Source organism: Alternaria triticimaculans (assembly GCF_023758025.1).
Source record: "Alternaria triticimaculans strain BMP 0046 chromosome Unknown scaffold_22, whole genome shotgun sequence".
Classification (NCBI taxonomy): Eukaryota; Fungi; Ascomycota; class Dothideomycetes; order Pleosporales; family Pleosporaceae; genus Alternaria; species Alternaria triticimaculans.
Window position 1 is genome coordinate 15266 of NW_026055979.1, and position 121658 is coordinate 136923.

General features: G+C 45.4%; 27 protein-coding genes across 27 annotated transcripts; 12 read left to right on the forward strand and 15 right to left on the reverse strand.

The window, feature by feature from the left end:
* Positions 1–18027: 18027 nt before the first annotated feature.
* On the reverse strand, positions 18028–22612 carry J4E78_009630 (uncharacterized protein; the record flags this gene model as incomplete). The annotated part of the gene is made up of 2 exons (XM_049370219.1): positions 18028–18071; positions 18145–22612. The coding sequence occupies 2 exons, from the start codon at positions 22610–22612 to the stop codon at positions 18028–18030; spliced, it is 4512 nt and encodes a 1503-aa protein (XP_049217966.1).
* A 363-nt stretch (positions 22613–22975) lies between these two features.
* J4E78_009631 (uncharacterized protein) lies at positions 22976–26393 on the forward strand (the record flags this gene model as incomplete). The annotated part of the gene is made up of 4 exons (XM_049370220.1): positions 22976–24371; positions 24439–24883; positions 25235–25583; positions 25644–26393. The coding sequence occupies 4 exons, from the start codon at positions 22976–22978 to the stop codon at positions 26391–26393; spliced, it is 2940 nt and encodes a 979-aa protein (XP_049217967.1).
* Positions 26394–26495: 102 nt separating this feature from the next.
* On the reverse strand, positions 26496–27503 carry J4E78_009632 (uncharacterized protein; the record flags this gene model as incomplete). Its single annotated transcript, XM_049370221.1, has 1 exon — positions 26496–27503. One exon carries the CDS (start codon positions 27501–27503, stop codon positions 26496–26498), a length of 1008 nt encoding a protein of 335 aa, XP_049217968.1.
* A 5279-nt stretch (positions 27504–32782) lies between these two features.
* J4E78_009633 (uncharacterized protein) lies at positions 32783–33775 on the forward strand (the record flags this gene model as incomplete). The annotated part of the gene is made up of 1 exon (XM_049370222.1): positions 32783–33775. The coding sequence occupies one exon, from the start codon at positions 32783–32785 to the stop codon at positions 33773–33775; it is 993 nt and encodes a 330-aa protein (XP_049217969.1).
* Positions 33776–34267: 492 nt separating this feature from the next.
* Positions 34268–36364, forward strand: J4E78_009634 (uncharacterized protein; the record flags this gene model as incomplete). The annotated part of the gene is made up of 1 exon (XM_049370223.1): positions 34268–36364. One exon carries the CDS (start codon positions 34268–34270, stop codon positions 36362–36364), a length of 2097 nt encoding a protein of 698 aa, XP_049217970.1.
* Positions 36365–38978: 2614 nt separating this feature from the next.
* Positions 38979–41159, reverse strand: J4E78_009635 (uncharacterized protein; the record flags this gene model as incomplete). The annotated part of the gene is made up of 6 exons (XM_049370224.1): positions 38979–39657; positions 39706–39958; positions 40007–40220; positions 40275–40456; positions 40588–40805; positions 40894–41159. The coding sequence occupies 6 exons, from the start codon at positions 41157–41159 to the stop codon at positions 38979–38981; spliced, it is 1812 nt and encodes a 603-aa protein (XP_049217971.1).
* A 1022-nt stretch (positions 41160–42181) lies between these two features.
* On the reverse strand, positions 42182–44236 carry RAR1 (putative methionine--tRNA ligase, cytoplasmic protein rar1; the record flags this gene model as incomplete). The annotated part of the gene is made up of 3 exons (XM_049370225.1): positions 42182–42557; positions 42652–43412; positions 43460–44236. 3 exons carry the CDS (start codon positions 44234–44236, stop codon positions 42182–42184), a joined length of 1914 nt encoding a protein of 637 aa, XP_049217972.1.
* Positions 44237–46113: 1877 nt separating this feature from the next.
* Positions 46114–47293, reverse strand: SPN2 (Septin Spn2; the record flags this gene model as incomplete). The annotated part of the gene is made up of 4 exons (XM_049370226.1): positions 46114–46346; positions 46397–46493; positions 46542–47104; positions 47161–47293. 4 exons carry the CDS (start codon positions 47291–47293, stop codon positions 46114–46116), a joined length of 1026 nt encoding a protein of 341 aa, XP_049217973.1.
* Positions 47294–47610: 317 nt separating this feature from the next.
* Positions 47611–48197, forward strand: J4E78_009638 (uncharacterized protein; the record flags this gene model as incomplete). The annotated part of the gene is made up of 2 exons (XM_049370227.1): positions 47611–47968; positions 48019–48197. The coding sequence occupies 2 exons, from the start codon at positions 47611–47613 to the stop codon at positions 48195–48197; spliced, it is 537 nt and encodes a 178-aa protein (XP_049217974.1).
* Positions 48198–48492: 295 nt separating this feature from the next.
* On the reverse strand, positions 48493–50584 carry J4E78_009639 (uncharacterized protein; the record flags this gene model as incomplete). The annotated part of the gene is made up of 5 exons (XM_049370228.1): positions 48493–48776; positions 48855–49241; positions 49294–49729; positions 49779–50443; positions 50545–50584. The coding sequence occupies 5 exons, from the start codon at positions 50582–50584 to the stop codon at positions 48493–48495; spliced, it is 1812 nt and encodes a 603-aa protein (XP_049217975.1).
* Positions 50585–51263: 679 nt separating this feature from the next.
* J4E78_009640 (uncharacterized protein) lies at positions 51264–51656 on the forward strand (the record flags this gene model as incomplete). The annotated part of the gene is made up of 2 exons (XM_049370229.1): positions 51264–51521; positions 51615–51656. 2 exons carry the CDS (start codon positions 51264–51266, stop codon positions 51654–51656), a joined length of 300 nt encoding a protein of 99 aa, XP_049217976.1.
* A 480-nt stretch (positions 51657–52136) lies between these two features.
* On the forward strand, positions 52137–55352 carry J4E78_009641 (uncharacterized protein; the record flags this gene model as incomplete). The annotated part of the gene is made up of 5 exons (XM_049370230.1): positions 52137–52431; positions 52498–52714; positions 52814–52920; positions 52970–53402; positions 53792–55352. 5 exons carry the CDS (start codon positions 52137–52139, stop codon positions 55350–55352), a joined length of 2613 nt encoding a protein of 870 aa, XP_049217977.1.
* A 4421-nt stretch (positions 55353–59773) lies between these two features.
* Positions 59774–61217, reverse strand: J4E78_009642 (uncharacterized protein; the record flags this gene model as incomplete). Its single annotated transcript, XM_049370231.1, has 2 exons — positions 59774–60076; positions 60126–61217. 2 exons carry the CDS (start codon positions 61215–61217, stop codon positions 59774–59776), a joined length of 1395 nt encoding a protein of 464 aa, XP_049217978.1.
* Positions 61218–64008: 2791 nt separating this feature from the next.
* Positions 64009–64923, reverse strand: J4E78_009643 (uncharacterized protein; the record flags this gene model as incomplete). The annotated part of the gene is made up of 2 exons (XM_049370232.1): positions 64009–64776; positions 64828–64923. The coding sequence occupies 2 exons, from the start codon at positions 64921–64923 to the stop codon at positions 64009–64011; spliced, it is 864 nt and encodes a 287-aa protein (XP_049217979.1).
* Positions 64924–67272: 2349 nt separating this feature from the next.
* Positions 67273–70131, reverse strand: J4E78_009644 (uncharacterized protein; the record flags this gene model as incomplete). Its single annotated transcript, XM_049370233.1, has 2 exons — positions 67273–69378; positions 69427–70131. 2 exons carry the CDS (start codon positions 70129–70131, stop codon positions 67273–67275), a joined length of 2811 nt encoding a protein of 936 aa, XP_049217980.1.
* A 2501-nt stretch (positions 70132–72632) lies between these two features.
* On the forward strand, positions 72633–73541 carry J4E78_009645 (uncharacterized protein; the record flags this gene model as incomplete). Its single annotated transcript, XM_049370234.1, has 2 exons — positions 72633–72797; positions 72852–73541. 2 exons carry the CDS (start codon positions 72633–72635, stop codon positions 73539–73541), a joined length of 855 nt encoding a protein of 284 aa, XP_049217981.1.
* Positions 73542–76009: 2468 nt separating this feature from the next.
* J4E78_009646 (uncharacterized protein) lies at positions 76010–77074 on the forward strand (the record flags this gene model as incomplete). The annotated part of the gene is made up of 2 exons (XM_049370235.1): positions 76010–76087; positions 76151–77074. 2 exons carry the CDS (start codon positions 76010–76012, stop codon positions 77072–77074), a joined length of 1002 nt encoding a protein of 333 aa, XP_049217982.1.
* A 117-nt stretch (positions 77075–77191) lies between these two features.
* On the reverse strand, positions 77192–79663 carry J4E78_009647 (uncharacterized protein; the record flags this gene model as incomplete). Its single annotated transcript, XM_049370236.1, has 1 exon — positions 77192–79663. The coding sequence occupies one exon, from the start codon at positions 79661–79663 to the stop codon at positions 77192–77194; it is 2472 nt and encodes an 823-aa protein (XP_049217983.1).
* Positions 79664–80766: 1103 nt separating this feature from the next.
* On the reverse strand, positions 80767–82516 carry J4E78_009648 (uncharacterized protein; the record flags this gene model as incomplete). The annotated part of the gene is made up of 2 exons (XM_049370237.1): positions 80767–81442; positions 81507–82516. 2 exons carry the CDS (start codon positions 82514–82516, stop codon positions 80767–80769), a joined length of 1686 nt encoding a protein of 561 aa, XP_049217984.1.
* A 1093-nt stretch (positions 82517–83609) lies between these two features.
* J4E78_009649 (uncharacterized protein) lies at positions 83610–86755 on the reverse strand (the record flags this gene model as incomplete). Its single annotated transcript, XM_049370238.1, has 5 exons — positions 83610–84565; positions 84630–85296; positions 85347–85597; positions 85792–86661; positions 86707–86755. 5 exons carry the CDS (start codon positions 86753–86755, stop codon positions 83610–83612), a joined length of 2793 nt encoding a protein of 930 aa, XP_049217985.1.
* A 626-nt stretch (positions 86756–87381) lies between these two features.
* J4E78_009650 (uncharacterized protein) lies at positions 87382–88311 on the forward strand (the record flags this gene model as incomplete). The annotated part of the gene is made up of 1 exon (XM_049370239.1): positions 87382–88311. One exon carries the CDS (start codon positions 87382–87384, stop codon positions 88309–88311), a length of 930 nt encoding a protein of 309 aa, XP_049217986.1.
* A 477-nt stretch (positions 88312–88788) lies between these two features.
* On the forward strand, positions 88789–92281 carry J4E78_009651 (uncharacterized protein; the record flags this gene model as incomplete). The annotated part of the gene is made up of 3 exons (XM_049370240.1): positions 88789–89411; positions 89458–90068; positions 90498–92281. 3 exons carry the CDS (start codon positions 88789–88791, stop codon positions 92279–92281), a joined length of 3018 nt encoding a protein of 1005 aa, XP_049217987.1.
* A 3811-nt stretch (positions 92282–96092) lies between these two features.
* On the reverse strand, positions 96093–99497 carry J4E78_009652 (uncharacterized protein; the record flags this gene model as incomplete). The annotated part of the gene is made up of 1 exon (XM_049370241.1): positions 96093–99497. The coding sequence occupies one exon, from the start codon at positions 99495–99497 to the stop codon at positions 96093–96095; it is 3405 nt and encodes a 1134-aa protein (XP_049217988.1).
* Positions 99498–101230: 1733 nt separating this feature from the next.
* On the reverse strand, positions 101231–103629 carry MET26 (homocysteine methyltransferase Met26; the record flags this gene model as incomplete). Its single annotated transcript, XM_049370242.1, has 3 exons — positions 101231–103198; positions 103249–103350; positions 103399–103629. 3 exons carry the CDS (start codon positions 103627–103629, stop codon positions 101231–101233), a joined length of 2301 nt encoding a protein of 766 aa, XP_049217989.1.
* A 936-nt stretch (positions 103630–104565) lies between these two features.
* On the forward strand, positions 104566–105561 carry J4E78_009654 (uncharacterized protein; the record flags this gene model as incomplete). The annotated part of the gene is made up of 2 exons (XM_049370243.1): positions 104566–104674; positions 104762–105561. 2 exons carry the CDS (start codon positions 104566–104568, stop codon positions 105559–105561), a joined length of 909 nt encoding a protein of 302 aa, XP_049217990.1.
* A 1182-nt stretch (positions 105562–106743) lies between these two features.
* Positions 106744–107293, reverse strand: J4E78_009655 (uncharacterized protein; the record flags this gene model as incomplete). Its single annotated transcript, XM_049370244.1, has 3 exons — positions 106744–106947; positions 107015–107034; positions 107107–107293. 3 exons carry the CDS (start codon positions 107291–107293, stop codon positions 106744–106746), a joined length of 411 nt encoding a protein of 136 aa, XP_049217991.1.
* A 954-nt stretch (positions 107294–108247) lies between these two features.
* On the forward strand, positions 108248–109896 carry J4E78_009656 (uncharacterized protein; the record flags this gene model as incomplete). Its single annotated transcript, XM_049370245.1, has 4 exons — positions 108248–108316; positions 108370–109298; positions 109347–109567; positions 109619–109896. The coding sequence occupies 4 exons, from the start codon at positions 108248–108250 to the stop codon at positions 109894–109896; spliced, it is 1497 nt and encodes a 498-aa protein (XP_049217992.1).
* Positions 109897–121658: the final 11762 nt, after the last annotated feature.

Here is a 121658-nt window from a genome sequence, read left to right on the forward strand (position 1 = left end):
TATAATAAGACTAGACCTAAATAAGCTTCTATAACTAATACTAGTACATTTAAAAAAAAATTAAATAAGCTTAATTATTCTCTACAAATTCTAGTATTTTTTTAGTTCTTAAGATATTCTTAGCTAGCTTACGAACTAAGTTATAGCTTCTAATATTACTATTTCTTTTAAGAAAGCTATCTAGATAAGTAGAAGATCTAAGTTATATATAACTAAGACTTTATAAAACTTTAGAAGCTTTATAAATATAAGATATATAAAAGAAGTTTTATCTTTTCTAGTTAAACCTCTTTTTAAAAGAGATAAAAAATAAATTCTTTTAACTTTAACTTTAAATAACTATAACTTAGTTAATTCTTATTATATTTTTTAAAAGCTTTTCTATATTTAGAAAGCTAATATCTTCTTCTATCTTAAGTTAAAGTTTAAGTAAAATAATACTAAAATTTATTAAACTCTATTTATATTAAATTAATATAGAAGTAATAAAATTTCTCTTTTAAAATATTTAACTTATAGCCTAAATCTAAATTCTATAAAATATATTTAAGAACTAATAAAAAATAGGCTAGTAATAAAACTTACTAGCTTATTAGGCGTAAAGGCTAGTAAAAAAGTAGTAAATTTATTTTTTACTACTATTCTAGAAGAGTAAGTAATAATACTCTAGAAATTAATAGATAACTATATTAAAAAGTTACTTAAGTATTAGGCTCTTAACCTAGACTCTCTAGTCTAAGTTAGAATAATCTACCTATATACGCCTACTTAATATAGCTCTTAAGCCTACTAAGACTATATAGTACTTTAGGCGCTTACTACTTTAGATAGCTATCTAGCTAGTACCTTTATAATATACCTATACCTATATACTTACTTATACTTATATATCTACCTATATCTATATACCTATCTATACTTATATACTTATCTATACGCGCTACTTTACGTACTATATAATATCTAATTACTCTATACTATACGTATTATATTATATTATATATATATACTAATATACTAAATATAGCTTTATATTTAGCTACTCTTATAGAAATACTATTACTAGTAATATTATAATACTATTACTTTTACTATTATATATAATTACTCTACTACTTATATATAAATACCTATACTAATATAATACTTAACTAATATATTATACATACTTTATAAGCGCTTATAAAATATATAAGTATAGCTCTAACTTATTCTATACTTTTATTACTACTACTTAATTTTTATAAACTTTTTGTATCTTCTTTTTATTCTTTTTAAACTTTTTATCTCTTTTATTCTCTCTAATTAGTATCTAGTCTTTTAGGTCTTTTAGCTTCTTAAGCTACTTATTAATAAATATATTAGTACTTTCTATATATATACTATTAGCTATAAACTATTTTATATATATATATATACTTTATATACTAAAGTCTTTAATAAACTTACTAAATAACTTAATAATATCTTTATTTAATATCTTATATAACTACCTTTTATAGTTTACGCTTATATTCTTCTACCTCTTAATAGTCTTAGTATTTAGATTTATAATATTTACTACTTATATAGACTAGTATCTCTTTATATATAATTAGTAACTATATATATATATATACGCTTATAATACTTACTAGCCTTCTTAGATAGTTTTATAGAAATCTTTTATATACTTTAGCTTACTTATATATTTCTTTCTTACTTTATTAAAATATATTTAATAATATCTTTCTTAGACTAAATAAAGTTTTTTTAAAGTGCGCTTTTTACTACTATACTTTTATAACTATACTTTTAATTAGCTCTTTTCTCTTTAGCTCTTTAGCTACTATAGTTTAATATATAACTTAAATTAATTTAAATCTCTACTATATTCTAGCTACTTAACTTATACTTACTATACTTATACTTTCTATTCTATTTAAAGCTACTATAATTGCTCTTACTACCTCTTACTTAAGTATTATAAAGTAGTAAAGAGAGCTAAAAGTAAGTATACTAAGTACTAGTTACTAGATCTAGCTAGCTTATAATATAAAAAGCTTAAAAAATATCTTTTTAATCTTACTATTATAAAAATAGATAAAATACTTCTTATTTAAACTAGTAGTAGATCTAGGTATATAAAAAAATCTACTAAACTTTTAGCTAAATTAATAGTATAAATAAAAAGATATAGGCTAAAAAGAGTTAAGCTTTTTAGTATACTTAAACACTACTAATATTAAGCTAGCTAAAGCTTACTAAGCGTACTTCTAAAGACGTTTACTTAAAGAGAAAGCTTTTAGCTTTCTAAAATACTAAAAATATTAGTTCTAGCTAGTCTAGTTATCTAGATATCTAGCTTTACAAACTATAACTTTTTTAATATCTTTTTTTTATATTACTCTACTATACTTTAGAGCTTTATACTAGTAGTAGTTCTACTATAGCTATATTACTATAGATATATATTTATTACGCGCTTATAGTACTTTACTACTTACTTATAGCTATAAATACAAAAGTAGATAGGTATATAGTTAACTTAAAAAGTAATAATGTTATTTAAAGTTCTAGCTAATTAATTTCTTTTTCTATTAATAAAAATAATAATAATAAAAGTAGTAGTAGTAATATTATAATAACTCTACTATATCTTATTTATTACTTACGTAGCTTATAGTAGTAGTAGTAATATTATAATAACATTTGCTATCTTATATAGTACTTTCTAGTTTATCTTATATTACTAGTTTATTATATTCTTAAGTATTATACGCGTATATACGCGCTCTTTCTAAATTACTTTTTATCTCTAAATAATTTCTTTATTATTTAATATATTATCTATTATATAGAGTGTTATATTACTAATTAAAATATATTATAAGCTATTATAAGCTAATACTATAGCGCTTAGGTTAACTTAATAATACTAGTAACTTTAAAAGTTTTCTTATAGTAGTTATATTTAAATTTAAGCTACTAGTAAAGCTTACTACTACTAGTTTCTTTATAAGATAGTAATAAACTTCTAAAGCTTATATACTTATACTTTAAGCTTAGCGCTTATATTATATAAAAAGATATCTTTTTACTACTTTATTAATATTAGCTTTTTTCTTTTTAAGTTTCTAAATTAGATATAGTAAGTATAAAGCTACTTTTTATACTAGTAATATTTTACTTTATATATATTACTTAAATACTAGAAAAAGAACAGTACACTAACTTTTATAGTAGTAATTATTATAGTTATACTATTTTATATAAAAGTTTCTACAAGATTTAGCTATTACTATTAAAATATTCTATTCTTTTATATATTCTATATACTTAAAGAGACTAATAACTAATAATATAATACGCTACTTACTAGTTTAAACTAAAAATAGTTAGATATATAAACTTTAAAATAATATCTAGAACTATCTTATAAATATTAGAGCCTTAGATAATAAGAAAGATAGTTTATTACTATTACTTTTTACTTTAAAGCTAGAGGTAATAGCACTAAGCGTATTAAGTCTTTACTATTAAGAAAAAAATATTAGAGTAAGAGTACCTACTAGTATAGTAAAGAGTTTAAGATTCTAAGCTTATCTAGTACTCTTATTAAAAGTTAACAAAATCTAGTAAATTTTTAGATAACTAGAGTAAAATTATAACAATATAAAAATTTTTTTTATTCTTAGTATATCTTTATAAGAAAAGATTTAAGATACTTAGAAATCTATAGTATATAATAGTTATAATATTTAATATATTACTAATTTATATAAAACTAGTATTCTTTTTCTTTTTCTTTCTCTTACTAAAAATATAGCTTAAAAGAGTAGAGCTTTATAGTATACTTAAGAACTTCTAATATTTATACTTATTTCTACTTACTAAGTAGAATTCTAAAAATATTAATATAAAAAGAAATTAAAAGCTTTTTAAAATACTTAGAATCTTAGTTTTAGTTAGTCTAGTTATCTAGATATATAGGTTTAAAAACTATAACTTTTTAAAGTTCTTTTTATTTTTTTTACTCTACTATAGTACTATTTACTTAAAGCTAAATATTTTAGTATTTATTTCTCTCTTTAGAAAGCTATTCTCTAGAACCTTAGTATATAGCTATACTATTATAAACTACTAATTAGTATTCTAAGTATTTTACTCTATATAGTTAAAGTTTTTAAAATAGTAAGTAAGTAGTTACTATAGTATATCTAAATATAAATATCTACTATAGTTAAGAATATAAGGTTACTATTAGCTATATTAATTATATCTAATATAGTAGAATTTATAAGCTTTTAGATTTACGCTAATATAATTTATCTTACTATATCTAATACTATTAAGGTATTTTATAGATTTCCTAGTATAAAAAAAAGCTATTATAGTAAATTTTCTTATTCTCTATAAAGGTTTATAATTATACTTACTTTTACTTAAGAGCTAGAGACTAAATATCTATATTATTAGACATAATAATAGAGGTAAAAGTAACTAAGATATTAAGCTAAACTATTATAGTATTAGTATTATTATTATTATAGCTATAGTTATTAAGCTTTTAAAAAAGGTTTTCGAAAGTAAATAAAAATATAAGATAGATAAAAAATAAGTTTACTAAAAGTAGTTATAGACCTTTTCTATTTATACTATATATAGTAGCTTAGAAATAAACTATAGTTTAATTATATTATTATCTCTAGATTTATAGTAAAACTTTACTTTACTATTAATCTAGACTTATAGACTACTTATATAGTACTCTAGTTATCTCTCTAATTTAATAGCTAATTAAAAGGCTATAGTTTATAATATAAAATATACTAGTATAGAAATATAAATATAAAATAGTTAAGTAACATAGTATATAATTAAAATATAAGTATACTCTATAAATATTCTAATTTTTAGTAAGTAGTAGTATATATTCTTTTAAAAGCTTGGATTTTACTAAGAATAAAAAATAAAAGAGTATTTACGTATTTAGTATACTTTATTTCTAAAGACTTAAAAGTACTTAGAAAAGTTTTAGAGGTTATATATATATCTTATTACTCTCTTAAAACTCTATATAGAAGTAAAGAATAGAGAGAGCTATTACTATAGAGAAAGAGTAATAAACGTTTAAAAGCTTAAGGTATTTAATATAACTCTTAAAATAACGCTATAAAGTAGTAGAGTATAGTAATTTATAACTTTTAGTTAGTAATAATTCTAAAGATAAGATATAATAGCTATTTTATAATAGTAGAAAAGTCTTATATATATAATTATACTAGGCTCTTTAGCTATAGTAATAGAAAAGTAAGAATATCTTTATTTTCTTTTTCTCTTTTCTCTTATCTTCTTTAGTCTCTATATTTTTTATATCTTTTTTATCTTTTTTATCTTTTATATCTTCTATATTTTTTATATCTTCTATATCTTTTATATCTTTTATATCTTCTATTTCTTCTATATCTTCTTTATCTTCTATATCTTTTATATCTTCTATATCTTCTTTCTTTTTACCTAATAATATAGTAACTATATTATAGATAAAAGCTCTTATTATATCTAAAACGTGTATAGACTATTCTATAAGTACTATAACTAAGACTACTATAGTTATTACTAAGTATAGAAAAGGCTATAGTTTAATATTATACTACGCTCTATATTCTACTCTAAATTCTACTCTATCTTCTATGTTTTTAGCTAAGATTTCTACTATAAAGACGTTTTAGAAGATTTATAATATTCTTCTATTCTTAAAGCTTAATAGCCTACTTATTATTATCTTTTAGCTAACTTTAAAGTATTCTAATAAGCTTTTTATTACTATTACTTTTTTAAGTATTTTATAAATCTACTAGATTTATAATAAATATTACTACAAGAATTTTACTAATACTTACTACTATATTATAGTATATATAAATGATTAGAAAAAATATCTATATTAAGATTACTAGATTAATTTACTAGACTACATTTTATTACTCTACTTTAATTAATATTCTACTAAAATATTATTTTATAAGTAGATTTGCTAAAAACCTTTATAAACTTAAAGTATCTATAACACTAAAGTTTTAAAAACTTAGTAATTTCTTAAAAACGCGTTTTAGTTTAAATATACTAGTGTAATACTCTCTTTTAGAGAAGATAGAAGAATTTATTATATTATTATTACTATAATAACTTTATTGCTATTCTTTAAAATATATAGTAAAAGAGCTTTTCTTTAATTCTTATTAAAGATAAAGCTTTATTACTATTTTCTATATTTTAGATCTTAGAACTCTTCTAAGTAGTAAGTAATTACTACTACTATAGAAATAATATAGCACTTTTATAATAGTAATTCTTTTATTCTATTAGAAAGAATAAAAAAGAAAATAGTATAGACTAAGACTATATTAAAAATAAGAGTAACTAATCTATTTTTGTTTATAACTATAAGTAGCCTCTTCTTTATAATAATTATTATTTAATACTTTTAAAAAATAGTTAAATTATTTTATTACTCTAAGTTATAGAACTTTTAGTAATTTAATTAATATTAAATTAATACCTAAAATAGTTAGACACTATATTTAAAATCTCTACGTTAAATAGATCTAGTGTTTGTAATAATTAGTTTAAAAAAATATTTAGTCTTTTTACTAAGAAAGATATCTAGAAGTAATAGTATATAATATACCTTCTTAGGTAAAGTTATTAGAGTGCTATTATAAGATAAAGCTATTAAAGCTACTAGGTTTATTAAATTAGCTCTAGAAGAAAGACTCTTATTATAAGTTTAATATATTAGTAATACTTTATAATTATAGTAAGCGCTAAAGAACCTATATAAAATGTAGTAGAATCTAAGTAAGTTTTTAATTAGTTATAAACTTATAAATACATATATTAAATCTTATTAAAGTAAGTTAGAGTTAAATATTAATAGTTCTAAATACCTAGCTAATAGCTTACTAGCTTATCTAATATATTACTTATAGGTCTACTATAAATTTATCTAAACAAAGATTATAAATATATAGTAACTATAATTATAAGAAATATTAGACTAAACAATAATTCTATAGATTTAGATACTAATATATTATAATTATTAACAAGAAGTAAAAAAGTAACTTCTACTAAGAATAAAAAAACAGACTCTTATAATAATAATTATTATTTTTATATTATTAATATTTTACTAGTAAAAATAATCATACTTATAGTAATAATTATAGTAAAAAGAATTCTAATATAAGTAGTAAGAACAAAGTAAGAGAAATATCTATATCTAGTACTAGGAATAATAATAACAAGTCTAATAATAGTATTAAGACAAGAAATTATTATTAAAAGAAAAAATACTAAGAAACTAATTATTTTAAAATATAATTTAATCTAATTAGTTATAAGTCTCTTTACACTACTACTACTAAAGAAAAGAGTATTTTAATTTCTTCTATACTAGATAAAGAGAATAGTAATATTACTATAAACCTTGTTTTAGACTTTAGCGCTTAGAAATATATCTATTTAAACTTATAATATATAGATATAGGTAGAACTATTAGACCTAAAACATTTGTTATTTCTAAATATTATATTTTCTTCTAGAGATAGTTTTACTAAGTACTTAGTAGTAGAATTGTAAAGAACTAAGAAGAGTATTATTAATATTATAGAAGATATAATTATAGAGTATTAATTAGAATCTACTAATAATAATAGCTTAGATTCTAAACCTAATAAAAGTTCTAGTAATTCTACTAGTAATAATACCTCTATTTTCTTTTTATAATAATAAAATTTAAGCTTAATAATTAGATACTATATTTTAATCTAAGAACTCTACTAGTTCTCTAATTAAGATAAGAGTTAATACTAGATATTCTAGTCTTTAGACTTTTAAGCAAAATAGCTTAGTAAAAATAATTAGAAGAGTATTACTTAACAAAGTAAAAGCTTTATTAATAAATAGTAATCTATTTACAAATCTCTATAAAGAAACTATATTAACTACTACTAATTTATATAATAGAACTCTTAATAGTTCTATTATTTAAAAAACGCTATTAAAGTTAAAATAAAAAGAAAGAAATATTCTAAATAATAATAATAAAGAAGCTAGCTACTTTAAAATTCTAGAAAGCTATAATTTAAAACCTAAAAATATTATACCTTTTATTAATTTCTTTACTAAATAAGAAGATCTTTCTTACAAAAAAAATTTAAAGATACAAGAAGACTTAAGCAAAATAGATTTTAGTATAGATAATAGTAATAACAAAATCTTTATTAACAATAGCAATAGTAATAATATTACTTAGAATAACTCTAAGTTTAAAGATAGTAATAATAGATTATTAGGTTATAATAATAATTATAAATTTAAGAGAAGCGTTATTTATTCTAATAATATTATTAGTCTAGTAGAGCTAGATAATACTTATTCTAGAGATAAACTAGTTATTTTTTTAACTTTTATTTTAGAAGATATTAGCTTTAATAATAAATTTAATATTAATACTAGTATATATATTTAGAATACTCTTTATTCTAAGCCTATTATTAAAAATAGTAAAGATATTAGTACTAATAGTTTAATAGAACCTAAAATTTATAAGAAAGTATTAAGTAGAAAAGATAAAGATCTATATCTAGCTGCTATAATACTAGAAGTAGATAATCTTATTATTACTAATACTAAGAATAAGACTAGTAAGCCTAAGAACTTTTATATTATAAGCTAGATAGATTCTTTCTACAAAATTACACTTAGATAATACTAAAGAATAATATTTAGCTAGATAGTTAGCTAGAAGCTTTCTATAAAAAGGTAGTATTAATTATAAAAATATCTTAGCTTTTACTAGTAAGCTAATTCTTACTAGAGTATTTTTAGCTTTTTTCTACTACCTAGATTAGAAAATCTATACTTAGAACATTAACTATACCTTTTCTAATATAGAAATAGATAATAATAAGATTTTTATATAAATATCTAAAGATCTAAAAGAATATACTTTAGAAAAAGCTTTAAAAGATAAGATAGATAAAACCTTATTAGTTTGTTTTAACAAAGCAGTATTAAATATAGACTATAACAATCTAGTTAAAGAACTAAATAATACTTTATAGAATTTATAATAAACTCTTAGTTTATATTAATTTTAACTTAAATGTAAGAATAATTAGATTTTAAAGTATAAAATATAGATAACAGTATTTCTAAAAACAATACTAGGCTTAATATATTAGCTATACATATAGGTAATATATTAGTATTTACTTATAATATAGAATAGATTTTATAAGATTATCTAAGTTAAAGATAGTTAATTTTAAAGATATTAGAATCTTCTAGAGATAAGAATATCTATAGAGAGATCTAGATAATCTTTAATTATAATATAATAAAATTCTATTAGTAAGCTACTATTTAAGAATAATAAGCTGTTAAGAAAATCTCTTTCTCTACTTCTATCTATAGAACTTAGATTATCTATAGATCTAGAAGATAGTTCTATTATTAAAGATAATTAATAAGAGATAGGTAATTTAATTTATTTAAATATAATTACTAGGTCTATTCTAATTTAAACTATAAGTTACTAAGCTAGATTTATATCTAACTTTAGTGTAGAATATTATATATTATAAGATCTTATTAAAAGTTAATTTTATAATACTAGATAGTATAGCTTAAATTTAACTCTAATATCTCTAGAATAGAATACTACTATTAATTACACTATAACAAATTTTAACAAATATTAATAATAGTAGTTATTTATTAGGTATTAGTAATTTAGATTAGAGAGGTAGTTTAGGTTCTTTAAAATCTACTATAGATAATATATCTATTTCTTATAATTTTTAAAGTAGTTATAATAATTATAGTAAAGTATAAATATAGTATAAAGAAATAGAATATAGTTAGTTACTTTACTTATAGAGCTCTTAAGGTTATAAATAATAGAATAAATATAAATACGTTAGTAAGCTTAACTAGAAATATTAGTAATTAGCTATAAGCTAGAGTCTACTTACTATAATTATAGAAGTTAGCGTTTTAGTATAGTAGTATAAGCTACTAAGAAATATTAAAACTTTAGATAATTATATATACTATAAGGTATAATATATATAATACTCTAAATAGAAGTAAAATAATACGCGCGTAGCGCGTAAAACCTTAGATAGAAGTAAATAATAAGCGTATAGTAAAAGATATATTATTATAATATTATAATAGCTCTATAAGCTAGTAGCTAGCGTAGGCTTTAAAACCTAGGTAGTCTTATACCTTAAAAGATCTAGTTACTACCTCTAGCGTTAGCTAGAAGTAGAGTAGCTTAACTCTAGATAAAGTTATAGAGAATTTTTACTTTATATAGTAATCTTAATATAGATATATTAATTTTATACTTTATAGTTACTATATAAAGCTATAATAATTAATATAACTATCTTTATAATATATATTATAAATTTTATACTTTTATAATAATAATACTAAGAATTAGAATAATAATAATAATAAAATACTAATAAATATTAATAGTAATAGAGGCTAGTCTAGTACACTTAAGAATAAACTTAGAAGTAGTAATAACTAAGCTAAAAAGCTCTAGAAATATTAGTCTATTTTTATAAGTTAACTTAAACTCTTTCTAAATAAAGGCTGTTAGTAAAGATTTTAGTAAGAAGAGTAAAAGTTAGAGTATAGTATAATATACTCTATTACTTAGCTATAGTAGTAGATAAGTAGAGTTTTATATAGTTATATAAGTAAACTCTAAATCTAGAATAATATTAAATTATAGTATTATACTATAGTAGAGTAACAAAATAGTAGAGTAACAAAAAGAAAAAGATTTAAAAAAAGTTATCTTTTTTAATACTTTATTTTAAGGTTACTAAACTAGCTAAATGTAAGATATTTTATAATATAGAAATAATAAAATTTTATTTCTAAGATAGGCTACTAGTATTTATACTTAGTAAGACTTTAGCGCTAGTAAACTAGCGTTATAAAAAGAGAAAAAGAAAACTCTTCTTTAACTAGCTCTATCTTTTTAACTAAGGTTAAAACTATAATTTTTTTTATATTCTTCTTTATAATTTTAAGTATTATTAGTAATTCTTCTTATTAATTTAAAAATTATTTTAAAAAGGTTATTTACGAATTTAAGAAAAAGCTAAAAATATAACTTTATCTATATTACGTAATTTCTTACTAATATTAATACGTATAGTTTTAATAGCTTAGATTTTATATTTTAGCTTTAAATTCTTAGTTTTAGCTAAGTTATACTACTTTAAAGTCTTAAAATTATTTAATAGTAAGTTTCTATCTCTAAAATCTATTCTTTATAAACTAGTAGTAAATACTAATAAAAACTAGTTTTATTAGTATATATTACTTCTTATAATGTAAATAACTTTTTATAGCTACTTTAACTTTATTTTAGTTAAAAGAAATACTAGAAAAAAAATACTACTATTTTTAGTACTTAGCTACTATTTTAGCTTAGACTATAAGTTTCTTTTCTAACTATATTCTTTTAGATAGGTCTAAATAAGTTATAAAGCTTTTAAGTAAGAATTTTAAATCTTAAATTAAAAATTACTAAGAATAGCTACTACTTAGATTTCTAAATATAAGATTTATTAAACTATATAGACTTTACTAAACTTCTAAAACTATACTTTTGTTAACTATATTAAAAGCTATTAGCTAATTTAATAAGCTATAGTCTAAAGCTTATCTTTTAGCTAAAATATATACTATTAACTTATTTTATATTAACGTATGTTTTATTATAAATCTACTTTATATAAATATATTATTTATATACTATACTATAAAAAAAAAGAAAAGTAAAGCTTTTATATAAAAGAGATTTAAGTATTTAAAAATAGTAAAAAGTGTATATTCTAATACTATAATATTACTAGTATTTATAGTAGTAGAAAGGTATTTAGAGTATAAAGTACTCTATTTCTAAAGCTTACTTTAAAGATAAGAAATACCTAAAATTATTTAGAAGAAGATAAATAAGCTAAAAGTTTAACTATAGTAGTAATTAAAGTAGTAAGCTAAAAGATTCTAGTTATAAGTACTATAATATAATCTTAGTATTGTTTTAAAGTATAGAAAATAGTAGTTAAAGTACAAAACTTATTAGTATAGATTAAGAATAAGTAGGTAAGACTAGGTATTAATTATAAGTAGTAGTTAGAAAATATAGCTAATCTAGCTAATCTTATAAATAATTATATAGAAAATATTAATTACTATTAATTATATAAGTATTATATAAGTATTGTATAGCTATCTTAGATAAGTTTATAAATCTTATACTAGTATTAATAGACTTACTAAGTTACTTTCTAAAGTTTTAAATTATATAAAGCTAGTATTAGTATAAGTTAAAAGTCTAAATAGCTATTACTAATATATAATAAATACAAAGTAATTAATCTATTTAAAATATATAGATAGTAACTATTCTATTAGTAGTAGTAGTATAAGTAAAAGTAATATAAAAAGTTACAAATCTAGGCTTAGATTAGAGATTTTTAAGTTTATTATTTTATCTAATATAGTAATATGTTATTACGTAACTATAAAGTTTTATAATTATTAGATTCTAGAAAACGTATACTAAAGCCTCTATTTCTTAGGCCTAAAGAAAGTAATTATTATAATAATATTACTATTAGTTTAATTTAGAACTATAAATACCTATAGATATATCTAGTTTAGAAGTAAGATAGATAGAATTTAAATAAGCTACTAAGCAAAAAATATTTATCTTAATATTTTTATTAAAGACTATTTTAATAAAAACTCTTTAATATAATTTAGTCTTACTTTAAAAAAAACTAATATTATTAAATTAAACTTCTAAAGTACTATAAAACTAGCTAAAGATTCTACTTTTTATACTAGAACTAAGTATAGAAATCTTACTTAGTACTTTATTAGAAAGATTCTACTAAAGATTTAAATAGATCTAGTTTTCTAGAATACTAGAACTATTCTTATAGAAAATCTAACTAAATTTACTAGTTACTTTAAAGTTAAGAAAATTAATATATAGAATTACTCTAGTAAAACTAGATTAATTAATTATAAGTAGTTATTTCTTTTTCTAATGCTAAGAGTAGTAGACTAAATACTATTACTATAGAGGTTAGAGTTTTTAAGCTCTAAGTTCTTATACCTTAAAGATCTTAATCTAGACTTTATATTTAGTTATTCTAGTATAATACTTTCTATTTGTAAGTAGAAATAGAAGAGAGTTTTTAGGTTTAAAATAGTTATTAAAACCTTTTTTAGGTATTATTAATAAGTTTTCTATAGAGAGTTTTTTTATTTATATTAATTAAGTTTTAAGAACTATAGCTTATAAAACTATATATAGACTATAGTAACTTAGTTATTATTCTTCTATTATTATTAAGCTTACTATTATAGTAGAAGGTTTATATAGAGTAGAGTAATAAACTATAGTCTAGTAACTTTATATAGTAATCTTAATATAAGATTATTATTTAAACACTATATATTTACTATAATAAAGTAGTAGATATTAATAAAACTCTCTTTATAATATTTACTATAAATATAGTACTTTAATAATAATAATAGCGTACTTATAAAAGGTAATAGTAATAAAACCTTTTTTTAAAGAACTTAAAGATAGTAATAAGTAAGCTATAAAGCTATAGAAATATTAAAATATTTCTAATTTATAAGTTAAAGTAGAAAAAAGGTTTCTAAAGTAAATACTAATAGTAATAATAAGAAAGTCTTAGCTATAGAAATCTTAGTTAAAAGAGTAGAATATAGAGCGTAGTATAATATTAAATTAGAGCCTATCTAATAGCTATAGAACTAGATAAGTAACTATAGTACTACGTAGGTAAACTCTAGATCTAGAATAAAATTAATCTATAGTGTTATAAATCTAGAGATAATTACGCAGTTAAAAATTATTATTAAGCTTACTTAATATTATATCTACTATTATCTTTTAATAAATTAGAAAAGAGTTTAGTAAATCTAATAACTTACGTAATAAAGATTTTAATAGCTAGTTTTTATCTAGTATACTATAAGATTCTAAAGTACCTCTATTTTTTCTAGTCTAGCTATTACAAGAATTATTATTTAAGATAATAACTTTTATCTTTCTTATCTCTTTAAATAATTACTTAATTACTTAGTAGTAAACTTATTATTTATCTTTATAAGATAATATCTAAGCTAATATTCTTAGTACTAGTCTAAATTACAAATTTAGAAGATAAGAAAAGTTTAGTAGACTAAGGTTATAAATCTAAGAGCTAAGTAGATTTTATTATAAGTGTCTATCTTTTAGTATAAAGAGGTAAATGTTTACGTAGTTTTTTTATTAGCTATTTTCTAACTAAGAAATAGTAGTTTTTATAACTTATTCTTTACTTAGTAATTATATTATTATCTTTTACTTACTATTAGCTTTCTAATTAGTTAATTATAATCTTTATAAGTTTTACTTCTTATTATAGTTCTTAACTATTCTATTATAATAAATCTATATTCTATACTTAGAGAATAGTTTCTATTATCTCTCTATTCTTTATATATATGTCTGTTAGTTTAGTATTAATAAAAGAAATTAAAGATTTAGAATTTAAGTAGAACTATAAAAGATAGTAATAAAGTAATTACTAAGTTTAGAATTCTATAGAAGTTCTAATTATAGAATATTAGAAAGAGTAAAGTATAATAAATATCTTCTATCTATTTGTAAGTAAACTTTTTATATATAGTAAAGATTAGTTCTATTATAAAGCTACTAAGATTATAATTATTAAAGCTAGAGAAATTGTTAATAATTAGAAATAATAAAGTAAATCTTAATATAGTACTAGTTAAGAAAGTTAGAAAAGAATACTTAGCTATAGATTTAAGAGCTAAGTAAATACTTATCTCTTATTATAACTACTCTTTAACTTTAATAATACTTTACGTAGATCTTAGCTTAATTTCTATATACTATCTAACTTATTTAGTTAGAGTTACTAAGAAAGTAGTTTTAGAATAATCTTCTATAAATTATAATCTTTAATTTTCTATTTTTATATTTAGATTAAATAATATTTAAACCTTTTATAATCTAACTAAGTACTAGACTTTAATAGAATATAAACCTTAAAATTTACCTAGGTCTTATGCTTAGTATATAGTATTTATTAGTAAACTAGAAAATCTATAGTGTAAGCTAGTCTAGAGAATATAAAATCTATTATAGCTATCTATAAAAGAAGATTTTTAAGAGGTCTAAGTAAAAAAGCCTAAATTTAAAAGTATTAGTATTAAATAAACTAAAATCTTAATTCTTAGCACTACTATCTTTAGTCTAGTAGTTAAAGTATTAGAGATAATATAATAGAAAAATAAATATTTTATTATTCTAGAATCTATCTATATTATTATAAATAGAATTCTAATATTATTATATTTTTCTAATATCTTAAAACTAATTAAGCTATAAATTATAAGGTAATAGAATTTTAAAGGTTTAGCTTATAAAATAATACTCTTACTATATATATACTCTCTATTCTCTATTACTATATCTATCTCTATCTCTTTTATAATTCTATTTCTTATTTGAATTTTATAGATTATAATAAATTAAAGATATAAAATCTTAATTAAGATATAAATTATAGCTTAAATCTAACACTAAAGCTATACTATTTAGATTATTTCTTTAAGTCTTAGTAAGTTAAAAAGTAATCTTATTACTAGCTATATTATCTAACTAAACCTTAATTAAGCCTTTTATTAATACTATATTTATTACTTTTCTTTTATATATATTACTACTTATCTTAATAGATTCTTATAAGATTATTATATTAAAAGCTATCTTAGAGACTATTAAAACCTACTTAATTCTAGCTAAACTAAAACAAATTATTAATATCTTATAGTACTATTTTACTAGTATATAGCTTTATACTAGATCTATAAATATTTTTATTTCTATTATTTCTGTTTTCTTTATTATATCTATTCTTTCTTTTATTCTTATTATTGTTATTTTCTTACTAGTATAGTAACTTTTATTATTCTCTTTTATAGATTTTATATATAAAATAGTATTATATTATATATAATATTTATTAATTACTTATTAAAAAAACAGAAATACTACTTATTTTTAAACTTACTAGTATTAAGCTATTAATAATCTATGCTATTTCTCTTTATAATAATATACATATAGTAGAGCTCTTAGTAAATTTATTATAATTCTTAGCTATTAATAAAGCTATATCTTATAAATATAAAGTTTTTGCTAAAATACTTTTAATACATTTTTCTAAAAAAAGAGAAATAGAATATAGTTTTTATAGTGTACTTTAAATATTAAAATACTCTCTATTAGATAGTAGTAATTATAAACTAGTTTAAGTTTTAATAATACTTAAGCTATAGAAATATAATTATTATATTATAGCTATTAAAGAATATTTTCTATAAAGCTATTAAGTACTAGTATTTCTATTACTTATATATTATTTTAGTTATTCTTAATTACTATCTATTAGAGCTAGAGAGATAATAACTAATTAGATATAATTAAGTATATTTTTATTATTCTACTACTAAAGAAAGTTAGAATAAAATCTTTAGCTATATATCTAAGAGCTAAGTAATTACGTGTTTATAATTATATAATTATAACTACTTACTAGCTTTAATACTATCTAAGCTTCTTTAAGTTATTTAAAAAAGAATAGTATTATAAAAAAGCTTTAGAACTAATTATTATTAATATAAGTCTATTAAAATCTATAAGTAGTACAAAAACTAATAGCTAAGTATTTTCTAATATTCTCTTCTTATATATAGTTAAGAAAATATAGTTTTAAGATACTAGGTATATAGTTTTATTTAAGCTACATTATTAAATAATTAATTAAATATACTTTTAATTTTATAGATTTCTATAGTTAAAGTTTAATAATTTAAAATTAATAATTTTTTTTAACACTATTTTTTAAAACTTATATTTCTAATAGTTTAACTAGTTATTCTAGTAAATAGTCTCTAGCCTCTAGAAGAACTAAAGTCTCTTTTATATAGATTTTCAAAACTTAGTAATTATATTCTTATAATAACTTTCTAAAATATAAATATTTTTATTATTATTACTCTCTTTATAGAGCTCTTAAGGTTATTAACTATAGAATAAAAGTATATATTTTAATTAGTATAACTAGAAAAATATATAATTAGCTATAAGCTAGAGTTTACTTACTATAATTATAGAAGTTAGTATTTTAATATAGTAGTATAAGCTACTAAGAAATATTAAAACTTTAGATAGACGTAAAATATATATATATACTATAAACTATAATATTATAAAGGTTTAGATAAAAGTAAATACTTTAGATAGAAGTAGTATAATAAGTATATAGTCTAGAAAGGTAATTAGTATAGCTTCTAAAGTCTCTATAACTCTTATACTTTAAAAAATTTAGTTAATACCTCTAGTATTAGCTAGAAGTATAGTAGCTTAACTTTATATAGAGTTATCTATAATTTTATAAGTAAAGAGTAAGTTTTATTTATAAATTAGATTAAAATTACTAGTAAAGTACTACTTTAAAGAATAATTATTATATTATATGAAAATATAGATTAATATAAGAACTAGAAGAGAATTCTTAAAGTAGAGAGCGAGACGTAATTTAGCGCTATAGATAACTACTAGATTAATATATTTTCTACTGTACTTAATTAAGTAAACGCTGTTTTCTTCTACTATAGTCTTTTTCCTTTACTAGTCGCTATCGTCCGACACAGGCGACGACGTTCTGTGGATCTCTTCGCTTTCAGTAACATCATCTGATTTAGCTGCTCCGATTCTTCCATTCACGGGTACCACTTCTGATGTCGTTCGAGCGGCTTCGAACTCATGCAAACCATGAACACCGTCCTTGACACGCGGAAAGCACTTGAAGCATAGATCATAGTCAGGGCATTGCCGACACGTGTATCTCGTTCCGTATACATAGCACTGAAGCACTTCAGTCAGCGAGGAGAACTTCAAGGCCGGATCACGAACCTTCTACTTACCAAACAGCTATCACATGAGGCTAAAGACCATCGCTTCACTTCGTGATCTACGATGTCAACCTCATCGGCCTCCGACTCATCTCTACCCAGAGCAGACGCGAACTCGACATTGTCGTGGAACACAGCGACGTCCCACGGGGTCTGTCTGTCTTTGGTGAGAGAGTCGGTATTCGCGCCACATGAAATGAGACGGCGAATAATGGAAACGTCCCATTGTCTACAAGCCCAATGTAGAGACGTCCAACCATCTTCGTCAGCCAGGTTGACTTGCTCGGCCGTCAAATTGTGGTAGAACAGACTTTCGAGAATGCCACGGTTTTGCCCACTGCATGCAAAGTGCAAAGGTAGCCGTTTGTAGTTGTCGGCCGTCCACAGCAGCTCCTTGGGAAGAACATTCAACGTGTGGATCGACTCTCGTCCGTTCAATGATGAGCAGCCCACGTGAGCAGCACTTCGGCCCTCGTCGTCCACTTCGTCCACCTTGAAGCCTACTTTGTCGATCAAATAACGTACGAGATCTGGTTCTCCATTGGCGACGGCCGCGTTGAGCATAGTTCCAAACCTACCGCCAGTCCATTTTGGCTTGCCGCCTCGGTTGATAAGCAACTCCACCATATTCATTTGCCTGAGCAGGCGGCGTTGCCTCAGCGCCTTGCCTTTGGAATTTTGGGGTGACTTCGGGTAGCGCCACGATACTGCAGCAATCAGGGGAGTCCAATACTGGCCAGCCAGGTGATTTACCGTGGTTCCGCGTACCGCACTCTTGTGATCGAGCAAATCTCGAGCCATTTTGACGTTTCCATAGTACGCGCACTCATGAATAGCGCTACCAAATGTCCCCTTCCGAGCCGTGTAGATTTCATTAGCCCCATAATCAAGCAGCAAAGATACGACCTCGCCGTTGTTTTGTCGAAGAGCAGCGTGGAAGCATTCGCATAGTACCTCCGCCCCACGCAATTCCTCGTGACGCTCGAGCATCATCTTGAGCGCCTCCAATATCTCCTTATTCTCCGTCCTCATCATCTTGAGTAACGTGGCTTCAGCAGTTTTGCGCGAAAGTCTGTCGCCCCTCTGTAGTAGCAGGCGCATACAGCCAAGGTGGGCAATTGCAGTGGCTTCGGCTAGTGGCGACTGGCCGTCTTTGTCCATCGTGGACGTCTCCGCACCACGCATAAGAAGTACTCGCAGCACGGATTCGTTCCCGTTCATAGCGGACACATGGGCGGCGGTACGCTCCCAAGCGTCAGTCGCGTCTCTGTCTGCCCCGGCGTCCAGGAGCGTAGCAATCAGTACCTCATTCGGCTGGCCAGCCATGTACAGGAGCATGCTGGTCAAGACAGATTTGGCTGGTCGATTGTTCCCATTGGTGAGCAACTCCGCGAGTTTCGTTACCTCGGGCGTATTCTCAGAGTAAGACAATCTGCTGAATGGGTAATCATAGGTCTCTGTATCAGGCGGCCAAGCCGTAGCACCGTGCTCAAGCAGTATTCGCGCTACCTCGAGACGCTCCATGGAACAGGCAATCTCAAGAGCATACCAGCCACTATCAGTCCTGCGATCGAGATTGATCCCACCGTATTGCATCACGAGTCGCAGGACGTCCAGATTTTCGCAACGGCTGGCAATGTGTAGGGGCTCGCGTTCGAGGACCATTGCGCGCGGTGTGTGGTCCAAGAGAAGAGCAACGACAGCCTCGTCTCCAGATCTTATGGCCACCTCAAGAGGGATGGATCTGCTTTCATTTTGCATCTCAAGTGCATCGATTGTGGCTGGCGGGGGGGCAGGCACATTTCCAGATGTTTCCGAGTCAGAAGCCATTTCCACGCCTTCATTTGAAGGGTTCTCTACGCCTTCAGTTGAAACATTTGATATGTGGCTCCGTACAGCTGTTTTGTTTGCCTCGATCAACGATCGCAGAACCTCCAAATGACCATAGTTGGCAGCCAAGTGTAGTGGAGTGTCTTGAGTTGACTCCTTCGCTGAGACGGATGCGCCTCTTGCCAGGAGCAATTCTGCAATTTCTGTAAAGCCGCAAGCACTAGCACAATGCAACGCAGTATCAACACTCGACTCGCAGACAAGCGAAGTCGACTTGTGGGATTCGAGCAACCGTTTGACTGTGCTTCTTTGGCCCGCCTTGGTCGCAACATACAAGAGCTGCACAAAGTCCGGCTGTGGGAAGCAAAAGTCGCAATGCATCAAAAAATCGACAAAATGGTGTTGACCATGCCGAATTGCTCCACCAAGTATCTCTTTTGCGATCGGACTTGCCGTTCCGTCTTTCAGAAGCTCGAGTTCTGCTGGCGGCAATGCTTCAACGATGGTTGTCCAGCCGGGACCCAGGGATACAGAGTCGTATGGAAGGAGTGAGAGTAGTTTGATGTCTACTGTGACATGAGGCAAACACGCCTTCACGAGTTCGCTGTTTGCCTGACGGACCGCAGTGTTGAGGAGCGACATGGCGTTCTTTCGAACAACGTCTGGGTCTGCTCGGAGTAAATTGAATGCACTCTCAGGCAAATAGACAGACCCGCTGACCAGGGATGTCGGGCTGCAATGCGAGAAAGCCTTGTTCAACCTATCTTTCGCAGGGCTGACATCCTTCCAGCTCTTCTCATCCCCGAGCAGGAAGCCTCTGGCACCGTGGACATCCCTCTTAACCGTCAAAAGCTGACATTCAACAAGATCAACGACCGTCATAGCGTCGCTGAGGCGGATGCCAAATTCCTCGGCTATCGCGAACGGCGACAGCTCATCCAACTCGTTGGGGTTTTCTTCGCTCAAAGCCATCAAGCTGGATGAGTAGAAGGAGCCCTGTAGTCCGAGCCATGTGTTGATTATGATTGGCTCGTAGAAACGAAGTTTGGCCACTTTATTGTTGGCGCCTCCGTTCTCAACTGCTCGTATGTAGTGGTAATACCAGAATGATGCAGCGTAGTTGAGGAACGGCATCTTCTTATCGATGGCGTCTTCGTCGCCAGCCTTGACGCTTTCTATCACTGTCGAGGAAGTAGATATACATCTCAGACAAAGAAGCGCGAGTCGCATTTCAGCCGCAGGACCCAGATCAAGCCATCCAGCAGCATCGTCCAGGGATAGTCGCTGTTGCCCCGCGCTGTCGGCCGGACATGCTGGGAGAAGCCTGACCAGATCATCCTCAACGCGAACTATGCCCGCCAGGGATTGGGATAGACCGTATGTGATATCCCAAGCGACTTTTCCTTCTGATGGAGCAAGTGCAGACTCATCTCCTGCAGTCAGAGCCTCGCTCAACTCCCGAAGAGTCAGAGGCCGTGCACAATAGCGTAAGATGCTCAGAATTTGTGCAATAATCGATCGGTCCGCTTCTGGTATTCTCGCTACAATCGAGGGTGTGTCATGCACCAGAGCTGATTTCACCTCGGATCGGGGCAAGAAAAGCCAAGGACGATTGCTCATGGCATCCAGAGTCGAGATAGCAGACAGCGGGTCAAGACCATGCTGCATAATGGTCGATATCATTTCGTCGCCGTCCTCTTGCAACGATGGACGTGCGGCAAATCTGGTAGTGAAATGCGACTGCAAATCAGCTTGAAAAGCTTGTTGTGTTGAGCTCTCCAGTATATCGATCTCCATGGTCTGGCACTCTTCCATGAAGGTATTACGGGTTTTGACGATATCATTCTGAATTGTGTGCCCAACTAATAGCAGAAGCTTGATTCTCCTGTCTGTGTTGTCCATCAGATCCAGTAGCCGTTCAAGATCCGCCAAAAGACTGTTCTGGGCGCTGCTTGATTCGAAGGGAAGACTCAACACCAGTAGTCGTGGTAGGTTCCCGCCCTGGGTAAGCAGACGATGGAGTAATGCCCACATAAGGTCTTCTCTCCAACCAACGTTCAGCCCGAAAAACGAGACTTTGAGTTCGCCGAGGAGCTCCGGGAATTCCCAATCTGCAGTGCGATCGCTGAGTATGTGATAGCAGAGCGACATCAACAGACGCTCGGTTGCACCTACGCCTGCACCATCCTGGCGAAGTACAACTGGTGTCAACCGTCCATCTGTCTGTGAAGCCACCAGTTGAGTGACAAGGGAGGCGACGAAGTACTGGTTATCAAGACCAACGGGAAGATTAAGCCGGAGAAACTTGTGGTCTGAATCTCGCCAACTTTTAACACCTCCTTGGACCACAGAAGTCGCGATTTGTGGAAACAGAGCAGGATAGGGTAACGCAATCTTCGATGATACCGATGAGTCGTCTTTCGATGTGTCTATCGTGTCCGAATGCACCTTCCAGTTCCTCGGTAGCACACCAGACTGTTCCAGTTGGCGCCTGAGATGGTCGTAGACAGCGTCGGCGCTGAAGTCTGCCGCCAAGGTCACCGATGCGGCACCGGGCACCACCAGGTCCTCGTTCGATGTGATGTCGCTGACTGAACTGCTTTCTTGGGAGCTGTCGCTCCAGCCATCTTCTTTGACATTCTCCATAGACCCTGCTGTCTCCATGGTGGTTGGTGAAGAGAGCGTTCTTGCGACATCGATGAGCAAAGCGCACGGCAATAGTGCCCCTCCTCCACGCTCACATTTGGGGCTGACTGCATGAGCGCCCTCGAAACACCTGTTTGTGGTCCTCCGTGCATACTGCCTTGTGGGGGCCAGTGCGTCCAATTGGTGCGCGCACTCAGCTGGACCAATACCCCTGCACCCTCCATCATGCATACGAGGACTCAGGCGTTACGATAAGCCATCCCGCCCATTTACCCGTTCTGCCCGGGAATTGCATTCGATTGCGTGTCTTTCTTATCTTTCTTTCACTTCCAAATCCTTCTAGGCACAACAGCTAACATGGCCCAACCAATTTCGCCAGTAATGGCAAATCGCACAAGGCCGCGCGCACAGGCTCACGTTGAGAAAGAGCACGAGACATTAGAGCGCCTTAAAAGCATACCCGCGGAGCTTCAGCCTGGCATCAAGAGCTGGAACCTTCCGGAGAGTGTTCTAAAGCAGTTGGCCGACTGGAAACGGGAGGATGATGAGAGGAAAGGCAACGATTCAGATGACGACGATGAGGATGACGATGACGATGGTCACGAAAATGAGGACAATGACGATGCGACTGGACCCGCCAAGAGAGAGGACCTACTGAATCGCTTCCGAGAGCTTGGAGGGGACGTCAAAGATCAACAAGCGTATGATTCGTTTGTCAGCAGGAACGCTTACGACGTGTACCATCACGTCAGTGGATACTCCAAGGAGGAGCCCACAGTAGATGGAACGCTGCTACACTCTCTGGCACGGACGACCACAACCTTGTCGTGGCAAGTCTGGGTCAAGTTCATACTTGACGTCGCCAGAAGCATCAGGGTAGATGTCCTGTGCGAAAACGCAAAAGGAAACAAGACCTGCATACACGCTGCTATTGAGCATGGCGATGAAGGACTTCCTTTCATCATCTTCATTTGCGACATCGAAGATGACAAAGTCCTAGAAACTGCCATTGCGCTCACAACCGACCTTGAGCTAAGCTGCGTTGATCTTGCCATTTCCGAAGTCTCGCCCGTGGCATCAGCGTGCTCTTTTAAAGGCTTTCGGCTTTCTGGCATGCAAATGCTCCATGAACTGACCCGCAAGGCTAGTGAGGCTACTCTATCCAGGTCTCGAAAATCTAAAGTCGGCGGTAGCCGCGACGCTGGGCGTGGGAATCTGCCGCTACACGACCTCGTTCACGTCAATGTCTGCAGAGACTTGACAAGAAGATGTTCGAAGGATAAAAACACATGCAAGTTGTGTCGGAAGCAAAAGGACGATTTCGCGCATTACCGCCGCACGTATCTGGATGTCTTGGACTTGATGGTGAAGAAGCATCCGCAGGCTATGACGAAGATGAACAGCGCGAAGCAGTCGCCATTCCTCTTTCATTGCTATACCAGAGACAGCAGCGAGACAAATAAAGACTGGGGTAGATTGGAGTTTGACACGTCTGTTGATACCATCATTGCTGCAAAAAATGGACGGTCAAATGCAGAACTGCCGCCGAAGCTTCCTCCCAAGAAAGGAGATCCTTATCACCCCAGCCAGGGAAAGAACGGCAGCGAACCCACTGCCCTACAAACCAGCTCTCAAGCATCGAAAGTGTTGAAGCACAAAGACCCAAAGGACGTAGAGATCTCTAGGGACCTGGTAACGGTAGTGTCTCAAAAGCTTCTAGAGCTATGCTTATCGTCCGAGTCTTTTTCAGACGTCTGCAATAGCTCGTTCGGAGAGAGTAAGTCTCGGTCACTACTCAGCTCTCAAACGCGACGATTATGCTGACGACATTCTCACGTTCACAGAATTTCCCAGCGCCGAATTCATCTTCAAAGCCGACCCGCTGACCGATCGGACTGTCGGCAGACACCAGAAGCTCCCGCTGGAGAGGATGCTGGCTTGTGTCGAGGTAAGCCTGTACGCGAGGCAAGCGGCAGCAGGAGATAGCGAAGCGCAGTCGGAAGAGGAAAGAGACACACGGGAAAGGCTCGTGACGAAGTTGTTTGACTGGCTTCGAGGAGCGAAACAAGTGAAAAGGATCGTGCAGCTCGTCATCTACGACCACGCACAAGCACCATGCAGAGACGAGGTCGTAAAAGCGTGTCTCAAAGGCTTCGATGTGCGGTATCTGGACTGGAATAAAGAAGACTTATCCATCGATGTCCTCCAAGAGGTTGCGCCGAACCTCCAGAAACTATGGCTCACTTGGAGTGGTCGCAAATCGGCGCTGCATGGCTGGGCCAACGAGCGGTATGGTGTACTACTGCTCCAGAAGGTTCGTCTCATGCAACATCTGGCCGCTTTTGGCAGTAGCTTTGATGAACCTCTTACTGATTCAAATAGCTCAAGAAACTTCATGTAATCGTGGGGAGCGATTGGGAATCGCCGGAAAGTAACGGCCGGAATTTGAAGGAGTTCAGGAAAATGCTCCAGGCGAATAACATGCCGGACCTGCTCGAGCCTGACATGGATGACACACTTACTTATTCTGTGGATCGACACAATCGAGTAGAGCTGCCAGGGTTGAAAGAGTTTGTGCACCAGCATTGATTACTACTTCGTTAACGGACAATCTGCTGACATTTGTCTGAAACCTAGGAGCAACCAGTGGATCGAAGCGGTCACCAAATTTCGCGATGTCCTTAATGCGAAACTCGGGAAGCTCGACGACTCTGTTAAAACCGCCATGCAAGGCGCCATCAAAGTGGCTATCATAGACGACGGCGTCGACTTGGACGGTTTGGTCAGTTCGGACTACGTGACTGGATGGTGTCCGTACAGCAAGACGCCCGACAGAGGGCTAGTGAATGCTTGGTACATATCGGACAAGAAGCATGGTACTGAAATGGCCCGACTGGTCCAGCTTGTATGGCCGCGGCTCAGTTTGTACATGGCCAAGCTGGACACCACGCGACGTGTTCATAAGACCGTAGCAGCTTCGGCTGCAGAGGTGAGCACTATAATTCCAGCCCACAAAGTTAATTAGGGACTGACAGAATCTAAATCGCAGGCAATCAACCAAGCAGTAGCCAGCGGCGCAAAAGTAATCTCGATGAGCTGGACAATGTACAAGTCGTCTGATGATCCAAATGACGAGGGCATCAAGAGCATGATGAGGGCGATCAAAAATGCAGAGGATAATAACATCATCATGTTCTGCGCATCCCAGGACAGCGGCTGGGCAGGATATCGCGAGCCATATCCGGCTGCCGAACGCAACCCGAACACCCTCAAACGGGTCGGCTCAGCTGGCGTACACGGCGGGCGATCCGACTACGTCAATCCCAAGGAGGTCGATTATCTCTTTCCCGGAGAAGTTGCAATGTCGGGAAGGGCAATGTCAGCGCACATCAGTGGCAGTTCGGCCGCGACAGCTTTAGCATCTGGCCTGGCAGGCTTGATACTTTGGTGCTGTGCGCTACAAGAGAAGCAGCACCCACCGGAGAAGACGTCAAAACCCGCAGTAAAGGCACCCGACGTCAGGAAGGAGCCAAGTCCGATGGAACTACCGAAAAGAACAAGTACGCTTTCTTTCGATGTGCTGCCCAATCCGCAAGCGCCGAAGAAGCCCGTCAATTTCCAGAACCACGCGCAAATGTATGGACTTTTCACGGCTCTTCGCAGCAGCATGGATAACCCTCTGGTCAATATCGCGCCTTTGCTGCATGCGGCTGCCGCGCACAAGGACCCCGCGGGAGAAATGGTTCGGCGCTGCCGGAATGAGATTCTCAGAATTACGGAAAACACGAGCTTAGTATGATTGCGCCAGAACGGTTGGGAGCTGTGCAGTAAAGAAGTACATATCGAATTGAGCAACTATCGGCCATTGGTCGTATCAGAGACATGCCGGGATTGGTCATATTTAAAATGGAATCACAAGGCTATCTTTGCCCTTGACATTGTCCTCTTTCTCCCTCCGTGCTTCCTCTTCACCCGAACGCAAGCCAGTATTAAACATGACAAACTTGCACAGATCAAGCAAGTCAACTTCATCTAGCTTGTCTTTATGCTTCGTCAACGCCCCCACCTCCTGCAAACTGGGCGCAAAAATGATGGGATCATCGCGAGGAACCCGGCCAATGAAGCGCTTGAGACCCGTCATTGTATCCGTCATGTTGTCGACTTTGGCGCGGATGGTGAATGTGCAGGTGAACTGGGACTGGTCGCCGTCTCGGCGCTCCAGCAGGACGGCTGTGCGAAAGAAAGTGGGCAGTCCGCTTTTGGCCGCTTCGTTCTCGAACAGTTGCCATTCGGCGACATTCGATCTATCCGGGTCGCCCACTTCGTCAGCATTATGATGGCTGTACTCGCTTCGTTCCGTGCCGTTGATGGTGATCTGGTCCACGCGTTCGACGGACTCGGTGAGCTCGTAGCTGACTTTGGCCGTGCCCTTCAAGTACTCTATGCCAGCGTCGCCGCCGGCCTCTGTAGACCGGGTCTGCGACACAGCAACAGGCGTCGCGAGCATCGAGTAAGTGCCGTTTGGCGCCACAGCTGCGACATTGGGGTCGTAGTATGCATCAATGCCGCTCCCCGAGCTTTTTTTGTGCTTTGTCTGGAACACGGCACGGATCTCTGCAGACCTGAAGCGTCGTCCGGCAGCGCGCTGTTGAAGCACCCAGCGGAATACAATCAGCGTGTGAGGTGTTTCGTTGGCTGACGTGCCGTGGACGGTCTCTTCACGGAAGCCATATACGACCATGGGAAGTCGCTGGTCATAGCCTGTGAACTTGCGGTGCTGCAGCTTGCCCATATTTCGTTGGCGGGGCACATATTCTGGGTCAGCCTCGTCGTCCAGACCGGCCTCCTCGATGACCATGCCGAAGTCTGCATCCTCAGGAAGGATGTCGAGGTCGACTAAGGGCGACATATTACCTTATTGTATTGGAGGTAGAAGTAGGCAACAGCGGACGGTCTCTCAAAATCGATGTAGTAATTGAGTTGGGCACTGACGAGATGGCTATCTCACCAGGGCGGATATCGAGGTGGGGTGACGAGCTGCATATTGCATGCAGTAAGAGTACCGGGGTAGGCGAAAGCAACACCATCTCTTGACACATCATTTTGCCTACTCCAGATACTACCTTACAGTGACCCACTTGCTTTCATGAGAGGCACAACTGTGGTCGAAATGTGGAGAAAGGTGGATGGATGGTGGAAGGTCAGTGGCAACAACTGGGAGATCAGTTTGGATCAAGTCAAGTGCCCGTGTATCTCGACCATCAGGCGCAATGATTGCATGTGCGAAGAGATGGAACTCTTTGCACGAGATGAAAGTGAGGCTGTTAATATATGTCGAATGCAGGATAAACTAGATTTTAATCAAGAAAAGAAAGGAGTGAAGTTGATGTTAAAACTAGATTGAATCTTTATGTAGCGCAGGCTAATCTATCTTCGCGCTGAAAACACGCGGGAAGGAGGACAATTGTTTACACGTCGACTCTTTCCTCCTGCGCGCGTGTTGCTTATTCTCACTGCTTAGTGCAGCATGCCGCTTGCAGACATTGATTGGCGGGTAACATAAGCCTTGTCGTTCGGCGGCTTTTTGATGATGCGCCTGGGCTCTTTGGAGCTGCAATTGCATTCGATCTCGACGGACGCGTAACGGATGCTGACGTTCTTGACGAGAACCGATATAGCCACAGTCCAGCTTGGTTTGGAAGTGCCATCTGGTAGGACAGTCGGCGTTCGCGGTTGATGTGGTATTAGGTGTGTTTGTGAGCAAAGGTGGCGCGCGGCAAGGTCGCAGCCTTGCGAACGTTGGTAATCAATCTTGGGTTGCTACTGTGAGCGTGTGTTATTCTTGGTAGAACGTTTAAGCTCTACAGGGGCCTGATGCTGAGCGCTGGAGCTCACTCCTAAATTAATGGAGGTGAACGGGGAGTAAGATCCGCAATGCGCGGATCAACATCGCGAGAAGTTTCTTGACACCTTGTCATTGTTCCAGGATATACACTACCTAGGTACGTCCTGCATAGCGACTTCCACGCTTCACGTCATGTTCACGTCATGTAACAGCTGTCTTGACAAAAGTTCAAATGGAGGGCGTGTTAGGGCATTGACTCGAATTTTGCCCACTTGAAGCCAAGAGACCTCCGCGGTACTTAAAAAGCGACTGTCCGGCAGCTACTAAGAAGCAAAATGTTCAACTTGTCTATAATGATACTGTCTCACCTTTGTAAGATCCAGTCAAAGAAGCGTCTTTGCACCGCTGCTAGATAATTCTCAATTCTTCGCGCGTCCACTTGACCCTGGATTCAAGCTCTTCCTGGGGAATCTGCTCTTCAGCATGACATGGCAGGAACCCGCCGTTCACACCAAAATACCAGTCGCTGTCGTCGTCGTTATTCACCTGGCCGTTTGCTACCTCACAACATCCAACACGCCTGAACTCATGTTGTTCAGTCTCCTCTAAGAGCAAGAATAACGCTGCATCATAACCACCCTGTTGGGTATCTTTCCTGAACATGCCAATGTAAATGGCAACAGAGTGTCCAGTTTCCTGTATCTGAGTGGTGTCCAAGTGCACCTCCGCATCAAAAAGGCCAGAGAATGTCCACAAACGAGATCCTTCCATCTCTTGCATCCGTATATGGCCACGTAGTGTGTAGGCGCTAACGTCTATCCTGTATCAAAAAAGTCAGCGGAGATACCAATCGGATGGTTCCAGTGATCTACCATGGATTAAATAGAGCGTAGTCGTCCGCCTGAGCCGTAAATTCCAACATGCTCATACGTTCCCCAGTTCTGTGCATTACATTGACCCGGAAATCCGCGTCACTGATCTCCATCAAGACGTTCGGACGCCCAGGAAAGATGATTTGAGCCTTGCCGTCCTCAGGATTACTACTCTTCACAGAAGCCCAACTCCAAGACGGGAAATCCGACTTTCTTCTAGCTCCAGTTTGAGTGGATTGAGAGTCCCTTCTTTCTCCCACAAGTTTCCATCCAAGATCAAGGCCAAAGCGCAAGGAATTCTTATCTTCGTCACTAACCTTGGGAGGTCGCCACCATATGGAATTACCTTCAGCATAATCGACTGCAGGCTCTTGCAGCCAGATCGGAATACCATAAAAGTGCGATTGCGTACGCGACATGTAAAGCCCAGGCGTGTGCAGGAGCACGTAGTTATCGGCTTCTGACGTTCGGCCCGATAATTCGCGGAACACTCCAGCGAAAGCGTTGATATTGTCTGTTTCATAGCGCAGTGACCGAGGATAGTATTCCTCTAAGCGAGAGTATATATCGTGTATGGCAAAGGACTCGTTTTGGGTCGGAAGGATCTCCTTGCCCATCGAGATCCTCGTCATCAAGTTTGTCGATGCGAAGCTCTGATCTAGCTGCTCCGTGGCCAAACCCTTTCGACACTGGAAACAGACCTGATGATCGGTAAAGATAAGGCGGCGACGGGAGAGCAGCATTTCCTGATACGTCCAGCCCCGCGTATTCCACACCGAGAACTCCACATCCTCTCTTGGGTTCTTCACTACCACGAAGTCATGACTTCCGATACCAAAATGGGGTGTTGATTTTCGTGGCCGGCTTACTCCTGGTAGCCCGTAGTCTGAGCCGCTACCAGCAGCAGCTATGATCGTGACAAGAGCATTTCGATAGATCGAGTCCATATTACGAATCGCTTCGTGCTTCTCTCCAGGGTTGTTTTGATCGATACAATATCGATCAACCCACAAGTATCGCATTCCAAGTTTGAGAGTGACAGAGATAGCGTCGAGGACTGTCTGCGGGATTTTTGCTAAAGCTGTGTTATTGGAAGTGGCGTTGCCGGCAGGTACATCGCCCCAAACGTAACTCAAACATATGTATTGACTATCGGGCGCTGTGCAAAGCACGCGAGTCTTGCAGTCGATGAGTCTGGTTGGTGTGAACTCGCGATGGGAAGAGCTTCCACACATCTCCGAATGCTTAGAAAGACACATTCCGATGGCGTCGTTCAACTTGTTGTAGTCAATAGACTCAGAGCTCGGTACTCGGGCACACGGTAGATAAGTGGCCTCTTCTAACCTCAGATTGACGAATCGCGCGTGGGTCGGAAGCAGGTACCTCCGTGGAACCTCATTGCGCGACGAGGGCCCAAAGGCGAAATATGTCGCCTCATGATCGGGGAGAACTGGATGAGGAACAGACTCAATGTAAATTCCAAACGGTCCAGGTAAGCTTCCGGTATCCATGTCACCAAAAGTGGTCCCTAGAGCTCTTGTGAGCAGATTGCATCGGGAACAGCTTCCTTCTTTCACATAGGGAAAGCCTGAGAAAGGGGAACCGGAGCAACCGAAGATCATAACGCGGCCAAATCTGAATCTTTCCATGTGAGACTCAGTCAATCCGGAACGCAGAATCATATGCGGAAGATCTAAGTCTTTGCACCAAGCGCAAGTACGCGTGACTTGAGACATGTGGTGGCGGTGATTAACGGCTCTTGAAGCTGAACTATAGAGACAATTTCGACCCAAGGATACAGAACAAGAATTGATAGAGTTGTCAACACAGAGATGTGTACGGTGAGAATCTGATGATAAGGATATCATAGTGGGGCTGTGTAGGCAGACGAGGCACGTGTGTCAGCTGCGCTGAGCGCAGCAGCCAATTAGCTGCACATGGACGTCATCTCGCTCAACGAGGCTGTATATGATCTAAAGATCAAGTCAACCTCAATATAAAGATGTCGAATGAGAACTGGGGTGATCACCGTGACAGGCGCGATGCCCTGTCGTGTCGTTGATCGCGAATATCATAAAGATGCGAAAGCAATCCTGGGTCGAGGGTCTTTCTGATATCGATTCGACGGAGTCAGCCCTGCCAAAGACATCTAGCATTCCGCTGCGAAGAAGAAAAGCATAAAGGAGATGGAATAGAGCGATGCAGTTGTCAAACAGTCCTTGCGCTCGCGCGAGCGTTGGTAGTGCGCTAGCGACGGGTCGATGCCTAGCAATACAAGGGCGCGTCGCAAGTTGCTCGAGTACCTGTGCGCGATGGTGTTGCCATTTGATCTCCGATTAGCAACGTCCGATCTCTCGGTGGAGGCTGGTGTCGCAACACCCGTGTCGTCAAGATCGCTCAGCCTACGCTGCAGATTGAGTTCCTTCCTTCTCTTCCAGCTGCCGGATGTAGTCACGTGCATACTGTTCGCCAGTGATAGCATCAACGATGATGCAGGCGGCATTCCCTTTCCTACAGTTTGTGCATTTGGGTGCTTGTCTGTCGCATTTGACTTTGCGCAGTTTGCACTTTTGGCATGCGGGCAGTTGGTATTCGCGCTCTTCCATTGCGATACATAATTGTTGATGCTGTCTTGCAAGTCAGCTGAGGATGTTTGCCGAACCCACCTGGGCACCGTTATCGACGTACCAACCCACCAACGGACACACCCCAGATGCGTCGCGAAATCAAGCTAGGCTCGAGCGTGAAGCCTAGTAGAACGTTCGTCAAATGTGATGGAGGTGGAGAGGCTGGGGCAGTTCCAATCCTAGGGTACCGACCCATGGGGTGATAGCCGAGAGCATGCGGGGGCCGCCAACTGCGCACGTCTCTCAAGATCATCGCACTGGAGGCTCGACGCGTTGAACACCAACACCGACCATCACGCAGATTCAATTTCGCGGCCACGCCTCCCGCACATGACACAGAATTTTAGAAGCACGTAGTGATAACATTAGACTGATGAGAGGCATTTCATTCATCACCCAACGCAATAGCTCGCCCTTTAAGTACCGCAGGAGCCTCTTCACGACATATGGACCTACCTTGATAAACATGACCCCTCAGCCCATGCTCCGGATGGAGCCAAGTTCCGAGATGCCATCTGGCGACCCTTTAAACATGTCATCTTGGCGGTCAAAGGCTGTCCGGGAAGTCGAAAAGAGCCAATGTCTGTTGTCATTAAACTATACGCTGTATACGTCGACCTGGAAATCCACGCGCAATCGACTACGGGCTACTGGGTTCCGGACGATCCGTGAGCGTTTTAGACTTTGAAGATTAAGCCGTGCTCGGCCCTTCGTCGGCACCTGTCCATACTAAGGTACAAAGTACATTGATTTCCCTTACCGGTGGTTCTTTCCCTCGTTTCAAACTACAACAATATCTACCTTCAAACTAAGCATAGCAATTCCTGTCTAAACATCCAACATCATGGAGATGATCGTTGGAATGGTAAAGAACAAGTGGGGCGCTCTGCCCAAGGAATCCACTGAGTCCTTTGCAGGGCGAAATGTCCTAGTCACCGGCGCCACCTCTGGACTGGGGTATGCGGCAGCAGCCAAGTTCGCGAAGTTGGGAGCATCAAAGATCATCATCACAGCCCGAGACGAGGCCAAGGGTGCGGCGACCAAGAGCCAGCTCGAAGCAGATGCCGGCGAAGGTGTCCACTTTGAAGTCTGGGATCTGGACATGACTTCATACGACAGTGTCGTCAAATTTGCGCAACGAGCCGTTGACGAACTCGACCATTTGGACGTCGCTGTCCTCAACATTGGAATCTTCAACACCGCCTACCAACAGTCAAAGCATGGCTGGGAGGGTGACCTACAAGTCAACACACTATCCAGCATTCTGCTCGGTATACTCCTCTTGCCGAAGTTGAAAGAGTCGCAAAAGCATACGGGGAAGATTCCTGTACTGCAGTTCGTCAATTCGGGCATGCACACAGTCATGAACATCTCTGATGACGTTCGAAACAAGCCCGCGATCCTGCCCGAGTTCAACAGGGAAGAAACCTTCGCCGGCGCCCACAAGCAGTACGGTTATTCGAAGCTTCTCCAGAGATACGCCATCATAGAGCTCGCCAAGAAAGTCCCGCCCAGCGAAGTCATCATTACGGCAACGTGTCCCGGGGCAGTCATTACGAATATCGACCGCGATATCAAGTTTCCTGGTGTCAAGATTGTACGGGCGATCGTGCATACCTTGGCGTTCAGGACGGCGGATCAAGGAGCCAATATATACATTACTGGCGCGTCACAGAACGAGGAACTCCATGGGAAATTCTGGACGAATGATAAGATTCAGACTGATAAGCCGAACATCGTGGCAGAAGAAAATGAGAAGCTTGCGCTCAGGGTATGGAATGAGATTGTAGAGGAACTGGCAAAGCATGTGCCGGAGGTCAAGGAGTGTCTCGCATAAAACCTTTGAATTGTAAAACCTTTGAATTGTTCTGTTCATCGTAGCGTCGAATGTATTTTACCGCGCAAACAAATTCGGAATGGTCCACGTAGTGTTCTACGCGGAATATGCATCCACTTGCGCCACGATGTTCTCGCTGCTAATTTTGCAGGCTAATGCTGCCGGTTGGGGCGTACGAACGCCGACGCATCAGACAACATTGCTCGAGTGAAAGTGAAAGATAGCGTGAGAATGAAGTCATGTGCCGGACGATGTAGGTTCCAAGGTTGTAGTCGGAGAAGATGGTAGAGAGCGGAGGGGGCTAAGGCACGCTTTGACCACCAGCTCCACCAAAAAAGTTCAGCGGCAGGCGCGAACTTCAGTGCAACCATCAGCGCATTCACCCGCCGCCAGCCTTTGCCAGACATCCAGAGCATGGCGCCGCCTTCCCACTCGCCCGACACGTCAATCTCTTCCCACACCCTCTCCATCAGCTCCATTCAACCGCCGCCCATGGAACTCCAACCCGCCGCAGCGACTTCGCCCACAAGTCTGCTCACCAAACCGCTAGCCTTCCTGCAGCCCACGGCGCAGCTCAATGCGACTTTCCTTGCCGCTGCGAAACGCTATCTCGATCCAGTAGCCGCCGGCGTAAGCGCCTCACAATCACAGCGACAACAAGATCTGCGCAAGAAGCGGAAGCGGGGCGGCGGCTACGATGACGATATCAGCGTGCTACACCTGAAGAAGGTGCACTTGGACGGATTCGGAGTAAACCAGGTGTTCGAACAGACGCGCAAGATCGTCGAAGCGACAACGGATGAGATTGAACTTTCTCTGCCCGATCACGACGGTGGCCCTGTGCCTATCCGTCATGGCGAGGAGGACGACGACGAGGGCATTGAAGAAGCCGAGGAGGAGTACCATACCGAATCAGACATTGGCGAAGAGGGCGTCGACTGGGAATACGATGGTGTGGACGACGACGAGGATGAAGACGCGCTCGATGGCGAGCCGGACGAAGAGGACATCGACATGGAAGATAGAGCCGACGGGATGTTCTCCGACGATGCCTCAGATGATGCGCCCGCGGAAACCTACCAACCCGACCCCAACGGTCTCAACGACGGATTCTTCTCCATAGACGACTTCAACAAGCAAACCGACTTCCTAGAGCAGCAGGATCAGAGGGGAGAGGGTGTGGACAGCGACGATGACGAAGTAAACTGGGAGGCAGACCCCATGGAAGACGGCCCATCCGCAGGCAAAGCCAATGGTATCGCAGGAGATGCATCCGACGATGAGTCTGACGAGGGCGGACCAACCTTCGGCAACGTTGATTTGAATGCACCGGAAGGCGACAGCGGCGATGAGGACGACCTCGAGGACGGTGACCTGGACGGTCTCGACACCGGTATGAACGCCAACAACGTCATGTACAAGGACTTCTTCGCGCCTCCCGCACAAAAGGCGAGCAAAAACAAGAACGGCAAGAAGCGCGGACGACCCAACCCCCACAACTTCCCCGAGAAGCAGTCACAACCAGCAGAGGAGGTTGAGGAGGACGTGGAAGGAACCATGGCTAGGGTACATCGAGATCTCTTCGAAGACGACGACGATATGGAAAGCGAGGGCGACCTCTCCGACGTAGACCCCTCAGACCCGAAGTCGAGACGATCAACACACGAGCGGAGACAAGCCAAGATCGCAGAGGAGATCCGGAAACTGGAAGCAGCCAACGTTGCGAAACGGGAATGGCAGCTATCTGGCGAAGCACGCGCAGCAGATCGACCCGTCAACTCGCTTCTCGAAGAGAACCTCGAGTTCGAACGAGCCGGCAAACCCGTACCAATCGTCACACAAGAAACCTCCGAAGACATCGAAGCGCTCATCAAGCGCCGCATCCTAGCCGGAGAATTCGACGAGATCCACCGCCGCCGACCCGACGACCTCGCCACCGGCCCCCGACGAGGCCGCTTCGAGCTCGACGACACAAAATCCGGCAAAGGCCTTGCCGAAATCTACGAAGAAGAGCATCTACGAGAGACAGACCCCAATTTCGTCGAAGCCAAAGACGAGAAGCTAAAGAAGGAACACGACGAGATCACCGCATTATGGAAGGGCATATCCGCCAAACTCGACTCCCTCAGCTCCTCGCACTTCAAGCCCAAGCCCGCAGCACCCAACCTAGAAATCCGCACTGATGCGCCCGCCATTGAGATGGAAGATGCGCGGCCCACCGCAGGCGGCGAAGTCGCGAGCGCAAGTATGCTCGCGCCGCAAGAAATCTACAAGCCGGGCGAGGACAAGAGCAAGAGCGAGATCGTTACCAAGAGCGGCATGCCAGTTGCTCACGACGAGATGTCGCGGGAAGAGAAGATGTCGAGAAGGAGACGTGCTAAGGAGAGGGCGAAGAAGGCCGGGCTTAATAAGCCGGTGCAGAAGAAGACGGAGGGCAAGGAGAAGAAGAGGGGTGAGAAGAAGCAACTTGTTTCGGATCTTAAGAAGGGTGGTGTGCAGATTATTGGACGGAAGGGTGTTATTACTGATGTTGAGGGTAAAGAGGTCAAGGAGGCTGCGAAGAGAGGGGCTGGCAGCTTTAAGCTGTGAGGATATAGATTGGGAATTCAAGTCGTGTTATGACAAATTTGAATGCGTTGAAGCAGGTTCAATTCGCTCAATTCTGAAGCGCTGGTATGCGTGGTTCTACCGTGTGAACTTGCAGTCGTCTCTCCGTGTATGTTCCTTCAATCCAGATTCGTTTGACAATAGCACACTACGTACTGCACACGGACAAGCATAGTGCACATATCTTCATCACTCAAGAACGTTCATTTGCAGTATATACATAAGCTACATCATTCCATCATATACCTCATATCCCATCCCACATCACGCATACTCAAACCCCCTACAACACAACCATACCAACCGCACACCCCGCCGCCCCAAGCACCATCCCCCAAACACTCCAAGCCCCCACAAAACTCGCCTGACTACTACTCGGCTGAGCCTTATCCGTAACACCAGACTGCCCACTCGCAGTCGCCGTACACTGCTCCCCACACGCATACCCATCAGGACAGCAATTCCCGCCCGCATCAGCCGCACAGCTATACCACGCACTCGGGCAACTTCCCGCACTCTCCCCAGTCCCCGCACCCGTAGGCGCAACGATAACAACACCATTCGTATTCACAATAGTATCCGTCTCGGGTAGCGCACAAGACCCCGTGGTCTGGCAGTCGCGGCCAACGCGGCAACAGCCCGAGGGATAGTACGCGCTGCAGACGTAGAAGCCGGCGGGGCAGACGTTGTCGCTGGGGGAGGCGGCGTCGGTGGTTGTTACGGCGGCGCTGGTGGGGCGGACGGGGGCGTCGAGTGCGCGTGTGGAAGACGGGTTGTCGTCGTCGCCGAGGCAGGAGGCGCCGGTTGCGCAGGTGCGGCCGTTCATGCAGCAGCCGCCGCCGAGGGAGGCGGGGCAGGAGAACCAGCCTGTTGAGCAGGTGTATGCGGGGCGGGAGGTGGAGGGGGAGGTTGGGGAGGGGGTGCTGGTGCTGGTGGAGGTGGTTGGAGGAACGGCGGCGGCGGTTGTGGTGGTTGAGGTTGAGGTTGGAGTCGCGGAGGTGGAGGGTTGGATGTAGGCTGTTGATGTGAATTCTGCGACACCTGTATGTGTTAGTATCCAATTCGCTGATGTCTTGAAATATAAAACTTACATCCAATACCCTGACACTTGAAGCCAGGTAAACAACATCCTCCATTCTGCGCATCGGGACAACTCGTATATCCACTCGCTTCATCACAGCTCACACTGCCCGCGCAAGTCTGGCCCTGGGGACAGCATCCCACATCGCCTGCGCTTGAGCTCCCAGAGACACTAACACAGGTGCTGCTCGTGCCACAGCACACATCCGGCGCGCCAATACTCTCACAACTCGTCGTGCCATCCGGACACTTGAACTGGCGGTTCAGAAGGATATCTCTGATATGCATGCGCGCCAGCCAGTCCGACTGAGCCAGCGGCCGTAGCGGCGAAAGCGCCTGCGATGTCGTGTTTCCAAAGACATCGTAGTCTGTTCGCTTGGACGATTGCGGCGACGGGGTATCCGCGGCGAATATCCAATTGTCCAGCATAAACATTTCGCCCTCATCCGTGCTCATCTTCTTGACTCCAACGGGTTTCTCATGTTGCAGCCGCTGCTTGACGCTCAACCCCCTCTTCACATGTTCCTCGTCTTCAGGAAAGTATTTCAGGTGTCTGGGTACATTGTGCGGCCATTGCGGTGCTGATTCGGCGAGTACGGGTGTTGCGCAGAGGGCGATGATGGCGGGCGGGAGGGCAAGTAAATGTGGTAGATACATTGTCAACGTCAGTCAACGTCAATCAACGTCAATGTGTCAACGTCGGAGAATAATTTGGTTCGGAGCAGGTGCAGGAAGAAGCACCGCAGACGAACTTGTGGGAAAGTGTGGTTGCTGGCTCGTTGTGGTTGGGATGTCAGTGGCTGGTGGAGCGCACCGGAGCTACGACTCAGGTAATTGGCGAGGCTGGGATGCGTTGGCGCCTCACCGCCGATAGGTGGGCAGGGTGCATCCTGGAGCCCGCCGTTACTGCGACGATGAGGCTCGTTTGGTTAGTACGAAGAGCTAAGATGCTGTGTGGGTGTTTGGTGCTTCAGAAGAGGGGACTGCCAAACGTCATGGCGGCATGCATGGTCCGCTGATTCCGAGCTCTCATCTGCAGGGGCTTGTCGACATCCATCCAACATGTCCACCCAGCCTCAAACATCGACGCATCTACTACTTGGTCAGCATGAGAGTTAGCTATTATCCGAGCCGAATGTCCAGCGCGACGTCGAGACGGAGCAAAGGCAATACTCAAACCTGCACGTTCGCCTTCTGGTCAGGCTTCTTGATCTCGACACGATGTCACTAAACAGCCCACCCAAAGAACACAGAAGCCGGTTGCACGGCCATTTCCATTGTACATATATTCAGATGATGCATAACGCGAGGGGAGATCTCCGTCAATGGCCACCGACCGCTTGCCACAGCCAGTCGGAAGGCTAGCCTACTCCTTTTTCAACCCACCAAGATTGTGTTGCAGCGCGTATCGCGCGGACCTCCGTTTCCTCAGCCCGTCGTACCAACTGGTCATCTTATACAAACGACCCTGTTGTACCACCTGAGTCTGTCGAACAGCACGACTTTTCCACACCGATCAAGCCTGCAGACCCTTGCGGGCCTTGCGCTCGCTCATGCGCTGGTTCTCCAGCATGGCCACCCAGATGAAGCAGGGCACAAATGCACAAGTCCCCATCAACACCATGATCTTCTGCGCGTCGCCGAACGCGTGTACCACGGCCTGACGCTCCGGACTACCCCATGGCAGTGACAACTGCGTAGTGATATCACCATAGATCTTTGGCGCCAGGTGCTTCGATTCTTCAGGGAGGTATTCGACAAGCCTCTTGGGCACGATTTGAGCCCATAGAGTGCCGCTAACAGACTGGCCGATCGCACCACCTACAGCCGTGACGAGGTTGAGAAGCGCGATAGCGACAGCGACTTGGTCGTGCGGTACGGCCATCATGATAGCAACTTGCTCCACGTTGTAGAGCATAGCGCTCGCCATGGCGCCGAGTACCTCCACCAGGATCAGGATCGCTATCGGGGAGTCGGGTGTGCGGAGATAGATCAACAGACCAGTCATAAGTAGTTGAGTGGGGACGGCGATGACGGCACCCCATTTGTAGGTATCGGTGTACTTCATGGCGAAGCTGATGATGATTGCCCAGGTGCACGAGACGATGTTGAAGATGTTCGTGATATATCCGGCCTTGGAAACGGAAAGCTGGAAAACGACCTGAAGGTATGAAGAGTACATCATGCGGTATGAGCTAGTCCTGATGTCAGCACAGATGTCTCGCGGGTTTTGGAGGACTTACTAAAAAGCGATCCAGGAGTTGCAACCGAGCAGGCATGCCGCGATGATCGAGCGGTTCTTCATGAGGTAGTATGGGAAGAGGGCATGGCTGGCGTAGTAACGCTCCCAGGCCACGAAGAGTAGGATGAGACAGATTCCGAAGCTGACCATGCATATGAACATTGGAGAGCCGAAGCCGTCCTTCTGGTAGACTGCAAGAGGCCACGGAAGAAGAAGCAGGGAGAATCCACCGGTGATGAGTATGACCCCGATCACTGTAACTGTCAGCAGGCAATGGATGTCTCACTGCAAGTTGAACTTACCGTCAAACTCGGTACACCAGTGCTTGATGCTCTGCCAGATCGTCCTGCCGCTCGGCTCGCGCGAGATGACGCCCATCTTTCTTGCTCGCCTACCCATGAGCCAAAAGACGAGCCAGAAGGATATGGAGAAGACTGGTGTCATGATAGCGAAAGATCCATAGCCCCAGCGCCAAGTGCTATGGTTGAGCCAGGTTTCACCAAGCTTGGGACCAGCCTAGACATGATGGTGTTAGTATACGTCCTGCCAACTTTCAGAAAGGGGACTTACGAAGGTGTTGACAACGTAGGGGAATCCAGTGAACGCCATCCAGATCAGACGGTTCTGCATAAGCGCGGTATCGGCGATGAAAATGTTGAAGATGTAATCGACGCCATTCATGCCGGTCCAGTAGATGACTTGCGCAGCGCAAAAGGTCTGGACGTTTTGGCATAGAGCCATGAGAATGAGCGCTACAAGGAAACCAGTCAGCACTGGCGATGTACACTAGAGAGTCGATATGGACGCCTTCCTCTGGCCCTTGAGCTTCGGATCCATGAGTCTCTTCGCAAAATATTAGGTTGGTTGGAGTGAATGAACTTACAAGCGACAATGAACATCAAACAAAGGAGAAAGCCATGAGGTCGTCCAACGATATCGATAAACTTAGCCAGCGGAAGCTTCGATACACCTCCGACAATGTTTGCAACGATATCGGTTATAGCCGTAAGACCGTGCATCATGAAGGCCGAGGTGACGTAGGGTCGCCATGAGAAGTTGGTTTGTTGTTGGAGAGAGTTGACGAAAGAGATGAGCATGATCCTATGGGATGTAAGCATTGCTGTATGCATTGGAGCAGTACAAAGCATCAACGGGCGGAAGGTGGACCGCAATAGCGAGATGGACTTACGCAGCATAAGCGGCAATCAGCCATTTCTTGGTCCAGACAACAGTCAAGCCCTCCATATCAGCCGGACCCTTGGCCTGCTCCGCGTCGACGCCTTCAGCAGCCGGGTAGGTGTTCATCGAGACATTGCTGTCGTACTTGGCGGTAGTGCTCGGCGGCTTAACAGAAGAAGCATCGGCAGCGATCTCGGGGGTATCGCAGAACTCGCGGCGCTCCGTGGGAGTCATCCCGGCCATCTTGTCGATCTGAGGTACGTATCCGCTCGCCATGGTGTACCTGCGGTCGCTGGTACTGCGCATGTTTAGTTCCTGGCTCTGCGGCCGCAATTGGGGAAGCTAAGTACCTTGTCGCGGAACAAATGCGACGGAATGGCGACAGCGGCGAGTTTGAGTAAAGAGCAAACTAATTGCGGTTTGCGATTGAGTGTATGGTTGTTTTGCTTGGCTGACGCGGCCAGGAAGTTCTAGAGACGCAGCAGCTTGAGAAATTGCGCACGGACAGTGAAGGTGAAGAGGAGAAGAGCAGAAGCGGAGGATAATGCCTCACGGTGATAAACAAAGAATGCGGGGTAGTCGTCATTTCCGGTGAGCACATTGTCTTAATGGGGGACATGGAGACGTGTAGGGCAGGAGCGTCATACTGGGAGGGAGTCACGATGGTGGTTGAGCGCAAACATGTCACTGCATGGCCTTTGTGCAAGAGTGCGCATCTCCGTTCAGGTACTATGATGCGGGTCAGCGCTATTGATACCCTTACCGTGGTAGGGCTCATGTCTGAGGTTGACTTAGAGATAGACACAACGAGCTGGTATCATCGTCTTGTTGACATAGAGCAACAAGCCGGCTCACGACCTACGTCAACCTTGAAACCAGGGTCCATTGCACCTCGGATAAACGCGGCTCTCCTAAAGTCCTGTGGTCTACCTTCTTTCTCTGTGAGTATACGAGCCGTGTAAAGTTGACTAATAGAACTGTTCTGACCAGGCGGCTGTGGCGGCCAAAGAGATTTTGACAGTGAAGTCGCTTGCAATGGTACCTTGAAAAGGATAGTTCAGGTCTGCAGTAGTATAACAAACTCATGCCTTACGCGTGGCTACATGTTGAAACAGACCAACTGTCTCAGTCCTGAAAAGGGTACTCTGCTGTCCCGTTGTCTTGGTCATGTTCTTCATCAAACACATTTTGACAACCCCCAAGATTTGTTGAATGCGAACGCCCCTGCATCATGCTGCCAGTGCTCTCCCCTAAACGTAGCGCCAGAACTCCCAGAACCGCCTCATCAGACTCACACACTACGAGGTCTGTAGGCTGATCTGCTCAACGCCTCTCGACACTTCCTCCTCCGCGGTCTTGGCTGCAGGACCGTCTTGGCCTTTCTCTGCAGCTTCAACCCCCTTGTCAGCACCGGCAGCCTTCTTCGCCTTCTTGCGCTCCTTCTCTGCCTTCTTAGCGGCCGCTTTCTTGGCCTTCTCCTCTTTGGCTTTGCGAGCCTCCTCACCACCGAATTGCTCGCGCCACTCTTGCTCCTTCTCAGGTTTGATCTGGGTGAAAAGATAGCCGGCCGTGCCGATCTTGTGGCCGACGGGGAGTGATTGCGCCTCCCACTTGTCGGGAATGATGAGGAACTTGGCATTCAGCTGAGAAAGGATGGCGGCTGTTGTATCGGGCCTGTATTGTTATTAGCGATAAATTCCATACTTCGATGTCTCTTACGCTGCTGGCCAAGTGCACAGTCATATGATGAGACAGATCCAAGACTTACATGTATGGTTCGATCAAACTCGCGAGAAGATGGATTTGGCTCAAAGCGAGCCCAACGACAGCGGCGCAACGATCTGGCTGTTCGGTAGCCAGCTTGTTGTCAAGTCGGTTATCTTGCAGCAGCAAATTACCCAAGCTCGAGACATGAAGCGCGGTCGCGAGTGCGGCACGAATCTTGACATCCTCCAGCTCGGTAATGTACGTCTTCAGCAGATCGTTAACCTTCTTCTTGTGTTCCGTGAAGTACTCATCGTCGTACTTGGTCCAGTCAGGTACGACCGAGTCGTAGATCTTGGCGTTGTTCACGAATTTGATCACGCGGTTGATGAAGTTGCCTAGGTTCTTCAGCAGCTCGTTGTTGTTTGCGGCAATGAAGCCGTCCCACTCGAATTCGGTATCTCCAGTTTCCGGCCGATGTGAGAGAAGGTAGTAGCGCCACACGTCAGATGGAATGCCGGTCTCCTTGGCGTTGTTGCCGAAGACACCAATGTTCCTTGACTTTGAGAACTTGCCCTTCTCGTAGTTCAAGTATTCTGTGGTTGAGATGGTGTTGAGCATGGTCCAGTTGTCCTTGGTCCCGATCTGCGAGCAGGGGAAGACAACCGTGTGGAACGGCACGTTGTCCTTGCCCATGAACTGGTAAAGCTTGACATGTTCGGGGTTGTGCCACCATTTCTTCCAGTCCTCGGTGTAGGTTGCTGTAATCGACACGTAACCTATGCATGCGTCGAACCATACGTACATGACTTTGTCCTCGTAGCCCTGATACCGGTCAGCTGAATTTCGTCGTGTTCAAAAGTAGGTCGTACTTCGAGCGGCACCGCAGTTCCCCACTTCAGATCACGAGTGATACCACGCGGCCTTAGGCCCTCCTTCAACCACGACGAAGTAATGTGAACACCATTGGAGCTCCAGTTACCCTCCTTGCTCGCCTTCTTGAACCATTCTTCTTCTAATGGCTGCAGCTTGTCGAGGCAGAGGTACACGTGCTTGGTTTCGCGCGGAACTGGCGTGGCGCCATCGAGCTTGCAACGCGGGTTCTTCAATTCCAGAGGGTCGAGAAGATGTCCACACTTGTCACACTGGTCTCCACGCGCGTCTTCGTATGCGCACAACGGACATGTGCCCTCGACGAATCGGTCCGCAAGGAAGCTTTTGTGTGTCTCACAGTACGGCTGTGTTGTGGTCTGTTCCTCCAGGAATCCGTTCTTGTACAGTTTTGTGAAGATGTCTTGCGCGATGTCGGTCTGTTGCTGTGTGGGTGTGCGTCCGAAGTGGTCAAAGCTGATATTGAACCACTTGTAGACCTCGCTGTGGAGCGCGAAGTACTTGTCGCATAATTCCTTCGGCGTACACTTCTCTTCTATGGCCTTCGTCTCCGTTGCTGTGCCGTACTCGTCTGTTCCGCAGACGTATAGTGTGTTGTACCCTCGGGCGCGCGAGAAACGTGCGAAGACATCGGCGGAGAGTACGGAGCCGACGATGTTGCCCAGATGCGGGACATTGTTCACGTAAGGGAGCGCGCTGGTAATGAGCACGTTCCGCTCGCCCTCGACGGGCAGAATCTTTTTGGTTGTCTCAGTCATGGAAGGTTGTAAGCTGTATTGAGTCAGCTTGTTGTAGTGAATGGGGGAATGACGATGTAGCTCTTACTGTGGTGTATCGGGATATGTAATTGAAAGCGAAGAGGATGGGAGGAAAGCGAGCGCGCAATGGGAGTATATGCAGCTCTGCGTTTCTTTGGTCGAGTAGCTGAGTCAAACGCGAATGACTGCACGCACGACGGGTGTGTGGTAGCTGCCCCGCCTAAACTTACCCCACCAGCCAGTGACGCCACAGGTGGCTGAACCCTGGCTTTGATCTTTGCAGCAACAAGGACTGCATCGCGTTCGAGAAGCTGAACTTCAACGAATTTCTCTTGGATAATTTACAGAGGCTTTAGTCATTGTCTTTTCTGCAGGGCACCAAGGGTGATTTTCGCACAGAGAAATTGCTTCAAGATATGTCCGCTTTGTAAAATATCGAACACGGTCATAACTCGAACACTCCTACTGTCACACCACGAAGGGGAGAAGACTACACAAACTAAGCCCTCACCCGACTGCACTGCTTGGAATCATCTTGAAGATGGGATCCCAACCAACCAACCTACCAACCACCCGGTCCCCCTCCCCAGACCCCTTCGACGCCCTCCTAACCCTAGAAGACACCCTCTACACCACCGCCTACAACCTCGGCGTCTCGGACGGCGCCCACGCCGGCCGAATCGAAGGACGAATCTTCGGTTTAGAAAAAGGCTTCGAAAAGTTCGCTTCGTTGGGGAAACTCCATGGACGGAGTGTAGTATGGGGATCACGGTTACCAGGTCTCGCATCCAATCTAGCACCAACATCAAAGAACCATGAGGGTCAAGGCGTGAAAGAGAGGATCGTAGAGGAAGAAGAAGGGGGAAGCAAAACACTACCACCCCTCCCCAACAACTCCCGCCTTCTCAACAACACAACACTCCTGCACTCCCTAACCGACCCCCTCACCTTCGACACCGCAAACACGGAGGAGGCAGTCGCGGATTTCGACGATAGGTTCAAGCGCGCTGGGGCGAAGGCAAAAGTCATTGAGCGAATCGTCGGTGAAGCCGATGGTCAGAGTGCCTCTGCAAAGTCACCTGATGGATCACAATCACCAGCAAGAGGGAAGACGGGGCCGGTTCGAGTGACTGGGCAGAGTAAGGCTGGTGGTGCGAAGAAGGGTGATGATAGTATAGAGGATTTTGCAGGGTCCAAGCTGTTGCGCTAAGGCTGCGGTATTCGCTGAACACGTGCGTTCACTTCGCGTTCATTCGGGTGGGTCGGACAGCGCCGAGCCCTGTCTGTCTCGATGGGGAGAATGGTAGATGAGGATCTGCGCTCGTATCATCTGGTATCCCGTACCTGCCTCCCTGGGTAGAGCTACCTGGGCCTCGTACCATGCCCAAGATTATGGCCTGACATGGCTACACCGGCGGAAAGAGCGAACTACCAGGCAAACGGGGCAAGACACCAAGCCAACGTACAGTCGTGCTTGCAAGAATGATGGAAAAGCACTAGGCTTCAAATTACTCCGCTATCCTAGAAGGGGACCCGGGCACGACCCAAGGTCTTAGCTCAACCACTACACCGTGCTATGACATACGAGATGAAGAAAGATAATAAGAATCCATCGTAACTAAAAGGATATTGAGAAAGGTGTCAAATCGAAAGTGTGCCGCAAAGTCTCCTCCTCTCCCTTTTCGTGCTAGATGATGCACTGGTATCAAAAACATGTCGCAAATGCCCCCCTTGCGATTGACGCGCACCTAAACCACCTCCGCTCAGATAGCATCGATCATAGGGACTGGCCTTTCCATGCGTGGCTCCATACGCGGTGGTGGAGGGCCGTTGGGCTTGCCCCCGCTACTATCGACGCGGTTATGATTCGGGAACTCCTAGTACCCGTTCATGGTCATGCGCTGGCTGTTCCTGCTGAGCTCGCGGTCGGCAGAGGGTGAGATGGGGCGCGAGGAGTGGCCCTGGTGAGAGCTCTCCTTGAGGGCAAGCAGCTGCTTGGCGCGGAACGACTCGTAGTGGATTTGTGCGGTCGTCTCGATCAGGTCTTGCAGGTGGGTGCGGGTGAGGAAGTTGCGGAGGTAGACGAATTCGCAGTGGTTCTCGTCCTCGACTGGGGAGTGTTAGTGGAAAGCGCGTGGAGGAGGGTTTGAGATGGCCTACCGTTGATGATACCCCACTTGTTCTGGCGACCACGGACGTTCCTGCCGTTGACAACAACAGTCCTCTCAGAGCCGACGACAGCAAAAGGAAGGAGTTCCTAGTGGAAGTTAGCAGACGTCCAGTCGCACCTCGACACGTCCCTCACCTTAATGGCCTGCTTTGCCTGGACTTCCTCGTTGTCATCCTCCTCGTTGTCGTAGGGGTACATGCGCAGGTTGTGGAACTGGAACTCCTCCTTTATCCTGTGCTTGAACTCGGCACGCTCCTCCAGGGTCAAGCTGTCGCTCTTGGCAATGACGGGCACGACGTTGACAAACTCGCTAAGCTTCTTGAGGACAACAATGTCGATGGGCTTGAGGGCGTGGCCAGAAGGCTGGATGAAGAACAGGCAGCAGTGGATGCGCGTGTCCTGGAGGTAGCGCTCACGCTGGGCGGTAAGCTCCTTGCGGAGGTAGGCGCTGTGCTGGTCCTTGATGTACTTGACAATGGGGTCCCAGCAGCGCTCGTTGTTGATCAGGTCGCCGTAGCCGGGCGTGTCGACGATGTTGAGGCGCAGACGCACGCCGTTTTCCTCGATGATGTGTGAGACGGGGTGGATGTTGGTGGTGCTGCGGACCTCCTCGTCGGGCTGGAAGCGGCCCTTGGAGTCCATGAGGTGCGAGGCGAAGAGCGTGTTGATCAGTGTCGACTTGCCGAGACCAGTCTGTCCTGTACACCGTCAATACCAATGAAACACGTAATCGAAAGATGAGGGTGTGTCTTACCAACGCAGATGACATTGAACTGGAAGCCCCGCTTGACCGACTTGCGCTCAATCTGCTTGGTGATGCTGTCGAAACCGACATAGCTGTCCGGGAAGATGGGCTGCGATTGGTTCTGGTTGTATGCAGCAGCCATTGTGGATGATGGGAGCCTCGGGGCGCGGACTGGGGGTGATGGAGGTGGGTGGGTGAATGGGAATTAGGTTGGGGAGAGGAGGGTCGGAGGTGTCGTCGTAATAGAGTAAATAGTCAGGGTCGCTGCGCTGGCGACTTTCTCGTGGAGATGCAGGCGCGGGAAAGGGGGCAGCTAGGAAGCGAAAGCGCGCTAGTGGGAGGGCGGTAAGGCGCGACCTGCAAGCTCGGACTGGGGTCACGACATTTTACAACACCATCACCGCCATCGCCATTTCGCGGCTCTACGTAATCCCGTCGCAGCCAGTCACCGCTGCAGTCATGGCACTCGCCCGCCCGCTTCCTCCGCTGTGGCAGACCCTGCTGCCGGGCCTCAATGGCCCAATGCGGCCTATCCTCAACACGCCTTTCCTTCAACGCCTGTCACAACCCTTCGGCGGAATCAACACACCATTCGGCGCACTCGCGATACCCTCACTATCACTCCCCTCAATACCGTCACTATCCGATATCTGGGACGGCATACTCAACGCGGTGCCCAAGAAGAAGACGTCATACCGCAAGAAGCGCCAACGGTTCATGGCGGGCAAGGGCTTGAAGGATATTACATCGCTAAACACATGTTCCGGGTGTGGAAGAGTCAAGCGCCTGCACATCTTGTGTCCATACTGTGTGGATGGTAAGACTGCCAATCCCCATTGGAAGGGCTATTCGCTAACAAACACCCAGCCATCAAGACCACCATATTCGGCCAGCTCAACTGGGCCATCCGCCGACCGACCGACAAGCAAGCGAAGGTGATGAAGAGGGAGAAGCGCGAAGAGGCCCAGCGGATGCGGACATTAGAGCCCGACCAAAGGAAGGCGAAGGAAGAGGCAGTAATGAAGCACACGGGCTGGAAGAGATGATGCGGGGTGGAGGAAGTTGTGGAGAAGTATACAGGCTGAAAGAGATGGTGCGGGAAAGATGAACGACCCGTGAACGGGAGCCATTAGCATATAGTCTGGATGACTGTATTTGTAGCGCATATACAGGCGCGGCTTGGGCGTCGGGATACTTGTACATGAAAGATGTAACAACATAACGGACAGGCGACTACGATATACACCACAGGCAAATGCACACTGGATCAAGCAATTCAAGGTGTCTTCAGCACCTGATTCTGTTGCACCAAAGCTTTCTATAATTACCCCCATCCATCCATTACCTCTTCTCGTTAGCACCCATAGGCGGCGAACCAACCGTACTCTCCCTCCTACTCGCATCGCCCTTCCCCTCCGCCGCCTCCCTCTCCAAGAAGTCCTGCCACAGCTCCGCCAACGACTCCTTGTTACTCGAGCTACTAGCCATGAGCATGGGGTCTGCAGCCGCGGCGCTCAGCGACGCCGTGGATGGTGTTCGTCTGAAGGGCGAGGAGAGGGGGATGCGCAGGCCGGTTGAGCTGGATGATGTGCCGGGGCGAGCGAGTCCTGCTTGCTCTTTTTGCTCTGTGTGGGGGGTTAGTAAGAGGAAAGGTGTGGGGGTTGGGGGAGAGGGGAGGAGAGGAAGAAGGGAGGGGGACATACCATCTGTCCAGCCCAACAGCGCAGAGATGAGCTGCAGCGCCTCGAATTTCTTCGGATCACTCCGGTCTATACTCAAGAAATGCAAAAAGTAGTTTGTGATGATCTGCCGATCCACGTTGTCTTCCGGCCGTCCTTTTTTCAGTATCCTCAATGCCTTGGTGAGGTGTTCGTTGAGTGTTACGGCTTCATGGCGCAGCTTGCCGATTAACAGATTCTTCTCCTTGACTTCCTTTTCGAAGGGGAGGGCGCGCTCGAGATCTTTCTGCGTGGACTCGAGAGTCGCTTGAGCGGCATTCGAGGCGGACTCAGCAGCCTGGACTTGTTTCCGCAGATCGTTGATTTGCGATTCGTAGTTCTCGACGGACTTTTTGAGCTCGGCTTTTCGTACTGGATACTGTCAGTCAGGCAAGACTATTGTCATAGCTTGCATTGTACTCACGATTCTGTACCTCCTGCAGCGCTTTCTGCAGACCCTCCACAGCTTGATTATTGGTGTCCCTATCCCTGGCAGCCCGTTCGTACTCTTCCCGCATCGACTCCAGCTGATCCCGTAATTCAGCGTCCTTCTCAGCCAGGTTCTCGCGCAGAGATCGCTCGTTCATGGCCAGTACTTCCCAATCTTGCATGGCTTGTTTGGCGTTCTCGAACTCCTCCCTAGCGTATGCCTCTCGCGAAATCAGCTCATCTCGTTCCTTGATCCAATTCTGTTGCGACAGGGTCGACCTGCTCCGCATGGTCTCGATCTCGGATGCCTGGGCTGCCTTTTCTTGCCGTAGCTTTGCGAGCTCCTCGGTAAGGCTGTTGTTGTTCTCTTGTAGCTCCCGGGTCTGCTCCTCGAGGTCGGCGATTTGCGATTGGAATTCCTCGATTCTGGCCTGCACATGGTCAGTACTCCGTTTGCTGCAAAGTCCTATGCAGACATACCGCGTCTGCCTTTAGCCGATCGCCCAGACTGGTCTTGATCGTGTTGACCCTGCCCAGCAAGTTCTTGTACTGTGTCTCGAAGTGCTCCTTGCCCTCGTTGGCCTCATCCAGCTCCTCCCTCAAACTCCGCATTTCTTCCTCATGATTCGCATGTGTCTCGTCTGATGACCCTGTACTCTGCTTGTTCTGAACCTCCTCCAGACTCTTCCTCAGCTCCGTGACCTCCTGCCGTAGCGCATCGCGCTCCTTGGCTATCGCGTCTAGACGTGCGCTGGCGTCTGAGGGAGGGGGCGGGGACGCGGAGATTCCTTGTTGCGAGCGTGAACGTGCCAGTCCAAGCGCAATTGCGGACGAGATGCTGTGGTGTGGAGTCCCGTTTGTCTGCAGCGTCGGCGACAGCGGCGGTTGGTCGTCGTCTACGTCGTCGGCGTCTGGATCGGCTGAATGCGCAGCGGGCTTCTGCATTGACACCATTAGTACTCGTGGTTGTATAGAGGGCTCTCGTGGACCGCATACAGCCTGCTCGGCCTCATCCTCGGCGTCTTCGTCGTGATCCTCCGCGTCGCTTCTGGCGTAGTCCCCATTTACTTTGTCTGTGCCGTCCGCTTTGTTCGCAGCAGCGGCTTTCTTCTTATTCTTCTTTTTCTGCGACTTGGACAACGTGCCTGTCGTCGGCTGTTAGCGTATAATTCTTCCGTGCTCCCACATGGGCCGCGACGTGAAAGCGGAGTTTACTGGCACCTCCGAGGGCTGCAAGCTCACCTACCACTCTGCTGTATGGGGTCCGACGTAGTGGGCGCAGACATCTTGAAAGACGCGTAATGCAGTCGCTACCGCATCAAGAAGGCTTGGTATATGGGAGAAAGAGGCTCTGGGGGTTCTGGGGGAGCATTCGTGGATGTCTTGACTTGGCAATTCGTGTCCCGTTCTATGGTTTGTTTCGGCCCACGCGGTCCACGGGTGGCGTACGTCACTAGCCACATCTCACTACTCGTCTCATCCTTAGACCGACGCATCCCCCTCGTAATCATCAATCATCAACACGCATGCGACGACCTGGACATCGTTTCGATAACAAAGGAGGCAAATTCTTTGTATGCACTGCTTCACGGTTCGAGCCATCAGCGACAGCGCGCCAACCTTCGCGGGGTAGCCGAGCCCTCCGACATCTCCTGCACCTCAGCTCAAACAAGCCAAGACTAACCACGTAATCATTTCGATCCTTCGGAACATGAACTACTATCGGCCTCTGTTCTATTCGGCTATCACGATCATCTATGCCTCGTTCACACTTCGAGTCCTCAGACTAGGTCTTCTCCCAAGAATGATAAGCCAGGAACGGGATACAAAGGCTTCGTAAGAGGACGTATCAGATATTTGAGTGAAGTCAGCGATTCTGTTGCTCGGCAGCTCCTCAAGGAACTCCCACCACTCACTTCAACGTCAGTCATCCACGACAACGGCTGCGGTCACGGTGCAGCAACCATGGCGACAATGGGAGGCAAACCCCCAACAGGTCTCCAGATACACGCCACGGACGTAAACCCCATGTTTCACGCTCAGCTGCAAGCCAATCTCACCAACAAGCCCTCGTGGTCAGTCAAAAGTCAAGAGAATGGACGCCTGCAACCTCGCCTTCGCAGACAACACCTTCGACAGCGCGATGAGGCGATGTGGGATGAGGCGCTCGACTCTATCGTGGAAGAGTTGCCTCGTAACGAGTGGGACAAGGTTAAGGGTAAAGTAAATAAGATAAGGATGGTTTCTGATGTTGCGATTGTTAGGAAGGGGGTTCGTGAGTGATTGTCTTGCTGTGTATACTCACTGACAATCTAGATATGCCCAAACAGTTACGGTATAAAAGCTCTGCTTTTCTGATTAACGAGTGCGCCTGTTGTGGCTTTTCTATACTACACGTTCAGTCACTGGTATTCACTGTCACTGTCGTGGCGACGGGACCTTGTCTTATTCTACCAAAGTCTTGTGGGTCCCTTGGGGAGGTAAGGAGCTCATTTCTCAGGCTACCGGACTCACCAATACGGCCATATCAGTCTTTCACGAGACTGGTTCTACGTTTTCTATCTGAGAGTAGTAAACCCACTTCTAGTGCAGAGACAGCCGACCAAACCCTGCTCATCATCACGAGCACAAGTCCATGACTGCATATTGGCCAAAGCTTCCTCCAGGAACGTTTGCTCCTTTACCATCGCCTTCAGGCAGCACACGATAAGCCGATGAGGCAATCGCGCTAGCAACGAGACTCTGCTTTGTCTGCGTATATAGATCCGCCCACTCTCCTGTTTCCAAGTCTACACATCGACTCTCAATCTACTCAACTGTACCAATACCTAGTACAATATGCAGCTCTTACTTCTCCTCCTCGCCGGTCTTTTTGCGACCCTGACATCCGCATGCGGTTTCCCATTCAACAACAATCGCCTCACCAACAGCTCCTTAGTCGCCGACTTTGTCGCCGACCTGGAAGTATCTGGACAGCTCGGCGACAATGGCGGCCAAGGCTGGATGTCAGTCATCAACGATCGGATTCCAGATAAAACGATCTGGCCAAATATGGGCCCCGAAAATGACCCATACGTTTGGATCGATTACTGCTTTGCCACTGAGGAGGACTACAAAGCGTTCAACAAAGTCGGTAAGTATCCCTACATGTCACCTTCCACATCACGAAGTCTGCGAGTACTGACTCTGTTTACCACAGTGGAGGAGGCAGCAAACGAGTGGATGACCAAGTTGGGCAAGGGTAAAGACAATGGACATCGATTTGCTGGATTCCGTCACTACTCCGAAGACGGAATTTATCCACGTTGTGATAAGGATGACGAGTGGAACGTACTCGTTCCCGAAGGTACACTTCTGATCAAGGAATCCTGGGATGGATCTGCTTCAGCAACTATTGGATTCATCCCAGAGACACAGTAAGTCGGTCATTGACAAGGATTATACTTCAACTGTCTATTATCAGGTTACTAACATCTTTTTCCTACTCCAAGAAATGAGAAACCCGATCGACACAGTTTGCTTCTTGTAGTGCGTCCTGCTGACTACGACTTATGGAAATGGGAGGTCGCTCATGAGCTGGGTCATGTTCTTGGCTTTGAACATGAGCATCAGAGGAAGGACCGTGAGCTTGTTCTGCTAGACAACTTTTCTATCCCGGCTAACAAGTTCAGGGGACGACCATGTCAACTTCGACTGCTCCAAACTCGAGGGCTACGAGACTGCCAAGAAGAAAGTGGAGACTGAGCCCGCGTGGAAGGGGAAAACGATTGAGGACGTCTGTGGATCCAATTGGTTGGGATACATGCACGGCCTCCATTTTGCAACCCCAACCGCGTACTGTACCGACATGGGTCTCGCAGAAGATAAAACGACACCGTTGGCACAGTACTCGGAAACGGCATACGACTTCGATTCTATCATGCACTACCCCTCTCGAGCGCACGCTGCAAATCAGCGAGGTGGCGTCAATGAGCTACCCCTTGTACGCTGGAAGAATGGACGTCCCGGTGACGGTTCGGGGCCGAACGATGAGAACGCACAGATCATTCCATGGTTTACGGCGATTTCGGATGGAGATAAGAGGGGCGTTCAGCACTACTACCCGTACGTGGGACCTACAGCAAATGAACAGAATCAAGATGTACAGGATGTAGGAGTATGGGGGTAGCAAGACGTCGATGGTAGAGAAAGATGTCCGGACAGCAATATACCAAGGTCAGGTAGATTGTTAGACATAAACACGGTTGTATAGGTAGCTTTAATACATTGATGAACATCATCTTTCGCGCACGCGCATATTGACTGTGATGTCGGTGGTCGGTCGAAGGTCCCTGAAACCCTCTGACGTCGCCTGGACCCTGAGGCTAAAGTCGCCGGTTCCCCACATCGGGGCCGTTGCGGCAGGTACCACAATGACAGCACCACCTCGCCGGTAGCATCGTTCGGTATCCGAAAAAGAACCGTTACTACACACACGCAATACTAAGATGCAGTTCCTGTCGTTCAACCACAAAATTCAAGGTGCATCCAGATATAGACTTCGGTCACCGCGAGAACAGCATCAGTCCATCTTCAACACATCTTAATTACCAGATTACCCCCAACTCAACATCAAGAGCTCCAGACCATCTACTAGCTATGGCGGCTGTCTCGGTTGCACTTAATCTCGACTTATCGAACCTCAACGTTAGCACCGGAAACGACGATACCAACGTTTCTAGCGATTTCTCCTATGGCTTCTCGCACGCGAACGGTACCAACGGTGACAATGCCAAACCTCTACCAATCGTGATCGCAGGAGGCGGTTGCGTCGGTCTTTTCCTAGCTCTCCTCCTCGCACAGTCAGACATACCCAACAAAGTGGTCGTCGTCGAACCGCAGCAGCCAGATCCCATGTCGACGCGCGCAATGGCACATCAACCGCCTACATATCCCATATTGTCCAAAGTCGAAGGCTTACTACCCGAACTGGTGAAGACAGGAAGCCTGAGTTCAGGCCTGTGTTTCCGAACGAGCATCCAGAACGGCAGCAAAGTGATTGCGGGCAAAACCTTCGACAACTCAGGCGAAGGCATGAAAGGAAAGGGACAACTCCTACTACCACAAGGAAAATTCCAACAAATCCTCATGAAGCGCCTAGCCGCTCTCGGCGACGAAAAAGCCGAATTACGTCTCGGAACCAGCGTCACCTCCTTCAAGTCAACCCCCAGCAGCGTCACCGTGCAAATCACCCCCGAAGCCACCTCAACGCAACTCGGCGACGAAACGCTCGAAGCCGCCTACCTAATCGACGCCTCCGGCGCCCACTCCACCATCCGCAAAGACCTCACCATCAGCCTCGAAGGCGAAACCCTCGACGCCCAACTCGTAGCCACAGACCTCCACTTCGACTTCCACGCCCACGGCTTCCACGACGCGAACTTCATCATGGATCCGCTGAACTACGGTCTCATTGGCCGTATCAACCACGCCGACGCCACCGCGGATGGGAAACCCGCCTTATGGCGTGTGAGTTACGGGGTTCCGATTGGGGTGTCTGAGGAGGAGATTATGAGGACGCTGGATGAGAAACTGGGGGTTATGATGCCAGATGGAGGAAGGGATGGGCAAGGGGGGAAAGCGTATGAGGTTGTGAGGGTGGCGCCGTATAAAGCGCAACAGCGGCTTGTTCCGTCGTTGTATCATCACGAGGAGCGGGTTTGTCTTGTTGGGGATGCGGCGCATTTGACGAATCCGTATGCGGGACTTGGGCTGGCGTCTGGTATGGCGGATGCGTCTTCGCTGTCTGAGGTTCTTGTTCGGGTTCTTACTGGGAAGGCGGCGGATGGTGAGAGGTTGTTGAATGCTTGGTCGACGGCGAGAAGGGAGAGCTTTATGAATGTTGTGGATAAGCCTTCGAGGATGGCGTATAAGCGGGTTAAGGCTGATGTTAGCAGTGACGAGAAGATTCAAGAGATGATGAGCAAAGACCCGCTTGTGGGTGCGTTGAAGAAGGGTATGCCCGTTCAGCCGCCGAGTTTGGAGACGAAGGGGGAGGAATTGGAGGGGTGGTGATGGCGAGGGTGTTGATTATACGTCATTATGGGATCGTTGTAGATTTCCTCTTGATAACATGACCATCAATTCATTATACATTAGACTTCGCACATCGTGAACCGCTCACAGAATCATTCACCAGCATACCACCCCCCCAAATGACTAACACCCGTAGGCAGCACATCATCTTCAACCACCAACTCCGTAAGCTGCCCCCACAAATCCATCTCCCCATCCCAATCCCGCCCCTCCACAGCAGGATAATCTTTCGGCGGAACAGGCGGCCTCTCATCCACCTTCATCGGCGCAGTCGCCTTCTTCATCTTCGCATAAGCCAACCTAGCCACAGCCGCCGCATCCTGCTCCTCCGTAAAATACTCGAGGTAATCCTGCAGCTGAGGCGTGGAATTACTCTCCGGATAGCCCTCTACGCGTCCAGTCGAAGTACGGTTCCATCCGAAGCTAGTAATGTTCGGCAGTGAACGAACTAGTCGCATCCACTCATGATAAATCCCCGGCCGTTGGAGTAGAGAGTAGATAACATTAGTATGTTTCCACTCCCTCACCCCCTTCCCCTCTTCCCCCATATGCCGCCCAACATGATCACACCTCTCCCCCCACTCGCTACTAAAATGAACGCAGAACCCACAGCCCCAGCCCGTCCTCGTCATACGCCGCCGTCTCACAGACAGCGCATGAGCCTTTTTCCTGCCAGGCCCCACCTCAGCGCAAGACGTGCATCGGTGAGCCGTAGCGTGGTGTTTCGTGTAGTCCTTAGCGAGGAAATAGATGCACTCGCAGAGTCCACACACGAACATTTCGGGCCGCTCTTGGTAGGTTTCTTCGTGCCGCTTCCAGTCTGCTTTTGAGATGAAGGGGCGGGTGCAGATTGTGCAGAAGTAGGCGTGGGGTTTGGGGCAGAGGCGGGATTGTTTGTGTGCTGAGACGCAGGTTTTGAAGTAGTCTTTTGATTGTGGGGATTGTTTCTTGGGGGACTTTGCCTTGGTGGGACGGTGGCAGGGCTCTTCTGTTGGGGTAGCGGGATATAGAGGTGGGGAGGTGGGACCGTGACACAGGAGATGTTCAGCCATGGAAAAGTGTTGATTCCTTGACATGTCGGACGTGTTCGAATAGCCTGATACAGACGACGACATTGAGTCTCGGAGAGGGGTCTGCGAGAAGCTGCTGTTCCCCGAGGATCGATAGCTTGACATTGCCGACGAGAAGCTCGAAGCGGGGAGGTGTTGCGATGAAACGAAGGGCTGGGGTGTGGTGTTCGCGGTCGGCCATTGTCGAGGAGGATGTTGCAGAGCCTCTGTTTTCAGGTTAGTCCAAGTACTACTCTGGGGCATTCGGGAGTAGTCTTCACATACCGTTAGAGCTTTGTTGATACTTGTTAGCAATGTTGGGCTGATCCTCCACGTAGCCCCATGCTGAAAACACAGTGTCGAAGGCTTCGTTACCAAAATCATCAGTTGTATCGTATGTATACAGCGAGCCAGCGCATGAATGTTCGAAACCGCTCATAATGCAGAAGAGGAAAGGATGTACAAGAAAGAAATGTATTCAATGCGCGCTGCGCTAGTAGTTGAAGAACGTCGTCCTGACCAAAACAATAAAATGCCTCCATCACCGGCTATATACCCCCAACCACATTCTCAGCCTCAGCTGCAGCGACCAGAATTGCGGCTAGCGTTGTGGAGGAGGCGTAGTTCACCTGAAACGCGGCGAACGCTGATGGCAGCCGTTTCATGGCTTGTCCGTGTTTCGAAACAACAGGCATCCAGAACGAGGGGTCGCGACGATTGGACCGAAAGTTCTAGTCGTGCAGAGGCGTGCATATCTGTGTTCCCAAGGCTATTGACCGGTTGCGATGGAAATATGCGCTGCGAGGGCGAGTGGTTGAAGCGAAAGGCTGAAACGGCGACCGGCGAATGAGCGGTGGTTTGCCAAGGAAGCGGGACCAGAAGTCGTCCAAAATGTCCGACCGTATTTATAAGTTGCTGCAGCCCGAGATGCTGACGTGCATATTCCCGAGGTACTTCGAGCTTACTTCGAGCTCCCAGAATACGCTGGTAGTGACCAGGGTACTTCATCCGGTAAGCCTGGGTGAGTCTGCGAACCTTTTGTGACCTCCACGGCCCATCTTCCCATCCACCTCCACCATCTACAAGCGTCATAGTAGTCTCCTCGCCCACCTCATAGCCCACGTCCATCTTGCTGCGTCGCCTCGGATACCTCCTCGCCTTGCTGTCGAGTCGCCGTCAAAACGTTGGGGTTCAACGTCGTCCTCAAACCTGTTTCGTATCGCTGCCTTTGCAGCCCAAAAGTCGTTCATCTCGCTGCCTATGCAGCCTAGTCGCCGTCGTCGTTGTCCTCCTCCTCCTCCTCGTCTTCCTCCTCACTGGAGCTTGGTTCAACAGGCGTGTGGCTCACGCTGTGGGAAATATCCCAAAAACGGTTCCATTTGTTCTTGATGTGCTCTTTGAGCACCGCTCCCTTGCACAGGAACTTCTTCCTGCTGTCGTCGAGCCACTTTCTGAAGGCCATTTGGGTTGGATAGTGGGATTGTTGTTGTGCTGTGGGTATGGTGTGTATGGTGGTAGTGGTGATGGTGAGAGTTTGCCAAACGGAGCTGAAATAGCAAGCATGGCTGTAGCTGGCCAATTTCCAATACAAGGTGACTGTAGATGCCATGTGGGCTTTAGTAAGCTTGGACCTTTGAAGACTTGCAAACCTATGAGCTGAAATGCCTCAATTGTTGTGCTGGTTTGGTGATTTGGCGCTAGTGCGGCGAACTGGGAGCCCCCCAATGCTCGGACATACTCAACACCAGATTCACAAATGCACTGCACCCACAACCCTTCCTGTCGATACTCACGTCGTTCTACCGCTACTGGGAGACACATCCCCAGCTCATGTGGTCCCCTGAGACCGTTCTACCGCTGAGCTCGACGCCGCAGAAGCTCGTGATGACCTGCAGGCCTACCTCATACGGGGCTCTCTACGTTGAAGCTGGCATTGGCGATCTCCCGGCGCTCACGAGAACCAAGGCATCCTACGCTCTCAATCCATACATGCAGCTGCTGGCGCTCCTTGCAGCGGCGGGCCATGGTCGTGGGCCGCCCCAAGGCCGCTCTCTGCGTCGAGTCTGGCATCGGCGACCTCCTGGCGCTCCCGAGAATCACGGCTTCTGATGTCCTCAATTCATACATGCAGCTGCTGGCGCTCCTTGCGGAGGCCGGCGAGGCTCGAGGGCCGCCTCAAGGCCGCTTTCTCCGCCGCCGAAGGCCCAGCTGCAGCCCACGGTAAGACCCCCAGCCAACACGATGAAGACACTCACCTTACCCCCATTGACCACAGGCAGCGTCGATGTCGCAAGCAGCTTCGCAGTTTGGAATTACCCCGCGGCGGAGAACCAACTGTTTACAATCTTCGAGACCTCCGGCCGTCTCCCCGAACCACGACCCCCGCAGCTCCGATTGAGACTACGAAGCCGGACATACAGCGCGACGAGACCTCCTTCTATACCTACCATCACACAGATGGAGCCCTCGAGCCTTACTAGATCGCACCGGCGACGAGGTTGAGGGGCTGCCTCGAAGCGCGGAGAGCTCTTCCATCGAGGACAAAGAACCGACATGGACAAAGAGCACCGCGACCGTCCTTACAACGACAGGAGACTTACTGATACAAGCGGCATCGTATGCCTCCGCCTCGGCGATGCGTATTACTGCTCCGCTGGTGACTACCTCGTACCTTGCGGCGTTGGTACTACCAGCCGCACCCCTTCACCGATGCATCCGCGCAAGCAACAGCGTCGCGAAGAGGCAGAGCCATACGCAGCCTTGCTTCAGGTTGGGCGCAACGGCAATCTCGACCAAGGGCATCACTCACCTGATGGCGACACTTACTATGAAGACAGACAGCTTCAGCGAACCGTCGCATGTCCTCAATCACACAGCGCTGCGTCCGACAAGACAAAGCCAACATGGCGATACCGCTCGTCCATGGTCATTGCCGGAAATACTTCACACCTTACGAATTTACGCGACGACAGACCCACGACGACGAACAGCCATAGCCACGAATAACTCTTCATACATCCGGACGGACCGGGATGCTGCTTCGCACCACAACATGCGGGCATGGGCTGCGATACAATAGGCGCAACATATCGGGCTCTCGGCGTGGACGGCTCCTCAGACGACGGAAAGATGAACGCTTGCGCAACGCAAGCACGACAGGGTTTCAAGAGTTGGGTTCATATCTTCTCTTTCATACGGGTGTATCTTCTCCATGTTGCAGGAAGCGACCAAGTGGAGTATCCAGGGTTATGGTACCAATACTGGCCAACTCTTACAACTTTGGTGGTCATCCCGACTCTTCACAGACGACGCATGGGCAGTCTTGTCAGGCAAGCTTGCGAACGCCACGCTTCAACGCCTGAATAGTTCAGGTACAGGCAAGAGCTGCCTCAGTCGCTTCGCCGCAGTCACGACTCGATCGTCCTGGCTGTGTTCGCTCATCATCACGAAGTTCATTGAGGTCCAAACATTCTGCAACTTCATACCGACTAGCGCAGCCTGAAGTCTTATTTGACTGTCGCGCGGAAGGCTGGAGTCCTCAAATTCCAAGCTCTTGACAACACCATGATGCACTTTCATCTGGAGGCCGATGTCGTCCTTGGAGTCGAGCACGAGGCTAAAGGCTGGTGTTTGCGACCACAGCCAATCATCAGTCTACGGACGTTAGCATCGACAGCGAAATAATCGAGGGCTATGTGTGTACCTGTAGCTCGTCGTAGCCTTTCTGGATATCGGGGATGTTCAAGTGCTCTTCGCCGACAGTCTGCACGATGCTTGGAGCTCCCAGCTCAGCATACATTGACGCAAACTCCTGTTGCAGATGTTCCTGGAATGTCGACACGTCGAGACCGATGTTGGACACAGGCGAGCTGACACTTTCGACACCCTGGGCTTGTATGACGCTCTTCGCGGGAGATCGCAAGTAGTGGGGTATGATGTGCAGATTCGGCGAACTTAGCAGCGTCGTCGCATGGTGTAAAGCGCGTTGGCGTGTCAGCTTGTATGCCGAGCCGGACACCTTCAGCGGCTTTGGTCCGCCTTCGTCGGTGGTGTAGGGCGTGCGATGCGTGTCCTGGGGGTCGGCCGTGTGCCTCTCGTGCCCTTGGTCGAGAACGATGTCGTGTCGCTCATTGACTCTGGCGCGCTCGATGCCCAGCTTGCGCAAGGCGCGAACAACCATCTCGGCGTGCAAGTCGCGTGTGAAGTCGCCACGGGGACATGTGATGCTCCAATTGAGGTTGCCCTCATCATGGAAGACAGTGCCTCCGCCGGAGCGGCGGCGTACAAGGTCGACCGTACCGATGCCCGGGGGCTCGCTGTCTTTGGCGTCGTGGGCTCCGCGGGCGGCGTTGAGGATGTCCAGATTGACCTCCGTCCACGGGTTCTGGTTTCGCCCAATGACGACGCACGGCCTGTTCACATAGAGAAACAGAACAGTGCTGTCGGCGGGGCTCTTGCGCAGGATGTGGTCTTCGATGGAGAGGTTGAGGTACGGGTCGCTGCTGCGGGACACATAGGTCTGCAGCTTGTTGGCGGGGTCGGCGAGCTTCTCCGTGAAGGACGAGTATTGTCGAACCGTATCCCATGGCGTGTATGGTATCGCAGAGCCTCTCCAAGAGCGACGGAGGGCGTCTTGTCGTCCGGGAAGGAGCAAATCGTTCGGGGCAAATACTGTCCAGCCTGTCGAAAGCGTGCGGAAGCTGCGAGGAGCCGCAAACGGATTGCGACTCGTGCATTCATGTCGTGAGCAGACCCGCCGAGCTTGCGATATGCTCAGACCCCTCGATGGCGCCATGACGATTGGGTTGATGTTGGTGTTGTGGACATGAAGTTGGCGAGCCGTTGAAGCCGCCGAAGGCCCCACGGCATGCCCGAACTAGCAAGCACCGCCGAGTGGCCCCAATCTTCCCAACGTCAAACCTCAAGGCTGCGATGGCAGTCTCTGCTCCCACCACCTCCTGAGCGTCTACGAGGCCTGAATTCTTCTTGCACCCGTCCCGTGACCGGCGTGAAGGGAACTACTGCCTGGCATCTGATCTCGCGCATGTCGCCCCTGATGACCCCGCATCGTGGGCTTGACACGGCTTCCTTGGATGTCGTTCAGTACCACAACATCCTGCATTAAGCATGGCATAGCTTCTGCAGCTCGTGCATACTGACCTTCATCTTGTCCGGATCTTCTGGAGTCTATGGTGCGCTGCCATACGTCGGATCATTTCTCTCATTCCTACGTCTCTCGTGAATGTTTTCCTTCGTCACTTCCAGCACGATGCTACTCCTTACCCATGTCACATCTCCAATCTATATGTTCATCTCAAGTCTCATCTCCTTTTCGACCCGACATGTTAAGGCGCCGCACTCTTTGACGGTCGTTGCCACCACGGTGCCGCCCCCGCTCTGGATCGCGCCCTCACCACAAGGGCCCACACCACCATCACCACCAGCTTCACCAAGGCGATACTCAACACCAGGATCACGTCGACTTTTCCCAAAGTCTGATCCTCTTCTCGGGGATGCAAGTATCGTCGACCGGAGATATAAAGGGACTTGGAGTTGTATTCTTCCATCAAGTCATCCAGATCAAATAGCCCGGCGGTCAATCGCACTCTCACCTCAAGAGGGATTCAAAAGCTAACGAGTTCGAATAGTATCACTACCTGCTATCCTTTCTTGCTTTATTCTTTTCCTGCGATTTCCTGCGGCCGCTATAGGGCTTATTCATTTCCTTAGAAAATCACAAAACCCTATCTGATCCGCTTCGGCGGCACTTGGCTGGCTGCGTACCACACGACTTGGTAAGTCAACATTCCCTTTCAATTGACCGCTTCGGCTGTTCGATCTGGATGACTTGATCTTCTTTTTTTGCTAATGTATTATCCAGAATGTAACATAGTCAGATAACGTAGTTTACAGTAGAGTATCAGCATGCTTCAGGACTCCTCACCCGCTCGTATCTTCGCATTGCCTTCTATCCTGCAGCATCCTCGCTGCTTCATGTCTCTTTTTGCAGAAGGCATTCACATGCTGTCGGAGCTACACGCATACGCAGCCTGGCAGAGCGTGATGCTGTTGCCGCCCCCGCGAAAGGAGCAAACGCGTCATCGCCGCACAACAACAAAACCTCCGCTCCTGCCTACACGCCGCGCAACTGCTGGGAGCCTCCCCCTCTCCTCGCCATCAAGTGCAGCCCAATCTTTTTGAAGGAGGGAACCAGAAGTCCCTTCGCCATATAACCCCCGTATTCCAGCCACCATCCCATCAAAGTCCAAGAAAATAGCGTAGGGGTCCACTCCACTCCCTCCAACACCGCTCAACTCGCTCGTGTTCGAATCACGCTAACGACATCTTCCCAGCTCCCCCACCGGCCTAACCTCACCGGTCTTTGGATTTCGGGGCCTATCCCCGGTCACAGAAGTGTGATGCTAACCAGCGACAGAGTACGCTAACTTGCAGTGGAGGAATCGGGGGACATCACGACGTAAGTTATATCTTCTCCTTTGACACATAACACAACATTACGCTATTTGAGCTGGACATTCTTTTTTGCTGTTTGAAGGGTCTTATCTTTTGCATATCGCAGCGGCGGCGGCGGCCTAAGCTGCATGTGTAAGAACATATTCCCTTCTCCTGCTAGGTCTGAGTGAAGACGACAATAGCAGAGAAGAGTTTGCTAGGAGTAGCGGCGCGTGCTTCATCTCATCTTTTTTGCCTTGTTGTTGTCTTAGCGAGTCGCAATATTCTCCTCTCCCTCACCCTCACCACCACCAACATCCCCTCCACACCAGCGCCAGCAACAGCAAATACCACACCATCTTGCCTACATCACCCTCCAGTCGCGCATACACATCCTCCTCAAGCCACCCACAAACCTACATACCACCACCACCGCCGCCGCTCTCCCCATCTCCGCAACTCACCCCACCACCTACATACCCCCCCACACCACCTCCGTCCGCCTCGCACAACCCAGCCAGGCGACCATGGACCCCAACGCGGTCCTCACGAACACGTCGGTAACGGAGACAACGGCGACAACCCACGCCGGCAACACCACACAGAACGTGGCGGTGGTCCAGAGCGCGGCGACTACAACACAGATTGTAGAGACGGTCGAGGTCATCACGGTCACTCATACGACTACAAAGGTCACCAAGGTCATGACTACAACGATGAGATAGAGGAGTGTGGGTGTCAGGGGACGTTGGTGGAGACACGTTTGGGGGTTTGGAAAGTAGATGTATTCATTACATACACTACTGAAATGGAGTTTGAGGAGTTGAACTGGCAACGTCGGTTCTTGGGGGACTGTCTGCTTTGGTAGCAACAGCGGCCAATTGGTCGACTGTAGCTTGTGTCGCGTCGGTTGTGGTTGGGAGAGGGACGGGTGGGGTAGACGTTGTGTTTGTTGATGGTGTTCTTGCGTGGTGGGGTTCATCTTCTTCATCTCGGTCTATGGACTCTTCCCACTCCACATCATCTTCTGCTGAGCTGGAAGCGTTTGCGCCGGCGGGTTTGCGGGCATGATAGAAGAATCTACGTAATTAGCAAATCTTGCTTCATAACATGATGGTGATAGTGATGTTGACTTACACATCAGCATAGAAATGCCGGTCTTTCCTCTTGGCCTCCGCTCTGCATTCCGATAGAAAGACTTCGACTTCCTCCCTCGACCACTTCAGCACGCGCGTGAAGAGACCTAGTGAGCTACTCGGTAGCCAGTCCATCAGATCTTCATAAACGAAGCGACCCAGCAGCTTGAACCTCGCGCCTTTTGCCCACTTCCCTACTGGCCACTTGTAGTTCTTGTAGTTGATACTTTTGAAGCCGGCATTACGAATCTGCGGCGTGAAGTGTCTTGGACTTGTGCCATCGAGACCAATCTTCTTTGCGGCGTCGAGAAAGTATTCTGACCAGCGGATTAGAGGTGAGTTCTCGGCAGTCACATCTGGATCCATGCACCGGATAGGGAAGGCAAGGTCTTGGCACTCGAGATAGCCTCCTGGCTTGAGGTTGGCATAGGCCTGCGCGAAGAAACGGTCCCAGTCCTTGATGGCTGCGACCATGGCCCGCGTATGGATGTAGTCGAACTGATCATGGAAGATCCAGTCTTGCTCGCAGTCATCGATTAGGAATTCACAGTTTGGAGGCACTTGAGCGGGTTGTATGGGACTCAGATCCGTGCCAAGGACGCGAGCGGACGGATGCTCATCAGCGAACTCAATGGACCAGATGCCAGTTCCACATCCCACATCGAGCACATTTTGCACATCTTTGGGAATAGGCGCTCGATAAAGTTTGCCGTCGAGTGTGAGTCTGAAGGCGTGGTGCTGTAGATCCAATCGGTCCGCTTCCACCTAGTGTCGGCATCAGCAACAGTCATGCTACTCCCACCGATAGTTGCACACCTCGTCATTGGGCACCGGATACTGTCCCTCGGCATACGCATGATACCGTCTGCCGTTCTCGTAGCGAAAGTTGAAAACCGAAGACGTCGCCGACATGGTGTAAGACGACTGAGTGTCACCGTAGGCAGAATCACCAAAGTTGGAGTCGCGCTCGTCACTCTGCCCTTCTGTATCTTCACTCTATTGTGACAGCTGTCAGTCGGGCGAGCTAATACAGCCAAGGTTTGGAACAGGGAACGCACGTCGATTTCGAGCGACGGACCGGAGCTGCTAGCCCCTTCAGCAGTAGAATCATCATGGGCGCTCCCGTTAGTGTCTGTCGAGCTGCTCGAGGCTGACATGTTGTTTTTGTCTTTTCTGGGGTGGAGAGGGGCAACGGCGGAGCGGTCATACTGGTGGCCTTGGGCTTCCCTAACGGCGCTTTAGATGGATTGTGCGGTATCCAGCTCATTGGTAACCCAAGCGCAGACGATCAATTGCTGCGTTGTTAGGTTCGCGTTTTTCAGGCGCCCCGGCCAATCGCATCCGGTGGATGTGTCGTCGGACGGAAGTTCCCAGGCCTTGCCATGTGCCGCGTCTTATTCATGGAGTATCTTGCAGGAATGGCACGTGGGATGGCGTGCATATTCCTTGGAGTTACCCCGTCGGAGTTGGCGAAGGCGGTGTCGGCGTACCCCGAGCGTATAATGGCCGCGCTATCCATAGACGCCTCCGAAGACCAACATCCGCGAGAGTGCTCTGGGGATTTTGAGTGTTTAGTTGATTGCATGCGCAAACATGTGATCGAATTCCGCTGCAATCTGCTGCGGCCAGATACGACTGTAGCATCGGACATGAGCCTTGAGCGGTGGGTGTGGTGCAGGACGGGCTGCCGGGCGTAATCCCCGTGTTGGTGGCCGGCTGCGATTAGCCGACGTCGTCAGTGGCTGCTGCATGTCGCATCGAGCCGAATCCAGCATGTGACGATGGCTTCTATGTTGAAGATGGTGTTTTTAGAGACACCATGATCAGTATGGTGAGGTTTGTAGTTGGAGGACAGCAGATTGCCGTCGAATCAGCGCCAAGAAGTCGCGCTCGCGTCTCCACCCGCAAGGGGCGCCGATCAACGGCGGCCCTTCAACCGCTGCAAGAGCGTTAGGCATTTCCCGTCGCTAATCGACTTCGCATTGTCGCTATTGCATCAAACCACCAGGTTCCAGGAAACAAATCGCCGTAGCGTGGGTCGCAGCTTCCCGTTCTGAGCTCGCACCGGTCGAGCTTCATCGCGGATTCTCAACACGACATCCGAGACGCGTCTTCCTCGGCATCCGGGTCGGTCTGCGCGGACTCTGCCTGCCACTCCACAGCTCACTCCACCAACAGCTGAATCCAATTCATCCCTCGCTATCCGATTAGATCGCGACTAATCTAGTTCGAGTTTGGGGTTGCGCATGCCTACGCGTCTTCACGTCACCAACCCGGCACTTGCCATGTCGCAACATCATCAAAACAGCTGGCGCCCTCGGCAACAAAACCGTGACTACAGAGCGCCCAAAGTGAGCAAGTGGCTGGATGAGAAACAGAAGGACGACGACCAAATAGCTCCAGATGGCGTTTCCGGATCCGCCAGCCATCTCGAACGGTGGGCTCTGATCACAGCGGACATGCCAGAGCACCCTCCTAAGCGTGCCAAAGCGCGAGACATGGAGGAAGAAATCCGCGATCGCATTCACCGAAGATATCAGGGACCAAAGCACCTTCCACCAGCCACTTCCCAGGACGACCCTGAGCCCCTGGATGATCACATGGTGATCGATCTTACAGGCGATGATGACGTACAGCCCCAAGCCCTCGTACCCAAAACAACCACAAAGCGTCCCCGCTCACCATCTCCGGTTCCCGACACACCGCGCGTCAATCTCAGTAGTGTAAGCTATGTCCAGACCGTCAAACGCCGTCGGTCAAGATCACCATCGCCCAAGAGATCTGCTTACTCTGCGTTCAGCGCTCGAACATACGGTACAAAGGCGATGAGCATAGCAGAGTCTGACGAGGACTATGACTATTATCAGTCGAGTGAGTGGAGCTTTCCGAGTAGTGATGATGAAGATGAGGAGATGGAATGATGGGTTTGGATGAAGCGCGCAGAATACGATCACGAGCAAGCCGTTCAGCAGCCGATGGTTGGATGAAGGCAAGAGGGAAGGGGTTCGAGGGGCGTTGCGCAGAAGTAGATTGGAACAAACAGTGAGTCTCATCCACTCTGATCATGTCCAACACACTATCACCGCTAAACCTCAATGTTGTTCACATGCAGACTTAACAACACGTGTACATTAGATTTTAAGAATTCTACCAAGGCCGTCATTCCAATATGTACTGGGTCGCAGTGCGTGAGTATTGTTGCTCGAGCTGACAAATTAACGAATAGACATTAGATTCCTCAACACATCGTTCAACTCCTGCTCAGCCCTGGAAGCTGCGAGGCGCGGTCAAAATGGATCTTGGCTTAGTCGCGTTCGCGCTCAAGGTCGAGACCCCTCCGACAGGTCCAACACCTGGCAATGGCTGGAAGGCAGCCTCATCGGGCCAGTTACCCAGTGAAGCCGGGTCGCCACCAATACGAACCCACTTCGCATGCGAGGGCGTAGGTCCATCCAGAACGAACATCCTGTACCAGCCTACGGGAGCAATGTATGGCCCTTTCGGCGCCTTGACGGTGCATGATCGGCCTGAGCATGACACGCTCGGGAACAAGATGCGTGCGCCCATCGAACTTCCATGGGTACTGGACTCGGAACCAAGCAGCGACACCTTGATCGCGCCACCGGAGGATGAAGTCACGGTGAAGGAGTAGTCTGCCTCCCAGATCCAATCGACTTGTGGCAAGTCGAAGGTGGGCTGCGCTGCGCCGGAAAGCAGATAAGGTGGAAGGAAGACCTCCAGACGGTGCTCCTGAGGATGCTTGCCCTGATCTTGCGGGTCGGAGCCCGAGACCAGTACTCTTCCGTCATCCATGATGACAGCCTCGGAGTGGTACATACGTGCGATGGTAGTGTTGGCCATGACGCTCATTCGCTTGCCCCTTGGCTTCCTGGAGTCGTACAAGACAGCGTTCAAGTTCGCCTGGTCTGCAAGACCAAAGCCTGCCTGTCCAATCTCGGCTCCGTTCAAGATCAGGTAAGTGCCATCTGGCAGCGTTGCCATGCAGGAGATGACACGTCGGGACGGCATTCGCTCGAGACTCCATTGAGCATTGGCGGTATCTGGTTCGATGCTGACACAGTTGTCAAGTCCCACGTTTGGCTGAGCTGATGCTCCACCGCAAATGAGGACCTCCAATGGCGCACTGTAAGGGTAGTATTGCGGAAGAAGGACTTGAGTACCCTCAAAAGGATATGTGCGGCCTCCTGTGGGATCGTTGACGGCAGCTGGTACTTTTGGCAGGATCTTGACCGTGTCCAAGCTGCGTTCATCAAGGATGCGTGCTTCGTTGTAGTACTGGATGAAGATACCACCAGATGGTAGCACGACCAAGAACGGGTACAGATTGTATGGGTCGGTATCTCTCAGGTACTGCGCTTCATACACAGGTCCAACAGTGGGCAAGATCTCCATGTTTGGCACTGGCGGGCCGTTCGAACCATCTTGTCCCCCGACGATGAGCATTGATCCGTTAGCCATGACCATTCCTGTTGGGTACCAGCGACCTCTTTGGAGTTTGACAGTGTTAACATCCTCCTGCCAGTTGTTGGTACCGTTGACACCGGCCGAACCGTCTGGCCAGTAGATGCGGACGCCGAACAGGGAATCTGTCGACCATCCACCAATGTTGATCTGTCGGCCGGCGCGATCCGGTAGAGTCAAGCCTGCAGCACAGAAGATGTCCGTCTTGATACCGGTCAGCTCACGGAAGGCGTGGAAGATATCGCCACCAATCGAAGGGTCAAACTCGTATGCACCAGTCGTGTTTGGCTCGCCTGTGCCGTGCTTCTCGAGGAAGGAGACCTTGCCGTTGACACCAGGCTGTGCTATCAGAGGAATGATGGGACCGCCGACCAAGAACTCATAGCGTCCCGCCGCGGGGCCTTTAGGGTATTCCCATACGTACAATGGGTCACCCTCCCACTTGTACCAGCTGAGCCGGTTACCTGCGCCACATAGCGCTTCAGGGTCACCGGGGCAAGCAATGCTACATTCAGACTCTGGGGCGGGCTTCGAGCCAATCTTCTCGATACCATCGAGGTCACCGCAGTAGCACTCTTCTCCGTACTCCATACCGGCGGCCATGTAACCGAAGGCTTGGCATCGACTCAGACACCACTCTGGTGAGTTACCAGTTTGGTTCAACAGCTTGTGCGGGAACACTTGGTTGCCGATGTCGGTGATACATCCTTGATATTGCCAGTCGCTTACATTCTGGGTGGGTGTTGGGACTTTGACGACCTTCAATGGATCTTGGCTTGAGTAGATGCTCATCCGGTTAGGGCCCCCGCACGTCTCGGCTTGGTTACCAGCACACTTGGTGTTGCACTCCGACTCGGAAGAAGCAGGCTTGCCGCCCATTCTCACCTACATGAGTTAGTACTAGAAGACATTGGAAATTTGGGATATACTAACGGCATTGTCACAAAAGCATTGGTAGCTGTACTCCATGGCTGCAATCTCATAGCCAGCTTTCGCACATATACTGGTGCATGACGCAACGGTCATCTTCTGATCATCGGGTTGTTGGTAGTTGACGATGCGGAATCCGGGTCCGTCGACATAGCAGCCTTTGTACTCGAAGCCTTCCGGGAGCCCAGTTGCAATTGGCGCTGCGCTGGATGCTCCAGTAGCAGATGCTGTTGCAGAAGCGGTAGGCGTAGCAGTGGCCGAGGTGGAGGATTCACCACCTGTGTAGAAACGGAAGAAAGTCAAGCGATCGGGACCGCCGCACATCTCTGTCTGGTTGCCATTGCATGCCATGTTGCACCCCTTCTCGCCGTCAGGTGCAGGACCGCCATTGGCTCGAATCTGGTTGTCACAGAAACACTCGCCGGCATACTCAGTACCAGCCAGGACGAAACCTCCAGCTCGGCATGCAGCCTTGCACTTGTCGTTGGTCATACCACCAGTCACTCCCATTCCCACGGAGAGCGACCGGCCACCGACGTTATCCGTGTAACATCCTTCCGAATACCATCCTCTCTTCGGTTCCGGAGTTGTGGTATTGCTAGGGAGTTCGGGCGCCGCTGAACTCTGCGCGCTAGCGGAGCAAACCAGGGACAGTACCAGGAGATGCAGGCTAAATGGCAGCCGCCGCAGGGCATAAAGTTGCGCCATGTGTGGCGCAATGGGAAAGTGTCAAACGAGCGACAAAAGTATATTGAATCGACAAAAGTTCCGAGTGCAAGAAGGAGCACCGGCTGTTTAACAACACCCTGGATGTCGTATTGCATCCCAGGCAAGACCATGTATATAAGCGTCTAGTATTCCTAACACCTCGACCGCCTCCCAGCCCATGCCCTAACCGCGCCTGATCACACCGACGCCCACATCGCAGCCGCATTGTCTTCCAAGTCCGGTAGGTACATTGGCGACAGCCGGGGCTGCATGCGTACGGCGCCTCTTTGTCTGCACGTGTCAGCACGCGAGCTGCAACATTTCAATAGTCGACATGTAGACATTTGCGGCTGACAGGCAAGAAAAAAAACAGGTCCAACATACGGCACCGCTATCATGTTAGTACTCGCTTAGGCAGGTGTCCCGCTGCTTGGTATTACCGGATAAGTAAAGGCTCTTATCACGACCCAATCAGCACACGCATTACACACGCAGCGTTAATCTATTTCCTCAGCAATTCTCCTATTGAATTTCGTTTAAATCGGGCGCCATGCGTGCTGGCGGCCTTGCGAACTAGTCTGTGCGAGAAAACGAGGAAAGGAGGGTCTAACAGCCATGTCGCCCGTTGCAACATGGCCCGTCGTTGGCCGCACCGTGTCGCTGGGCGAGAGCACATGGCGCGCCTAAACCAGCGGGACGATACGGAGAGAGGTCCGTAGCCCTACACACCCCCGATCCTAGCCTCACGATGCAGCGATGTGCGATACGAGCCCGGGGATGAAGTGCGCGCTAAGAATAGTGCTCCGTACATGACACCAAGCTGCTTTGCCGCTCTTATGCCGCGCCTACACTACAACACCGTATCAGTATCATTGTGTTCTGGTCTAGCTGCAGCAACCTCGCACAATCGCTTTGTTACATCGTCGACATTGTTATACGTGGTCTTGTACCCTGGACGAACGTGTTCGCAGCCAATGCGATAGTATTTCTCGTCCGTCAAGCTACGGTACTCTCTAGTCCGCGCAATGCCACAAGAATATGCCAAGCTCAATCACCACGATATCCGCCCCCAAGCTTCCCGTTCGTAAGATGAAGCAACTCCAAAAGTGGCGCCCATGGCTGATCGACCCCGGGCCGTGTGGGGAACCCAAGAAAATTCCTGCGAACAAGATACGCTGCCGTCGCCCGAGCCTAGCCATATTCTCACCTTGTTAGTTGCAAGTATCTACACCGGTGTGGTGTGGGTTCGACGGCAGTCTGGCCCAAGTGTCAAGTGGAGTCTGTGTGAAGTGGAGATTTCGAACAACGACAACCTTGGAAGTGAAGTGTGCACTTGCTGCTTCCTGTCGCCCTGCAAGCCACCATGTACCTAGTTGTCAGCCTTGTGGTGGGATGCGTGGCATGTGATGGGCAGGAGCTGAGTCATGCGCGCTTGTATGTCACTTACAAGGCGGTGTTGGCATGAGTGGGGTGTTGCTTGTATCGCGACCTAAGCTGCGAAGAGGAGGTGGGATGTATGCAAGATGTCCACTTTGATGTATTGGCATTTCGTATCTGCAGACATGTACTCGGAGCGGGAAGTGGGATGAAGCAGTAGTTCGATACAATTCGGAAGCAGAATAGCTTACATACGCAGATACTGATGTCCCGTCGGGCTGACATAGACCTCGGGACGCAGTAGTAGCTGAACGCAGTGTCGAGCATGTCCGATAGTCCTCATTGGAGAAGTGTAGCTGACTGCAGAGAATCGATACATGTGCGGCTGTACCCTTGGCATATATTGGACCATGTAGATCTGGATTAGGAAACTTGCGAGTTTGAGGGTGTAGACAGGACTGGTGGACAGCTGTATCGACAGCTGGAGCAACTGCAAGTTCGTGCGAGCTGGTATTGCTATCGCTCGCTATTGGTATATTGGTGTTGGCGAGATATTGGCTGACTTCTGCGGCGCCATTGTAGTGTATTGGATGCTCACCTCTTGTGGACTTCGCTGGCAAGCCGAGGGCAGTGGATTCGCGAACTTCATCCTTCGCCACGAAATGTATTGTCCTCGCCGACCTTGATACTCGGTTACTGCAGCCGAATATGTTGTAGCGCATTGGTGTGACGATGTACCTCTAGCTGAAGGCTGTGCAAGAGATGAGGGGCAGATGCGAAAGATAGACTAGAGCGGCCCGTGTAAGAGTCTCCTAGACTGGAAGTACTACGACTAGGCGTGGTAGTCAGCTGCCATGAATTGATCCCCAGTCGGAGAGGTCGTCTAAGTTGCAAGCCACTTGCTAGTAGTCTCAGAGAAAGAAGGCGCATCTTGAACGATGCCTCCAAGCGTAGCCACTTCCCATGATGCGTGGCAACTAGTCCCGATGCGGCTAGTGACCGCGGGGTAAATGCTCAGGTCCGCAGTTCAGGGTCCTTCAGCTGCCCAGCCTTGGAGCAGATCATCTTGCACGACTGAAGCCAAGAGAGAAAGCCCAGATCGCGCTCATTTGGCTGTAGATCCCATGGCTTCGCTGCCACCTGTACGCGCCTGCATCTTCGATGTAGACGGCACGCTCATCAACTCAGAAGACATCTACACAGATATCTACAACAACATACTGCGCGAGTACGGAAGACCAGATTACCCATGGGCAATCAAGGCGACGCAGCAAAGCAGAGGCGCAAAGGTCTGTGTTGCTCAGTCCTATCATATCGTCCCGGCATGCTAACGCTTGGTACAGGGTACCCAGCGTTTACTAGACTGGGCACAGGTACCCCTCACGCCAGCTGAATGGTCTGCGAAAGAGAAAGGGTTTACACATCTCTTCGAGAACAGTAAGGTGCTTCCAGGTGTTAAAATTCTCCTCTCAACCCTGAAAGCAAAGACATCACCCCCTGTGCTACTTTCGTTAGCGAGTTCAGCTGGTCAGCAAAAGTTCGCACTAAAGACATCGCATATACCCGCTGTCAATGCGGCGTTTGACGATCCGGCCTTCCACGTATTCGGCGATGATCCGGAGATGTCTGATAGCAAGAAGAAGCCAGAGCCTGATATCTTCCTTCTTGCATTGAAGAGGTTGAACGCCGCTGGAACAGCACGTGGCGAACGCACATTGGAGCCTGCAGAGTGCTTGGTGTTTGAAGACTCAATAGCAGGTGTTGAGGCAGCGAGAAGGGCGGGTATGCGGGTCGTTTGGGTGCCACATCCTGGGCTTGCGGAAGTTTGTAAAGGGCGGGAGATGGATGTACTGATGGGGAGGACGGAGGAAGATGGTACCGTGCCTAAGTATGGAACGCCAGTGGAAGGCGATGCGAGAAGCCCAGTCACTGCTAAAGACGGTCGACTCATGTCGGATGATGGTATGGCGGAGCTGAGGGTTAGTCTCGATGACTTTCCGTATGCAGCGTATGGTATCAATGTTTCGCAATGAGTTGGATGCGATCGCTTTTGTGCGCATCTACGGACATGGCGAGGCATGGTCATTTTGCTTCACGGAAACCATGCAACGCTCGTATCAACACTCGTGTGATTATATATTTTGTGCAAATGGTTGTTGTTGATGAGGGGACTGAACATCACAAGGCGGGCGACGAAACAAAGGGGCCTGCTTAGTCAGCATTGGGAGCTTCACAGTAGCCCCGCCGGGCAGAGAGTTGCCGACGCTTTGCCGCAGCCCGTGGACTGTCAGCCATCAGCCATCATCCATTCCAAGGTTCTCATCAGATGCAAGAACGTGCCGTTATCATACGCTCACGTTTATTTCTATGCGTCTTCCCAGCTCACAATCAATATCTCCTGGCAAAGGAAACGCGTATCAACCAGCTTGCGCATGCGCGGCGAGATCTCCGTCAAAGTAGCAGCTTCATGAAGCCTCATCCTCTTCCTGCGCACCAGCCTTCACATCGTCGCTATTTTCGTCAACGGTCGTGCTTCAATGATTCTGCAGCTCCTTGCCGACCGTATTGTGTTCCGAGAGCTTCTCCATCGTGGCTTGCAGATCGTTCGGGCAGAAGAGCTGACATAGAGTACTCATATCATCGAATACGACTTGGCGCTGCTGTGACTCGGGGACATACATCGCATTCCCGATGTTGAAAGTCAACGAATAAAGACGATTCCGCGCGTCCCAATCTTCAACAGGTTCGGATACTGGGAAATGGGTTTTGTAGTTGTCGACATACGCCTTGCCACTCACGCGGTGCCGCGGTGCTCTCCAATTGCCAATATCGTACTCGTTGTGCCCGTAGAAGGAAGCCACATCGAAAACGAAAGCCTCGCCAGTCTTGGCGTCGATCGCCGTGTTACCATCCCAGCAATCGCCATGGATCAGGCACGGCTTCAGGATCCGGCCTTCTTCTTGGAGAGGTAACAAAAGACGTGGCACCACCTTTCGAAGCGTAAGATCGCATATTGCATCAAAAGCTGGCCACTTGAGGATGGGCTTGGCCAAATTCATGACATGGCCTAGGTGCTGACTGAACAGCGCACACCAGGAGTCTTCCCATGTATCGACAGCCTGAGTTATTCGCCCATGGCACGTCGAGAGATGGAAGCCGAATTTGCCAGTTGGGGACACAGATCGTAGATGCATATCCGCTAGTTCTTTAGCCAAACTGACCGGATCTGCAGGCTATTCGCATCAGCATTTGGACATCCTTGAGAACTGCAATACCCATACCTGCTTTTCTATGTCTAGAAACGCCGTGAGTAGGAAATGGGCTGTTGACTCGTTCTCTTCGATCTCTCCCCAGGCGTAGGGTCGTGGGACAAACGAAGGCGAAACCGCGTAGATTGCTTTTAGCGACTCGTATTCGCCTTCGCACATTTGCCTACCCACTGATCCTAGAGATACGACCTGGTGTTTATTAGCAACAACCTTCTAACAACTCCTTTGTAAAGAGTCATACCTTGAGGAAATAGTCGTCGGTCTCTCCCGTGGGCAGTCGGACAACGATTTTCGCGGTTTTACCCCATAGCGATTCATAGTAGTTGAATGCGGCAATGACCTCAGTTCCAGCAACTGGGAACGCTTGGACAAAGTCAGTACAATATAAAAACCGGGTAAAACAGTATTACCTTCTATAATTTGCTGGGCTACCTCGTAAGATCCACTAACCCGTGGTAGTGTCAGGGAATCAGTGGGAGTCTCGCCAGTAACTGCTTCCGCCTCGCTAGTGGTGTTGACAGACATGTTTTGGGCCTTGAACGTCACCCCGCACGGTATGACAATATTGCGCAAGTAACCCCTTGCCAGAGGCCGAAGCGATGAGTGTAGATCGCTGCAGCCTGCGATACCGTTTCGGAAGCGGGTTCCGTGTCGCTTTCTGGGGATGAGAATCGACAAACACGAGCTTAGTGGTAAAGATAGGGGACATAGGGTTGACAAGGAGGGGATATAAGTGTTCATTTCGATACGCAAGGTGAAGCGCATGTATGTGGCACGGTGCAGGGACGTCTGCGAGCTGATATACCCCACATGTGAAGATTGTAGGAAGGGTCATAGAGCTGATGTTGGATTCTATGTGGAATAACTCTGGAGATCCCATCGCTCTTCATTTTCGGAGCCAGTGAAGCTGACTGTGAGAATGCCCAGTCTATTTCGCTGAGCCCGAGGACACTTTTTGGGCTATTGCAAAGGCTACAACGTCTGTTGGCTACTGAAGACGTGTGGAAGATCTGGCGCATGGGCCGTGGTAACTATGACTCTGCGAAAAGCGTCGGAATGATGGAAATCGCTTCGAGTGTGATGTCTGATGCCGGAGGAAGCTGGCGAAATAGAGCCAAGGGAATCTCTCCACTTCCCCATTCCGAGATCGGAAGTGTCACTTCCGAAAGTGACGCACCTCGCCAACTCGCATCACCTCGCCGACACATCACATTGCTCCATCCTGACACACAATGCCAACATCAACGCTACTAGAAGGGTTTCCCAGTGACGTTCCCTCGGCTCCAGCCAGAAAGCTCCAATACGCCGACGTACGCGCTCACCCATTCCCGTGTTGACGCGACTTGGCTGAACCAACACATCGACATATCCAGGTCGCCGTAACCGCAACCGCCAAAGAGTTCGCCGGCATCTACCGTGGCAAACAATACCATGAGCCAGACTTCGATGCCGTGCTCGACCGCGCACTGGCCGCCGGGGTAGAGAAAGTCATGCTGACAGGCATGTACGCATCCGACGCGTCTTTCAATCTCGGCATAGCGCGACAACGACCCGAGCAATGCAGGGTCACAATCGGTGTTCACCCATACCATACCGTCGAAGCAGACGAAGGTGGAGAAGAATACTACAAGGGTCTGTCCGACAGCATCACAAGAACCATGGAGGGAGAACCACATCTACTAGCCGCTTTCGGAGAGCTCGGCCTCGATTACGATAAGCTGGCTGAAGCCCCTAAAGACGTTCAGATACGCGTCTTCAAGCGTCAGCTCGATATGATTGTGAGAGCGGGATGGAAACTACCCCTCTTCCTCCACTGTCGCGCCGCATTCGAAGATTTCGTTGCTATACTCGAGCCTTACATGGACCGGCTGCCTTTACGATCGGGCCTAGTCCACTCTTTCGTCGGTACTACAGCGCAGATGCAGACTTTGACCGGCATGGGCCTACATGTCAGTGTAAACAATTTTGCTTTCCGAGATCGCGATAGCTTGGATATGATTAGGCATGTGCCGTTGGATAAGCTGCAGATTGAAACGGATGCCCCTTGGGGTGATATCCAAGCTTCTAGTGAAGTAGCAAAGGCGTATTTGAAGAATGCGACGAAATGGTCTTGGGGGAGCAAGAAGAAGGATAAGTTCAGTATGGGCGATATGGTGAAGGAGAGGAATGAGAGTTGCAATGTGGAGAAGGTGGCGTTGGTTGTTGCGGGGATTAAGGGTGTTGGCGTTGAGGAGGTTGCGGAGAGTGCGTGGAGGAATAGTGTGGATATGTTCTTTTCGCAGTGGGAGACGAGATGATACTTCGACGTCAAGATGGTATGATGGTTAGCCTGGGGTAAAGCTTCTTGTCAATCACGCAATGGAGATAGCTTGAAAGAACAAAACCTTCAAATTCTCGCATGTGCTATGGTACCTCTACTTCGTCCCATTAGTACCGTTCCCATTCGTCGCCGACCCATTAGTCAGTCCTCCATTCGTCCTAATCCCATTCGACTTCGTCCCATTCACCGCACTCTTCCTCGCCCTCGGTACCTCAACAAGCACCTTATACGTCTTCCCAGCCGTAACATTCTTGACAACGCATCCCTCGACCTCCTCCCCATCAACCACAACCTTGACATCCTTAACATCCCCCCTCTTAATCTGAACATCAAACACTGCACCCCTAAACTCCCTCCTCACCTTCATCTCCTCCCAATCACTCGGCATCTTCGGCGCGATCTTCAGCCCCTCCCTCACACCCCTCAACCCACACAGCCCTTCAATAAAACACCTATACACCCAACTCACAGTCCCAGTATTGAACAACTGACTCGAGCGACCAGCCGTGCGGTCAAGATGCTTAATCCCATACCCGCCACGGTAGTAGTTAGGAATGAAGATCGGAAGTTGCCCCCGGCGAACCAAATCCTCTTCATCAGGCCCTGGAATCATAGCGCGAAGCGTAGCGTACGCGCGGTCCACTTCGTCGATGCCGTAAAGGGCCCAGGTGTAGAAGGCAGCGGCATGGTTGTACACGGAGCCGTTCTCGCCTTGACCCGGATACTTTTGCGTTACGCGACCGACGTCTTCGCGCATGGCGGTGAAGGGTGGACCGAACATGACGACGCCGTAGGGAGTCGTGAGTTGCTCGTCGACCTGGGGCAGGATTTTCGAAATTTGCTCTGAGGAGGCTGCGCCGCCGAGGATGGACCAGGCTTGCGGGTTCAGCCAGATGCGACCTTCTTTGTCGTCTTTGATGCCGAAGGTTACGTTGTCGTCTGTGATGCCGCGGGCGAACCAGTCGCCGTCCCAGAGGTGCTCGTTAGCTGATTCGTTGACTTGTTCAGCGCCGGTGCGGTATTTCTTCGCGACGTCAGGTTTGTCGGCGTCTTCGCAGATTTGCGCCCATAGGTTCACAGCGTAGGCGGTTGCGACGGTGAGCCAGCCTGATACGCCGACGCCTTTGGGACCGACCATGTTCATCGGGTCGCACCAGTCGCCCTGCGCAATGTAGGAGAGTCCGCGGTCGTCTCGCGCGTTTGATGAAAGGAGCCAGTCCATGGCGCGGCTGAAACGCTCGAAGACTGTGAATGTGTCGCCGTACATGCTGGTTACCTTTTCGTCTAGCAGCGCGTAGTCACCGGTTTCGCTGAGGTAGATTTCCAGGGCGATGGGGAGCCAGACGCAGTGGTCGGTGTGAGGGATTTGGTTGATGTACTTCAGTACCGCTCCCTTGGCTAGAAGGATACCATCTGGCATGGAGCCGTTCTTCTCCTGCTGACCGACCGCTGTAGTGATGGCTTTACGCGCTACTTCTGGTTTGATGAAGCTCATGCCCATGTTGTCTTGGAGGTAGTTTCGGGTTTGCGGATCGGTCGTCAGTCTGTTTACGTCGCCGTGGTAGTACAATTGTCGGGGCAGCCAGTTGTTAACCAGGTTGTCGAGATCTTTGTCCGGAGTCTCGAGACGTACGCAACCGCTGCCACGCTGGATGTAGTCTTCGTAATCTTTGGCGGCCTTCGCGAACGCCATCTTGTTGAGGTATTTCTTGCGCATGTCGAGAATCTCGGCTTCGTCGTATGCAGGACCGAAAAGGAACCTGTATTCTTTGCTCTCATTCTCGCCCAGATCGGCCCAATACTGAACGACTGCGGTCGGGGTTTCGTAACGGGCGTCGCTATTCGAAAGCTGTGACTCTTTTAGTGCCGATGGCGCTTGTAGGCCTCCTTCGCCTTCGAAAGCTTCTTGCTTCGCTTCCCATGATACTGGTGTAGTTTCGCAGAGGAAGTAGGTTTTGTCTTTCAAATACTTCGTCTTCGGGTAATCCTCCGCTTTTTGATACGGAGTTTTACAGCTCCCAACCACGCCCCCAACGTTCGTATTCCACTCCGCCTCTTGGTTCATCCATGACATGTAGCCCAGTGGGAAGTAGGGGTAGATACTCAGATTGCGCTTGCGACCTGAGATGTTGGTCACTTTGATGCTCCAGAGTTCAGCCACATCGTCGGTTGGTAGCAAGAAGGTCATCTCGACACGAATGCCAGATTTCTCCACGAGCCACTTGATGTCGCTTTTGCCTACATCGAAGGTGAAGCGGTCCAACTTCGCTCTTACCGGCTCATACGGCGCCGAGAAGATCTCGCCGTTTTCCTCATCCTTGATGTATACGAACCGGCCCGGGTGGTGAGCATAGTAGTTTTGCTCCGGTTGCATAAAGGTCTTCGCTTCGAGGTTGGGCGCGTAGGCATATTTCGCAGGCTCGGGTTGCATGTATTGAGCAGTTGCAAAACCACGACATGTGACCTGAATCATCATACGTTGGTTCCAAAGGAATGCACCCGCTTTGGGCATCTCCGTGGGGCTTGTGAGCTCATAGCGCTCGCCATTTTGGGTAGGTTGTATCATGGTGGGAATGTGAACAAGGATAGTACCTGTGATCTCCGCGGGAAACTTTTATACCACGACGGGATGGTTGGTTATACAGGGACGTGACGGCCGACATGGCTTAGGAGGCGTAGCTTACTGTGTTTAGTGACACTGCACAAGTCAATTGGAACGCGGGACCAATGCGGAATCAAAACGCGTGACAGGCACAAAGTCTTAGCGTTTCTGCTGGTTTAGTCTACAGCGGGAGTGTCAAACTCGATGCTCGTGGACAAGATTGCTAGCAAGGCAAACGAAGGTCGTCGATACTCCTATGAGAAGAAGCAGCAAGAGCGCAAGCTTAGGATGACCTTGAAAACGAAAGTCCGACCAGCGTGCAAATCGTAAAAAGGACGACGAGGGATTTTCGCAGGTCAGTCATCTGTTCCTCCATGGTTCATATAAGGTACACAGCACAATAAGCCGCACCGCGTGGGGCTAAGCGAATGGCGGTGTGGGGTTCAGCCTGAAAGGGTACAACGTAAGCGCGGAGACGGTTGCCCGGACCGCAACGCCTTTAGCCAGCCGTGAGGCAATACTGCGAGTCCCAACATGTCGAAAACTCAACGATCTTCGCATCGTCAATATGCGCACACGATCCGGATTGCGCAATCCGAGCAACCGATTAGTGTGGGACAGCGGCGAAGATAACGGAAAGTGTATGGTGGCGTCTGCGCCGATGTGCCGAAAGCAGTGTGTCAGCTGCTCGCAAGATTGTGTGATCACGGGTGACAAGGAAGGGTATACCGTGCCGGCGCCGATATCCGTTGTATCCACAGCCACTGACATTAATTGTGACCAAGACTCGCTACCGGTTCCCCCATCCCGGGTATGCCCAGTGCTGCAGCCCTGCAGAAGGTGTTGGGTATCGTGAAGTGTCAATTTGTTCTTGGCTGTCATTGGTACGTGTGAAATATTGGGTGATGCAGTCAGACTGGCGGAAAAAGCAAAGAGTGGGAAGGGTGGGGTGGATTACCATGACCAGCGATCAAAACACTATCGCAACAGTGAACATAACACCAATCCTCCATGCCAGCCAGGACGATGTCAAAGCCGAGTCACCGTTTGCCAATTGGCGCAAAACTCTACTCGGCGGCCTTCAACGCCGCACCATTTTCACCCCAGCTCTCTTTAGCGGCTTCGTGCTGTAAAGTTGCTTTGCCCGATGTCTTCGTGATTTTGACATACTTTCCAGTCTCGGGGAATGCTTTCTTTGTGGCGACTGGAATCGGGTCTTTGTCCCACCACGATGGGAGAGCTGGGACGCTTGTCCGCCAGAACCGCGCAGTCCCATCGCCGTCGACACTAAGGTAAACATCCTGTTCTTCCTTGTCTAGAAACATGCCGCATAGACTGCCCGCAACGTAGCTAGCCATCGTGCCAGCAGGTCGCCAAAACAGCTCTTTCGCGTTGCTTTCGGTGTCGTAGATCAGGGTTGATCCTTCGTCCGACTCAATACCCAGTAGTCGACCTTCGTTCATCCATAGAACAGCATGGATCTCAGACATACTCAGTCGTTCTTTACCCTCGATCTTGAAATGCTGAAGTACCTTGCCATTGGGACCATCCAGCGGGTTCCAGACATATGCTTCTTTACCAGCGCAAAGCGCAATCTCCGACCGCGCTGGATGCCAGTCAAAGCACCGGCACCAGCGGGAAAATTTCTCTGGCATAACTGCTACCTTTCGCCCGTCTAAGACATCGTGAACCTGCACCACTGAGCCACTCTTAGTACTCCAGACGATGAGCTTTGAGTCTGGCCTATAGGTTGGTAAGCTAAGTTAGCATATGCCTTATGTGTAATATGTACTGGAGTAGTGCTTACGAGAATGCCCCGGCCCAACTTTGACCACCTGATTTGTCTGTAGCCCAAATGAGAACCCCAGTCGAGACGGAATACATGCGTAGCGACCCATCCCAAGACACGGTGGCAACGCACTCCATGTCCGAGCTCATAGCCGACCACATGATGGCATCCGTGTGTCCAGTAAGGCGATGTATTTCTTTACCTGCTTCGACATCATAGATAACGACGAGCGGCAAGTCTTCTGCTGGGCGCATGCCGCTTTGGGTCGAATGGTTGTTCGAACGGTACAGCATCAGTCTGCCGTCCTTGCTGAAGCGTTTAGACCCGAAGCCGCCCAGTTCCGCGTTGTCAATGATAGTGTTGTGGCGTCTGCTATGGTCGGCGGCTACATGACTGAGCGCTTTCAAGAACTCTGTATGGAGCGAGGAGCCATCGATGAACTCCCTGGTCCATTCGTGGTTTGCTGCAAGTTCGGGCGCGATTGCATCGATAGCTTTTGTAGCCCAGACGGAGGGATCGATCGGCTCTTCTTTGTCGAGTGTGCGTCCGTTTGGGTCAAGGTCCCAAAGGATAAGCTGGCCGATTGTACGTTCGCAACGCTGAGTCTCATCGACGACGGAGCTCACCAGGGTGTAGCCAGGTCTCGGAGTCCCTGTACCGGAGGTTTGCTCGATCTCTGAGTGGCTTTCCCCATTGGCAACAGAAGGTCGAAACTCCACCGATCCACCTCCTTCGAGGATCTCGCACAGCTGTCGGGTATGAATATTGTACACCAAGATTCGCCCCAAGTTACTGCTAATGGCCAGCAACTTCTTGTCAGAGCTCACAGCGGTATCGTAACTTCGGTATGTGATCTCGGATTGTTGTGGCAGATTGGCGCTGAAGTTGATAACATCGCGCGTTTGCGACCACTCCTTTGGGTGACCTGAGGCATATTGAGCGGGGATGCCAGCGCGTTCAAAATCCTTCGCCGGTTTGAAAGGGAAGGCATACTCCTCCTGGAAGGTTTCGCGCGTATAGCATTGCATATTGACGATGAAAGTTGACGGACGAAGTAGTGCGTGTCGATGTTCTCTTGTTGAAGATGGCTGCCTAGCCGTGCGAGGCGGGCATGGATCGGCAGATGACGCGAAGGTGCGCGGAAACCAATCATGGCTGAGAACTAACAATTTTAGGATCGAATCTGGTATTACGCCTAACTGTGGTGTAGCAACCACATATTAGGCAACCAGATGAAGACCTGCAGAACCGGAGATCACGGCACGTGGCCGAAGAAGGGGAACGGAAATGTATGAGCTGAAACGAAACGTCAATCCCACCTATGCCGTGCGCCCATCGATGCTCAACTGCTCCGAAGACCAGGAACAAAGAGGATACAGCAGCAGGGTAAAGCCGCCAGATAGGCTCGTTGCCTCAACGTCACCGACAAGCTGTCACTGCAGAGCAGATCAAACCCATCGGGACGCATCAGCATTACTCTCGGGCGTTGCCTTTGTTCAGCAGCCATTCATCTTGAGATGGAGGGAGAGCCCCGGCTACTGAACCCACAAACGCAGTCCGAGGACCACGAATGCGAAACGCCCGTTGACGTCAACTTTGTCAGGATGAAAGGGAGGTAGACTGAACAGACGATGCCCATGAAGCAGCGCGCCGGTTCGCGAATAGGTCCTGGAGACGCTGTCCTAGCATCCGTCACGCGATGTCAATAGTCCTATAGATGGTTTGTCGCGTTAAGACGCGTCGTCGCACGCGATTGCGACAGGAGAGTCGTATTAGTATCGAAGGTGCGTGCATCAGATATGGTAGCGGGGGCGAATGCGACACAATATATGGTCATCGATGCTCGTGAGTGCGATTGTGCTGAGGGATTGCACGCGATGTACACAAAGTGGCAGGTTGGTCGCAACATGAGAGACGCGGGCCCTTGAGGAAAGGCTTGGCGACCAGCATGGCCGCTAGGCCCCTTTGGTAATAGCGCCTTTCCATATCGACACGAAGGTATTCCCACATGGGGACCAGATTAAATGACAATCCCGACCTTATCGTACACAGTGATGTATCCAGGAGATATTGTAGATTCGCCGGCTCCTTCAACCCCTCACCCACCACCAACACCTCCACCTACGCCCCATCCTCCTCACTATCCGTGGACCGCTCACTATCCTCATCCCACAACTCCCGATCAACCTCCCCATGATGGCCCGCATAAGTCGGATACCGATGCCCCAAAAATTTCCTCCTCTTACACCTTGGACAATCAGCACAAGGATCATCGTCCTCGTCATCCGATACCAAAGTGTGATCCTGAATCCGATAATACTTACCATCTTCAGGATCGTAAACACGCTTGCCTTCCGTCTTCTTCTGTTCTTCTGCTTCCTTAATATCACGGCCGAAGTTGAGAATGCATTGAGCGACGTGTGAGTATAGGAACTTTTCCGGGGGCCAGTTCTTGTAGAGGTCGAGGGGATCGTAGTGGGTTCCGCTTCCGATGGAGAGGGTGAAGTCTTGATTTTCTTTTGCAAGGCGTGCGAGGCAGACGTCGCCACCGCGAGTTGTGATGTCAGCACTTGTTCTTGGGTCTCTGTCGAAGATACCGAGGGCGGTTTGGGGTTCTTGTTGGACTTCGAAGATGACCTTTTGGATCGCGTCGTGTGCTTTTCGCAAAGGAGATGCAAAGGCTTTGTCGTCTTTTGCTATGCAGCCCCAGTGCTCCTCGTCGGCGGCGGCGCCTTCCAGGATATAGATACCCATCCGCGGATCTTGGCTCCATTTGTTGTCCCAGGAGGGGTCTGTAAAGAGGGAGCGTTCGAGGTGGTGCCAAACTTTTGCGCATTGGTCTTGCAGAGCTTGCCAGCTGAAGTAGAGGTCCATGGCATCGCCTTCAAGCCAGTAAATAAGGTCGCGGAGGAGGGCGGTAGGGCCGTTGTCATTTGCGGAGTGCTCTTCAATGTATGGGCGCCAGCGTTGGCTTGCTAGTGTCCACCATACCATGTCGCGCTCTCTGTTGAACTTTTTGGCTAGGCGGACCAGCTCTGTTTCCGATCGAAGGGTGTTGTTGAGTTGTCTGACTTTATCTATGTTTGGATATCGAACGTTAGTGTCTTGCTGATAAGCTGCTCACGTTAAGTGTGTACGTACCGTCAACAGCTGCGTCGGTAGTTGCCCATCCAAAACTTCGCTCCAGGAAGATCGGAGCCAGGATACTGGGTTCTTGTAACCAACGGCCGTCCCTTAGCTTCCGCATTTCCTTCAGCGTTTTGGAGGTCTTCTTGCCTCGTGGCTCACGGGCTGCATCAGAGGCAGTCCGCCCTACCATTAGATAGACCTTGCGAAGGGACTCGCCGAGGGTCTGGGGGGCACCACCGAAGAAAAGCCTCGCTTCGTCTTGCTGGTGGATGAGATACTCCATATCCGGCCATACAGGGCTTTCAGGATGCAATAGCTTGGTAGCAACGTATAAGTGTGTCATCATGCAAATCTGACCCAACGCGCGTTCTAGCTGATAACCTGATGTGTTGAGTTGCAAATAAGCGTCGTACATCAAGAGTCCACATCGGATCGGATTGGGCTTCAGGGTTTCGCATGGGTCATCCGCGACTGCTTTGGTATAGGTAAGGTCTGTGGCCATGTCTTTTCGAATATCCGCTGCATGTCCTTCAGTCGGGAAGGGTTGTATCCAGCTACGCTCCAGCGCCTCTTTCATGGCCACCTCCCGATCTACGCGTACATTTAGCTCATCGAACGGATCGTGCAGATGGTCTTTAGTTAGAATATCTTGTATGTCGAGCAGTATTTGTATTCCGAACTACCCGTATATCAGTATGGTATGCGCCTTGTTTCTTCATCAGTACTTACAGTAGTCCAAATAGGGATCTGGCGATGTTTGAACATATGCGCCATACCGCGAGATACTTCGTCCATAGCTATTGTCTCGCCATGGCGCGAGGTAGTGTGTCGGAACATCCGGGCCAATTCAAGCGTGCGGTAGGTATCTTTGTGGACGCCACCGACTGGATTAAAAGCAGATTTCGCAACGATGGGAATATCCGTTTTAGGTTTCTTCGAAATCCTAATCGCCTCAAGGTAGTATTTTAGGCCGGCGTAAACTGGCCACATACACCAGTAAACTTGTGAGCACGCATGAGAGCCAGGCATCATAAGGCCACTGGGAAACAGGAAGTCCATAAAATCGGATGGGTCGATGATGTCTGGATGCTGACTGATCAACAAAAGAGCTGGTAGTACTGCTAAGTATTAATGGCTGTGAGCTAAATGGCGAGACGTTCAGTCGATGACTTACCCCATACGGGATAATTTTTCTGAGGGTACTTCTTTGGGCGTACAAGCGTTAAATCAAATTCAGACTCAGCGTGCCGCACCAAGTCGATAGCTGTGTTCGCGATGACAGAAGCGTTCACCAAGTCGACTTTGCCGTCCTTGTATGAAAACCAGACTTCTTGAACAATGTCGCGAAGCTCATGTATGTTGGTAATGAACGACTGGATAGCGAAGAAGAACTCGGATTCGATTTCCGACTCGTCTTGCTGGATTTCAACAGGGTTCACAGGAGGTAGCGATTCCATCGAGTCATCTCGTCTGGGGGTAGGCTCCTCCTCAAGCTCATCCTCAGGCTCAGCCTCTTCAGCAGCGTTTTCAGGGTCCACCGAGAGACTGGAGAAAGTATTCTTCATCTCTCGCAGGGTGTCAACGTCGGACTTTTGACTGGGCTCCTTCCTTTGAGCACGAGGCACAGACTCCTTAACCAGCGGCTGAAGGATATCAGCAGCATTTCTAAGAATTTCGACGAAGTGAGCATGGGTCTGATTGCTCTCGTCTAGGACCGTGTCGCTATGCGATTGTTTGAACCAAGTTGCCGCCTTTTCTCGAGCCTGGATGGCACGATCGAACAGTTTGCTGAGCGCTCCAGGGACCTCGACCTTGGGGACTTTCTTCGCAATGGCTTCTGCCATGGGCACAAACTCTCCAACATTGATGCGATAGGTATCCGCAGGGGTATTCGCGGAGGCAGCAGCAGCTTTTTGGGCTTCTTTCCTCGCCTTGCCCTTGAGTCGTTTAGCTGGCTGCGGAGTTGACTGTGGAGGAGCTAGACAGCTACTGCGCTGGTAGCCCACTTTTTCGGCGGTCGCTGCTAGCCATCCCGCGATGTATTCTGGATATGTTAATTGAGGAAGGTCCAATTAGGCGGTCGACCAACCTGTGTCCTTCTTGTATTGCCTGTAATTCGACGAAAAGAATGAAGCCATGGTGTGACAGATGGAAATAGCCACCAATCAATTATGGGTTGATACCTGATCTAGGCTGATGGAACAATGTATTGGGCTAGAGAGATGAGGACCCGGCGGTTTGACAAGCCATGCAGAAACTACTGAAGAGATATCGGTGGATGAGTCGCAGAGCTCATGCGCCGCATTCCACCACAACAAAGTCAGCGCGATGGAGATTGTTTGCCTAGGGTTGATGCAGATGCAGATGCAGATGCAAACACCTGGAAGTCGCATTTTCGCCATTGTCACGGATGCGCAGGGCTTCCAGGTTCCCCGCCAGCTCAGACCATCGTGAAGAGCCAATGGGAAGGTGGCGCGAGATCCACTCGGACGCTTTCCGAGGGGATTGCCGCTCTTGTGAGGGTATCATCGAAACAACCTTGTAACGTGACATTGCATTTGCCCGGCAGAGCCCTTTTCGAAAATAATCGTGGGGAGTGGATGTAAAGTTTCAGAAAGAGAGCGCGACTGTGGCGTTATTGGGGATGCAGGAGGTTGTGGTGTTGGTGTTGTGAGAGGGCAGGGGTGAGCCATGACGTGCCGGATGCGAGAAGAGCTCCCCGCGCGCTTTGAGCTCAGCGCATGGCTGGAGCATCGCAACCACAATGGCTGACATGGCATCGCGAATCGCTTCAGTAAGGAGTCTATTGCCTGATCTCGAATCAGCGCTGCAGTCATTTACCTCGTCTCCCGCCAAGTTCCGTGTCGTGCGCACGGTCAACGACACGCCGACACAGCCCAAGACACTCTACATCCTCGACTCTTCCTTCAACCCACCTTCCATTGCACATCTCACCCTCGCGACATCGGCCCTGAAGCAGTCGACACCCCTAGAGAAGAGCCCGTACCGGCTGTTACTGCTGTTCAGCACCCACAATGCAGACAAGGCACCGAGTCCGGCAAGCTTCGTGCAGCGCATCGCCCTCATGACCGTGTTTGCCGAGGACCTGTCGCGAAGCTTGAAGAGCGCGTCACCTTCGATGAATGATGACGTGTCCAACGTGTCGATAGACATTGGCCTAACCAAGGAACCATACTACAGTGACAAGTCGGTTGCCATAGCCGAGACCACACCACCATTCTACGCGTCGCGGCCCATCCATATCCATCTCGTCGGCTACGACACCCTGATCCGCTTCTGCAACCCTAAATACTACCCCAAGTACGACCCACCGCTTTCGGCCCTCAAGCCCTTCTTCGATGCCGGCCACAAGCTGCGCGTGACCCAGCGACCGACGGATCCGAGCGACGAGTCGTCCAATGAATTTGGTACAACGGAGGAGCAGGAGAGATACCTGCAGGATCTGAAAGATGGCAACCAGGAAAAGGCTGGCTTCGAGCCTGCCTGGGGTAGCAACATCGATATGGTGCAAGCCGAGGAAGGCGTTGGTATAAGCTCTACCAGAGTGAGAAACGCAGCCAACGCGGGTGATTGGGACACAGTGGGCAAGTTGTGTACTGAAGGCGTCGCCGCTTGGATGAAAGACCAGGGCCTATACAGCGAGGATGCTAGCGGCAAAAAGATGATGGGCTGAAATACAACCACGTACATGGCATGTGCAACAGTGATGCATATTCGAGTCTCTCAGACGCAACACCGAAGGACATGCATACTGCGACCAAACGCCACTTCGGCTGCGTCAGAATTGTGTTTCATGTTTGGATAGCCACTGCATTGGGAAGTCGCCATGAACGGCACATGACACGCTCCTTCCACACCATATGAGGCCACAACATGGATGCAGCCGCGACTGCCTCACCCGTCCAGCATCTCACGCCATTATGTTTAGTCTTCGTCATCGAAACTACTTCCCCATACGTTACCATGTCTTCTGCAACCATTGGCACTTCCACAAGCTCATGTTGGTATCGGAAAGCTGTCCTGTTTTCATCCCTCTTTCCCAGCTTGCGTCCTTGGGCAAGCACTCCACGTGCACTGACGCAGTCATCAACAAACCAGCAGCTTTCCATGTGCAGCCACCCACTCATCCTTCCTCCACCACCTCCCCATCATGGCGACCAAGCTGTGCTGTACGGCCGAGCAGGACGATCGTTCAGATTCGCCCGAGCTACCCAACGCCCGCGTCAGTCAGCCTACACCAGTGAACAGGCCACTCCTACCCAAAGATGCTAGCTCACCCAATTCACGCTTCACGAGTGCCCGTTCGGAAGACCTCCATGAGTTGCATGAGATCTTCCACAACGCCCGCGACTCCAACGAGGACCGAGCCATGCCAATGCGAACGCTTCGTGCACGCTTCAGCCGTCCTTCGATGCATAGCATCCGCAGTCTACACAAGATGACGAGTATGCGTTCACTGATCAGACGCAAGTTTTCGAAGGAGCTCCCTAAGAAAGCCCCAACTGTTTCGTCACCACATTTGCAGCCGAGACCAAGGAACATTACTCCAGCTGCCGGCACTGTCGTCAAGCAGCTGAAAGACGGAACGAATCAGCAGCTTCAGATTACCAAAGATGACCTACGGAAGGATCTACTCAGCGACAAGAAGCCTGATGAGGGCGGTTATGATTCAGATGCTGAGGCACTTGACGAAATTGCAAACAACATTGGCAAGAAGTCACCTATCAAGCGTGCAAGTATCCACAGCATCGATTGGACTACCACTACCGGAAGGTTAGATGTTGCGAGCTCGTTGTCACGTCGTACTAATAATGGCCAGCAAAACAACACCAGACTCGTCGAAGAGAGACCGTATTAGCGGCGAGCTCAATGATGACCTCCCTCCCTACAGCATCGATAAACCACACGCCGGTCCTTTCTCCCACCGGTTCAGCCAAGTGTTCAGCACGCCCAATCTGCGATCGGATACGCCTGGTGGAAAGGATAACAGGGTCAGACGATCGCATTCGGCTACATCCATGGGCTTGCCGAAACCTTCTCCCCTTTCGCCGTTACGACTACCAAGCCTTACCGATCACGACTCAGCTGGAATACCGTGGGCTGAGGTGATGCACAAGAGCCTTCGTCTTTCGCAGTTTCCTGTGCCTCCACGCCACATCAGCCCACAAGCATCCGTTACAACCTTCAAAAACGACGGCCACAAGCGACACCAGAAACGAAGCAGCTCCGCTTCGGTATCGTCGCACCGAGCTCTTGAACCGACTGCTTCTCCTTGTGGTCGCCTCATTGAGATCCGCGTTCAACAGCCAACATCCACTGCAACCCCAAGGCCGTCTACATCTATCAGAGGCACTCTCCGTGGAGATTCACCGCGAAAGGCACGAGGAGGGGCACACAACGGCGAGGACGATGACGATGATGACAACCCACGTCGGTCTGTCCATCTTTACAGCATGCGCATCTCACATCATCTACGCTCCGGGTCTCTTCTCTCATGGGACCAACTTGCCGATGCACCAGAGCTCCCAACTCCGCCTCGCGCATTCCGTGAACGCACTGTCTCAGACCAGAGTCGAACTTCCCCACGAAGTAAGCAACTAGCCCGCCATGATCGGCAAACATCGAGCTCGGGCTTTGCCAGCTCAAAGGTTCCGAGTAGATGGGGTAAGGTATTGCCGAACGATCTTGACACCCGACCTGATGTTGAGTCTTCCATCTACTCGAGTCGACCTCAAAGCCCACCTGATAGTTTTGGAGGATCAGTGACGACTCTACCGCGCACTGATACTGAGAATCGCCCGGTCAGCATTTCCTCTGCTGATATACGACGGCCTCGACGTTCTGCTTCCTTTCCTACAGACAACGAAGACACACCAAGACCAGCTAAACGACATGGTCTTACCAACCTCGCAACTGTCACTGGCCATCCGATCGAGCCTTCGCTTCTTGCACCGCCCGCGCCGCTAGCACGCAAGAACAGTGTTGCTGATACCAAGACCTCCAAATTTCGGGAAGAGTTCAGCCCCTCTCCACCCAAGAAGAAGATGACACAGTCGGCATCCATCATCAAGTTCTTGAATCCGAAGCGCCTAAGTCTGCGCAGCCAGAGTGAAGCCAATCTACAATCTGAAGCTTCCGCCTCCTCGACTGTCGCGCTTGCCGCTGTCGATGGTCCATCTGATACGCTGGAACTCCCTGTTAATCATGGACGTCGTCAGTCACGGTCATTGATAAGTATGCAGGCTGAACAAGATGCACTTGGGAAGAACAAAGGCGCCAACCATGTATGGGATCGCGCTTTGCAAGCGCATCAAGACGAGAAAGCATCTCTCTATCTTCCCAAGAACAGGGACCTTGCTGTCCATGCGAGCCCATTCCGCGAGCGTAGCGGCAGCGTTTCCGTCAGACGCATCAGTGTCGAAGGCCTAGATCCAGCTAGTCGAGCTGACGATGGGTCTAGCACACGGGTATCGACATTGGATCCCCATGCCGAAACACCTGGTGAAGAGCGCTCCGAGGGGCTGTTCAAAATGGTGTCTCGTCGCAGTGCTATGGTAGGGCGTGATGATGTTAGCGTTGGACAAGAAGTGGCAAATGCATTTGAGCGGCAGGGCGACAGCACGGATGTCGTGGGGGCCTGGGGTCGCTACCCTTCGCACACGCGCCATGACCGTACCGCCTCTGCCGGAAAGGCTGACAACGTTCAGCCTCGCGACTTTGCACTAGAGGCAGCGATCAAGTTTGCTTCGGCAACGGATGACGAGGACCTCATCGATCCCACAGCGAGAAGACCGTCTACCCCACTGCTGCCTGGCGAGAAAAAGAAAAAGAAGAAAGTTGGCAGTGGTCGTGTAGCGAAGAGCAACTCGATGACGTTCGGCAAGACCCTCATGAAGAACTACACCAAAATGTTCAGGAGCCAGAGCACAGAATTTCGCAGGCATGGTAGAGGACACCGCAGTTCCATCGCATCTGGCGGCATTCTTGAGCATCCTGAGCTCGAGCTCCTGCCTGATGTGTGGGCGGGTGAAGTTCACAGAGACGTTGACACATATATCCCAGGTGATGAGCAGTCCGTGCTGAGACAAGAAACCTTGAAGAAGACGACTAAATCCAGGAGCAATCTACGAGCGGAGGATTCCATGGCAACACTCCGTCCACGGCGCAATTCTTCTGCGCCCAATCTCAACGAGATGTCGTTCGGCGATGGCGCAGCTGATGCGCAGCACGCAAACGATCGAGCACGTGTCTGGTCTACCTACTACGAGAACTGCGTCGATGCATACCCTCGTCTGAGTATCGACACGAACCGAGTCCTTCAGGACTTTGGTCGTCCGAATCGGCACTCATTCGATAGCCGGCAGGTGTCCGTGCACTCGCGCACTTTGCCTACTCATCTGCGCAAACACACGCGCAACGCTAGTCAGATGAGTCAGATGAGCAGTGGGAGCCGTGCCAGGAGCTTCGGCTCGCTGGGTCAAGATGACAGCGCTTTCGAGGAGCGGAGCTTGGTCAGCGTTAGACGAAGCACCATGGATCTGATTTCCAAGTTCAAACAGCAGGAGGCTACGGAGCATGAAAGGATCTTGTCCTTCAGCAGGATGGACAGTGGAAAAGCGCGGGAAAGTGTGGCGGCTCAGTGAGGTGGGTCAAGTTCGCGTCACGTCGTAATGTCTAATATTTGCTCATTGAGTCTGCCAGTGCGACGAATGTATCGTTATTGTCAGCATAGGTCAGTCCGTAGCATTTACTCGTCATACTTGGTCATTTTCTCGTTGTGTTGTCATCGCCCTTGAGGCTGGCCGTGCAATGCTCGAATTTCCATTGGCCGCGTATTTGCTCATCCAAGGTATGTACTCACGGGTATTAGAGCCGCGACCCACTTCCACTTCTGCAGCCAGTGGCAATGGCTCAATATCCAAGATATCTATCAATTCACAACAACACAGTGGCTCGTGCGGCGGGGACCTTGGGCTAGTGATTTGCTCCCACGTTTGACGTGGAAAATGTCTGCGGTGGGCTTTCGGGGTACTTGTCCGAACACACTGCCCGTTTATCTACTGGCGGATGCGAACTTTGGTTGCAGTTGTTACATTCAATTAAGGCCGCTCTACATTCTCACATTATTTTTGCTTATAAGGCTGGATATATCCCGCTGTTTATCTATTACCAGAGAACTACCCATCGCACACTGACTAAAGCACTAAGCCAACTACGACACGCTCGCTCGACCACCACCGACTCTCAAATATTACGCACCTGCTCGGCTGATACATACGATCAACCAACTCACATTCGCGCTGTCATCACACACTCAGTAGACTATATACGATCAACCCACGTACATCCACGCCGTCATCACACACTCAACTGACTATATACGGTCAACCCACATATATTCACGCTGTCATCACACACTCAAACGACTACACCGCGGCTCAAGTACTACATACAATCAGGTAATACATACAGTTGCCTACTACATACCCGCCTCACCACTACAAACGCGCCTGCACACCAAACCCAGGCTCACACATCACACTCGCGGTTTAGTAGTCGATCTCCAAAACACACGCCAGACTCCTACACACCATGTCTTTCCAATCCCTAGCCACCACCCCTAGCGTCCAAGCCATGAACGACAACCTAGTGAGGAATCTGTGGGCTTACCGCGAGATGGATGGAGGGGTTGATCAAGTGGTAGATGAAGGGGATGAGACAGAGAGTGCACATGAGGAGGATGAAGATGTGGAGATGGAGATGGAAGAGGAGGTGCAGGAAGAGGTTAATCCTTCACCATCATCACCATCACCAGAAGTGGAAGTGGAAGTGGCAGTAGAAGCTGCAGCAAAGGAGAAGAAATCACCTAAATTACATATCCCAATGAGGATTTGGAATCAGGTTGTGCCTAGAGGTAAGGCTGATGCACAAGTGGTGCAAAAAGTTCAAGAAGTTCAAGATCCCAAGGTGAATAGTCCGAAGCGCAAACGCGTTTCTCTTTTCTTATATCAGGAAGAAGAGATAGAGGCAAGTGACGCCTTAGCGCAAGAGCAGGAAGCAGAAGCGCAAGTACAAGAAAGAGGCCGCAGAAAACGCATAAAAACATTCAAAGCCTCTCAAAACGAAGAGATTTCGCGAGAGAAGACGAGCGGAGCTTCGCGGTCACGTGGGCATGCGGCTTCGGGTTCGACATCTAGACCTGCTTCGCGCCCCGCTGCTACTGCGGCTTCACGTTCTCGTGGAAGGGAGAATGTCGCATTATCTTCTTCTGCTCTCGCACTAGAAACCGCCGCCCACGCCCTGGACCTACGCGTCGCAAAACCCCCCTCCTCGTCTTCATCCTCATCCACCAAAGCATCACCGCCAACCACACCGCCCATTCCAGCAAAAGAAGGCCCCCGCGCAGCATGGCACCGCCTCTTCCCGCACCATCCCTCACTCTCAGACTACTACCACATCGGCGAATGGCGCGAACTAATGGTTTGGAAAGAGGCAAAAGGATATATTAAACGGGCCGCAGATGACCCTTGGGAGAAGCCGGTGTTTAGGAAACCGGGATGGAATAAGAGGGATGAGGAACATGAGATGTTGTGGCAGGGGTGTGAGAGGAGGATGGTGAGGGAGAGGGGGTGGACGTATGAGGGGAGGGTGGCGGGGGATGAGGGGATGGTTAGGGCGGCGGAGAGGGGTTGGGGTGTGGGAGGGTGGGAAGGTTGAGGGTTTGGAAGGGAGGCGAGGAAGGAGTTATTTATTTAGGAGGATTAGGAGGGCGATGATGGTTATGGTGGTTGTGCACCATGCTACTATGAAAAACCACGACGGCTCTGACATTACTTCTTCGCTTCCCGGTGTAGTCTTTTCGACTCTTTGTCTCCATCGGGTGAACCACCATGTATGCTCGTTTCTTGTATTCTTCGCTGAACTCATCCAACTCATTCTGTACGCGCTTTTTGTATCATATCCATCTGCATCTGGCTCAACCATTCCGTCATAACTCTCATTGTCACTACTCTCCTCGTCATCGATACAATCATAACTCCGTGCGTACTTAAAACACCGCACTTCTACCAGACTTCCGGGTTGGATCCGCGCGTCCCAGTCACCACTCCCGATCTGCATATCCTCGTTCACGTCCCATAGCTCTTCGACGACGATGCCGCCGTGTGCCAGTTCGTGTAATAGGGTGTTGATATTGGTCCATCGGGAGTAGATACGGTAGTCGAGGAGTTTCGTGGTCGTGCCGTCTTCGAAAACGAACGTCAAATGGATAGGTGATGGTGTTTTTGGCACCGTGAGACGTATTGCATATCCCTCATCTCCTTCTAGTAGGTGAATCCCAGTGCCAGAGTCGATTCGAGGAAGTACCATGCTCAAGTGTTCTATCTCGTGAGTCTCCTCTCTCGATACATCGCCGATAAGACACCGTAGTATCCAATGTGTGCTGAAGTGATAGCACCAGTCGAGCCAGGTAATGGGTATTGACTCGCGTCGTGTAGCCAGACTTCTTAAGTCACTGTCGGTATCGTCTTGAGAGCGGGTTTCTCCATCGTGTTTCGTTCTGCGATCGTTTCTTTCGTTCGATATCTGTAGTGCGAGCATAGTTGAAATGCGCACTCATACCCGAAGATGACTTTCTGGCGCCCATGTCTGCCCTTCATAACCCTCATCATAGCGCTTGCCAGCTCTTCTACCCGCATAACGGCTTTGGAGGAGGCTAGTTGAACGACCACATGTCAAGAACAAAGAGTCTCATTCGTCATCCCGATATCTCTCGCACAGGAACTGTATATCCATCCAACACAAGCGCTCCACACCACATGGCATGGACACAGGTACCATGTACCCCACGGCATCCTCATATTGCGAGAGACAGCCAGAAGTCGAGATGAATCGAATGATGCGGAAGCGTAACACCAAGCCCAAGAACTCCACATTCTGAATATGACAGGCTTTGATGATGTTGAATGGGTGACACCAAACCCACATTTCCCGGCACACCCTGAACAACTGAACAAAGCATCTCATCAACACATGTCACGCACAGCGCTAGCCAAGTTACACCCGCAGGCCCTTCCACTCACTGACAAACGGCTCCACGGGAAGGTACCCTCGAATCTACGTCAAGAGATTCTCCACATGTTAGGAATGTTACGTGGATAGATGATTATCTCTGCGTGTTATTGAGCTACTGGTTTTTTTTTGAAGAGGCTTATTATTAGAACGAGATGTTGCAAATTAATGGTCAGTATAGATATGAGGTCATTTCTACATCCTAACTACATCGCTTCGTCCTCGTCTAAAAACGACCGTGGAGCACGTCAACACCCAATCGTGCTACTACGTAAATACAAACATCGAGGATATCTATCATCCAAAAACGCCAATCGCTATCCCTAGATCATCATCAAAATCAAAGAACGAGATTCGTACAACCGAAAGATCCCATCTTCATCCCTACTCCTCCCGCCTCTCCTTGCCCTTACCAAGCGGACTCATCCCCGCCCCACTCCCCAACCTCTTACTCCTAACACTCACCTCCCTCGCCAAACTAGCCTGACTAGCCTTCCCCCTAACCTTGAGACTCTTAATAGAATTCGACGGACTAGGCCTCGGACTCATCCTCGGACTACCCCCTCTACTCCCACTACTGCTCATCTGTTCAAACCTCCCCGCCAGATCCTTCACCCTCGTCGGCGACTCCTTCCCATTCCCATTCCCATTCTCATCCCCAGCAACGCTTGGAGGAACATCACTCAATATGCTCGCGCCATCGATATCCGCATTAACGACTCTGAGTTTACTTTTAGGAACCGTAAACATGACTTGCACGACGCGACGCTCGACTGCGGCTTCGACGTCCCAGTCTGCTTCGCTGGCGGGGGTGCAGGGACGGTCTCTGTCATCTCCTCTATCGTGTGACGGTGGTACGCCTAGCTGATCTGGGGAGATGGGTGTACGCGGGGTAGGCAACCTCTCCTCACTGTTGATAGTGACGAGGAGATTGCTACCACGTTCGCGCCACTCTTGACGCGCGCGTTCACGTTCAAGTATGGCGATATCCTCAGGCGCGCCCCAGTCATCGCCTGCGGTACGGCGCCAGGCAGGATCTTGTTCCTCTTCGAGCCAGTCTTGCTTGCCGCGGCGGTTGCGCCAGAAGCTTGCATCGGAAGCGGCGCGTTGGGGCGTCGAATTCGTAGTCGCAGTAGCAGGGAGGGATTTTCTGTTGACGGAGCGGGGAGAAGGGTCGACGGGGGAGGTAGGGTCGTCTCTGTAGGGCTCGTGGTAGGTTGGTGCTGTTGTGAGGGAGCGCGTGCGTTCGGCGCTTGAGACGGAGCGTGTTAGTACTCTGCGGACACTGCCTAGCCAGCTCATTCTGCGCTCTCTGGTTGCGGGACGAGGGGCGGATGATAGGTCTAGTGCGAAGGATGTTGCTGGTGTGGCTGTGGCTGCGCGACTGTTGCTGCGGTCTGAGTCGCGGTGTGTGGTTGAACCGGATGAGCTCGTGTCGGGTCTGGATCGCTCTGGGTTTCCGCCGAGGAGTACCTCGCCTTCTGCTTGTAGACGGGAGAATGATGATTGTGCGGTGCGGAATGAGTCGACATCCTGCTCTCCTTGCAGGCTACTGAATGACTGCGTTCGCGGGTCTTCTGGTGAGTGTCGGCCAGGCTTGTCATGAGTGGGACTTGTGTCAGGCGTCTTGAATGGGTTGGCACGCATGGCCGTATTCAACATAGGACCCGAACGCATGGATGCACTGCGTCCAACGCCGCCATTAGATGAAGTCCAGGACAGGGTACTCCTCTCGCTGAGGTTCGAGCTTGTACGTTCCGAAGTAGACTTGTCAGGCGATAGTCTTCCAGCGGAATTGGTGTTAACCTCATAGCTCTGGTGCTGAGGCGACGGGGAAGCCGAATGAAGGGTGTTCCTGTTACGTCCAGGGGACTCCGTGAATGGATCCAAAACTGGAGCGTTATCAAGTATTGCCGACCCAGATCTTTGTCGTGTCTCTGCCATCTCCTGATGCCTGCCCGGTGTATTATTGTCGTGCGCAGACTCCTCATCAGGCTCCTCCTCCAACTCATCGATAGGATGTATGCTTCCCGGACCTCGGGGCCTGCCCATGGCGTACTGAGGTCTACCGCTCAAGTTGCGTCGCAGTCCACGCGTCGGACTTGGGACCTCGACCAGTAGTCCAGTTCTTTCCACATCGCCCCGGGTGGTGGCCTTCCATCCTTGTCCACCCTGTGTACCGGCTGGGAAGTAATAAGGCCCGTTCTGATCGGTAATATAGTCCAGAGCATCCGAGTTTCCGCCGCGGCCATCCAAGCTTTGAGGGTAATCTTCCGCATTGTATCTGTGGGTAGTGTAGGAGATCTCTTGCAGTTGTTTCTCACGGAACTCTCTTCGCTTCTTCATACGCCTTGCATACCACATGTAGAGCGCGAACATTCCACATATCGCAGCCAAACCGATACCAACACCGACACCCAAGCCAGCCTTTTGTCCAGTCGTAGACAACAGGCCGCTACTGGCAGACTCTGACGGCGACTCTTTGACCGGGGGAGTATAATCCGAGATCCAGGTATTTGATGTGACGTTAAGCAAGTAGGTCTGCGTGTTTGCTGTTGGCGCAACGTCTCTTCGCTGTGTGCCGGATGATGAGATAGAATAGCCTCCGGTAATCATCAGTACACCACCTGGGAGCATGGCGGCGCCATGACCATAGAGACCACCGTCGTTCGGCAGCCCGGTACCGGTAGTAGATGGAACTACCCACTGCCAGTCACCAGCGCCACCATAACCATCTGCGACGCTCAGTATGGCGAATTGGGGGTCTGCCGGTGTATTGATGTCGCCCACCCAACCTCCGACTACAATGATCTGCTGGCCATCCGGACTCAGCACAGCGGTATGACCGGAACGAGGATCGATCGAGGTGACGTCTGCTCGAATAGCTAGGTCTGTACGGGAGGTGTCAGGTTGATCGACGCCGATAAAGGTCCAGCCCTGTTCCGGAAGGGAGAATAGCGCAATCTGCGACATGTTGATGAAGGCAGCACTGGTGTGGCCTCCGATGAGGACGAAGTTTTGCTGTTGTATCTGTGTGCCATCGCTTCGATCGGAGTACGTAGGCGAAAGACCCGTGATGGTGAACCCAGCTTCGGGTATAGGCGGTCCACGGCTGGAGGAGACGTCGATGTCGTAGTTGAGTGGCTTGCTCGTATCCTCCGATGGTTGTACGGTGACCATGAAGTTTGAGTAGTTGGCCGCAGACTGCCAGTCGCTCGCGGTATCATTCTGGTCAGGACACATGCCACCGAAGAAGTATGCGCCGGTGTTCGCAGCCTTTCCTCCGACGATGGACGAGAAGGTCATGCCACCGCTGAGGTAGTTCGCGCCCATGATGGACGTATGCGGACTGTCGACCACCGAAACATCCTGCTTGCTCCAACTGCCCTTGACAACATTCTCTGAGGTATCCGGTACAAAACTCCACAACTCTCCACCACTTGCACCCAGAGTGCAGTCGCCCGTGTATACAGTCAGGTTGCCGTCGTGGTCGAGCACCGGGGTGAAGGCGCGCGGGGCATTGTCGTCGAGGAAGGGCAACGTTGCGTACAGTGTGTTGTAGGGCAGGTTTGACGCTTTGACCTGGGACGATAGATCGATGGTACTCAGAGCGAATTGCGTGGACGATTGCGACGACGGGCGGAAGACGTAGAGGGTATCATTGTTTTGGAGTAGGCGTGTCGGGTTGTAGGGCATCTGAGCGGCGACGGCAGACAGCAGTAGCGAAGTCGACAGGAGTGGTAGCCATTGCATCCGAAGTTCGATAGGCAGCCTTAATGATGTCGACATAGTGGTGGGATGATGCGCGAGGACCTTCACCTCGAATGCTGGAGATGACGTCCCATGAACCACGACTCTGAGGATGCGGGACGGCGTAACACAGACTCTGGAAAGCGACAGTACAGGTGGAGATGAAGATGCGCAGACGTAAACCAGACAGTGGGCTTAGATCTGCGGGCCATGCACGGGACCGTCTAGAGTCGAGATGGCTGGCGTTCGGGGTTCGTTGCAGGGGCCGCACGGTTTGTTTACGCGACCGCGTAACCTTGGAACAGGATCTTCTACCTTGCAACTTTAGGCTAGAAGAACTGTATCGCCCTATGCAACACAGCGGTACATTCCTATAGACAACCACACTGCACATGAACACATATACACACATACACACACATAGATGAGACCTCCTCCACCTCCCCTCCTCCTCCCCCACCCACCCATCTCAGATCTGCGGTTCATGCACGAGACCGTCAAGCGTCGAGGTGGCTGGTCTGTCAACAGAGGCCCAGCCCGCAACGCCCTCGACCCAGCCGCAGAAGGATTCGACTAAAGTTGCGCAACAGCGCTTGTATTTCGGTCAAAAACGATCTGGAGGCGTTCATCGATCCAATTAGATACTCATATTACCATCGGGGACGGAGCCGAACGCGTCTGGGCCTGATTTGCACTGATTTACGCACGCCAAGCTGGTTAGTAAACAGGGTCGTTCGGGGCAACGGCTTTGCGTGGCGTGGGAACATCATAGCATGTGAAGATATAGCCCCATTAACGACGTCCGATTATAAGCCGTCGCCATCGTGCGATTGAGCAGCTGCAATTGTTTTTGCCAAAGATGCTGTCGTCGGAGAAACAATCGCCATCGTGATGCTGCGTGACGCCAGCGTTGAGATGGAAGAGAGGAGGTTGGTAGAAGGTCGGTGGTATGACAGCAGGCGCGCAGCCCCCCACCTTCCAAGGTTGCGCCTACCGCTTCCACGCGTTTAAAATCGATGACACTATTGACCTTCCGCTTTTGTTTCAAATACACGACGCATCAGCTGAGATCTATTGAACAATTCGGGCCTTTGGTGGTCGAGGGGTTTTTGGAAGTTGGTGGAGACGCGCAACAGTCGCTGTTATATACTTACTTATAACTTATATAGCCTATATACGCACGTTGTATATACACAACTTAGCATTCTAATTCTATCCTTATGTTATAGCAGTGCAATGATCTGTATAATGACTTGTAGATAGTACTGCTAAATACAACATTGCCGTCGTGCTCATGTGTGCGTACCATAGACAGACGCGTCCTCATGCCTCCACTATTACCACAGATCACAACGATGAATTATCACACACATGGACACCTCTTTGTAGAGCGACACTGAAATATTTTCATTCAGCTCATCCAAGATCAAGATCAAGATGAGATCGTCTACTCTACACCGACAGAGCTCTTGCTCCATTCCATACTATCTTATCTCCCTGCGACAATCGCCGCACATATAGTCCCCAAAAAAGATCAAAACGCCAAAGCCAGCCCATTCGCTGCTTGTGATATGAACGCCGATGTTGAGATGCGTCCATACACACCTCTCTTCAATCCTTTTTGCACCGCCAAACGACCCATGATGCAGGTTGAACTTTTGGGTATCATAACTAGTCATTACACACATTACAAAGCGGCATGTTGATATGCTGCTTGAACTGACCCCGTTGATGAAACGAGGTCAAAGAGGATATGCTAAATAGCAAAGAGCCTAAGAAGAGTACTTCTCGCGGTAGAACTTGGCGGCGTTGACAAGGTTGACAAGCGCGGCCTTGGTCTCCTTCCACTGGCGGGTCTTGAGACCGCAGTCGGGGTTGACCCAGAGCTGCTCAGGCTTGAGGTAGGTGAGCATCTCGGCGAGACGGTCCTTGATCTCCTGCTCGGAGGGGATACGAGGGGAGTGGATGTCGTAGACACCGGGGCCAATGTGGCGGGGGTAGGCCTTGTCCTCGAAGACCTTGAGGAGCTTGGCGTCGCTCTTGCTGTTCTCAATGGAGAGGACATCAGCATCAAGCGCGGCGATGGCGTGGAAGAAGTCCTGGAACTCGGAGTAGCAGAAGTGAGAGTGGATCTGGGTAGAGTCCTGGACACCAGCGCAAGCGAGCTTGAAAGAGTCGACAGCCCACGAGAGGTACTTCTCGCGCTCAGTGCCGGCACGGAGGGGAAGACCCTCACGAAGAGCGGGCTCGTCGACCTGGATGACGTAGATGCCAGCAGACTCAAGGTCAACAACCTCGTCGCGGAGAGCGAGAGCAAGTTGCTGGGCCTGGACAGACTGGTGGACATCGTCACGGGGGAAGGACCATCGGAGGCAAGTGATGGGTCCAGTAAGCATACCCTTCATGGGCTTCTTGGAGATGGAGGCGGCGTACTTGGACTCCTTGACGGTCATGGGAGCAGGGCGCGAGATGTCACCGACGATGATCGGGGGACGGACGCAGCGGGATCCGTAGGACTGGACCCAACCCTTGGTGGTGAAGGCATAACCGTCAAGGCGCTCACCGAAGTACTGCACCATGTCGTTACGCTCGGGCTCACCGTGGACGTAGACGTCAAGGCCAAGCTCGTCCTGGATCTTGACGACCTCCTCAATCTCCTTCTCGATGAACTTCTCGTACTCCTCGGGTGTGATCTCACCCTTGGTGAATTTGTTACGCGAGATACGGATCTCCTTGGTCTGGGGGAAAGATCCGATGGTGGTGGTGGGGAACATGGGGAGGTTGAGGTGCTTCTTCTGCTGAGCGTAACGCTCAGGGAAGCCAGACTTGCGCTCGTGCTGCTCAGGGGTGACGCTGGCCTGGCGGTCCTTGACAGCCTTGTTGTTGGTGCGCTCAGATGAGGCACGAGCCTGCATCGACTTGGCGTTGGCCTCAAGAGCCTCACGGACGGATGCTGGGCCGTCGTTGACAGCCTTGGCGATGACAACGACCTCGGAGACCTTCTGGCAAGCGAAGGAGAACCAGTCCTTGACCTCCTCGGGCAGCTTCTTCTCGCTGTCGAGAGAGTGGGGAGTGTGGAGGAGGGAGCTGGAGGTGGCAACGAGGACACGGTCCTTGCCGAGCTTCTGGACAGCAGTCTCAACAATCTCGATGGCGTTCTTGAAGTTGGTCTTCCAGATGTTGCGGCCGTCGACGACACCGACGGACAGAACCTGGTTGGAGCCAAGCTTGCCGATGACGCTCTCGAGCTGCTCAGGGTTCCTGACAAGGTCGATGTGGATACCAGCAACACTCTGGAGGCTGGGGAAGACCTCGAAGTTGTGGACGATGTCACCGAAGTAGGTGGCGAGGACAAGCTTGGGCAGACCGCTGCCGACGAGCTTCTCGTATGCGGGCTTGAAGGCATCCTTGACCTTCTGGGGGAGGTCGTAGACGAGGACAGGCTCGTCAATCTGGACGTACTCGGCACCAGCCTCCTTCAGCTTCTGGAGGAGCTCGACATATACCGGCAGCAGCTTCTCGAGAAGGGTGATAGGGTCGACAGACTGGCCACGGTCGGCCTTGCCGAGAGCGAGGAAGGAGACAGGTCCGATGAGGACGGGGCGGGTGGTGATGCCAGCCTCCTTGGCCTCGAGGAACTCAGCGACGGGCTTGGGGTTCTCGGCGAGGGTGAAGGTCTGGTTGTCTTGAAGGGTGGGCTTGACGTAGTGGTAGTTTGAGTCGAACCACTTGACCATCTCCTGTAGTGGGGTTAGATGGTGTTGATAACTCCCGAACTTTCGGGACTTACCAGCGAGGGGACGTCGACACCGTCCTTCTGGTGGCCACGGCCCATGGCGAAGTACTCATCGAGCTTGTGCAGCGAGTGCTTGGAGTAGCGCTCTGGGATAGCCTATTCCTGTTAGTCGACTGCAGCGGGTATTGGATGGCGTGTGCTTACGTTGAAGAGCTGGATGTGGTCGAGGAGGTGGTCGTAGAAGGCGAAGTCGTTGCTGGGAATGACATCGACGCCGGCGTCCTTCTGGATCTTCCAGTGCTCCAACCGCAGACGCTTGCCCTCCTTGATCAGGTCGTCGCGCGAGAGCTTGTCCGCCCAGTAGGCCTCGTTGGCCTTCTTGAGCTCACGGTCCGCACCCATGCGGGGGAAACCGAGTACTGAAGAGTGTACCATTGTGATGTGATTGTCCGATGCGGACAACTGTGATAATTGGGGGGATGGGTAGGATGTGGTAGAGAGGAGGGGGAAGAGGGTGAGGGAGGAAGGTGGGATGTAGGAGGAAGAGTGGTAGCGGATGGTGTGCTTTATGTTTTTTGCTGGCGTATGCAGCAACGTCGCGGGGTTGGCGCCTGCGTGGCTCCGATTCGACGGTGCACTCACCGCCCTCAACTTTATTCTGCAACGGCGAGAACAATCCGCCGTTCGTCAGGGCTTCCCTCAATCTACGCAGTGTGGAGCGATTATCTTGGACTATCCTGCTACTCTAGCGCTCCCATGCCCACAGCTATCGCGCACTAGCTCTGCTAATGCTAACTTTTCCCCAAACCGACATCGGCGGAGGGGCGCTCGGAGCCTTGGCGGTGACGAGCTTGCGCAACATCAAGCGTGTCCGGTGAGAACTCGGATGTTTCCACAGCACAGGGACGAGGCACCCTGTAAAGATTCACGCAGGAACGATCCCTTCTCGACTGGGTGTTGGGTATTGGCCATGGCTAACACGTCGTCCATGACAGCATGAATCAGCTCCGCGCCAGCTCTTAGCGGGTTCTGCATCTCAACAGGCATCTTCTGGGTTAGCTCAGACCCTGAAGATCATCGACATCGGGACAATGCCATCAACTCGTCTCGAGCAGAACACCAAGGCGGCATGCGAGTCAGGTGCCATCGGTGGTTTGTACTGCAGCTCTTCTCACGATGGTCGGTAAATGTCCGAGCGAAGGGTTCACGACGAGGCGGCGGAACCACCGAGTACTTGCCTTATTTAGCTGTCTCCACAACCCCGCATCGTGTATAAAACCCCGCCATCAACAAGCCAAGTAGACGATAACAAGCGCAATAACCCCCCGAGCCAGTGAAACACAGACGGATAATATTCACACGCATATCAAAATGGCTTCAAGACCAACCCACACCCGAACTGCCTCGACAAACCTGGCAGGTGGTTCAGGCCAGCGCGTGCTGGAGGGACGAAATGCCATCATAACCGGAGCATCTCGAGGTAAGTAAACAGCACCCAAGCACCACCTCCATTCTGAGATATCTTCCTGGCCACTCCATCCCAATAATTTCATGCTAACACCCCCAGGCATCGGCGTAGAAATCGCCCGCAACCTCGCCAGCAAAGGCTGCAACGTCGTCATAAACTACACCTCCGACTCCTCCTCCGAAACCGCCTCCTCCCTCGCCTCCGAACTCTCCGCCGAATACGGTATAAAAGCCATCAGCGTCCAAGCGAGCATGGGCTCTGAAAACGGCCCCGCCCACCTCGTCGAAGTAACCAAGAACAACTTCCAGCACCCCAAGACGGGCAAGTTCCAACTCGACATCATCATCAACAACGCGGGCGTCGCTGGAAACAACTACGTCGAGAATGTGGATTGCGAGGACTTTGCTAGGCAGTTCAATATCAATGTAAGGGGGCCGCTGCTGCTGGTGAAGGCTGCGACACAGTATCTGCCGAATGATCGATCTGGACGTATTGTCAACCTCAGCTCTGTGAGTTCGAGCCTGGGGTACAAAGGCCAGTCTATCTATGGTGGTACAAAGGCAGCGCTGGAGAGCATGACAAGGACGTGGTCAAGGGAGTTGGCAGAGCGCTGCACGGTTAATGCGATTAACCCTGGTCCTGTTGCTACGGACATGTACTGGAGTAACGACGACGCGTTTATTGCGCAGAACAAGCCGTTTATTGAGAACACGCCTCTTGCGGCGCCAAGGAAGGGGATTGATCCGGAGAGGATCTATGAGGCGTCCCAGGGTGCTGGTGGACGGCCGGGGTATAGCGAGGAGATTGGGGGTGTGGTGGGGATGCTGTGTTTGCCTGAGGCGGGGTGGACTACGGGTAGTGTGATTTGCGCGAATGGTGGTATGAAGTTCAGCTTCTAGGCGTCGGCAGGGATAACGAGGACATGAATGGGAACAACAATAATATGCTATCGGCAAGGACAATTTCTTTGTGAGGTTCCTAATCTACCGCACACACGTAACACTGTGTCGTACCTCCCCATTCCCACCCTCCCAAACCTCACTCTCAATCACCACACTTGACGTCTTCCTAACCCCCCCACTTCCATCCTCCTCAACAACAATGCCTCGCTCGGAATCCCTATCACACATCCACCCCGCGCCCATCCTCTCCTCGCTTCCCACACTAACCCCGTCATCATCCACACATTCGTACCCATTCGTCTTTGCAATCCGCGAGCCAATGGTCTTGAGCTCGGATTCCTGCTGCGAGTCATCCGCATCATGTCCTCTTGCACTACGGCTTTGTTTGGTACCGCGACTTCGATTCCGACTACTGCGTAAAGTAGATTCGCCGATGAGGTGGGGGGCGACGTGACGGAAGAAGAGGCGCATGGTGGGGAGGCAGCCGGTGATTATGACGAGGTTGGCTTCGATGAGGCTGTTGGAAGGTTAGGCGATGTGTTCCATGGTAGTAGGTTGGGTGAATGGCGATATGGAGATTTTGGTTTGGGGTGTGGTGTGGTGTGGTATGGCGTGGAGTAGGATGGACTTACATCCAGATACCCGGCATAACGATCGCCCAGGTCTGATCGATAGTTTGGAGCATGGGGAAGAGGAGGGCGAGACGGACGCCGCTTGTGATACACGTTCTGTCGTGTTTGTTAGCTCATGCTTTTCGTCTTTACCGTATCCTTGCTCTGGTAGGTACTCACAGCGAGCCCACCCCAAAAATACATATCAACCCCATCTTCTGCGCCCTTGGCATCTGCAATCTAACCACCATCGGAATCGGCAAGACTAGCAGCAAAATATCTGTGGCCATATTCAACACCGCCGTCGCCATATAAAGCGGCGTTCTGTCAATGCAACTTCCTTCGGTGATGGTGACATCCCAGTTCCGTCGGAAAGGCGTACACGCGAAGATGAGCGGAAAGACAAGGGCAATGTTGTATCCGACGACGAGGAACATGCTTGCGTAGACACATAATTTGAACCAGCGGAGGTGTGATAGGCGGAGGTAGAAGAAGAGGAGGGAAAGTTTGGCGCTCGCGAGGAAGGGGCAGTATATTATACTTGCTACGCTGATCAACTGTTGAGTGGTCAGTTGGGGTTGGCTTGGTGTTTTGATGGATTGGTGGTGCTTACGTTCATGGTAGAGTTGACGCGGTGGCCAGTTAGTTCCCAGATGTGGACGCCGAGAGTGCCGCGGCCGTACTGGACTGCTAGGTGGTTAGATTTGGGATAGTGGTAGTGGGCCTTGGTAGACGCACATAGAATGGGAACTTGTATTGCGATGGAGAAGCACTGTAGGTTCGATCGTTAGCACAATCCGTTGAGCTATCTATTTTCTCCAAGCTGCAATGCGACGCACCCAGGCTATAAGCAGCGCTACTGTAGATGCTGTTAGAGATTGCACATGATATTTGTAACGTTTCCGATCTTGACCAGAGCGGATGAACTTACTATCATCTGATGTAAAGTTCTTCGCCAACCTCGCCTTCGTGTAGACGCGTATAGCCATGAAGATGGCGGCGATGATCATGCCCAGGGTGCCAATCCAGAAGTTAGCAGCCTCGCCCGTCCTCTGGGGATTATCGACGTCGACGATGTATCCAGGCGGAGCCGGAAAGATGGGCTCGTTCATGTCCATGATGCAAATTTGTGGAGAAAGTGTGCGTCCTTGCTGATCGGCGAAGCTGTTGTGTGTCTATACTTCAGTTCAAATTCTCGTCCCCATCGTCTGGGTCATCGCAATCCGTCATTTCTTGCTCTGGTCAACCGACATACTCAACATGTAACCATATTCCATGTCACATGAAATCCTGCTGTTGACTGTGATGGTCAGTGTTAGCGCACGAGCAATGTCACTGTACACGCCGCATCGCTTAGGCAGTGAGGCTCGCATATGCAGTAAGGGATTGGCCTGGAGTGCTGCACCGCCGACCAAGAACTTGGTCAGTATACCTGTGCCACTCCACTGCATCGGAGTGATGACTGTGCATGGCAAGAACGGCTCAGATGTCTTCTTGTCTGGCGGAAGCTTGGGGTGAGCATAAGCATGCCAAGGATGTGGCGTTCATGGAATTGGCCATCCCTTAGGCGTCGCATCCATCAGTATGGTTGACCGAGGTCCGCGAAGCGTCTGTTGATGGCCGTTAGAGCGACTGTACCTCGTTCCTAGCTCTCCGCGGTCCGCTCGCCAGGGTCGCGGATGATCCCCAAATTAACTGCTTATGCCGAGCCGTGTGTAAAGTGATCTCGAACCTATGGAGAAGCATACGTTCATAGACCCCTGTAAGCCACCTTTTAGCGAACAAATCGACGGCATTGCCGCTTCGCTGCCGACGGGTGTATGGCCTTCGCGGCACAGGCCGAACGCCACTTGAGTCCAGTCCTGGAAACAATTTTGGCATCCTTCGAGCATCCAGCTTCATCTCATATGTCGAGTCATTGATGAGCAGGAATTGCGCATCCTTGTTGAGGTTAATCCCTCAAACTGTTGAGAGATATGAGCGAGTAGAAAAGCGTGCCACAGCCTGCGTCAAGGTTTCGGTCATCGAGTGTTCCTTGTGTTATCTCTTCACCTATTGGACTGGTTACCATCATGACTCGCTTGTCCCTTACCTTACTTGCGGCAGCGGCTGTCGTCCCATTCGCACATGCTGACTATTGCGTGAGGCTGCTCCCTAGTTCTCTTCTATCCGAAACGTCTGCTAACATCTACAGTGCTCCGCTCTTGCACTCACCTCCCTAAAGAGTCGGCTGCTCTACCCTGGTCAAGACGCGTATGAGACGCGGGAAGATTCCTACTTCGATGTCAAGCAGCAGGTTATCACACCCAACTGCATCGTCCAGCCCAAGACCGCCAAAGAAGTCGCCCTTGCTGTCAAGACCCTCACAGCTGCTAGTCGATTGAAGTCATGCAAGTTTGCGATTCGTAGTGGTGGACACACTCCATACGTTGGAGCCTCTAATATCGAGAACGGCGTAACACTCGACTTGCACTATCTCAGCACCGTTGAGTATGATGCTAAGAAGGCTTTGGTCAAAGTCGGTCCTGCGGCAACGTGGAACGACGTGTACGATACCCTGGAGCCACTGAACGAGATGACAAGTGGTGGACGCTCGTCCACAGTTGGCGTCGGCGGTCTTACGCTCGGCGGTGGAATCTCGTACTTCTCGCCGGGGCGGGGCCTGGTCTGCGACAACGTCATCGAGTTCGAGGTTGTTCTCGCTGACGGTCGTATCGTGACCGCGTCCAAGACTTCGCATCCAGATCTCTTTGCTGTCCTCAAAGGCGGCAACAACAACTTCGGTATCGTTACTAGCTTCAAATTTGGCACCTTCGACTACGCCGGCATGTGGGGTGGGCTTGTCATCTACCCAGAGTCGACCATTCAAGACCATTTCAAGGCCCTGATCAACTTCTCCAACAACATTGACAAGGAGCCGAAGGGTTCGGCTATCGTCATGCCGGTGTACCAGAGCTCGGCGGGCGCCGATTTGATACTGAACGCGTACGACTATGCCGAGCCGGTATCGAGACCCGCGGCTTACGACGAGTTTTTGGCAATTCCTGGCAACATCTCGGACTCCACGGGTATCAGGAACATGTCGTCGCTGGCAGCCGAACTCGCGGGCGCTACTACACATAGGTAAGCTAGTCGGTACTCCTGTTGTGCAGATGTTGACCAAGGATGCAGCGTATACTTCGGCACGCTGACCTTCGCAAACGACCTTCGCGTAATGACCAAAGCCCATGAGATCTATATGGATGTGCTGTCCAACCTGAAGGCCAAGGCTACGGGTGACTGGCAGATCTATGTGCTCTACCAGCCCCTTCCGCCTTCGTACTGGAGACAGAGCGCGTCCAAGGGCGGCAACATGCTGGGCTTGGAGCGCTTTGGTGAGCAGGTGCTGTGTCGTGAGTTGCTCTAGGATTCCGTAATGACTGCATGCTAATCAGTGACAATAGTATACCAACCCTACATCTCCTGGCAAGGTGCTGAACAAGACGCGCTCTTTCAAGCCGCAGGCGCTGATCTCGTCAACGGTATCCGCGAGTATGCCGAGAGCATCGGTGCCGACAACCCATATCTCTACCTGAACTACGCGGACAACACGCAAGACCCCCTCGCAAGCTATGGATCCGCTTCCGTGAAGAAGATGAAGGCTGCAGCAAAAAAGTATGATCCTTCGGGTGTTTTCCAGAAGCTTGTGCCTGGTGGGTTCAAGATCTCGAATGTTCAGTAGATGATGGATGTGGTTTCATAGAACTAATCTATAGCATAACGTTTCGGTGTGATAGCAAGATGACCATATCGTTCTTGGGAATGCGACTTCCGTTGTGAGCGACATGCATACTCCATCCGGATGGCGTTCCGAGGTGTCAACGCCGCTCTGCAAAGCAAGAGAATGCCGCGAACCCTGTGATCCAGAAAACATGAAAAGGAGAGATTTGAACATGTTGAATGAGACTCGTTGTTGACGCGTTGGCATCATGAAGGCTGCGAGTGGAGGAAGGCAGCTCAGAGGGTGGCAGGCAGGGCCGGGTTTCGCTTGGCGGGCCCACTTAGGTCACGCTAGCCATATCTCTCAAGATAGAGGTACATAGTAAGTAAATTAATACAAAGTAAGTTATATTTCTTATACTTATATTATAAAGTTATTAAATAACTATTACTATACTTATTATTATAATAAGCTTATATATATATATTTTACTAATTATATTAATATAGGTAATTAAAATAAATATACCTTTATTAAGTATACTATATACTTTCTTTTTAATAAGTTTTATATTCTTTACTAAGAGTATTATACTCTTAGCTCTTATTAATATATTAGTTATATAAAATATAGTATTAATACTTTCTATACTTTCTAGTAATTATCTTAAGTAAAGTTCTAATATAAAAAAAGTTCTAGAAGTAGTATACTATATAGAATTTATAATAACTTATATAAGCTATAAATTAAGTAGTAAGATTTATATAACTTATACTAGAAATAAGTAATTAGTATTACTCTACTAAGCTATAGTAGTTATAATATAGTTAAGTATTTTAGAAAAGAACTTAAAGCTTTTTACTATAAGTACTACTATCTTTAAAAGATTTAACTATAAGCTTACTCTATTATTTAAAAGATATTATTATACTACTATTTATTAAAATAAGCTTAAAGTTTTAGATATTTTTTATAATACTTATAAAGATTAGTAAATATAGTAAATAAATACTATTAAATATTATACTAGGCTATAGCTATTAGTATTCTTTTATATAAGTTTCTATAATTTTATTCTACTTACTAGAATTTAGATAAAGTAGTAATACTAAACTTAGAAAAAGTATTTTTAAAGTATTACTAGAAGTCTTTATTCTTAATATAGAAAAAACTCTTAAGTTAGAAATTTTTAAAAAGTCTAGTACTAAAAAAGTTTAGTTAGCTAGAAAAGATATTAGTAAGCTAAAGAAGCTCTCTCTTAATACTTAAATACTACTTTAAGTTACTTACTATACTATTATTTTTATAAAAATTATAAGTTTTATAGTAACTATTTAGCACTAGCTAGTAATAGATACTAAATATACTAATATCTTTATTAGTAGAAAAGCGTAAATCTACTATAAGAATAGAGTTAATATAGCTATAAAATATTATATATTTTTATTTAATATCTATATTAAGTTTATATTAGAGCGTTTCTAAAGTAGTTCTCTATTTAATAAAAAGAGATAATATAAGTATATATCTATAGTTTTCTATTATAGTTATATCTATATTAGTAAATAAGTCTAGAAAGATATAATATATTTTATATATATATATCTTGTCTTTATTTTATAGTCTTCTAAAATTAACTACTAATCTCTAAACTTTACTATTAATAGTAATTTAATTAGAAAGCTATACTAAGTTCTAAAGAATATAGTATTAAGTATTTAGTTTAGTATAAATCTTGCGCGTAGAAGTACTAAATTCTAAACTACTATCTTTATTTCTATCTATAGCTATATCTATATCTATATCTATATTTATATCTATATCTATATTAATTTTCTAACTAGTAGTATTAGAATTAGAGACTTTATAGTTATAGAGACTAGAATTATTTCTAGAAGCTTTCTATTTCTAGTAGAGAGTAGTTCTTATTTTCTTATTCTACTACTAAATAAATTTAACTAGCTAAGTACCTTCTATAGTTATATTATTCTTATTACTATTAAGTTATAGCTTAAACTTATTAGAATAATTATTTCTAGATTAGTTACTTCTCTAACTACTTTTCTTATTAGTATATATAGTTATTTAGGCTATTATAGTAATCTATAACTATTAATATATTATTATAAAGTACTAATTTACTATATAAGCTATAAGTCTTTACTTTATAGTATCTACTAAGTAACTCTTCTATACTTTATACTTAATAATATAGTACTAGTTTATTAAAGTATTATATAAGATAAAGTCTCTAACTAAGAGTTTAAAGAGATTCTCTTTAATATAAAAGTAGAATATATACTACTAAAGATAACTTACTAACTAATAGATAGCTAACTTAGAAATTTAGCTACTAGCTAGAATTAAAAAAAGTAATAATAAGTTTAGATAAGTAATAGAAACTATATACTAATATAACTTAACTTTATTAGAGAGATTATAGTACTATTCTAGTTTGTTTTAGAATATTTCTAAAGCGCGTATAAGTAATTTTATTATATCTAGAATATTATATATAGAAACTTTAAATACTTTTTCTATAACGTAGGTGTTATTAATTCTTTTTATATAATTAAGGCTCTAAGGTATAATATTTATATATTAAAAGTTCTAGTAGCTTACTAAGATTAGAAAAGAAATATAAACTTAGTAACTAATAGTAGCTATACTTATTTTAATATTAAATATAAGAGCGTAAACTATAGATTATTATATTATAGTAAGATTATTATTAAATAAATATAGCTAAGTATTATAATACTTATTAGAGAGCTAAGTCTAAAGTAGTTTACTATTAACTAGAAGAAGCGCTTTATTAGCTATACTTTTTTCTTTACTTTATTTTTTATTAGACTTCTAAAGTAGTTATATACTAGTTTTAGAGAATATACCTAAAACTATAAATATAGAAAGCTTTGCTTTTAGCTTAACTATATATACTTTTCTTAGTATATCTAGGTAGAATAACTCTACTAAGTACCTAGCTATTATAGTAAACATTTTATAGTCTAGACTAGTATTTTTTATCTTAGCTTTATTTTCTAAACTACTTAAACTAGAGAATTAAAATACTATCTAAATAGTTAGTAAAAAAGTATACTAGAAATATAAGAGAGAGTAAAAGAATATTTACTATAGTATATCTCTAGGTAAAGGTAGGTCTTACGCTCTACTTTATACTATATAGACTAAGGTTATATATAATATATTATTATCTATACTTATCTATTCTAATTTAGTAATAGCTTTATACTTTTTATTATATACTTTACCTTATACTATATAAAATAAGAAGTCTTTTTACTAGAAGAACTATTACACTCTACTACTTATAATATATAGTATATTTACTATTATAGTATAAATAGAAAATATTAATAAAAAGATTAGAAGTTTATATATTACTAGTGCCTATAAGTAACTAAAGATTATTAAGCTTTTAATATTATAGTTAAGTAATAAAGATAAGTAGAGAAAGATAGGCTTATTATTTTCTTACTTAACTTTTAAGTATACGCTTATATTATATATCTAGTTAAAAGCTTAATACTTATATATTAGTATAATTAATAATAAATTTTCTATATCTAAAGATATTAGCTAGATCTAATAGTTATAGAAATAGCTATAGAGCTAAAGTAAATAGAAAAACTACACTAGAATATATAACTATAAGAAAAAGCTACTCTTACTATCTTCTTTTCTAGAAGTACTAGCTTATAGTAAAGCTATAGCTCTAGTAGTTAAATACTAGCCTATATATATAGAGATTCTATAACTTCTACTAGAAGACTTACTTTATAAAGCTAATAAAGTATATAAACTTATAGTAGAAAGAGAATATATTACTAGTAAGTTTATCTACCTACTATAATAGTAAGAACTAATAAATTATATCTAGATAAGTATAACTATACGTTAAATAAGATAGAGTATAACTTTAATATATTTATTATTACTACCTATACTATTTAAGATAAAATACTTTCTAGAATTTTACGTAATTTTAAAAAAAGTTATATTAGAACTAAGAGTAAGAATATACTTCTAAAGAGTATTATTAGTTTCTATAGTATATATATTCTTTTTCTAATACTACTATTATCTAATATCTATAGATATACTTATTAAAGAAAAGATTTAGTATATAGAGAATAAGAATATAGTAATAGCTAATATAAAGGCTTAAAACTAATATACTAGTATCTTAATATTAAGTCTATATAGCGTATAATAGAAATAAAACCTTATATAGTTAAATATTCTAGACTATCTCTACTTCTAAAATAATTATCTCTTAAATAAAAAAATTAACTACTTTAGTAGCTATAGTAAATTTACTACATTCTACTCTAGTAGCTATTTTACTTTTACTAAGTTTAAAACTCTCTTACTTTAACTTTCTAAAACTAATAAACTTATTCTTTTCTTCTTTACTAACTATAGAAAAAGGCTTTTATCTTTTCTAATTTATTTAGCTAATATTTTAGCTATAATATAAATCTATACTATTTTTTTCTTTTATAACTTTAGATTTAATATAAGTATAGAGTTCTTTATACTTATAAAGCTTATATTACTACTTTTCTACTCTACTATTATAGACCTAGAGTAATTATTAGTATTTATAGTATCTCTAGAACTTATAAAATATATAACTATAGCTATATCTCTATTTAGTGTATAGAGGTTATCTTCTAAGTCTACGTTATAGTTAGTCTATCTATTTATTCTAACTATATATTTAGAGTTTTTATTATTAATTTTTATTTAGTTTATAGTAGCTTCTACTAGTAAAAGTAGCTTTAATTACTTTAGACGTAGAAGTAAGTTAGACTCTAGAGTTAATTTTCTTTTTAGTTTACGTAAAGCACTATAAAAATACTTAAAGATAAGCTTTATATAAACTATTTTTTTTATATTTTTTCTACCTTCTTTTATAAGTTTAAGATCTTAAGTATTAATATAAAGGTCTTAGTAACTTCTAGCTTTTAGTATATTATTAATGTCTTTTACTATATAGATAGCTATAGCGCGCTTATTAAAATGCTCTATAATTACTTTTTTACTAGCTTTAAAACTAATTTTTATAAAAATTATATTAACTAAGTTTTTCTTTAAGCTATTTTTATATAAAGTTAATAATTTTAGAAAAGAAGTAAGAGCTTATAGAGTACTATTATAATAAACTCTAACTTTAGAACTTTCTACTATAGAAATATATATAAGTATAGCCTAAGTAGCTTCTTTAGAATTAGTAGATAAGGCTGCTTTATATACTCTTATAAGCTATTTATTATATAAAAGTCTATTATATAAAGTACTTTAAAGTTATAATAGTAATAGTAACTTCTCTAGATAATTAAAGAGCTAGATCTCTAAGACTTTCTTAGACGTATAGATTTTAAAATACTCTTCTACCTCTTATTTACTTATTCTAGACTAGAAGAATAGTTTAGTAATACTTAATAAAATATAACTATCTATATTACTTTCTAGTAATTTAAAAGCTACGCGCTTTACTACTATATTTATAAATATTATCTAGTACGCTTTAACTCTATATATATTAGCCTTATATACTTCTATATAAAGAAGTTATATAAAATATACTCTTTCTTAATTATACTTCTACTTAAAGAGTATTAACTTAGTTTCTTATAAAAAGTGCTATTATTCTAGTATATTAGATCTAGGTTAATATTATAGCTACTAGTAATAAAGATATACCTTTTTCTAGTAGAGCTATTTTTATCTAGAAGTATAGACTATATAAAGCTAACTAATATATATTAGTTAGTACTAGATATAAATATATAAGAATATTATCTTACTAGTAGTATATTACTTAATTACTATATAATTAAGAAAGATGTAAAGAATTATAACACTTAGAATTATATTCTAGGTTATATTATAGTATAGCTTATTATTCTCTAGCTATATAGCTATATTCTTAATAATAACTTCTTTTTATAACTTTTTAGTAGTAAAATATATAAAGCTTATAAGAATACTATAGCTTATAAAAAGAAGTAGTTTACTAAGCTTAGTAGAACTATTCTACTACGCGTTATTAAAATTCTTAAGAATACTTTAGATAAATACTATTTATTTTAGAAATACTAGAAAAAGTAGTAAAGCTACTATATTACTAAAGCTCTAGATTACTACTCTCTAGTAAGTATACTCTATCTTCTTATAGTTATATTTTTATAAAAGTAGCTAAGTTATAAAGTAGATATTATATAAAAAGATAGTAATAGTTCTTAGAGCTAGAGCTATAGTAAATAAGCTATCTATTAGAAATTATCTTAATAAAAAGAAGAAAATTATAGTAAATAAAAAGCTAGTTTAGTTAAATAGTAGATACTATTAAGTCTAAAGTAAGAAAGAAGAATCTTAGTAGAAAGAGAACTAAGTAGATTAAGTTTATAGAAAAGTATAGTATTATATAACTAAGAGTAAAGTTAGTATTAGTATATAGTTTATTTTAGTAAAATAAAAGAGTTATAAAGTAAATCTACTTATATATAATAGAACGCGTCTACTTCTATTTACGTAATAAAGCTTCTAGCTAGATTAGTCTAGAAGCTACTTAAGTTACTAACGTATAACGTAAGATAGAACGTAGTTCTATTTATAGCTATTAGTAGAAGAATAAAGTACGCCTATAAATTAGACTAAGGTCTAGTTTTAGTTTAGGCTTCTTTTTAAAATAGTACTTTAGTATATAGTATAATTAGAATAGCTTAGATTAACGTATTAGTAGAGTTAAATAGATAAATAAAACTTTAGATAGTATATAGTGTAAATAACTATATAAATATTAAGTACTATAATAGAGCTATATCTATTACTAGCCTACTTATTTAATAGATAAGTAATTTCTTTTTACTATTATTAAATCTATCTCTTACTATTTATAAAATATAATAGATATCTACCTAAAGTAGTTAACACTTAATATAGATATCTTCTATAGTATCTATATTAATCTTAGTCTCTACCTAAATCTAAGAGAAATAACTTTCTTTATATAGTAAGTACTATAGTTTTATAAGTACTTCTATATTTAGTACTTATCTATAGTAGCTAGACTTTTTTTACTTAGTATACTTATTATTACTAAGATCTAAAGAGCTTAGACTTATTTACGTCTATAGGTTTATAAAGAAGAAAATACACCTTAACTTAGAATAGAGCTAAGTTTTAGTTTAAGCTAGATATTAAATTTATACTTTAATATATAAAGTAATTATAATTATCTAGATAAAGAAGATCTTACTAAGGTTTTTATAAACGTATCTAGCTCTAGAAGTATTTATATATTCTAAGGTTTTATTTAACTACTTATATAAGTAGTAAATATAGAGTTTATTATTTAACTAAAAAGTAGTCTATTACTTTTATTATATAACTAGAACTTAATAAATATATACTTTACTTATATTATATATATATAAAGTTACTAAAAAAGTTAAAACTTCTTAAATAATTAAGAGAGTTTACTACTATAAACTAGCGTTTATTAAGATTCTATTATCTTTTACTATTCTTATATTAAGCCTAAATACTACCTTATTAGAATATAGGTATATCTACTATTTTTTCTACTCTAGGTATTATTCTTCTTATATAGCTAATATAGAATAAACTCTATAGTTTAGATATCTTACTTAAGAGCTTACTTACTATAAGTATTATAGGCGCTATAGCTATTTTTTAAAGCCTACTTATTATCTAATTAGCTACTTTTACTATAACTTTTTTACGTAGCCTAGCTAACGTAACTATATCTATTTCTACTAATATTATAAAAATACTTTTCTTAACTTATATTACTACGCTTAAGAATAGTAGAGATAAAGCTAAAAACTAAAATAATTAAGGCGTATTAACGCAATATAGTAGTATTATAAAGTAGAGAAGATAATATAAAAATTATAAGTATAGACTAGTAGAAGTATTATATAACTACTAAGTATATTTATATTAAGGTTTAATAATATAGAGAGAAATACGTTAGTACGTACTATAAGTTTCTAGAGAAAGTTTAGTTTAGAAGAAGAAAATATAGATAGAGAAGCTTTTATAGTAATATTAAGTTAGTATATTAAATTCTAGAATATAAGTATACTTATAGTTACTATATTATCTACTTCTATAGCGCTTATATAATAAGAAGTAACTAAAGAGTATATTACTAAATCTAACTTTATTCTAAAAGAAATACCTTTATATTCTCTAGACTTAATAGATAGAAGGTAACTAATATTATAATATATAATATACTTAGTACTATAAGAAATAGTATAAAGATTACTACTATTAGCTAGGTTATCTACTATATTAAAGTAAGATATATAATTATAGAATTAAAAGAGAGAGAGTACTTACTAGTTACTAGTATATTCTCTACACTTCTCTAGTAATCTATAGCTTTAGTATTATAGTAAGTATTACTACTATAATATATAAGTTAGCGTATATATTTAGATTTAAATAAAGATAAAGAGTACTAGTGTTTAGTAGTATAAAAAGTAAAAAAGAAATTAGTATTACTTAGCTAAGCTTTATATATAAATAATAGCTAGATAGCTTTAAAATATTCTAGTAAAAGACTCTTAAAAGCTTTAAGAGTCTCTATTATAAGAAAAGATTTTTTAAGCTTTTTATTAACTCTTAGCTTTATTAATATATAATATAAGTAGAATAAGTAAAAATATTATATAATAGAGTTTTTATAAAGGTATAAATTTAGTAGTTCTATTCTCTTTAACTAATAGTATCTCTCTAAATTATAATAGCCTTACTAGTAACCTTAGTATACTAAGAAGACTATTAAGTTTTATATATATATAGTAGTATATAGTAATATATTAAATAGATTCTAGCTTAGTATAAATAAGTATATAAGCTAAAGGTAATACTAAGACTATAAACGCTATTCTAGTTTCTTTCTTATATCTTACGCTTAAGGTTAATTAGCTATTTACTATTATTATAACTTATTTTTCTAGACTTTTATACTAAAATACTAAGAGACTTTTAATTAGAGCTACTACTTTAACTTAGATAGTAGCATCTTAAATATAGCTAGAGCAGCGTCTATCTAAATATAGTAAGATAATAGTAGAGTAATTATACGTTATAGACTATAATATATAGTAATACTATATTAGTAAAGTCTATTTACTATATTCTTAAAGTAGTTAAAAGCCTTACTCTACTTATAATTACTCTCTATTAGATAGATATAACTCTTATTATAATACTATATTATAATAAAAATAACCTAAAGTGTAAGCTTAATAGTACGCTTCTTGTAATAAATATTAAGTATACTAATTTATATAACTATATTATTAATTTATCTAAGGCTTATATTAAATTTTTTATATATTTTATTAAGTATATAGTTTATAAGTTTAATAGTAAGTTTAGAATTAGAGTTATTACTCTCTAAGGTAGCTACTTAATAGCTAAAGGCTGTAATAGTATTAAAAAAGAAGTTATATTCTACTTTATAGTAATAATTATAAGCTTTAAAGTTATATACTAAGTTAAGAAAGAGCTATAAAAGTCTAGTATTATAGTATTATAATAGCGTGTTTAGCGCGTAAAGAGTATAAGATTATAAAGTTTTAGAAAAGTAAAAGATATTATTTATACTAAATATATCTCTTAGACTATAGAAGTAATAAATTAGTAAAGAATTAGTAGAAAACTACTTAAGTTAGCTAATAGAGTAAAGTAATAGGTAAATAACTTATACTTAGTTTAACTAGAGCTTTAAAGATTATAGCTAGTAATTCTATAATAGTATAGTAGAATATTATAACGTATACTATGCTTACTAAAGAGTATCTATAGTATAAATAGATATATAACTATAGTAGTACTAGATACTAACTATTACTTTGCGTTAAAGTAATATATATAAATACTACGTATTAAATATATCTAAATTTATAGCTCTACTACTAACTATATAACTATCTTAAAGTATAACCTTTATAACTACGCTTTTAAAATTATATAGAACTACTTTATATTTACTTAAAGTTAGATATATAGCTATAGGTATTATTAAGTTAGAATTACTATATAGATAGACTACTAAAAGCTTAAGCTTTTTTCTAGTATTCTTCTATAAGCTATACTTACTATCTAGAATATAACTAGCTAAGATAGTTTTATTCTAAGCTCTATTTAGAAGGTTAAAAGCTATAGCTATATTTTTATATTTATTAACTATTTTATTAAATATATTATTACTACTAATTTCTATAATCTTTTTAGCGTACTTAAAAGCGCTATAATACTTCTTCTTTTAGCTTATATATAGTATATTCTACTTATTTATAATAATACTAACTACTTTATATAATTTATCTCTAGTATTTTTTATATATATTAAGATTTTATTATATTAGAAAGTAATATATAGAAACTATATAGCTATGTTATAAACTCTAGCTATAAGCTAACTAGTTTATAAGTATATAAAGCTATATTAGGTATCTATATTTTTAGCTAAAATTAATTATATAACTTATTCTAGCCTATATATAGCTACGTTTATAGTATTATAGATATTTTAGTTTAATAGTATAACTAACTAGCTAAGTAAAGTATTTATATCTATAATATACTCTAGTATAATAGAGTAATATATATTAAAAGTAGATAATACACTCTATAGATTCTTTATAGAGGCGTTAATATTAGCATAATTTATAGTATAACTAAGCTAACCTATACTTAACTAGAACTACTAGATAAAAGTAATAGCTATACTAATAGCTATAATACGCACTTTCTAAAACTAAAAAAGAAAAGTAATAGATATAGAATACGTAGAGATAGATACTATCTCTTTGTTATATATAGCTAGTGTAGAAATAGACGTTAAGCTAATAAACTAGTATTAATCTAGCCTAGAAGGTATTATAGAACTTAGAGTAATTAAAATAGGTAGCTATACTACTAGTTTACGCGTAGATATATCTATAGCGTTAGCTAGACTTATAATAGATAGTTATTTATTTAGATATATTTTAACTATATATATAGTAATTAAAATAGTGTAGGTAATAAAATATTATAGTGTTAGTTATTAATTAGAAAGTTTATCTTTTAATAGCTCTACTAGAAGATTTTACTATTAGGTACTAGTATTAAAGGCAGACTCTAGATAGTTACGTAAGAATGTTAACGTGTTTAGAGCCTCTAATAGATTCTAGAGAGAATACTCTATTAGTAGCACTTTAACTTTATTCTAGAGAATAAATCTATTTACTAAGTTTAATATTACTATAATTCTAATACCTAAGTAGTATCTTATACTTTTTACTATTAACTAGTTAATCTTTAAGAAGACTACTTTTATTTATAATTATTTATATATACACTACTTACTATCTACGCTCTAACTACTACCTATTTATTAACTAGAACTATATTATAGTCTAAGTTAAAGGCGTACTCTATTTATTTTATTTACTATCTAAGATATTAAGATTTAATATGCCTAGGCCTCTTACGCTAACACCTATAACTTATAATAGCTAAAACTAGCTCTTATTAGCCTAGTAGTTATCTATAGAGCTAGTATAGTTTAAGAATATAATTAGTATATCTAGAACTCTTATAGACTATATAATAAGATTTATCTAAGTAGCTAGAGCTTATATTACTAACTTCTATATATTATATAAGATATTTATCTAAGAGTAGAAAAGAGTAGCTAAGAAATACTTAAATAAGTTTAGTGTAGA